Source organism: Puma concolor, chromosome A1 (assembly GCF_028749965.1).
Source record: "Puma concolor isolate L17-30 chromosome A1, mPumCon1.1.hap2, whole genome shotgun sequence".
NCBI lineage: Eukaryota > Metazoa > Chordata > Mammalia > Carnivora > Felidae > Puma > Puma concolor.
This window is the reverse complement of record NC_141667.1, coordinates 77,422,783-77,566,961: the sequence shown is the minus strand read 5'-3', so window position 1 is coordinate 77,566,961 and position 144,179 is coordinate 77,422,783. Positions and strand designations below refer to the sequence as shown.

At 35.8% G+C, this 144,179-nt stretch overlaps 1 long non-coding RNA gene across 1 annotated transcript; it reads right to left on the bottom strand.

Annotated features, from left to right (window-relative positions):
• Nucleotides 1-25,860: 25,860 nt before the first annotated feature.
• LOC147584245 (uncharacterized) lies at nt 25,861-136,156 on the bottom strand. The gene is made up of 2 exons (XR_015255260.1): nt 135,553-136,156; nt 25,861-25,936 (listed from the first exon to the last, which is right to left on the bottom strand). It is a non-coding gene; the product is annotated as an uncharacterized LOC147584245 (long non-coding RNA).
• Between the last annotated feature and the right edge of the window lie 8,023 nt (nt 136,157-144,179).

Below are 144,179 nucleotides of genomic sequence, written 5' to 3'. Positions count from 1 at the left end.
AAGTTTATATGGAACCAGAAAAAAACCCCAAATAGCCAAAGCAATCTTGTAAAACAAAACCAAAGATGGAGGCATCACAATCATGGATTTGAAGCTGTATTAAAAGCTATAATCATCAAGACAGTATGGTCCTGGCACAAGAACAGACACTCAGATCAATGGAACAGAATAGAGAACCCGGAAATGGACCCACAAACATATGGCCAACTAATCTTTGACAAAGCAGGAAAGAATATCCAATAAAGAATAAAGACAGTCTCTTCAGCAAGTGGTACTGGGAAAGCTGGACAGTGACACGCAGAAAAATGAACCTGGACCACTTTCTTACACTTTACACAAAAATAAACTCAAAATGGATAAAAGACCTAAATGTAAGATAGCAAGCCATAAAAATCCTAGAGGAGAAAGCAGGAAAAAACCTCTTTGATCTTGGCCACAGATACTTCTTACTCAACATGTCTCTGGAGGCAAGGGAAACAAAAACAAAAATAAACTACTGGGACCTCATCAAAATAAAAAACTTATGCACAGTGAAGGAAACAATTGGCAAAACTAAAAAAGCAACCGACGGAATGGCAGAAGATATTTGCAAATGGCGTATCAGATAAAGGGTTAGTAGCCAAAATGTATAAAGAGCTTATTAAACTCAACACCCAAAAAACAAATCATCCAGTGAAGAAATGGGCAAAAGACATGAATAGACACTTCTCCAAAGAAGACATCCAGATGGCCAAACGACACATGAAAAAATGCTCAACATCACTCATCATCAGGGAAATATAAATCAAAACCACATGAGATACCACCTCACACCTGTCAGAATGGCTCACATTAACAACTCAGGCAACAACAGATGTTGGCGAGGATGTGGCAAAAGAGGATCTCTTTTGCACTGCTGGTGGGAATGCAAACTGGTGCAGCCACTCTGGAAAACAGTATAGAGATTCCTCAAAAAATTAAAAATAGAACTACCATGACCCACCAATTTCACTACTAGGTATTTATCCAAGGGATACAGGTATGCTGTTTAGAAGGGGCACAGGCACTCCAATGATCATAGCAGCACTATCAACAATAGCCAAGGTATGTAAAGAGCCCAAATGTCCATCAATAGAATGGATAAAGAAGATGTGTGTGTGTGTGTATATATATATATATATATATATATATATATAGAGAGAGAGAGAGAGAGAGAGAGAGAGAGAATTACTAGGCAATCAAAATGAATGAAATATTGCCATTTGCAACTACATGGATGGAACTAGTGTGTATTATGCTAAGCGAAATTAGTCAAGAAAAACAAAATCATATGACTTCACTCATATGAGGACTTTAAGATACAAAATAGGTTAATATAAGGGAAGGGAAACAAAAATAATATAAAAACAGGGAGGGGAAAATATAAGAGACTCTTAAATATGGAGAACAAACAGAGGGTTACTGGAGGGGGTGGGGGAGGGGAGATGGGCTAAATGGATAAGGGGCATTAAGGAATCTACTGATGAAATCATTGTTGCACTATATGCTAACTAACTTGGAGGTGAATTAAAAAAATAAATTAAATAAATATTTAAAAAATTATAGATGTGTTTTATCCTTTAAATAACCTTATTAAAAATTTTTAATATTTACTTCATTTCAGCTTTTTTTATCCATATAACAACTTGTACAAAGAGCATTCCAACTTGGAATGGAAAAACAATAATAACCTTACTTACCTTTGTATAAAAGTATACAAAAATGAGAAGGCCAGACAATGAGATGGAAAGCAAGAGTACTTGATTCTCTAAAACAGAAAAAAGTAGCTTGACGGTATTAACAAACATACTACTACTTATGATCTGTCTGCCCTACAAACTACAACTAAAAGCTCTCATAAATTACATCACAAATCAGTTACTGTCTTGATATTTGAGTTTTCAGTCATTTGTTTTGTGTAAACTGTGACTATCATCTTTGTTACATTACACTGGCATGTGGAATTAAAATATTTTGTGTGCATCAAGGAAGTGATAGATAGGATTTGTGTTTTATTTTTCAGGAATGTTTTACAAAACCATCCTCTCGTAATCCAGTTTTAAAAAGTGCCATGACCAGCTTTTTGGGTTACTCCTTCACATCTTTCAGGTTCCCATTCAAATGTCAAGTTATCAGAGAAATTTTCCCTGACAACACTATACAACATGCCATTCTGCTTTATTTTTATTCACAGCATTTATCGTTACCTGACAGAGATTTACTGATGATTTGTTGACTATCTCACCTCCTCCACTAGAATCAAGGTCTTAGAAGGCCTTGGGCCTTATTATTTCTGTTTTGTTCCTACAACATATACTGCTTCTAAAATATTGCCTGCAATGTAGTAGGTGCTCAATAAATATTTGCTGAATGAATAAAACCCCAATATTTATAGAGGCGATCTCTTAATTTCATGCACAATGAATTCCTGGAAGAGATGCAGAGTTAGAATTATATATATACATATATATGTGTGGATAGGTAGGTAGATTCCAATCCCAGAGAGAAAAAAAAATGTGTTTTTTTTTAAATTTCTAATTACAAGATGTTTCGAGGACACTGTTTCGAAAAATGTACTTCTAACATGTCATATACATACTTCATTTTATTTATTTTATTTTGTCCTGCAAATTTAATAACATTTATGTAAGGATAATATTAAAACTCATTATTTAAAGTAGTTATAGTAATCTCTTCTTTCTCATATGCATTACTCCTCTGAGAATCATCACTTTTAATCCCTTTGTTTTACATTCTTTTTACTACATATGGGATGAAGGCAGTAACATTCCCGTAACCACAACAGCAATGCTGTGAAGACAAATAAAGTGACTCTGGTGAAGCAGAACTGTTAGCCAAAAGGCAATTATTTTTAAGTTTATTTATTTATTTTTGAGAGGGTGGGCGGTGCAGAGAAAGAGGGAGAGAGAGAATCCCAAACAGGCTTCATGCTGTCAGCATATAGCCTGATGAGGGGCTCGATCTCATGAATCCTGAGATCATGACCAAAACTGAAATCAAGACTCAGACACCTAACCAACTGACTGAGACACCCAGCCACCTCATCTGGAAGACATTTCTATCATACAATTGCTTTTAATCTATTTCATCAACTGACATACAGAAGTTGAAGTCTGGTGTACAGGGAAGTTTTGTAGAAACAGTGTATGCAACTGTAAACTGTATAAAATTCCATCTTAAGTGGAGGAATGTAGCTCCCATCAGGATAAAAAAGGTAGACTGTGGCCCAGTCATTCCCAAGCTCTCAGTCAGCAGTTTTCAAACTTCAACGTTTATTGAATCGCCTGGAGGTTCCTATTAAAAATTCAGACCCCTCAGGGCCAACCAAGATAATCTGAATCAACAGCTTGAAAATAGCTCAAGAAATAGTATCTTTAACAAGCACCTCAGGTGATTCTGGTGTAACCAGTGTGAGAACTACACTCTGAGAAATGTTTGTCTAAATGAAGAAAAGTATCGTGGTATTATATACTCATATGATTATTAACCAATCTCATGTTTTAGAGATACATACTTTTTCTCCATGCATTATTTCCCTACCTTTAACTTCTGCTCCAAAATCTGAAATGAGGAGCTTCACTTCCTCAGTTTTGCCCTTCATCTTCCTGAAATGAGGCATATGATTAATTTTTTGCTGCCATAACTATTTTTGGTGAGTGCAGATAATAAGAATTTGTCTAGCACTGACTTCTAAGCCTCAGGCTATTCAGCATCAACATATAACTACCACTTCAAGTACTCTGTCAGAAAAAATTGCTCCATCCCAAGGAAAATACAATAATGGAGGCTTCAGAGGATGTATTTTCTTCAAGGTTGAGAAAGCTACAATGTTTAAAGTATGGGTAGATATTCTCTTGGCAAAACCTAGAAAAACTACTTCAAGGTCAATGTTAAACAAAGGTTCTACATAGCTAGAAGTTTTGATATAATTAGCTGTAACATGGAGCACCTGGGTGGCTCAGTCGATTGAGCGCCCGGCTCTTGATTTCAGCTCAGGTCATGATCTCAGGGTCTGTGGGACTGAGCCCCATGTAGGGCTCTGAGCTGATAGCCCAGAGCCTGTTTGGGATCCTCACCCCCTCTGTCTCTGCCTCTCCCCCATTTGTGCTCACTCGCGCTCTCTCTCTCTCTCTCTCTCTCTCAAAATAAACATTAATAAAAATGTAAAAAAATAGCTAGCTCTAACTTCACGTAAGCTACATTTATTATAATTAAAAATAATTTTTCAAGACAGGAAAAAGGACCAAATTAACTTCTCCTCAAGAAACTTCTGTGTGCATACTACGTCTTTACCATTTATTTTGTATTCAACTTTTTAAAAATATTACTTCATTTAGAGTAGGACCTATACAGAAAAAAATTCAAAAGTAATTACATACAGAATATTCCTTGAAACTGAATATTAAAATTTGAATTTGATAACATAAAACTAAAATCCTCCAAGAAACCGTTTCTAACAAAGACTAAAAGTAAACTACTATATTTCTTTTGGTTGTGTTAATAACTAAATGACTTGTTTGAGAGATCCCCAATTATTTTTTTATGTTTTATGTATACAAATATTTTCTGTGTGTGTCTTCAGTTCATAGGGACACTGGACAAATTTTAACAGAAGTAAAAAACAATCCCATTAAGATAATGTACAAATGAAATATAAAAGTAAATAAAGCAGAGAGTTTATGTGATGTTATATTTATTAGAGTAGAAATTTCAAATATAAAATAAGATGCCCTACTTAAAGTGGCTCAAGGAAAATTTTACTTTTCATTGTGAATTCAGTTATGACAACCATTTTATACCATTCACACCACCATCAGAGATTATAAGCTTTCTCCTCTTACAGGAAAAGATGTCTGCTATATAGCTGTAGGGTTCTATCTTACTCAGTTATAACCACAGCAGAAAAGAGAGATACTGTCTTCACAAAAAGTAGCAATAAAAGTAGAGCTTTGGGAGAAGCTGGTCCAAAGTAGGTCAGAAACTTTCTTGAAACACTCCGCCTAGATGTGCCATTAGTTCTAATGGCAGTCACATACTGATGCTGGGTATAAAGTCAACTCTGCCAGGGACACTGGGCTCAGACAGAAAAGGTGGTTCCTTTAAAACAAAATCAGAATTTCTTTGAGTGACAAAGGGAAATAGTAACTACTAGTTGCTATTTCAAAAACTGCTGTACATTCAATTCCTATATTATTAGTGATAAAATGACTTCATAGGGTAACTATAGAAGCAAGTGCAGGGTAAGCTTTATTGTCTACATGTAGGGATAACAGAGTAGTTCTGAAGTTCCATTATGATAAGGGTGAGAAATGTCAATTTTGAATGCCTTTAGCATTGTTCTGGTTTAAGTTTGGAACGAGGGTCCAATTTTTACCCAACCATGCACAGCTGCCTATTATAATGGAAGCCAAATGTTAAAGGATAGGTGGAAGAAGGTGGGGGCATGGGGAAAGGGGGGAAGAGAGGAAAGAGAGAGAGAAAGAGACACATCCTCTATCCTCACCACTCTCATGGTTTTTTGGTCATGCATTATGTACTTAGTAAGGAGATTATAAGACTGAATGAAATTGTCAAGTAACTCATAACAGGTCTGCCATCCTATTTTAAAAGTTATTCTCAATTCCCCCATAAGATGTGATTTCTTAAACACTTTACCACTCTAGAAGGAGAATTAGATTTATCTAATTATCATCCAAAACCACTAAAGTAGACCCTTCCTCATACAGAAATTATCTTACTTTTTATTTTCTTAGTTATTAGTACTTACCTGTTATTTTCTTCTTATATTTCAACACTAAATTTTATTTATTAATATTTATTTATTTTTGACATATACAGACATAGTGCGAGCAGCTGAGGGGCAGAGACAGAGGGAGACACAGAATCTGAAGCAGGCTCCATGCTCTGAGCTGTCAGCACAAAGCCCAACGTGGGGCTCGGACCCATGAACTGTGAGATCATGACCTGAGCCAAAGTCAGAAGCTTAACCAACTGAACCACCCAGGTGCCACCAGTTCTAATGTTAATCAACAGTGTATAATTAGAAATCAAAGAATTCAGTTTGGAGAACGTTCTCAGGTTCCAAAACATCATACATTGACTCAATAAGCTTAGTCTATTCCTTTACAAAATCAGTTTTGGATTTACACAGCTAAATCAATAGCAAAATGGGGAAAAGTGTAGAAATTAAGCCGCCATTTTCTAATATGGATATAGAAATATGGTCTGAATAGTTACATTTGCTAAGAAAAAAGATGCAAGAAATGCATCTAATAGTTTCATCTAATGCATCAAATGCAACTAATAGTTGCATCTAATAGTTATCTGTATGAATGAATTGCAAAAATCTGCCCAGAAGAGATTGAAAGATCTGCCCAGAAGAGATTAAAAAATCACCACAGCATTGCAATGGTGACCAAACTGATTCATTTATCCACTTTTTAATAGCTCACAGACTGTTAACATATAATAATCATTTTGGTCACCATGGTCATGGATTGATGATTGTAGTTTATTTAAAAAAAGAAAAAGACTGGAGTTGACAAATCATCTAGTTTTACCTCTTTTTTATAGATGAGTCTGATAAAGTACATGGCAACTAAATGATGTATGTCCAAGGTCATGGGCTTGAGATTAGAACAAAACTATTCCCAGCATAGAGATAAGAGGCCTTTCTTTTTTTAAATAATTTGTGGTAACATAAAGCCCTATGTCTAAATAATTGTGTCTTTTGTTATGTTCTTACCATCTTCAAACTTGGCTCAAAATATAGTAATATGCAAAACTTACAACCCTAATAGGTCACAAACAGAGGGACACATGTTTAAAGTAATAATTAACTGGCAGATATTATCCTTCCAGGCTTTTGTTTACTGTGCAAACCCTACCATTTGTTCTGTGCTATTATAATTTAGTGCGAAAGTAATTAGTATGCCAATAGCTTTAATTTTAATATTTGAATATGTCTCAATTTCAGAGTAATTTAAAAATAATAAAAAGTTGTGCCTAATATAATAATGTTAGGTTGCATAAGAGTGCAAATCTATTGTCCTTTTTTTTTTTTTTTTCAGTCTGTTTCAAGAGCTACGAACTAATCGGTTCTTATTGGTTGTGGACTTAATTATGACATGGTCAGTCCTGCAGGAGATTCTGAGTAAGTACAGAAAAAGATAGGGATGGTTTCACAAACCTTTAGGTAGATCAGTTAGGCAAATGATAGAAGCCATTTGAAAAGAAGAAAAAAAGACAAAACCACACGCAATAAAATGCTGCACTAATGTTATTCTAATACACCTACGTAGGCAACTTGAGAGAGATTTTTTTCAAAAAAGACAATTCTTATAAAGTTTATATTTCCAAATCTCTTACATCCATTCTTCCCTGATTCTTTTCTGCTGTTTTTTAAGTCAGTGGTTTTCAAAGTGTGGTCTATGGTCTCCAATAATCTCTGATACATTTCCACGGATTATGGAGTTCAAAATAATTTTATTGTTTTCTCTATCATATTGGTATTTGTAACTAATGGTGTAAAAGCAGTGGTAGGGAAAATGCTGGCTGCTTATGAGCAATGAAGATGGTAGCACCAAAGTACATTATAAGTCATTTTATTCTTCACTTTCCTGAATTCACAGAAAAAAGACAAAGCCAGTTTTACTTAAGAATGTCCTTGATGAAAAATTAAAATTTAATTAAATCTTACCAATAAGTACTTCTTTTTTCAATAGTCTGCCTGAGAGAAATGGGAAGTACACATGAAACATTTCTGTTGTATACTGCAGTACAATGATGATCTAGAAGAAAACCACTGTGTGAGTTTTGAGATCACTTTTCACAGAACATAATGTTTACTTGACAGAATGACAGAAAACTATAGTTATTCAGACCTGGGTATTTGTCAGTCATTTTCTCAAAAATATACAATGTGAGCATGCGTCTTCAAGTAAACCAACTGAGAATCTATACTGCCATTGATAATATTTGAGCTTTCTTTCAAGTAAAAATTATAATTTTGGAAAACTAATATTTACTACTATTAGCTTGACTGCTTCTAGATACTTAAAGGCTATTCTGATGAGATCAGAGGTAATAAATATAATTTCCTAAAATATCACATAATAAAATGTATCAATATTTGAAAGTTGAAAATAATGTCATTTGAACCAGTATTTACCAAAAAAACTTCCTGTGTTATAATTCATGGGGAGAAGATCCATTCAAAGCACAAAGACGACCAATGGATTTTAATGCAACAACGTGTAAATTTATTGATATAGTGTTCCATTTCAATTGGAGCTAAAGTTTAATAAACTACCCCTAAGTTTTAGTGGGGTATTTAAGAAGAATATCCAAAGTTATGTTAGAGAGTTATTAAAGCATTCCTTCCTTTTCCAACTCTTGTCTGTGTAAGACCAGATTTTTTTCAGATCTATCAACTAAAACAATATTGTTCTAAATACAGAAACAGATATGAAGATCCAGCTATCCTAAGTCAGACACTAAAGAGATTTACAAAATTATAAAATAATGTCACTTTTTGCATTGATTTTTAATTTGGAAAATTTATTTCATAATGTTTTATGTTTTCATAAAACTATGACATTTCTGTAAATAGCTTTATATTCAATAATTTAATTAAAATTAATAATTTAAAAATCTGTATTAATTTCTACTATGGAAAATTTTAAGGGAATAAAAGCAAAAGTTCTTTGCACCAACAATCATTTTTAATAGTGTAATGGGGCTCAAGACCAAACAGCTTTAAAGAAGAGTTGCTCTAAGAATCTACTTTCCTCCTACACTAATTGGTTCGTGCTAACAACCTCCTCAAGGGGTCTCCCTAATTCTAACCCAGTCAAACAGGGTTCAGATTGGCATTTCTTTAAAAAAAATTAATGTTTATTTATTTTTGAGAGACAGAGAGACAGAGCTTGAGCAGGGGAGTGGCAGAGAAGGAGACACAGAATCTGAAGGGGGCCCCAGGCTCTGAGCTGTCAGCACACAGCCCGATGTGGGGCTCGAACCCACAAACTGTGAGATCATGACCTGAGCTGAAGTTGGACACTTAACCAACTGAGCCACCCAGGAGCCCCTCATACTGGCATTTCTAATGCATACATCTGATACAATACTCACCAGTAAGCAACCTTTCAATAATGGCTCTCTATTCTTATAGTGAAAAACTCCAACTCTATGACAAGGTATAAAAGGCCATCTTGATCTAGTGCCAAACTACCTCTAAAATTCACTTCCTCTCATGCTACACAGAAGGGTATGCCAAATACTTGTATACCTCTCCCTCTTGCCCTTGTGGCCGTTTACTTGAAATAGCCCACACCTCTCACCATAGGCATTCATCTTCTCCACTTTGGGATTTTGGGCAGTATCATATCCAGGAAGTCTTTCTTCCTGTTCTTGAAGCTTAGGGAGAAAATAGACCCTTCTTTCTTCTGAGCCTTTTTTGCTTCCTATATATGCATTTCTATCATGTTCCTAACCCTGTGCCTAATGCACATGAACGCACAGATAACTGGGTTCCCCTTAATTTGGGAGGAAGAAAAACTTTGCCATCAATGTTGCCATAATTGGATTGTGCTTTTCAGTTGCTATTATTCTTGGGTAGCTCAATACATATATACTTATTTAGATATTGCCTTTAAGCCACAAAATTGTCCTGTTTTTCCATACTCTGTAAACCACAGTTCTGCTTTGTCGCTGGCTCCCTATTATACTTTGTCTGATGTTCAGGCTATCTTTAAAGGTAAATACTTCTCAGGCTTTTCTATGCCTTTGGTCAAATTCCAGTGTGCTGAAATAATGATTCCTGTCCACCTGGTATAGGCTGATAGCTGCTTTTACAGAGAGTATTTACTGAGAGAATATTCATCACTTGGTCATAGCCAGAACTCCTACCCTCTGATACTTATTTTAAAATGATATATCACTTGCTACGTTTTTTAACATTCAAGAAATACTCAAGTGTGCTTAGTCATTGCTATATTAATTACATCACTATATATAATCATTAAATGGTGCTTTATTGTTTTTAGAGCAGTCCTAGCATGGCACGTTTGGGTATTCTCTGAGAACCTTGAATTGTGAGGTAGCCAACTGGCATGTCTTCTCTACAGAGCATTGTAAAAAGTGTCCTATCCCGCCAAGTGTAATTAAGGTGTATTAGATTATTATTTGAGTGTGTCTGTACATTAGGTCAGAGATAAACTGAAGGGAGTTCAGAATAACAATAAAACTAATAAGGAGACTACAGGAGTTTGAAAGGAAATTTGGCTGAAATATATTTAAGGAATGAGTGGAGGTAGTCATGATTTCTTTCAACAAGTAGAGGTTTTAGAAATTAAAATACCTATTTCTCTTATGATGTTATGTGAAAAATACAATTTGACAGCCCAAGCTATATTATGGTATATCTGGCATCAATCCACCCTTGAAATACTGAAACCCATATATTACATACTCACAGATCTTTGACACATAATGCTTTAAGGAGAATACAAATTGTACTACTATGAATAAATCTATTGAGAATGAGGGGAAAGTTTTAGATCCAGACTTTCCAATGGAATGACCAAAGACTGCTCCAGGAAAATGTCATATAAGGTCAGGCTAGGACTCAAAGAATACCATAGAAAGTTCCTCAAAGTTGGGAAGAAGGAGGTGGGCTGCCTGAAGATTGCTGGACTTAAGTAAAGACTTGGCGTCACTGAATTCCTTCGCTTTTCATATTGTCTCCCATTTGAGCCAGACAGAGCATTTGCATGACATCCAACCTGAAAGAGCTAACAGGTACAGAAAGAAAGCCCCCAGGAAAAGCCTGTTCCCACAGGCCAAAAAAGAAACAAAACCAAAGAACCTTTTTGTCAATGCCCACCCTACTCCAGCCAAATACCAACAGTCCCTGTCTCTGACAACAGAAAATCTTCAAGATCTAGGACCAGGCAAAAAAGCACAGTCCATTAATGGGAAAAAAAATGATACAGTGGACTTACAAAAGTTAAAACTTTAGCTTGATGAAGAACTCTCTGAAGAAGATGAAAAGACAAGCTACAAACTGGTAGAAAAAGTTTATAAACCACATATCCTACAAAGAACTAGCATCTGGGATATATAAAGAACTCTCAAAACTCACATTTAAAAAACAATCAATTCAATTAGAAAATGAGCAAAAGATGTGAACAGATGTTTCACCAAAGAGGATATACAGATGAGTAATAAGCACATGAAAAGGTGTTCCACATCACTAGGCATTAGGGAAATGCAAATTAAAACTTCTTGTTATCATGTGTTCAAATCTTTTGTCCAATTTTGATTTGGTGTTCTGTTTATTATTGCATTGTGAGAGCTTCTGGAGAGATTATGTTTAGTGTTCTATTCTGAAAACACGTCCTTAACTAGGTATGTGTTTCACAACTATTTTCTTTCACTTGTCTTTACTTGTTTTACAGTGTCTTTTAAAGAACAGAAGTTTTTAATTTTGCTATAGCTCAGTTTATGAAGATTTTCTTTATGAATTGTGCTTTTGGAGTTGTATTTGAGGAATCTTGATAATTCAATGTCACAAGATTTGTTTCCATATTTTGCTACAGGTTTTTATAGGTTTAAGCTTTATAGTAAGTGTTTCTTATATGATGTGAATGAGTCAGATATTTCTTGTTTGTTTCAGCATGCATGGAAGAATAATTTAGAGAGGTTTTATTTTCAAACATTGAATTCTCTTCCCCGAACAAAACCATTTCTCTTTGAATCTTGATAAATCTGTAAAATAATGTAAACCTGTGAATGCAATACATATTGCTTTTTCTCTAATAAGAAAAAATACTCTTTTTTGTACTGAATCACCAAATCCTTCATTATCTTTAATGAATATTTCCATTACTTACTAGCATCATTAGATTTCCTAAGGATAAATCAGGTTGGCATTTCTCTGCTCAACATTTGGAAGTTTTATATCCACACTGTATTGATACTTACCATCCTACAACACAATGAGTGTTTAATATAGATGTAACTGTGGTATCATGCCTGTTTCATGATTTTTGCACATTTTTTTGTTACCTATGTTAATAGTTTTTTCCCTTTCCTTACTGTAATGCAGCTAAATCAAAACCGTATTTCTGGTCTCTCCTCGAATATCTTTTCTCTACCCTCTCATAGAGTCCGGAGGCGAGTTCTGGGTTTCCTACAGGCAGAACCTTTTTACGAGATGGATTTTAGACAAATAAACTCAAGGAATTAAAGCATGTTCAAATGTCCAAGGATGTTGTGAAGACTGACTTTCATTCCAGGTCACATTTCTGAGTCATTTGTTTTCTTGACAAAGTTGATGGCCTAATGTAGAACGGGACCCATTGGACTCTCTGCAGTGAAAACTTTGCTGTTTCTCTTTTTGAGAGCTAAGATATTATCTAACTGGGGCCGATGTGTGAAACTTGAAGTATTAAATTAAAATGCCAACTGATGTATTTTTACCACTACCAAACAACAACAACAAAACAAAGTATGAAATGAATGGTATAACATCAAGCAGAAATCATTAACAACATAGAGGTTTTGATGACCAGCTGTTAATGAAAGATTTGGTGATCAAAATTTGTGGCACAGAGTAAATTTACTGGCTGTGGAAACCTTCTTTCTGTACTTTTCTGGTCACCTGACTTTTCTAGTAACAAGGACTTTAATTAAAGTTTTGGTTTTGATGTTTTTCTTGTTTCTCTTCTCCACAACTCAATTATGCAAACATTTCCTGAGAGTCAACTCGGATTACAGACTAGAGAAGTATAAGGTCTGGAGAAACTAATTGGAGGATGAGGAAATTTTCTGGGAGAAGGGAATTGAGCTTGGTTTTGGAGGATGGGTTCTGGAGAAACTTCCATGTCACTGAAGAGGGCATTCCAGAAAATAAACCAGGGGCAACATGCTGCAAAGTTAGAGATATTTTCCATTAACTTAAATTATAAATTATCATAGATTGCTTAACTGGGAAAGACTTGGGAGTTCACTGATTCCCCTGGTCTACCAATTGCGTGATTTTCATCCTCGGAGTTGCCAGATGTGACTCTACATCATGGAAAGAAAAGGGAGGCTTTTATTTTCATAAAAATATATTGTGCTAAAATTAAAATGTCAAATCAGTAGTCTTTACCAATCACTTTATTTTACACAGAAGAAAGCAACCCAGTTGCAATTTTATGTACACAGAAATCCTCAACAGAAGGACTACATGCCATAAATTCCACTACTAGGTCATGTTTATAAATGTGCTAGAATTCTAGGTGGGAAATCCATTTTCCAGTAATTCCCAAGAAGTGAAATCAAAGTCCTTTTCAGGTGAAGTGTACATTTGAATAACAAGGAAAGATTAATTTCCCAAGGTTATTTTATACAATAAGTATAATTTATAAAACACATGGTTCAAGACTATCAACAGAAATGATGATCTACTGTCCAAATTAACACTGCTATACTGAAAAAATACATTTCTAACTGTTATGATAGGAATAGTTTATCATCCATCTTTAGAAATATATTCATTATGCATTTTTTGAAAGATAATCAAGGGAAGGATACTTTCTAATGAAGGTTAACAATGGAAGAAAACTCAAGACTAGACTTCAGACAACGGAAGACTAGAAACTGAAATTCTCTTAAGTTCTAAAACGAATTAAGTCGACTCAGATATATGATTAAGAAAATTTTATTATGGAAACATACTTTTTTTTTCCTTTTTACTTGTGGAATCTCTGGATTAAGCCTTTCAAAAGAATTATATGGTCAAGACAATCAAATAAAATATCTGGTGTTATTTCCTTCCACATTTGCCTGAGTAACCAGACTGAACTGATCTTCATCAGATCAAAATACATGACCAGAGTTTTCCCCCTGTTCTTTTGAGTACCTTCTTTTGCAGTTCTGAAAATGGTAGCCAGAAGCAAAGAAAAGTTCAAATTCATATTTTATTTCAAATTGTATGGAAAAAATAAAGTATTAGCTTTTGTACAGTAAACGTTGTATTATATAGCCAGCTATGTGGAAAGGAGTGTTCAGGTTTAACAAATAGTCTTGTTAAAAAGATGATCAATATTAAATATATGCTTAGCTTTATTTTTTCATTAGAATTTTTATTTTGAGATAATTATAGATTTACATGCAGTTGTAAGGAATCAAAAGAGAGATTCAATGTATGCTTCACCCAGTTTCCCCCAATGGAAACACATTGCAAATCTATAGTACAGTATCTGTTCTATAATTTCTATTTGGTTCTTTTCTATACATTTTATTTCTTCAGAGAAGTTCTAATTTTTCATTTGGAAAACTATGGTACAATATCATTGCCAGGATATTGACAATGACAGCCAAGATACAGAACATTTATGTCACCACAAAGATCCTTCATGATTCCCTTTTATTTTTTTATTAGTTTTTTAATTGTCAAATTGGTTTCCATACGACACCTGGTGTTCATCCCAAGAGGTGCCCTCCTCAATGCCCATCATCCACTTTCCCCTCCCTCCCACCCCCCATCAACCCTCAGTTTATTCTCAGTTTTTAAGAGTCTCTTATGATTTGGCTCCCTTCCTGTCTAACTTTTTTTTTCCCCTTCCCCTCCCCCATGGTCTTCTGTTAAGTTTCTCAGGATCCACATAAAAGTGAAAACATATGGTCTCTGTCTTTCTCTGTATGACTTATTTCACTTAGCATAACACTCTCCAGTTCCATCCACGTTGCTACAAAAGGCCATATTTCATTCTTTCTCATCGCCAAGTAGTACTCCATTGTGTATATAAACCACAATGAGATACCAACTCACGCCAGTCAGAGTGGCCAAAATGAACAAATCAGGAGACTATAGATGCTGGAGAGGATGTGAAGAAACGGGAACTCTCTTGCACTGTTGGTGGGAATGCAAACTGGGCAGCCACTCTGGAAAACAGTGTGGAGGTTCCTCAAAAAATTAAAAATAGACCTACCCTATGACCCAGCAATAGCACTGCTAGGAATTTACCCAAGGGATACAGGAGTGCTGATGTATAGGGGCACTTGTACCCCAATGTTTATAGCAGCACTTTCAACAATAGCCAAATTATGGAAAGAGCCTAAATGTCCATCAACTGATGAATGGATATGCTGAACTTTAAAAACCATTCAGGGACCTCTTTATTTTATACATTTTTCAAGTTGAAGAACTCAATCTATTTTTATCTATGTTAATCATATTTTAGTTTCCACAAAACAATGCACTAGGAAATCTCAACAATGGCCTATTTTCTTGTCATTTTCCATTATAATTTAAAATTTTTAAAACAAATAAACCACTGTTGCAGTGTGAATATAGCAGAGTACTATTTAAAATCCAAGATATATCTTCCAACGTATTAGAAACTATAAATATTCAGGGCACCTGGGTGGCTCAGTCTCTTAAGTGCCTGACTTTGGCTCAGGTCATGATATCATGGTTCATGGGTTTGAGTCCCGCGTCAGGGTCTGTGCTGACAGCTCAGAGCCTGGATCCTGCTTTGGATTCTGTGTGGGTGTGTCTCTCTCTCTCTTTCTTTCTGTCCCTCCCCTGCTCACACTCTGTCTCTCTATCTCTCTCTTAAAAATAAATAAACATTAAAAAAATTAAAAAAAATAAATATTCAAACATTTGCTATCAATCTATTTAATCTCAGAGTTTTACTTCCTTACCATTAGGATTACTGGTTTTGATATTCAATTTTCACTCTGTGAGAATGTGATACTTGCACCTAAACTTAAATTTCTGAGGTTCAAATGACAAGAAAACTCAAACACTAAGTTTAGTTTAATTAGCAAAAAGTTAAGCTCCGGTGGCATTTATTGTACCAATGCTTACATGTAAGTGTTCTAGTCAGTTGAATTGATTATTTATTCAGAAAGGAATATTCCCAGAGATTTAATTACAACATACAACTGAGTATTTTCAGATTTACACTATGTTAGAAAGGTGAACCTATCTTAATTCAAATATCATCCATTTACCATGTGCATATATTGACTCTTCCTATATACAAGTCTTTATGCCTATATTAGCAGCAAATAGTTGGGTTCACATATCAAATACAAAGAGGATATTTATATTGATACCTAAATTCATAATTAAAATTATTCATGAAAGGGTTGATTTTATCATCAGCTGTAGGAAAAGGGCATACATGAACTAACCCAGGTCATATCACAATTTTTTCTCCCTCCACTGATTACTTGTTTCTTATAGTTTTATTGTGGCCTTACCAGTATTGCTCGTATTTACTAGCTGTTTTCTTGTCTCCTCAATCAAATTAGGTTTAAACCTGTGTGAATTCAAGAAAGTATCTGTATGCTTTAGCATCCCATGAGATATACTTTGTTCACATTAATAATATCCAATTTAGCAACGTAGCAATTTGGGAGGTAAGATATTGCCTAATGAAACATTCATCAACATATTATCTTACTCCTCACTCATTCTGCTCTGCTGTGTGTTTTATTTCATTCATTTCTTTTGTTTTATATGTTTTACTATCTAATAATCTTTCTTCAAAATGGAGATAAAATTATAAATTAGTAGGAAGGTTTCTGGGACAAAAAGCAGCAAAGATGACTGAAATCATACAGGATGGAAAGTCTTTTTAATTGTTCTAGATCTTAGAAGATTACTTTTCTTTATCATTTTTTTTCTTAGTTTTAAATGTTCTTGTAAAAAGGACAGCCTTTGTTTTCTGATTAAACACAAATGTAGTTCAAAGGAAAGAGTAAACTGATTTTTTCAGAAATATCTGTTCAAAAGATGTATCTAAAATAATAAAGCATATGGCAGTAAATCAAAGGGAACACACTTACAAATTAAAACATGAAATCCTAATTATGATACCTTGCATTGCAACGATGCCAGTTTTTGTGAAACTAATTAGTCTTGTATAATGGAAAACTATAATTGAGTCTATATGGTTATGAGAGATGAAATTGAAAACAATTGCACATTTCGTGACATTTATATTTCTAAATTATAAAACATAATTGTTTTTTTTATTTTTGCAGGTAATTGGCTTGCAATTTTTATCAAGTTATTGGAATATATTCTTGCTCTGAAGTATTTTCATAATCCATATTCCAACAACTTCTTCATTTCAGACTTCATAATGTGTTACACTTTTAACCCATTACTTAGCTGCAAGAAAGTATTTTTACTAAAAAAGAATACTTTATGGATAAACTAATAAAATATTTTATCACACTTTCTCATGGATACAATCCTTTTTATTATACCATTGATATAAATATTCAGATGGAGCGCCTGGATGGCTCAGTAGGTTAAGCGGCTGACTTCAGCTCAGGTCATGATCTCACCATTTGTGAGTTCAAGCCCCACGTTGGGCCCTGTGCTGCCAGCTGAGAGCCCGGAGCCTACTTCTGATTCTGTGTCTCCCTCTCTTTCTGCCCCTCCCCTGCTCGCACTCTGTCTCTGTCTCTCTCTCTCTCAAGAATAAACAAACATTAAAAAATAAAATATATAAATATTCAGAAATGTTTAAAAAGGGGGGATTGTTAACTGTCAATCTGGAATCATAATACAGTGTAAAGTCATTGAAACTCTTGTGTTACTTTTTTTATAAAGCTGTAATTTTTATTTTTGACATTTTCAAGTATGAAAATGTTAAAAAACAAAAAATAAAAAACAAACAAACAAACAAACAAAAAACACTAGGGGCACCTGGGTGGCTCAGTCAGTTAAACATTTGACTCTTGGTTTCGGCTCAGGTCATGATCTCATGGTTCATGAGTTGGAGCCCCCATCAGACTCTGTGCTGGCAGTGCAGCGCCTACTTGGGATTCTTTTTCTCTCTCTTTCTCTTCCCTTCCCTTGCACACACACACACACACACACACACACTCTCTCTCTCTCTCTCTCTCAAAAATGAATAAACTTAAAACATATTTTCAAAAATGTTAAAAAAACTAAAAGAACTGACAAAAGATCATCTATTCAAGAGAACCAGAAAAGAGAAAGTAAAATGTTACTACAGGTTATGAATTCAAAGAGGATCACATTAAATAATTTATGTTTGAAGGAAAATAGGGAAATTTTTTAGAAAGAATGATTTGATTAAATTGGCAAACACGTGAGGCCTTGTTAAGTATTGTATTGGTCAACTAATGAGTGACCAGAGTCTATAAAAGTTCCAAAAAATTCCAAATAACAGAGGAATTGGCAAACAAATGTTCATTTTGCATTTGCCCTTCCCATTCCAGTGCACGTCCTGAGTGACTCTGCCCTGCACATGACTCTGCCCTGCACACAGAGACCTAGTGGAAGCTATGCTGCCTTTGTTAGTATTTTTTATCTGGACCATGAGTCCACCTTGTACATTGCAACAAAAAAGAAAGAATCCTCTAAGTAAAAGCTTTATCCCAGAAGCAAACCCAATCACTTCTCACAGCCCGTTGGACAGAATTAAGAATCTATCACCAGCTTAACATCAAGGAGCAGAAAAATATAGTCTTCCCTATAGATCCAGAAAGAGAGGAAAATTAGATGTTAGTGAGTACTAGTGTTCACCACTGCATAATATTAAAGGTAATTCTATTATATTTTAGGTGACGAATTACCATTCTCTGTCTTAAAAATATTTAACCAAATTCAAATACTCAAATTTTAGTTGTTGCATTTTAATGATGCATCCATTTTTCAGTCTAAGTAGTAGGTCTTCTTTTATGAAACAATGATAAAATTATATTATTGTCTTATATTTCTATTTGAATTTGCTATTTCAAATATAGGTTGTTCATCTAAATTTCTTGCTGTCCATTTTGTAATTTTTGTGGGATAATTATTATTACAAATCTAAATTTAGTAAAAAGAAATCTGAGTATAAAGTAATAGAAAGAAAAATTTCACTATAAGTATCCTCATTTACACATTAAAATTATGAAAAAAATTAAATTGAGTCAGGTAAATTGTGACTATAGAAAAACCTTATTCAGATATTAAAATAATAATCATGAAATATTAATTGGAAGTATAGAATTAATTTAGAGTGAAAAAGTTGAAATTAAGCAAAATATGTAATTGCATGGATATGGGAAAAAATGAAAAGAAATTCAGAAAAACTGAAGGTATATGATGAGTTAGGATGGTAGAATTTTAAATGAAGTTTAGTTTTTAATTGTCTTTTTGGTGTGATGCTTACAAAATGAAATATAAAATAATAATGTTTTTATGGTTCTGAGTATATTTGTTCGGCATACACTGATGCAAATTCTATCAATTACACCAGCATTTTCTATTAAGTATAGTGATAGAACCAATTAACCAGTAACATTTACTGAGTGATTACTGTCCTAAGAACTTTAAATGTAACACTTTAAATGTACTAACTTGCTTAATATTTAGTATAACCTAGTAAGGTGAGCTCCATTATTACTCTGTTTGTATGAATAGGAAAGCTACAGAAAACTTCCATCACAAGTCCAAGCTTACCAAATTCGTAGGTGCTGGGATGTAGGCATGACCACTTGGTCCCTTCTCTTCGCCACCACATAGGCTGTATCCCATTGCTTACTGTAAACAGAGGGATATAAATCCACATTACAACCAAAAATTATGCTAAATAAAATTAAGGAGGTGGAAGAAAAGGGTAGGAGAGGCAAAGGAGGAGGAGTGACAGGAGATCCAAGAGGTAAAGAAAAAAACAGATTGAGAAGACAGAAATACTATTAAAACTATTTCAAAGTATGATTTTAATGGAGTTTTAATATAATATAAATAATATAAACTAATACAAAATGGACAATTAGGTCTTTTAATAGGTACTAAAGATTTTCTTTTTTCTAGATTTAATTTAAGCTTTGATCTTGTTTCTTTCAGAAAAAAAAATTTACTTCATTTAGCTCAGCACTGTTAACACCAGATTTTGTACTGCAGCTAAGGATCCATACACAATTCTTTTGAACCAATCATGGGCTTCTAATTCTCATTGCCACATTATAACGCAGACTCTTGGTTCTTGCTCACATCAGGGTAAGAGCCTTACCACGTGTTCTCCTGCCTTTATTTCCCCTTTACCACATCCCTATACATACTCTCTCCCTTCCTCCCTCCTCCACTAATCTCTTAAATGAAGAGGTACAATGGTAGAATTTTAAATGAATGTTAGTTTTTAATTGTCTTTTTGGTGTGATGCTTACAAAATGAAATGAAACAAAATAATGATGTTTTTATGGTTCTGAGTATACTTGTTTGGCAAATTCTACCATTCATCCTAAACTCTTTCTGAAACATATTTCCAAATGGGTCATTTTGTACATAAAGATCTGTGATGTCTTTTTATTTCTTGCTGGATTGGTCAAATGTGGTTTGACATGTTTCATCTTTTAATCCTTACCCCTAAATCTAGAATCTCCTTCAATCTCTATTTCAGCTCTTTCGACTTCCAGCTGAAATGGGGATAGGACATTGTATGTAGTATATTAACTTAATCAGACTATGACAAGTCATAATTTATAAGCAAAGGACAGCTTTTGTTATTTTTGCTTATTTTTATAGTAAAGAGAGTATCAATTAAGAAACACATTACTTTGTCAGTTAGCTATTTCTTCATACCAAATAATCCCAAACCCTAGTGGTTTAAAATAACATTTAAATTATCTTGTAATTCTGCATTTAACTGGGTGGTTTTACAATCTAGATGATCTTGGGTGGGTAGGTTCTATTGCACCTTCTCACGTTTCTGTTGTCAGCTGCTCTGCAGTGAGAAGCTGGATGATTGATGAAGTCCTCCCTCACATGTATGATGTTTGGCAAACTGTTTTCCCACTTATGCTGGTTTCGCTCCACATGCCTTCTCATCCTCTCACAAACCCCTATATTATTCACCTGGTGGCTAAGATTTCCACTTTCAATAAAAACAACAAAACAACCTCAATGTCCAATATGTTCCAAGCATCTGCATCTGCTACTTTTACTGAAGCCCCATTGGCTCAAAAAGTCACATGGCCAATCCAGATTCAAGGGCTGGTGAAGTCAGATCCAGCCTTTGATAGAAGATTAATAATTTATATCTGTCCATTTCATCTAAATTGTCAATATTTTTGTGTAAACATTTTGAGAATATCCCTTTATGATACTGGTGATATTACTATGGGGATTTACTGTCTCTATTTTCAAAGTTGGTATTCTTTTAACTACATAGACCAGAGAATTATAATTAATCCCATGGAGTATATTAACTGAAATCACATAAAACAAAAAAAGTACGGAAGCAGTTTTCAAGTAGTCTGGGTAGTAGAACATGTACACACGTGTAATAAACACAAGTAAGTTTGTGTATAAACGAACACCTTATTCACAGATGTAAACATAAACTACTTTTCCAAGGATACTCTGCAGTTAATAATATCTGGGCATATTTTTTAAGAGGAACGAGATAAAAACTAAAGTTTGATTAATACAATTCCGCTGCTCTCTCTACGACACTGTACACCAAGTGCTGGGACATGTAAAGACAGGTATGAATGCTTCAGTGAAGCACAGCTCTCCACCTGTAGCCCACATGCAAGAAATCCTATTAATTAACCCCCACCTGTTGGCAATCATGATTCTGTGCATGCGCTGTTAGGAAGGGAAATGACAGTTCAGAGTGATATTGAGCTTAATGATGTTCTAAACCAGAAAACATGGGGTTCTGAAAATGAAGTCTGTCCAATTTTTTTCACATTCTTCTCTACTGTATAACAAGATGGGTCATTCATTAGAGCCACATGAATATTTTTACTGTGGAATAAAATTGCATAATTTAAAGTATCATATACTTTCTGAAATCTTATGAAGTGCTTCACTGAAGCACACATAAGTGTGGATTTTCTCATGCTGACAAATTAAAATTTTCAAGATAATCCATTCTATATTATTCATTCTATATACATCTGCCCATGCACATTTTATGTTTTTCCTATATTTGTTGTGTACTATAATACTTTTCTACAGTGATAGTTTGCCAGGTTATTTGCTTACTAAATTCACAGAAATATGTGTGACATAACAGATAACTGAGTTCATACTATGAATGCTCAGGCTATGAATTCCCTGTTGAGGATGATGTATGACTCTACAATTCTATAAAACACTAAAATACTATAATAACAAAGTATCTTTTATTAAAGACTTAATCTTTTGATTTATTAAACTCTTATTAGTGTTAAAAATATAGATATGTTCTAGAATATGTATATGATAATGATAAAGTGCAAATTCCTTAAAATCAGCTTCAACCAATATCCTCATCCCTATATACACACAGGCACTTTTCATTTCAACCACATACTACTACCCAAAATTATTTCAGTAAACCATGTATTCTTACTTCTTTGTTTTGGGGGGCAAATAATATATTCATTTATGTATTGTAGGCCTACCATGTTCCAGAAACTGTTCTCAAAACTGAAATACACAAATCAACAAATAGAAAGCAAAAACAGTTGCCTCCATCTGTCACATTAGGAGTTCAATAGAAAAATATAAGCTGACGTTATTTTGGGTATCATTAGCATAGAGGTCATGTTGATTGACTGAAAGACAGAGAGAAAGTGGGGGAGGGGCAGAGAGAGAGGGAGAGAGAGACTGTTAAGCAGGCTCAACACTCAGAGTGGAGCCTGACACAGGGCTCTATCTCACAATTGTGAGATCATGACCTGAGCTGAAAACAACAGTCTGATGCTTAACTGAATGAGCCACCCAGGAGCCCCAGCATACAGATAATATTTAAGTACATGAGATGTAATGAAATCACCAAGGGAGTGAGTATAGAAAGAGGGAGAAAAAAGGCACAAGGGCTGATGTAAAGTCTCCAGCAATGAGACTAGTAGACTCCATGGATGGGAGGTCAAAGTTAGGTAAAAGTTTGTTGGCTATATAATTCTAGAGGAATGAACTAGAAGGAAGGGGGAGTAATCAATAATGAGATGTATAAAAGTGAGATTATGGAAAGGTTACAGGTTTAGGAATTGACATGGTCTAGGGTTTAACCGAAGGAACAACTGGAGATTAAAGAAACTGGGAGGCCAGAGTGGGCAGGATCTTCTCCACATGTATTCTAATCACCAAAAAAGAAGACACGAGTAGATTTGGAGAAAACAATAAAATAATGTTTAAAATCACTGAGAGATGAAACAAGTGCTCAGATACTTCTAGATTTTAACACTGAAGAATTGAAGTGATGAAACAAAAGACAGAAAAAAAAAAAAAAGAAAAGAAGAAAAGAATCAAGATGGTTGCAAGGAAAACAGAAGAAGAGAGGTATGGAACTATCAATGAGGAAACAAAGAAAAAGTACTCCACCTTTAAGACTAGTGGATATAGGGGTATAAGAAAAACAAGTGCCCTTTAAAAGTATCATTAGTGGAGATCCAGGTTCCTTTTAGAGTAAAATGCTAAAGGAAATGCTCAAAAAGGAGGTTGATGAGGTTTTGCTACTGATGGACCAAGAGGACCCTCAAAAGTGGGATGGTGAGAAGGGGATTGAAAAGGGATTTTTCAGGGTTAGAGGACAAGCAGGAGACCACCCAGGAGGTATGAGTAAGTCTGAGGCTTTCTGTGGCAACTGCAGAAATATCATGAGTTGAATCCTAGTGGAATTAAGTTAAATAGTTTTAGCAAAAGGGTGGTCCTTGTGGAATGTGAAGCAGTGAAGATCCCATTGTGCAGGGGTAAAGATGTTGTCAGAGGCTGTGTAGACAATGGCTATGACTGTGAGTTCCACCTACCTTTTGTTGATGAAGAGTTGAAGACTTGGGGAATACTCCCCATCTCTGAAGGTCCAATTAAAATGTTGATCTATCTTCTCTGGCAGTCACAAAGAAGCCAACTAATGTCCCCTCCATGTTTCCTTAGCACTGTGTTAGTCCAACTATCACTATATCCGCCTGCCTGACTTTCCTATTAGACTGTCAGACTCTTCCATGAAGGATAATTTAATACCCACAATGGGTACCATATGGTTTGGTAAATACTTCCTCTCTAGAAGATGCTAGAGTTGCTAGGTGAAAGCATAATACTTTAAATCACGACTTCTCAAACTCTAATGCAAACACAGATCCCATAGGGAGCTTTTATTTTCTTTTTTTTTTTTCAATATATGAAGTTTATTGTCAAATTGGTTTCCATACAACACCCAGTGCTCATCCCAAAATGTGCCCTCCTCAATACCCATCACCCATCCTCCCCTCTCTCCCACCCCCCATCAACCCTCAGTTTGTTCTCAGTTTTTAAGAGTATCTTATGCTTTGGCTCTCTTCCACTCTAACCTCTTTTTTTTTTTTCCTTCCCCTCCCCCATGGTCTTCTGTTAAGTTTCTCATGATCCACATAAGAGTGAAACCATATGGTATCTGTCTTTCTCTGTATGGCTTATTTCACTTAGCATCACACTCTCCAGTTCCATCCACATTGCTACAAAGGGCCATATTTCATTCTTTGTCATTGCCACGTAGTACTCCATTGTGTATATAAACCACAATTTCTTTATCCATTCATCAGTTGATGGACATTTAGGGTCTTTCCATAATTTGGCTATTGCTGAGAGTGCTGCTATAAACATTGGGGTACAAGTGCCCCTATGCATCAGCACTCCTGTATCCCCCATAGGGATCTTTTAAAATGCAGATTCTGCTATCTTGGTTGGTCCAAGGTTCTGCATCTTGCTTAGAAATGAGGTTATGCATTTCTTTATTTATTTATTTATTTTTTTTAACATTTGTTTATTTTTGAGATGGAGCATGAGCAGGGGAGGGGCAGAGAGAGGGAGACACAGAATCTGAAGCAGGCTCTAGACTCTGAACTGTCAGCACAGAGACCTACACAAGGCTCAAACCCACAAACTGAGAGATCATGACCTGATCCAGTCTGACGCTTAGCCTATTGAGCCACCCAGGCGCCCCTCAGGTTCTGCATTTCTTAAAAATGCAGGGCCTGATCTTACAACCATGAGATCATGACCTGAGCCCAAATCAAGAGTCAGACACAACTCACTGACCCACCAAGGTGCCCTGAGGTTCTGCATTTTTAATAAGAGCTCATGTGGTGGGGTGCTGCTGCTACTGGTCCTCAGGCTAACTTTGAGATGCTGGCTTTTAGAATATATCAAATGGTAGGCATTTAGACATTCAAATATGTAATATATATATTATATAATTATACATTATATGACATATTTTATAAGAAACATGTTATATATTTTATATGCATAAGATATAATATGTATTAAAACAAAATAAAATAAAACTTTTATTTTAACTTTAATGTCTTCTCTATCAATGTATGCCCTTGACCAAAATATTATATTTGGCTTCATTTGTAATTTATACACACAGTCTTTCTTATTCAAGCCCCTAATTACTGTTATCTCTATGGAATTATAAGGCATATATTTTCAGAGAAAATATATGAACACTTTTCTTTTTCCTAATGTACCAAATTCAAGGTCCTATCCTGATCATTAAATTTACAACCTTCAGGATTAAATTTTATTTTTCATCTCAGCCTTCTTATATGATCTCTCTGGATTTTGTTATTATAATATTGTCTTAAGCTTGCTATTTTTTCTATTAATACTTTTCTCTTTCTCCCTCATATCATACTTTCCCTTAGAATGTTAATTCATTATATCTTATATTAAACTTGCTTATTTTCAACACCAAGCTAGTTGTTTCAGTATTCAGTTTTTGTATTGCAAAAATATGAAAAACATGATGCCAACAAATTTGAAAATATATATTTAATGGACCAATTCATGGAACATCAATAAGATAAATGACTGACCTTGCATGAGAAATGGCTGAAATCCCACAAGAGGCAAAGTTGGCAAGAAGACACTGGAATGCTTTCCCACTAGTCTCTGGAACAAACCAAGGATATCCATGTGTCAACTTCTATCAGACATTGTACTAAAGGTCTTAGTTGGTGGGAAAATTTTTTTTGAAAGAAATACACTGAAGGCATGCAGATCAGAATGAAAAAGTAATATGTTTTCACCTGCAGGGGATATGATCCTATATGTAGAAAATCCTAAGGGGAAAAAAATCACAAAAACTAATAAATGAGTTCTACAAAGTCACAGGATACAAGTTCGATATTCAAAATCTATTTATCTCTATATACTAGCAACAAACAATCTCAAATAAAATTACAAAACAGTTCTATTCACAATAACATCAGAATAAAATAAACTACTTTGGAGTGAATTTAACAAAAGAAATGTAAGACGTATATACTGAAAATTACAAAACACTGAGAAGACAATTAGGATCAAATAAAAAGAGAGACATTTTATGTTCACTGATTGGAAGGCTTACTATTGTCGCAATGGCAATTACCACCAAATTGATCTATAAATTCAGTGCAATCTCTATCAAATCTCAACATGCTTATTTGTAGAAAATGAAAAGTTTATCCCAAAATTTATGTGGAAAAACAAAGGAACTAGAAGAGCTAAAACATATTTGAAAAAAAAAAAAAAAAGGAAAGAAAGAAATACACATTGGAGAATTATAGTATTTGATTTTAACTTACTTTAAAATAATGCAGACAGTGTATAATCATAGTATTAATAGATCAATGGACCAGAATTGGGAGTTCATAAACAGACCCTTACCTTAAAGTCATTTATTTTCAACAAAGATGCCAATACAATTTAATAAAGGAAAAATATTGTTGGGGTGCCTGGGTGGCTCAGTCGGTTGAGCGTCTAACTTCAGCTCAAGTCATGTCTCCCTCTCTCTCTCGCCCCCCCCACTCTCACTCTGTCTCTCTCTCAAAAATAAATAAACATTAAATCTTTTTTTAAATAAAGGAATATTCTTTTATAAATGGTGCTGGAACAGTTGGTTGTACACTTGCAAGGAAAAAAACAAAAGTGGAAGAGGAAGAGAAAAGACCCTTATGCACACCATAAACAAAACATAAACCCAAAAATTATACCTCTAGGAATCTAGCCAAGAAAAGTGTTTCAAAGTCCACAAAAACATGTATGTAAATTGTTCACAGAAATATTAACCACTTATAAGAGCCTGAAGTGGAAATAATCTACCTGTAGGTGATCATTTGGAGAAAAAAAAATAAAAGAGAGTATATCCACAAAATGGGATAATATTCAATAATTTAAAAGATGTACTGGTAAATGCTACAACCTGGGTGAACCTCAAAAATATTATTCTAAGTGAAAGAGCTGAGAAGATACAAAAGAATATGTATACTTTTTTGTGTGAAATGATTGGAAAAGACAAATTTATAGAAACAGATACCAAGGAGTATTTTCTCAGGCTGAGAATGGGACTGATTAACCGTAAACAGGTAGGAGGCCATCTCAGGATGACTGAAATGTAAAGAGTGACCAACCACTTAGATTTGCCTCAGATGGAAGTGTGTCCTGGGATGTGGTACCTGGGGTGTTAATTTACTAAAATCACTGAATTGTACACTTTCAACAATTGACTTTAGGGATACGTAAACTGATAAACAGAACAATAAAGCTATTAAAATAACAGAATGATAAAAATACTAGATAAATTTCAGAAATAGTAACTTGAGGGGCACCTGGGTGGCTCAGTTGGGGTCTGCTTAAGGTTCTCTCTCTCTCTCTCTCTCTCTCTCTGCCCCTCCTCTGCTCATGCACACAGGCTCTCTCTCTCAAAATAAACATTTAAAAAGTAATATCTTCATTATTAAGTAAATATACCAATTTGGAGTTTTGCAATATTCACCTTAAGCATCAAAAAGGAGAAAAAAGTTTCTCAATTTATTGAAGTAACAATAAAAAATGAAATTTAATTTTATAGTGTATTCATTTTTCAAGTTTAGAAAATTGTATATTAAAATTTTAAGAAAAGGCATATTTACTGTTTAGGTTATATAAAAGTAAAAATAAATATGTCAATTCAATGATAAAGATGTTGCTGTTTTAGGGCATGTTGACTGATAAACTCCACGAGCATTTATCCTATTAAACCATTTTTCTAGGTGGAAATATACTTTGTGTTTAAAAAGCTGTTGAAATAGTTAACTCTTTTTTTTTTTTTTACAAAAATGTCACATGTAGAATGTAGTAGTGGTCTTAGTGAGCCATTTTCTTAAAATTTTAGCAGTTAATTAAATGCATTTTCTTCCTTAGTATACAAACAAGTCATGGTAGTTCTTTAAATGTTTGCTTATTTAGGGGCACCTGGGTGGCTCAGTCAGTTAAGCATCTGACCTCAGCTCAGGTCATGATCTCACAGTTCATGAGTTCAAGCCCAACGTCAGGCTCTGTGCTGACAGCTCAGGGCTTGGAGTCTGATTTAGATTCTGTGTGTGTGTGTGTGTGTGTGTGTGTGTGTGTGTGTGTGTGTGTCTCGCTCTCTGCCCCTCCCCCACTTGTGCTCTGTCCTCTCTGTCTTTCAAAAGTAAATAAACATTAAAAAAAGTTTTAATAAATAAAATACAAATGTTTGCTTATTTGTTTTGTGAGAGAGAGCATGTATGCATGCACAAGTGCACAATCCAGGGAGGGCAAAGAGGGAGGGAAAGAATCCCAAAAGCAGGCCCCACACTGTCAGCACAGAGCACAATGTGGGGCTGGATCCCAGGAACAGTGAGATCATAACCTGAGTCAAAATCAACTTAACCAACTGAGCCACCCAGGTGCCCCAGACCATGGTACTTTTAAATAATTTTATTTTACTGCTTAAGAAGGAGAGGTTAGACTATACAAACACACTTCATTTCACACTACTCTATAAATCTCTCATAGATTATAAATACTATAGCCAGAGGCATCTCATGGTTTTAGGCTACCAGAAGAAAGGCATAATCACAAATGGGCATCTCCACCAGAACCTGTAACCACACATAAGAGCAGAGTTTAATTAGTACCATGTTTCAAATAATCATTTTACCTATCACACTCAATTTCCATGATAATATTAAAATCCCAACCCAGTAAGAAGTGTGAGGGAAATTAGAGGAGAAAAGAGGTTAAACCAAGTATTTGTTCATTCCCACTATCTTCAGAAAGTGGTTGACTGAGTAGAGAAATACCTAGATAGGTTAGAGAGAACTCCTAGTAGATTCTGAAAATATTTCTAGAGGATTGCCAAATCTGCAAATCTATTTGTGAATCTCAGCATCTAGTCTCACACAAAAGTATACCTTAGTTTATAGTTTAGAAATAGTTGAGATGGTCATTAACATGAATAGAGACGAAAAAGTTTTCCTTTGTCAAGATTTCTTTTGGCTAGAAAAATGGTGGAGAGAAGAAAGTCTGTAACTCAAATGTTTACCAAAAAGCTATAACAGAAATTGATTAATCAAAAAGACATTCTTTAAAATAATGGTAAGTTTATTACCTTCCAGTCCCCCCACCAACCTGCTTTCAGCAAGGTTAAATCTTGAAAGAAAGCAAGAAAGCAAGGCAGAAGGAAGGAAGGAAGGAAGGAAGGAAGGAAGGAAGGAAGGAAGGAAGGAAGGAAGGAAGGAAGGAAGGAAGGAAGGAAGGAAGGAAGGAAGGAAGGAAGGAAGGAAGGAAGGAAGGAAGGAAGGAAGGAAGGAAGGAAAAAGAAACCAAGCAAGAGTGACAGAGAGGGTTGGGGGAGGAAAGGGAGTGGAGGCAGTGGAGGGGACAAACTAACTGTAGAAAATAAAGATGCTACCTATTTTGATATTTGAATATCATGTACAAAATTATAACCACAGAAGTTTTCAAATCCTAGAACACAAGATGCTGCTGCAATGTCTTAAAAAACTTTTTCTGTATAGGAGAAAAGAGAAATTGTGTAAGTAGCAGCAGAAGGAATCAAAAGAGATCCCTAATTTGCTAATGACATTATGATTTTTTTTCTCTTTCAATTCATTTATCCTCTAAGGTCAATAAATTATTTTCCCAAACAAGTATTTATTTGTAATAGTTAAAAACTCCTCTTTCCAATTATCTATTTTTCTCTCATTTCATTGTTAATTTTTCTTGCTTCCCTTGCTATACCTCTCTCCCTTTCTTCCCTGAAATTGTATCAGCTATATTATCAATTTGCCTGGGAAATTTTTACTCAACATGATATTCTCACAAAAGACTGACTTATGGGTTATCATAAATCAGAAAAAATCTCTGAGAAGATGAATGAATATGTGTTTCTCCCATATCACACATAAGGTACATGAGAAAGAACAGAATGGGGTCAGAATCAAGTCTTCCCCAGAGTTCTAGAAAGTTCACTGCAGTATGCAGAACCCTCTAGAACTGGTAGTCAAGAGCCAACATTATTTTACATTTCTTGCCTAACTTACAGTCAAACGTGCCTGGTTTTCTCTCTTAACCTTAACATTAATTTGTAATTATTATGTCTCGGTTCTTTTTGATATTCTTAGCACACCCAACAACTTTTGTTCTTCTCATTATATACATGTCACAAAAAGCTGAGATGAGAAGATGTTATACTAATTTTTTTTTATTAAGCAGGACATTAGTTTATATTCTCTGAAGTGGAATCATGCACCTTTAATTTAATTAAACTGCACATTTTGAGATAAATCAATGAGGTGAAATTTACTACTATGAAACGTACTATTTTTAATGTCTAAATTTCATGTGACTTAAAAACACACTCTCCTAAAATCGGCAATCAATTTGATAGTTCCAAAAGTACTTAAAATCCCTCATTTTAATAAGGATGTTATGGTATACAGCTTTTAGGAACGAGTGGCAGTTGTATTCATTATTTTATTAGATGTAACAGGAGACATACATTTCCCTCCAATTTCACTAGAGTCACATTAGAAGTCTTTTCACTATTAAAAAGAATTCACAATAAAATGTATGTGCCTTGTCAAAACAAAAAGGATGAAACATTCTAAGGTATCAAATGATACGTATCATGATGTAATCTAGATGCTTTAGTGATATACTGCTTGTGTCTGATAGAGATCTGAAGCCACATAAATAACTAATAGGTGAAATTATGCTGTAAATAACACACCTATAAATATCCAAGGGAAGAAAAGAAAACCTGAAGAACAGAATAGAATTCAATTCTTTTCTGTTCTTAAGAGTAGCCTGCCATCAGTGATATTACAAAGGAGACAAGATTCTAATTCTATGGAACTAACACAAGTGACTGACAGAAACATCCATAATGCAAAACATACTTTAGACGGATTTATGAAGTAGATCAGATGTCTTTTTGTGTGTTTAGCTTTTATCTTCTGCACACTATATGCTAGAGCACAGATTCCACTATTGTATTTCCAAGTTAACCAACAAACCACAGATAACTCAGGGTTCACTTTTTTTTTTTTTAATATAAGATAGAGAAAACAAAAATAAGCAAACCAAAGAGTCATTTGCATTTAAATGGTAATAACTATAGAGTTGTAAATGCAGCTGGTAAATACAAAGAGAGTCAAAATAAACCAGGACAATTTTTACGCAAGAAAATATTCTTGAACTTGTTCTATGTAGGTGAGCCTCAGGAATTGCTGGATGTTGGGTGCATTTCTTCGTGGTATGGAACCCTGCGAAAACCTCTCCTAAGCAAGAAATTAAGATTCTGGCTACTGGAGTGCATGGGTCTGGGTCACATTTCCTGAGAAGTATCTGCACACATTTTATCACTGCAGTTGCTATATTGCACAAATTGTTTCTCCAAACTTTGCTACAATTCTATTCAGCAACTTCACTTTGCTCTTCCATCCTACTCCAATCTTTTTCCTCATCAAAACATATTCAAAATGAAATAACTCCCCAGTTCACCTTTTCTGAAGTAAATCTAGTTATGCCTATGTTGTGCTCATACTTCCTCATGAAATTCATTGTGAGGGGGATGAGGAAACACATAAAGTCTCAAGAGAGTGGGCTTCACAAAGGGCATAACCTGCACACTCAGAAGAAATGAGGAATCCTAGGCTCCAACCCAGACCTTCTCAATCAAAATCTTGACTTTAACAAATTCCTAAATGATTCTAATGCATAGTAAACACTGAATCGTCCAGCCAAAAAATACACAGATGTGAAGTCAGCCCCATCTTCTAGAAAGCTATTGAAGCAAAATTCATGCATAGTAATATAAAAAAGTGTTCTTTATGTGAATATAGATAGAAACATATTAACCTGAAAGATGATTAGCAATGTGGGGATGGCAGATTATCACATTTATATGAAACCAAAAACAGAAAAATATTTACTGAGATAATTGTAAAAAGTATATTTTGACCAGTAAATATAATATTATTAAAAAAACAAGTGTAGATATTTCTTATCAAGTGAATGGTTAGCCACAAGGTATTATGTATGTGTCTGTAAATGTACCCAAGTATGTATGTATAGAAAGCTAACTACATATATACTTTTGTAACTATTTAAGAACACATTGCATGGGGCGCCTGGGTGGCGCAGTCGGTTAAGCGTCCGACTTCAGCCAGGTCACGATCTCGCGGTCCGTGAGTTCGAGCCCCGCGTCAGGCTCTGGGCTGATGGCTCGGAGCCTGGAGCCTGTTTCCCATTCTGTGTCTCCCTCTCTCTCTGCCCCTCCCCCGTTCATGCTCTGTCTCTCTCTGTCCCAAAAATAAATAAAAAACGTTGAAAAAAAAATTTAAAAGAACACATTGCAGATATTGTATCACTTTATCCAAAATACTCCTGTGTCTTAAGAATGGTGGTATTCTTTTACATAACCATTGTACAATTACCAAAATCAAAAAATTTAATATTGTTGCAATGCAATTATCTAATCCACAGTCCATATAAAAATTTCACACACTGTTGTAAAATGTGTACTGTAACTATTTTCTCCAATCTAAAATCCCATCCAGGACTATGCATTAAATGTAGTTGTCATGTTTCATTAGTCTGTTGTATGTGGAGTGGTTTCTTAACTTTTTTTTCCCTTTTTTAATTTAAATTATAATTATTTAACATACAGAGCAATATTGGTTTCAGGAGTAGAATTCAGTCACTCATCACTTACATATAACACCCAGTGATCATCAAAACAAGTGCCCTCCTTAGTACCCATCACCCATCTAGCCCATCTCCCACCCACCTCCTTATGTCAACCCATAGTTTGTTCTCTATCATTAAAAGTCTTTTGTGGTTTGTTTCCCTCTCTTCTCTTTCCCCCATTCCCGTATGTTCATATCTTTTGTTTCTTAAATTCCACACGTGAATGAAATCATATGGTATTTGTCCCTCTCTGATTGACTTATTTTGCCTAGCATAATACATTCTAGCCTCATCCACATCATTGCAAGTGGCAATGTTTCATTATTTTTTATGGCTAATATTCCATTGTATATGCATACCGTGTGTTCTTTATCCATTTATCAGTTGGTGGTCATTTTGGCTCTCTCCATAGTTTGGGCATCGTTGATAATACTATGAACACTGAGGTACATGTACCAGTTCAAATCTGTATTTTTGTGTCCTTTGGGTAAATACCTAATAGCACAATTGTTAGTTGGTAGCACAGTTCTATTTTTAATTCCTTGAGAAACCTCCATACTGTTCTCCAGAGTGGCTGCACCAGTTTGCATTCTCACCAACAGTGCAAGAGGTTTCCCCTTTCCCCTTATTCTTGCCAATATCTGTTTCTTGTTTTGTTAATTTTGCCATTCTAACAGGAGTGGCATTGTGGTTGTGATTTGTAATTCCCTGATGATGAGTGATGTTGAACATCACTTCATGTGTCTGTTAGCCATCTAGATGTGTTCTTTGCAAAAGTGTCCATTCCTGTCTCTGCCCATTTCTTAACTGGGTTATTTGGTTTGGGGTGTTGAATTTGAGAAGTTTTTTTTACAGATTTTGGATACTAAGCCTTTATCAGACATGTCATTTGCAAATATCTTCTCCTATTCCATAGGCTGCCTTTTAGTTTTTTTTATTGTTTCCTTCGCTGTGCAGTAGCTTTTTATGTTGATGAAGTCCCAATAGTTTGTGTTTGCTTTTGTTTCCCTTGCCTAAAGTGATGTGTCTAGTAAGAAGTTGCTCCAATCGATGTCAAAGAGGTTGCTGCCCATGTTCTCCTCTAGGATTTTGATGGTTCCCTGTGTCACATTTAGAGTTTTCATCCATTTTGAACTTATTTTTGTGTATGCTGTAAGAAAGTGATCCAGTTTCATTCTTCTGCATATCGCTGTCCAGTTTTCCTAACACCATTTGTTGAAAAGACTTTTTCCAAATGGATATTCTTTCTTGCTTTGTTGAAGATAAATTGACCATACAGTTGTGGACCCATTTCTGGGTTTTCTATTCTGTTCCATTGATCTATGTGTCTGTTTTTGTGCCAATACAATATAGCTTGAAATGCAAAATTGTAATGCCTTCAGTTTTTTGTTTGTTTGTTTGTTTGTTTGTTTGTTTGTTTGTTTGTTTGTTTTTAGGATTGCTTTGGCTATTTAGGGTGTTTTGTGGTTCCATACAAATTTTAAGATTGTTTGTTCTAGCTCAGTGAAAAAATTCTGGTGGTATTTTGTTAGAGATTGCATTAAATGTGTAGATTGCTTTGGGTAGTATAGACATTCTAACAATGTTTGTTCTTCCAATCCATGAGCATGAAATATTTTTCCATTTCTTTGTGTCATCTTTAATGTTTTCTATAAGTTTTATATGGTTTTTAGAGTATAGATCTTTTCCTCTTAGGTTTACTGCTGGAATCTTATTGTTTTTGGTGCAATTGCAAATGGAATTTATTCCTCAATTTCTTTTTCTGCTGCTTTGTTATTGATGTACAGAAATGCAACAGATTTCTGCACATTGATTTTATGTCCTTTGAGTTTGCTGAATTCATGTATTAGTTCTAGCAATTTTTGGGTGAAGTCTTTCAGGTTTTCTACATAGAGTATCATGTTGTCTGCAAATAGTAGAAGTCTGATTTCTTCCTTGCCAATTTGGATGCCTTTTATTTCTTTTTATTGTCTGATTGCTGAGGCTAAGATTTCCAGTACTGTGTTAAATAGTAAGTGAGAGTGGAGATTCTTGTCTCCTTCCTGATCATAGGGGAAAGGCTCTTAGTTTTTTCACATTGAGGATGATACTAGCTGTGGATCTTCTGTATATGTCCTTTATGATGTTGAGGTATGTTCTATCTGTCCCTATTTTGTTGAGGGTTTTTATCAAGAATGGATGCTGTATTTTGTCAAATGCTTTTTCTGTATCTATTGAGAGGATCATATGGTTCTTATTCTTATTTTTATTAATGTGGTGTATCACACTGATTGATTTGCAAATATTGAACCAGCCCTGTAGCACAGAAATAAATCCCACTTGATCATGGTGAATAATTCTTTTAAAGTACTGTTGAATTTGATTTGCTAATATCTGGTTGAGAATTTTTGCATCCATGTTCATCAGGGATATTGGCCTATAATTCTCCTTTTTTACTGGGGTCTTTGTCTGGTCTTGGAATCAAGGTAATGCTGGTTTCATAGAATGAATTTAGAAGTTGTCCTTCTATTTTTTGGAACAGTTTGAGAAGAATGGTTATTAACTCTTCTTTAAATGTCTGGTAGAATTCCCCTGGAAAGCCATCTGGCCCAAGACTCTTGTTTGTTGGGAGATTTTTGATTCCTGATTCAGTTTCTTTGCTGGATATGAATCTGTTCAAATTTTCTATTTCTTCCTGTTTCGGCTTTGGTAGTTTGCGAGTTTCTAGGAAACTGTCCAATTCTTCCAGATTGCCCAATTTGTTGGCATATAATTTTTCATAGTATTCTCTTATAATTGTTTGTATTTCTGTGCTGTTGGTTGTGATCTTTCCTCTTTCATTCGTGATTCTACTTGGGTCCTTTATTTTTTTTAGTGTTTATTTTTGAGGGGGAGAGAGAGTGGGGAAAGGCAGAGAGAGAGAGCAAGACAGAGATCCAAAGCAGGCTCAAATTCACGAACTGTGAGATCATGACCTGAGCCGAGTTGGAGGCTTAACTGAATGAGCCACTCAGGCACCCCTCTTTTTTCTTTTTGATGAGTCTGGCTAGGGAATTGTCAATTTTGTTAATTCCTTCATAGAACCAGCTGTTAGTTTCATTGATCTGTTCTACCATTCTTTTGTTTCTATATCATTTATTTCTGTTCTAATCTTTATTATGTCCTTTTGCTGGCTTTAGGTTATATTTGCTGTTCCTTTTCTAGTTCCTTTAGGTGCAAGTTTAGACTGTGTATTTAGGACCTTTCTTGCTCCTTGAGATAGGCCTGAATTGCAATATACTTTCCTCTTAACACTACCTTTGCTATATCCCAAAGGTTTTTGACTGCTGTGTTTTCATTTGCATCCATGTATGGTTTAAATTTCTTAATTTCCTGGTTAACCCTTTCATTCTTTACTAGGACATTCTTTAATCTCCGTGTATTTAAGTGCTTTTGAATTTTTTTTTTCTTGTGGTTGACTTTGAGTTTCATAGCAGTGTGATCTGAAATATGCATGATATAGTCTTGATGTTTTTGTAGTTGTTGAAAGTTGATTTGTGACCCAGTATGTGATCTATTCTGGAGAATGTTCCATGTGCACTTGATAAGAATGTGCATTTTGCTACTTTAGGATGAAATGTTCTGAATATTATGTTAATCCATCTAGTCCAGTGTGTCACTCAGAGCCATTTTTTTCGTATTGATTTTCTGTCCACTGCTCTAAGTGGGGTGTTAAAGCCCTCTACTATTATTGTGTTATTATCAGTAAGTTTCTTTATGCTTGTGATTGATTTATATATTTGGGTGCCTCCAAGTTAGGGGAGATAATTATTTATAATTGTAAGATATTACTGATGGATAGACCCCTTAATTATGATATAATGTTCTTTTTTATCTGTTACATTCTGTTTTAAAATCTAGTTTGTCTGATGTAAGTATGGCTACTCCAGCTTTCTTCTGACATCCATTAACATGATATATGGTCCTCCATCCTCTCACTTTCAATCTGCAGGTATCTCTAGGTCTGAAATGAATCTCTTCTAGGCAGCATATTGATAGGTCTTTTGTTTTTCCATTCTGATACCTGTCTTTTGATTGGAGCATTTAGTCCATTTATATTCAGCGATTATAGAATGACACAAATTTAGTGCCATTGTGTTACCTGTAGAGTTAATGTTTCTAGTGATGCTTTCTGGTCCTTTCTAGTCTCTGTTGCTTTTAGTCTTCTTTTTTCCACTCAAAAGTCCCCCTTAAAATTTCTTGGACAGGGGCGCCTGGGTGGCGCAGTCGGTTAGGCGTCCGACTTCAGCCAGGTCAGGATCTCGCGGTCCGGGAGTTCGAGCCCCGCGTCGGGCTCTGGGCTGATGGCTCAGAGCCTAGAGCCTGTTTCCGATTCTGTGTCTCCCTCTCTCTCTGCCCCTCCCCCGTTCATGCTCTGTCTCTCTCTGTCCCAAAAATAAAATAAACGTTGAAAAAAAAAAATTTCTTGGACAGCTGGTTTAGCTGGTCACAAATTCCTTTAGTTTTTCTATGGGAAACTCTTTCTCTCTCCTCCTTTACTGAATGACAGCCTTGCTGGATAATTAATTCTTGGCTGCATATTTTTTTTTCCATTCAGCATGTTAAATATATCTTGCCACTCCTTTCTGGCCTGCCAAGAGTCTGTGGGAAGATCTGCTATAAACCTGATCTGTCTTTCCTTTAGGTTAAGGATTTTTTTTTCCTTGTTGCTTTCAGGATTTCTTCCTTGTCTGTGTATTTTCTGGATTTTACCAAGCTATGTCTTGGTAATGGCCAGCTTTTGTTGAATTAATGGGAGTTCTCAGTGCTTCTTGGATTTTCATATCTGTGTCCTTCCCCCGATTAGTGAATTTTTCACATATAATTTACTCACATAAAACTTCTTCCCTTTTTCTTTCTCTTCATCTTCTGGGACCCTTATGATATAAATGTTATCAGATTTTAATAAATCACTGAATTCCGTAAGTCTGCCTTCATGATCCCTGACCTTTGTTTCCCTCTCTTTTTCAGCTTAATTATTTTCCATAATTTTATCTTCTGTACTGCTAATTCATTCTTCTGTCTCACCCATCCTCATTTTTATGGCCTCTGTTTGGATTTGCATCTCAGTTATAGCATTTTTAATGTCAACTGACTGGATTTTAGTTTTCTTATCTCGGCAGAAAGGAATTCTCTGTGTCTTCTATACTTTTATTCAATCCCAGCTAGAATCCTTATAATTGTTGTTTTAAATTCTAGTTCAGACATCTTACTTATATCTGCATTGACTAAATCCCTGGCCACCATTTCTTCCTCTTTCTTTTGAGGTGAATTCTTCCATCCTGTCATTTTGGAGGAAGAAAAAAATAATAATAATAGAATGAAATACAAATTTAAAAAAATTGCAAATCAAATAAAAGAAGCTAGATCCTAGGTGTTTTTGTCTGCTTAAGAGAATCTTTATAGAAAAAAAAAAAAAGAAAGAAAAGAAGAGAGGAAAAAAATTAAAAATAAAATAATTTTTAAAATGTTGCTCTTTATCCAAGAAACAAAACAAACAACAACAACAAAACTAGAAGCAACAACAAAAAACAAAAGAACAAACAAAAAACCCAAATGAAGCTAGATCCAGTGTCCCCTAGAGCTGAGACTTTGCAGCAGTCTATGGTCAGTAGACCAAGCTTGTGGAAGGGATTTTTGCTGGTCTTGTAGGGGAGGAGCTGGAGGCTGCAGGTGGGCAGGGCTTTGTGTAACTGCTCCGTCCTCCACTTGGTGGTGCTGTTTAGCTCACTGAGGTCCATCAGTGCTGGTGGGGTAATGGTGAAAATGGCTTCACCTCACCCTCTAGTCTCCAGAGCAGGAAATTCTCAACCTCACAGATGAGCCATCAGTCACCCCTCCTGTGTCCTCCAATTCTGTCAGCTCCCTACCTTCCCTGTCTGTGTCCAAGCTGTACACCTACCAGGCAGTGCTGCTCTCCAGAATTTTATCTCAGGTGTGGTTGTATTTCAAAACTTGACACTTCAGAGATCCCTGTGGTTGGGACCTGCAGTGATCTTCTTGGGGAGGGTCTCACTGTGCTGTGGCCAGGGCTGGCTTGTCCCAGGAAATAGTCACACCCCAGGCAGCGGTAGCCGCTCAGAGTTTATGGTAAATCACAAAACACAACCGGTACCCATGTTTGCTGCCCGCAGCTGGAATCCTTGTTCCTATACAGGCAGCATAATAGTGTCTTCTGTGTCTTGTGCCTGAGGAGAGGGCGTATGCCAAACACACTCCAAGCAGGGGAACAGCTTCTCCCCAACGGACCCAAGGGATTCTGAGACTGTGCTGCCTACTCCCTGGGCTCCATCCTTTTTCCTCACAAGAGCACCACCAAAGGATGACCTTTAAAACGTCAGACTCTGTGCTCCCGTTATAAAAAACTGGCAGTATTCTCCTTCTCCCCTGTCAACGGTTTTGGGGTGTCCCGTGTGCATGTTTTCATTCTTTCTCTCTAGCTGCTTTCGGGGGCAGGGGGGGTGCTTTCTTGTGTGAGTCTGACACTCTGCTCTCCCCTTCTGTTTTTCTCCTCTCTGTGGAAACAGCTCCCTCCCCTCTGCAGCACCAGCTCTTCTCTCCCCCCATTCATCTCTTCACATCTCTTACCTGCCCATTCTCTCCCTCAAATTATGCAGATTGTTCTGTTAATTCTCAGATGGGTTGATTTCCTAGGTATTCAACATGGTTTGATGTTGATCTAGGTGTGTTCCAGGCACAAGACAAATCCAAGGTCCCCTTGCTATTCCACCATCTTAACTCCTGTATCTCTTAACATTCTTTAATGACCTTAATATTTTTTAAAAGTACGAACTAATATTTTTATTAAGCGTCCCTCAACTTTGATGTGAGTGATATTGCCCCTTGTTGAGACTGAGATTATGCACTTTGGCAGGAAAACAGAGAAGTAATATTGCACCCTTGTCGGTACATATTACCAGGAGACATGTAGGTTTGTTGGTTTGTCCTAAGATTGGTGGTTCCCCCATCTACCCACCATAAAGTTATTGGGTTTTTTTTTTTATTCAATTAGTATGTAATTGGTGGGAGATACTTTACAATTGTATATACAACTTCTTTATCATTAAATATTCACCCACTGTCACAGCATCAAAATTATTTTTACTTGAAGTAATGATTGTACTGACAGTTGCCACTTGGTGAATTTTATATATTTGACAAGATGTGGCTTTGTTTCAGGAAAGTGTACTATTGTACTTTATTTCTACATTGCTTATTTTTCCCAGGTGGAAAGAATACTAGCGGACTGGTTTTGTCACCAGCAACACCACCATTATTATATGTCAGCACACGAGATCAACTTTTGTAATGTGATGGCTGATTTTCACTTTTTCAACCTCTACCATCTAATTATTCCGTAACTTTGGAGAAGTAACTTGCTCTCTAAGCTTCAGTTTCTTCACTTCAAATTGGAAATTATGTTAACTCTGCAGAGTTTATGTGAGAAAATAGTTTATGTAAAATATTTAGCATTAAAGCTGGCAGAATAAAAAGAATCTGGGGAACAGTTTTTGCTTAAAATAAAAAGGACTAATTTTCTGTATATTAGAAGAGTTCTTACAAATCAGTAAGAAAAAAACTTAAAGCAAAAAGGACAAATTATGCAAATGGACAATTTACAGAAAAAGAAATGTGTATGGCTGGCCAACATGTTAAAAGGATACAAATTTACCCACACTTGCAGTGATATTCATTACAGTAACAAAGTATATTTTCACCCATCAGATTGGAAAAAGTTTTAAAGTTCCATAACATACCCTGCCAGTGAGAATAGGAGGAAATCAGCACTCTCAAATCTGTAGGAGTGGATTTGCCAAGAGCTATTAAATTACAGACTCAAATAATCTTTGATTCAGCAACAACACTTGTAAGAATGGTGAGACATCCACACATGTCAGCGAAAGTCAGGGTACTTTAAAAATTCAGATGTTCACTACATAATGTTTATTATAGGAAAAGACCAAAAAATCTATAAATACCCATCCATGGGGAAATGTTTAGATAAATCTTGGTATATGCATATCATGGAGTACAATATAGCCATCCAAAAGGAGGGAAAAGGGACGCTAGTCCTATCACACACTGCAGGGCTAATCAGTACACAGATGTTGAAAGGCAATTCAGCAGTATCTGTCATAATTGCAAATGTTGACCTAAATGTCCCCAGAGGAGTGAGCCCATAAAACAATCCAAAGCTAGGCACTCAGAAAGAAAGAGCTCTAAGGCACACCTCAGAGTGAAAAGCAAGTAACCAAATGCATATGTATGTATTTATATTAAACTGTAACAAATTATGTGTGTGTGTGTATTTAATATATAAATGTGAAAAGAAAGGTCTGAAAGGATGTATGCCAAAGTGATGTCTCTATAGACCACTCAGGAGACAGAGGATTGGGCTTGGGGGGAGGGCAAAAAAATGGACCTAATGTTCTCCATAGGATTTCATTTTGTGGGAAAAAATACTTTTTCCCATTGCTGATTTTGCACTTCAAAATTAATTTTCCAGAGGCACCTGGGAGGCTCAGATGGTTAAATGTCTGACTCTTAATTTTGGTTTAGGTCATGATTTCACAGTCCGTGAGTTTGAGCCCCATGTCAGGCTCTGCGCTGACAGCATGGAGCCTGCTTGGGATTATCTCTCTCTCTCCCTCTCTCTCTGCCCCTCTCCTGCTTGCATGCTCTCTCTCTCTCAAAATAAATAAATAAATTTTAAAAATTAATTTTCTAAAAATTATACTCAGAAAAAATGAAAATACATCTTTAAGTGGTATGGTAGTGTGCATGCCCAAATGCTCTGCATATAACCTCAGTTGTAGAGAGACAAGACAGAATGAACGGAGAGTCTCTGAACACATAAATGTGGGTATAGACTAAACATTATCTGCAAGGACACAGGAAGTCTTCAAAATGGGGATGGGACTGAGATGCTGGCATAAGACAGAGGTTTATGTGAAGTGATAGATGTTTTAAATAACCTTATTGGACTCATTTCACAATATATACGTATACCAAATCATTATGTTGTACACCTTAAATTTATACAATGTTTTACTTCAATTATACCTCAGTAAAGCTGCAAGAAAAATAAGTAAATTTGGCATTAAGCATAGTACCTCCCAGGTAGAAAGCATAATGAATGATAGTAATGTGTATCCCAGAAGATTCACCAATGGCTCTTAACATAGGAAGATAAGGGAAAGAAGCAGATTCTATAAGATAATTAGAGCCCTGTACTTAAATAAATCTGTGTGTGTATGAGGAAAGATTATGAATTTTGGCCATTGTAATAGCAAAACCAAATACATTTTATGAAACTCATGTACACATGGAAAGCTCCCAACATTACTCAGTGACATCAGCGCATAGTGCCTTTGTGACATTAGTCAACTTACCTATCCTTCCCAGGCATCAGTTGGGTCATGAAAAGGATACATGTAAAATGATTAGCATGCATTTGCCATGTTGCTCCTGCATAACAAATACTATTGCCACTAATAACTGTAATGCATTTAAAGATTCTTTTCATAAATGCCATCTCCTTAACAACAAATTTTAAGGAAAGATACTTTTTGTGTTTTGTTCTCCAGTGTGATTTTTATCTCATCTTGAGTTTGGCACTTTTTTCCATTAAAGTCTATGTAATTTCATAGTGAAAAATGAACAGTGTTTTAGGTCTATGCTTTTGCTGCCAACTTCTACTTTTTGGTAACATGTTTTTTCATTTTTTGCAAACTGTTTCCAAAGATGTCATTTTCCTTAGCCTAGAAAGCTACCAACATTTCGTATATATCTAGAATCACTTCTGATGTTTTTACTTAACTCAAACTGCATGTTGTTATCAATAATGATATTATTCCTACAAATGACAGCTTCTTGCATTGATAGAAAGCCTGCTATCAATCAGTACAAGACTTTTCCATATTTGAAGCAATTCTGGGACATAAGCAAGTATTTTAATAGCTGTTTCCTTCTTTCTTGTAGCACAGAGACAAGGTTATTGCTGACATGGAATTGAAAACTGATGAAGCAAATGCAAAACTTAAAATTAATGGAAATATTTCAAACCATTTCCTGGGGAAATGGTCTAAATCCAACTAAGAAAATTACACACTACCATTATAAAATAAAGTAGTCACTGTGCAAAACAATTAAAGGAAGGAAGGAAGGAAGGAAACCATTTAAAAGCAAAGATTTTTTGTGTTCATGCAGGAAATTAAATACTGTGCTTTCCATTGTCCTCATGCACTAAAATATCTGATTTTCTACTTGAAATGTATGGAATGTCAAACCTTTAGATAAACTGAACATATAATAATTTATTAGTATTTTATTACTTTGTGTTTTCTAAGAATTGTTATCACTACTCAGTTTGGTCTGGACACAAACAATAATATGAAAGATATTTAAGTATGTTATGATCACGTGGTACTGAACTAGAAATGCCATGTTCTCTTCAGCAAATTTATTCTGGAATATATGTTCATGAGTTCATTTTGATCATGTATCTATGGATCAGAGAACACACCATTTCTGTCTAAACTTGGCTTACCATAAATCTCTCTAATAAAGAAATCATGTACACACACAACACTCACATGTTGTTTTCTAACATGGTAACTGTTCTTCCTAATATCAGTGATTACAAATTATTACATTTTCTCTTATGTTAACTTAAGTACTGACTATAATCCTCATTAAAATATAAATTCTAAAATGTAAACATCATGTCTACTATATTCACCAGTGCTTTCTACCACGTAGCATGGTGTCCTGGCATTTGCTAAAATACAATTGAAATTTTTGCAAAAAATATTGTAGACTAATCTTGTATACTATGCAGAAGCAGCTTCAGTGTCTTAGCTCATAGGTCTAATCCCTGACATTATGTAGGTCATATATTGCTCTATTTTTTAATAACCATGAATTTGGGGGGGGAGGGAAGAAAAAAAGTGCTTTTTTTGAAACATACATAGTGTTGCACTTTCATTGTCATGCCTGCCGTCACTTTTGTTACTGGACAAAATGGGTGCAGGTTAAAATAAAACACAATGTAATTATAATAAGGTCTAGCATATCCATAACTGAATCACCCATGACTTCTCAGCTACACCTCCATGATTTTAGATCTTGACAGTATTCAAGTGAGTTAAAACCATTTCAGTGACTCATTAAAGCATCCCTTTATTCATTGAATCATTCATTCATTCTTTCTTTCTTGGCTGAATCAATGGTGAGACAGGATCTCCCTAGTAGGCAGTGTGCACTATTCTCTGGTTCTTTAATATCTAGTTGGTTATGACACTTGCTAGTGCTCCTGAATGCCTGTACCAACAGCTATCTGCACACAAACTCGTGAATTACTTTTAACCCATCTCCATTTCATTTGTTTCAAATGTCCTTGTACTCCACCAGTGTCCTTCATTTTATGTATTTATTTTTCATGCCTCTGCTCCTTTTCTTCACCATATGATTAGGGGGAAAATGGACAATTCATCATTGCTAGAAATAGAACTTCCCTAGCCACCTGCTTCTGGTAGTTGCCACTCAACCATGTATTCCACAGAGCAAGAGCTGCCCAACTCTATCATTAACCTGCTCCTTCAAGAAAGCTGAGCTGGCTGAGGTCACAGTGCTACCCTGCAGGTGTGTGCTCATAGTAGAGTTAAGTCTGAGCAGTAAGTCAAAGACTTACATTCAGACTGCATTTTAGCATAGATCTTAAAAAAAAGAGAGTTGACTAATAAGTAATTTTCTACATTTCAAAATTATATTAGAAATTCAATAATCAGTACTCAATATTTCATGTTCACGTGTTTCTGCATCTAAATCTTGATGGAATAAACAGGAACATGAACTATTGTTGGAAAAATGCAGTTCGATAAACAAAGAAGATCATGATCTCTTACAGTTTTTAAAGGAAAATTACCAGTAATAGGAGAGAGCTGGTACCTCAAAAAAGGATAAATGGATTGAATTTTATAACAGGAAGGGGTGGGAATGTTGTAATTTAGGTTAAAATAACAAACATCAATATAAACTCATTTAAAAATTCATTATCTGTCTCTAAAGAGGGCTGAAAGCTCCTGGCATTGGCCTTCCTACCACCAGTGAACATACCATTCTCCCACAGCACCCAAATCCAGGCCTCTACTACTGTCTTCAAGTTTTTTGTTTTTTTTTTTTAATTTTTTTTTCAACGTTTTTTCTTTATTTTTGGGACAGAGAGAGACAGAGCATGAACGGGGGAGGGGCAGAGAGAGAGGGAGACACAGAATCGGAAACACGCTCCAGGCTCCGAGCCATCAGCCCAGAGCCTGACGTGGGGCTCGAACTCACAGACCGCAAGATCGTGACCTGGCTGAAGTCGGACGCTTAACCGACTGCGCCACCCAGGCGCCCCAAGTTTTAATCACCAAAGGTAACAAATGTAGATAGCACGCAGCAACATTAAAATGTGCTATTAAGAATTATACATATATCGGGGCGCCTGGGTGGCTCGGTCAGTTAAGCGTCTGACTTCGGCTCAGGTCATGATCTCACGGCCCGTGAGTTCGAGCCCCGCGTCGGGCTCTGTGCTGACGAACTCAGAGCCTGGAGCCTGTTTCAGATTCTGTGTCTCCCTCTCTCTCTGCCCCTCCCCTGTTCATGCTCTGTCTCTCTCTGTCTCAAAAAAAAAAATAAACGTTAAAAAAAATAGAATTAATTAAGAATTATACATATATCACTTTTTAAAATAAAATAAAAACTTTAGAATACATGGGATCATTTATAAGCTAGGGCAAAAAACAGAGACAACCATTAGGTATGAAGAAATGAATAAAAAAAGAAAATATCAACCCATTAAAATTTATTTTTTCAAAACAAAGAACTCGGGGCGCCTGGGTGGCGCAGTCGGTTAAGAGTCCGACTTCAGCCAGGTCACGATCTCGCGGTCCGTGAGTTCGAGCCCCGCGTCGGGCTCTGGGCTGATGGCTCAGAGCCTGGAGCCTGTTTCCGATTCTGTGTCTCCCTCTCTCTCTGCCCCTCGCCCGTTCATGCTCTGTCTCTCTCTGTCCCAAAAATAAATAAACGTTGAAAAAAAAAAATTAAAAAAAAAAAAAGAACTCATCTTTTAGAAATAAATGACTGTACAAATTCCTCACTGAATTTCCCAAAGATTTTTTAAATTATAATTTTATAGAACTGAGATATCATGTTTGACGATTTCAACAACCCAAAAATATGAGTCAAATGATGGAGGGCATCTGCTTAAATGCTAAATCTTAAATACTATGTTTTCGCCTAAGTAATAAAATCCAACTTGTGAGCACTTGTTTTTTCTTTTTCTTTATGAACCTATATAAGATAATGGTTAACTAAATTCATCATGGTAACCATTTCACAATATATATAAATCATTATGCTGTACACCTTCAACTTATACGGTGCTGTATCTCAACTATATCTCAAATTACAGAAAAAATCCTGGTTTTGAAGTAGATGTCCAGAATAAACAGTATTTTCAAACAACTGGAGCTTCATAGATCTGAGCCCTGCCTACACAATATTTAATCTCCACTTGGTTTGGTGCACTCATCACAAGATCCATTGCCCAAAGTTGCTGCTACAACATGGATCAACTTTTGGTGAGATTTATAGTTTCCAGCTAGAAATCCAGCTCCTCCCTTGGCTAAAGCACCAACAAGCAGGACATGCTTTCCACACTCCAGGACTTTTTTCAGTTTTTTCCCAACTTAGACTTAAGCCCCCTACATACACACACATACACACACACACACACACACACACACACACACGTAAACTCAGTGAAATGGGATGAAGCCCAGGATGACTGGTGGTAGTGGGAACTGTGGCAAATTCCCTGAGTCCACACTAGGGAGTAGGCTGAACAGGTGACTAAGTATGACAATCTCCTATCTTGATGGCTCATTTCTGTTTCCACGGTTTTATTTATCTGCCTTACATAAGTTACTCAATCATGTATTTTAGAAACTTACTGCAGAACACAATAGGTTTATTATATGGCTTGTACATCAAGTCAAGTAGTTAACAATTCTCTCATGTTACCTTCTAACTTTCAATTATTTCTCTAACATTTCACTAAAAATTTTAACAATTATACTTTGTGATAAAATTAAGCAACTTATACTAAAGGAAACAAGGGGGAAGTATTCTATCATTCACTTATGAAACAATAGGGAAATAGCAATTAGGGTATGATTTATCACAAATTGGAATTTCAGATAAAGAATTTTTTAATATAAGTATGTCCCAAATGTTGTATGGAACACACTAAAATCATTGTTTGTCTGAAATTCAAATTTGACTAGATGTCCTGTATTTTACCTGGCAACTCTCAGTTAGTGTGAAGATTGAATCTGACATGACTATATTATATAGGAATATTACATGTATACTGAGGAATACAGGAAAACTAATCCACACATCCGAAAATGCATTTTCCTAAGCAGAAATAGGAACTCTCTGCATTTGTACACTGACATTTGAAAGTTTGATGTTTTGGCTGCTTAAGCATTAAAAGTGACTTGAGAAAATATCACTGGAGGATTATTATCACTACAAGATCTGTTTATAGTGAAGATTCATTGAGAGAGAATGGTAGCCTATTTTGTTGCTGAAATTTATGATGATTATACTTTTAGATTACTAATAAAAGTTAAAAAGTGGGGAAGAGGAAGATACATAAAAGTAGATTAAAAAACATGTAGCAAAGAAAAAGCCATCAATTTTTGTGGTTTAAGGTGATTATCATTGTGCCTTTCTCAGTGCCAAAAGGTTTTAAGAACACCCCAAACCAAAAATCTGAGGGGCATTCTACCTACTGAATATAACTTTTACCATAACTCTTACTCAAAAAAAGCAATTGGCTTTTTTGAGACATTTCTTGAGGCCATATATGCTCCTGAATATCAGGTCTCCTTCATTTTCAAAACTCATGCTGTCCAGCACTCTGCCCCCACAGCACTTTGCTCATTGCATCATGTCAGTAAATAATCAAATTATTAAATTCAAATTAATTATACTAAACCCCAACTCAAAGCATACCAGGTGATGTGTTTCACAAGGGGAAAGAGTAGTTGGCGTAATTTTGATGACAGATAAGCAGAAGAACCAAACCATAGGTCACAGATGTTACTGTGCATTCTTGGAATTCAGTAAACTACAGAATGGAAAACTATCCATGTGCCTATCACATGTGTTTGCTATGAATTTTTTTAAGAAATAGAAAATGGCAAAGAAAGGCACCAATAATCTATGATAATAGCAGTCTATATTTTCATGATGTGGCTTAAAAAGGGTCAAGATTTAGAATAAACATTAGGCCATTTAATACACTCCTTACAAATGAATTCCTCCAACAAAAAAAAAAATTAGCTTTATATGTTATCAACACTTAGATAAAGAGAGACCATCTTCTCACTTTGGGGAGAAATGGGGAGAAAAAAAGCCGCTTTTTAAAACCAGGTATTTCATTTAAAATACAGCATTTCACAGTTTTATAAGGAAGTTTCTCTTTTAGATATCTTTTTTTCTACTGACTAAAATAGCAAAATATATTGCTAGAATATAGGCAAATAAGAAAAATATCTATTTTTCACATGTCTTATTTTTGGCAGTAATAATGGATTATTCTCACAATAGCTCTGATTATTAAATTGTTCAAATTTATGAGTTGAGAAAGTCTCTTGAAAGAACCCTTATCAGGACAAAATGTTCATGTGAACTGTTATGTTTGGATTTTTGATATGCCTATAATGTGAATTAATTGTTTTTATAAAAGGTAAAGTGTTGTTCAAGACTCTATTATGCTTAATTCAGTGAGGACTTTACATTTCAGCTTGACAAGACAGATAAACATTTTAATGTAAAGTTCAGAACCTTCATATGATATCCTTTGGGAGCAAAAGGAAATGCCAAATCTTCAGAACACATTTTTTTCTAGTATGTGCAGAGGTATCAAAAGCAAGGACCACAGTGTAAATCCTGCCTGCACTCAACCCCCTAAATATGTGAATACAAGCAAGGTTGGGGCCTTGGTAAACCAGCAGGCATGATGGAAATCACAAGAACAGCAAGGCATGCTAAATGACAATTCATACTTCATTAATCACAAAAATTAAAGCGGTTTATTTAGCTTTTCAAACATTTGAATGCCATGTGTAAATCTGACACTTCAATGAGCACAAATGAACCCAGAAATTCTATAGCAAAATATCACTGATAAGAGTCTTCTATCCCTCAAGTGCAGTGGGACAGAAAAAGGTAGTTGTTTTCTATTACTGTCATAACAAATTTAGTGGCCGAAGCAAGGCAAAATTATTTTATAGTTCTGTCAGTCAAAAATCCAACATGGGTCTCATGGAGCAACATCAAGGTCTTTGGCAGAGCTGTGCTCCCTTCTAGAGGACCGAGGGGAGGATCCATTTCCTGTTCATTTGGGTCATAGACTCTAGTCCTTTGAAGTTCCCTGAGATCCCTATTTCCTTGTTAGGTATTAGCCGAGGGCCTTCCCAGCTTTAAACTGCCCAAATCTCTTGGTTTATGCTTCTCTTTTACATTTTCAAAGCTAGTAACAGCAGATCAAATCTCTCTCCTGCTTGAAATTTCTTCTCCTTTCCCATCTCTATAACATCTATGTCAGCAAAGGTGCTCTCTGCTTTAAGGATTTGAGTGATTAAATTGGAACCACCTATATAATTCAGGATAATCTCCCCATCTGTGGGTCAGTAGCCTTAGTCACATCTGCAAAGTCCCTTTTGTCATGTAAGGTAACATTCCCAAATTCTGGGGTTTAGAACATAGACGCCTTGATGGGGGAGGGCATTATTCTACCTCCCCCAGCCATCATACAAATCAACATTTTGAGATGTCTAATAATTTATATATAGTTCTATAAAATAAACAACAATCATGTTCACAGAGTCAGCAAGTATTATATGTGTATCCTATGTAGGTAGATTTTAGATTCCTATGAAAAGGGTTGAAGAGGTGATGGGGATTAAGGAGGGCACGTGTGACAATCACCAGGTGTTGTATGAAAATGCTGAATCACTGAATTCTACACCTGATGCTAATATTAAACTGTATGTTAACTAACTGGAATTTAAATAAAAATATGGGAGAAAAAGTCAATAAATTTGCACATACAATGATACCTATGGTGTTGATTAAAGGGCAAAAATGTATTTTTGAGATTTCTGAGTAAGGCAAATTGTAAAAGGTGGTCTTAATAAAACATTCTAAAAGAAATTGTATAAACAGTCTCTAGTAGAGACCTTTAGGAATATTCACAGTGGCATTTGGGAAAGTCTGGTGAGCATCAGTATATTATTCAGTAAAACATCATTTCTGATTAGCTAAGCCTTCTTTTAGCATTTTCACCACATGCTCATTGGGTTTTTCCCCTGCAACACTTGGACTGACACCTAATTGTTGTTATACAGGAAGACAAGGTCATCCTTGTCAACTAAGTTGTAAATGTAGAGGGCATGAATTATGCCATATATGTATTTTGCATGCCTCCTTCAGTCTTCCATTTGCAGCCTTACACAATGATTACTATGTGCTATGCAATAAATGTGTTTATTTGCTTCATCCAGTACTGAGATGCATGCATCCATTAAATTTTTGTCATATATTATCCTGCCTATTTGGCACTGGGAACATTTTTATTTTGGAAGTTATTTAGAAATGATCCCCCTAGGAGTGAAACTACTACATGTCCTTAGCACACATGGATCACTCACACAATTACCTAAGTTTGAAAGTTGAGAACATTAGGGTCAATTACATGTTTACACATGTCTGGTGAATATAATTACCATGTCCGAAGCACTTATTTTTAATACACCTTGGCATCTAGTAGAGATTAGGTGTGAAATTCAAATAACATGTTAGCTTTCTTATTTATATATTTTACGTGAAACTATTATGAGCAGGGTATGAGTGTGAACAGATTTGACTATTTAATCATCTTCTTACTGGGGAAATTTGGCTCAAAAGTTTGACATCCCTTGGAAAGACAGCTTTAACATATACTATTTTGTTTATATTTGTGGTCTTCTTTACTTCCTGCTTGGAATAGGTCTGCTAAATGTCTTGTCTGAAAAAGTAAAATATAAAATTTCTTCTTGTTTAAAGAGGTAACAAGACTAGAAAGCCATGAAGGTTATTCACACTTGCCAAGCTGATAAATTGGACTGAAGGGAAAACAGATCCTAAGTATAAGAATCAATTCATGTTTTCTACTAAGACATTTGCCATAATTATAATGTCATTCTTGATAGATTGACTCTTTTAATTCTCATCTATAACCTATCTAGTGTTTTCCCCAAAGAAAACAAAACTGTTCATTGAACTGTACATTTAGTTTAGAAAATTAGTCATATCACAGATTTGGACATCTATTTTATACATGTAAATATGTTATTTAAGGAATATATTGTAGCAATGAGACTTTTATATTCACCAACAATTTGTATAATATTTTAAATATTTTATAATAAATGTGTATTCATATTTGCCTACTACTGTTTTATAAATCAAAAAGGGAGCTATTTTCTTTCAATAATTAATGCCAAGTAGTACATAATTAACATTTGTGATGGTAGCTAATTATTAAGAATCTTGGTATAATCAAAATATTACATTTGTTAATATCACCACCAAATATCAGAAAAGTACTTCTATTCATAGACTCTTTTCCATCACGCACAGTTTTTTAAAAAGTCAGTTTCACTTAATAATGTTTTATTGAAGCCATGAACATTATTTTCAGGGAAAGGGAAAATAACTGGCAGTATTGTAGTCAAGATAAAAATTTTCTCTTTCAAGGGAAATTAGAATTTTGGAAAACTTGAATCTGCCACCCTCAGCTGGAGTTTCCCAATGCTCAGGACTTTCCTGATGAGATTTGGTGGTGGTCAAAATAGTTTTGACCTTGTGAACTTCTTGAAAGTGTGTTAGGTCCCATATGGGGCCACGGACCATATATTGAGGATTGCTGGTGTTGTAAAGGCTGATTTTAAATGTGCACATTTGTGCGCGCGTGTGTGTGTGTTTATTTAGTTTTGTGACCTACAAATAAAAGTATATATTTTTTTCTAATGTTCAAGAAGCATTTACTAAAATTATTTCTATAGTGGCATATAAAGAAAATCTCAGTAAACACCTAAAGACAAATATAATACAAGACAATACCTGTTCACTGGGAAACAATTAAGGTCTTTTTTCAAAACAAATAAAATCAACCTCAAGTAATTCAAAAGAGTGAAAATGTTTTAAGAGTACTAAATAACATATAAATTAACTCTAACTGAATTGAATATATACTGTTTAGAAATTAAAGGGACACCTGGGTGGTTCAGTCGGTTAAGCGTCCAACTTTGGCTCAGGTCATGACCTCACAATTTGTGAGTTCGAGCCCCATGTCAGGCTCTGTGCTGACACCTCAGAGCCTGGAGCCTGCTTCAGATTCTGTGTCTCCCTCCTCTCTGACTCTCCCCCACTCACACCCTGTCTCTGTCTCTCTCTTGGGAATAAATAAACATTAAAAACAATTTTTTACAGAAAGTAAAGACTATATATATGTATATATATATATGTGTATTTACTTTAACATGATATTTAATAAAATATATAATTAATATATGATTTCTTATGTTATCTTTAATATATGTTATCTTTATATACACTATTTCACAAAGCTATACACAGAATTAAACTTAAAGCTTTACTGTTTTAATCAACAAATAGGAATTATTGCATTGAACATTTCACTTAAACCCTAAACAAGATAAAAACCAAAACAAGTACCATTTTTAACAGTAATTAAACTAGTAGTGTTTATATTAAGATGAAAAGAATGCCAAACACTGGTAAGCTTAACAAAACAACTTATTCTGCTATATATCATTCAAATATTATGTCCTTGTAATATTATATTTGATGAAGTTTCTAATTATTGTTTAATTATGCCACAAAAAATTTGCTAATTTTGGAAGAGACACTGATGTCTATTGTGATAATAATAAAAGACAAATTATTGACATTACCAACAAAATGAGAGATCATAAAAAAATTCAAGAATGTTTCTCAATTTCATTAGCAGTCAAGTTTGTTCTCTAAGGCCTAGCTAAAGTATTAACAAGAAAGAGAATAATAGACATAAAGAGTTGAAATGTGAATGTAATTTTAGCATTATTCACATATGATAATTTACCTGAAAATGACAGGAAACTACATTTTATGAAAGCAAAACCTATTCCGTGTAGCAGCAATTACTAACCAGAAAATAGAATGGGATCCATCTAAATTTGATAATATCATTTTAAGGAAATAAACACCCCTCTGTGTGGGTGTATTTGTGTATGTGTTTGTCTATATTTGTATCAGCACAATAAAATGGTTGTGGAAGGAGGCACAGTGAATGATAAAACAGTAAAGGGACAATGAAAAAGGTTGGAGAAAACTGCAATGTTTTCTTCTTTATACAAATTTATGTGAATTTTTGTTACAATTAAATACATATTATGCTTTTAAACAGAAATAATTCATAGGCATTCACTAAATAAAAATACAAATATGTATATAAAAAAAAACAAAAGAGAGAGAAAAACAGAGGGAAGATTCATGTACCAGAGTAGGAAACCCCAATATTACAAACATGATATTTTGCCAATAAAACTGTCTCAGTTCAGGACTTGACAAAATTATATTAAATACAGACTGGAATACGAAAAATAATGCCACCAAGAATTCTCTGGAGGAAGAAAGGTAAAGAGAAAAGATTTTCTCTGCCAACTACTAAGAAAGAATATCATTAAATCTATCTTTAATTAAAAAATATATTAAAGTATAGTTTTAAGGTACCAGAATTGAAAGCCTGCATTATACTAATTTTTTACTACAATATGACAATGTGACATTTTAAACTGAACATAAAGCATTAGATTGTCAAATGAGACTCAAATCAGAAATCTTACCCAGTACAAAGTTTCACTAATTTCGAGCATACAAGCGATCAAGGGACACAGATACCCCTGAGATTATTTAACACAACAGAATGTGTTTATGTCACAAAACATCTGCTTATCACATCAGAGTATAGCTTATATTGTATTCTCTGAAGAGTCATGTCTCATAAATCTAGAGTATAGGTTTATTTACGAGAAGCAACCATATACCTGGAACACCCAAGGGTGAAAGCACCCTTGAGGTGCTTTCTATAGAGCAGGGCTTTTCTCCTACGAAGTATTATTTTCCCATTTAACAGGAAGGCATTTATTTGTGGTGAAATTAGACGGGGTCATCTTTCTTTCCCTGGAAACATCTCTCCCAACTCCTTAATCAGAAAACAAATGGGTTACAGACTCACTGCTTTAATTCTTTGCTCAAGATTTTTCTATGTGGTCTCTCTGCACATCAGCTAATTTTAGCTTTTTTTCATACCATGGAAATCTCTAGAAATAACAGTTCTTATATAATAGTAGGAAGCTTCAAGAGTATTCTAGAGCACAAAGCAGAAGTAGCACCAAATTTTAGGACATAACCTCAAAAATCACATAGTATCAATTTTAGTATACTTTATTGCTTATAACAGTAAAAATATACAAATCAATAGTTTTTAAAAGTTCCACCCAGTTATAAGAGGAGGGGATAGAGAATAATCATTGTGGCCAACTTTAAAAAATATAACCCCCCACATCCCACCCTATGTCTAAAATAAATTACCTTTCCACGTAGCTATATAATATGGGCACAGGCATAAAACAATCACTATAGCTACCACACTAAGAATAAATATTACCCTACATAAGAATTTCAGTGATTATGTGATAAATTTTTAGCCTGCTAGTAATAATTACCATCATTTTTAAAAATCTGGAGATACCAATGGGGAGAGCACTGTAGAGATTGCCATGGCCATTTGGACTTGTCCAAATGGACCAAAGGACTTTTCTACTCCTGATTTCTTGTTTATTAAAATAGTCTATCTTCTCTGCCCTGCAAATATGAATATGAATTGTTACATACTACAAGTAAATATAGGTTTTGCCAAAACTTTAATTTACCTCTTGCCAAGTACCATATCCTGGCTTTAAAAGGCAGGAACAGATCTGAAAGCAGACTTAAAAGATATTCAGAAAAGGACTTAACATGGGTCTTTAATCCAAGCAGTGGAAAAATAAGCAGATGTACTGAGTTAGGTAGGTAGAAAGTAGCACAAGTTTTTTGTTTTTTTATTTTTTTTTAAGTTTATCCATTTGGAGGGAGAGAGCAAGTGCACATGGGTGATTGAGTGAGGGAGGGGCAAAGAGAGAGGAGAAAGAGGGAATACCAAGCAGATTCTGGGCTGTCAGTGCAGAGCCCAACAAATGGCTCGAACTCACAAACCCATGAGATCATGACCTGAGCTGAAATCAAGGGTTAGTCGCTTAACCTACTAGGCCACCCAGGCACCTCGAAGGTAGCACAACTTGTAAATCAGAGAAGTACGGTGTTATAAGAACCTAGAGTTTTATCAAATTTCAGAAGGTACAGATATTGGATCTGTAACACAGAAGAATTTTGCCCCAAACCTCTACCCATACTCACTAGTATTTTCATTGGACAGTACAGACAGATATGGCAATTGACTCAAGCTTCTTTAACACCTATGATCAGCTGACATAGTGACAGAAATCAAAATCCTATCAAGAACAAATTGAGTTGGTCCAATTTAGGGGGGGAAATCAACAAAAAAAAATTCTGATTAACTCAGAACGTGACTTTATTTCATTTCTCAGCTAGAAACCTACATCTAGTTAGCAGATTCAACTAATGAGTATTTTTAGATGCTTAGGTATGAGGACCAATTACATACTTAGAAGCTAAAGTCAGTCTGCTATATTTTCACCTCATTCTGTCTTTTTAAAATGGAACAACTATGTCAAAGACAGGCAGCAGAGAAACAGGAGTTACCACTATAAATGAACTTAAGAGTTCTATATACAAAATACAGAAGGAGAACAAAGTTTATAAGGTATGAAGAGTTGAGTGTGAGACTCACAGAGCTTGAGATAATAGACCATGGATGATGGTAACTATAATTTACTTTTGAACAGTTCATTTTAGATAGTATTATGTTTTAGCTACCAACCTAAGATAGTCATTTATCATGACTGATAATTCATTCTCCAGGGATGGCCAGATATTTTTCAACAAAAAGGGCTGTCCTAGAGGCTGCTACAAATGCTTTAGCACCCCTTCCCTCCTTTATTGTTTTGGTATTTGAAAAATAAACATTATAAATGTTTTTTTAGGTTAAAATAAATCCTTTAATCAGTATAGTAGATGACTTAATATAAGGACATTCATTGTTACAATCACTACTATGAATTTTAACACTGTGAAAACACTGACATATTTTACAAAAGCATTTTAGTCTAGGATAAAGTAGAAATAAGAAAAATAGAATGGTCTCTCATGATAAATAGGTTGCAAAATACCATTCTGGAATATATTCACATCTGCCCACAGGGACCTTTTCCCTGCAAGGAACAGTGAGATCATCTTAAATGGTAGAGAACCTAAACTCTAAGTGTAGACAATGGGTCACATAAACTGCTTCGTACTTGCTTACTAATAATTTCTATATGTGTGGCAGAAGTTAGTCTGAAACTAACTTTCACTAGTTCAAATAGGTGTTTGTAACCAAACTGCCTTAGATCAGTTGATATCATCTGAAAAAAATTCAGTGGAGCGTCAAAAACAGATCAAGATGAGAGAAATGTCTTTGAGTATTATTAGTGTAGAAGGAAATGGTTGAACCCTAATGTGCAGGTGAGATCAGACACACCAAGTGATTGGACTGAGACCTTGCAACCCGCTGGGTGAAAACATAGTGTAAAAACGATGTTAGCTCAACCATCTGACGGTAAGTTATGAAGGACTGTTTTATTACATTCAATTATTATATGACCAAATCATTTTTTTTCATTCATAACCCTATTACTATGTATGTGGACTCTTCTTTTGCACTGAGTCGTTATTACCTAATGTTACAATTATTGGTTTACTTTAAAATCTTCAAAAAAAAAAGTCTGTGTAGCTCAGGGAAGAACCACATCTTGTTTGTGCTGCACACACCACGTTTTCAGTTAGTGTCTGGCTTTTAACAAGCAATCACTAATTACATAATAAATAACATAAATAAATAAATAAAGCATATGTATGTGTATTTGAAAATATGTATATATATGAGTATGTATATATATGCATATACATGTATCTATTTATCATACTATTGGTATTTGGATTTTTGAAAGAACTCAAAAGACTTCATAAAACTTTCCCCCTAGCTTTCTTGAGATAAAATTGACACATAACACTGTGTAATTTTATAATGTACCATATGATTGGGGTGCTTGGGTGGCTAAGTTGGTTGAGTATCTGACTTCAACCCAGGTTGTTAAATCACAGTTCATGGGTATGATCCCCACAAAGGGCTTTGAACTTAAAGCATGGAACCTGCTTCAGATTTTCTGTCTCCCTCCCTCTATGCCTCTCCCCTGCTTGCACTCTCAAAAATAAACATTAAAAAAAACTTCTATACTGTGCCATATGATGATTTGACACACATATATAAAATACTTACCAATATAAAGTTAGTTGACAAATCTATCACTTCACATAACTACAATTTTGTGTGGTGATAACATTTAAGATTTTCTCTCTTTCAAGTATATAATACAGTATTAACTATATTCACATTGCTATATATTATATCCCCAGAATTTACTCATAACTGCAAGTTTGTATTCTTTGACCAACATCTCCCCATTTCCCCCACCCACCAGGCCCCTGGCAACCAGTATTCTAGTTTCTGTTTCTGAGTTCAGTTTTTAGATTCCACATAGAAGATCACACAGTATATGTCTTTCTCTGATTTATTTCATTAGGCATGATAACCTCAAGGTCCATCCATGTTTCCATACTATCAAAAATGGCAGAATTTCCTTTCCTTTTTTTTCTTTTTTTTTTTCTTTTGAAAGTGAGAGAGAGAAAGTGCAGTGGAAGGGCCAATAGAGAGAGAGAATCCCAAGCATGGGGAAACACTCAGCGTGGGGTAAACGTGGGGCTCAATCCTATGACCCTGGGATTATGACCTGAACCAAAATCAAAAGTCAAATGCTTAACCAACTGAACCACCCCGATGCCCCCAGAATTTTCTTGTATTTTTTTTATGGATGAATAGTATTTTATTGTGCATATACCTCATTTTCTTTAGCCATATATCTGTCAATGGGTACTTATTCCATTGTTTCCAGGCCTTGGCTAATATGAAAAATGCTGCAAGGCGCACAGAGTGCAGATAAGTCTCAGAGGTTGTGATTTCACTCTGCAAGTAATACCCAGAAGTGAGATTAGTGGATCCTATGACAGTTCTGTGTTTTCATTTTTGGGAAACCTCCTTACCATTTTCCAAGGGGCTGTACCAATTTATATTCCCATCAACAGCATACACAGGTTCCCTTTTCTCTACGTCTTTGCCAAAAGTTACAAGTTAAAGTTAAAAGATACAAGTGAAGAAACCACAAGAAAACATTTGAGAAGTCAAATACTTCCCAACAGCTTTCAGAGTCTTTCCTCCATTTCAGACGAAGCACTTCATTTTCAGAACATGAACCACCAAGATCTGAGTGAGGTACATCTATCTCAATAAAAGTGTCACCCAGAGAAGAGTCTTTTATAGTCTTCTCATCAGGTAGGCAAAGCGAGAGTGCGTGACCAGTTTCAATAACATAAATACAAATACAATCCATCAATCTTCTCTTTTCTATACAAATGTTGACAAACTGCTGTTTGGTGTATAGATTGCTCCCTGGTATATTCTTTACCCTAACCCAGAAATGCCTCAATCACTAGTTATAACATTCTTTCAGGTTTGGTCTAGTGTTGGTCCCATGTTTTCACTCCAGCCTTTAGGGATAAGCAGAGTTGTAAAAGATCAGATTCAAATTAGATTAACCTTGTATTTACACAATGTGTATGTGGACAAAGGTTGAGAGATTGGGTAGGCTGAGGGGCAGGGGGGGAGATAAAGAGAGAGACAGATAAACAGAGAGATGCCATGATGGAGTCCTATAGTCATCTAAAAGAATCAGCTCCAGAAGAATGTCACCGATATATTTCCTTTTAAGCATAGTTTAGAAACAAAAAATAGATGCTTGTCTTTTCTCTGACCTGACATGGAAGCTGGATAACTGACCCTTTAATTAAAGAAAAATCTATTTTACCCAAGGTAAAATTTTTAGGCTAATTTTATATTAAAAGCAATAAATGGCCAATATAGCTATGCTAGTAAGCTGCCATGAGACAAATGGTGACTTCTAAATTTAGTGCAGCAATAACAGGTTCAGCCACAAAATGGCTTCTCAACTAGTCTCTGAAGCTTATAAATGCTTTCCATTTGTATTTCCTTATGCTTGTGCAATTTTCCAACTGGGAAACAAAGTGCAAGTCACTAGCCCCTTGTGCTTCCCTTTATCTTCATACAAGGGGATAAAAATAGTATCTTTCTCACCACGTTTTATGGAAATTTTATTACTTCATAAAATATTTAAAACATTGCACCCAATACAAAATATGTGCTTAAGAGTATTATATAAAATTGTTACTGTTTGTAGTAGTATGCTACGCAATTCCATGGAAAGTTCTACATTTTATTATTTCCTAATAATGCTTTAACGGTCAAGAGTTGTTTTTTATGTTTTTGTTCAGTTTTGTGTCCCGTTTCTTCACAATTCTCTGTCAGTGTTGCATGGGCTTGAATGTTCATTTAATTAGCATATGTTTTAGCATTAATTGTCATAGGTATGTTCTTTTTTTATATCCTCCAGGGTCTCTTTAAGTTTTTAAAACACGGGTCAGTCTAATTTTTTCCTGAGGTATAAGTTTTTTTTTGTTGTTGTTTTTGTTTTTTTTTATTTATATATGAAATTTATTGTCAAATTGGTTTCCATACAACACCCAGTGCTCATCCCAAAAGGTGCCCTCCTCAGTACCCATCACCCACCCTCTCCTCCCTCCCACCCCCCATCAACCCTTAGTTTGTTCTCAGTTCTCAACAGTCTCTTAGGCTTTGGCTCTCTCCCACTCTAACCTCTTTTTTTTTTTTTTTTGTTCCCCTCCCCCATGGGTTTCTCTTAAGTTTCTCAGGATCCACATAAGAGTGAAACCATATGGTATCTGTCTTTCTCTGTATGGCTTATTTCACTTAGCATCACACTCTCCAGTTCCATCCACGTTGCTACAAAAGGCCATATTTCATTTTTTCTCATTGCCACGTAGTATTCCATTGTGTATATAAACCACAATTTCTTTATCCATTCATCAGTTGATGGACATTTAGGCTCTTTCCATAATTTGGCTATTGTTGAGAGTGCTGCTATGAACATTGGGGTACAAGTGCCCCTATGCATCAGTACTCCTGTGTCCCTTGGATAAATTCCTAGCAGTGCTATTGCTGGGTCATAGGGTAGGTCTATTTTTAATTTTCTGAGGAACCTCCACACTGCTTTCCAGAGCGGCTGCACCAATTTGCATTCCCACCAACAGTGCAAGAGGGTTCCCGTTTCTCCACATCCTCTCCAGCATCTATAGTCTCCTGATTTGTTCATTTTGGCCACTCTGACTGGCGTGAGGTGATACCTGAGTGTGGTTTTGATTTGTATTTCCCTGATAAGGAGCGACGCGGAACATCTTTTCATGTGCCTGTTGGCCATCCGGATGTCTTCTTTAGAGAAGTGTCTATTAATGTTTTCTGCCCATTTCTTCACTGGGTTATTACCTTTTCGGGTGTGGAGTTTGGTGAGCTCTTTATAGATTTTGGATACTAGCCCTTTGTCCGATATGTCATTTGCAAATATCTTTTCCCATTCCGTTGGTTGCCTTTTAGTTTTGTTGGTTGTTTCCTTTGCTGTGCAGAAGCTTTTTATCTTCATAAGGTCCCAGCAATTCACTTTTGCTTTTAATTCCCTTGCCTTTGGGGATGTGTCGAGTAAGAGATTGCTACGGCTGAGGTCAGAGAGGTCTTTTCCTGCTTTCTCCTCTAAGGTTTTGATGGTTTCCTGTCTCACATTCAGGTCCTTTATCCATTTTGAGTTTATTTTTGTGAATGGTGTGAGAAAGTGGTCTAGTTTCAACCTTCTGCATGTTGCTGTCCAGTTCTCCCAACACCATTTGTTAAAGAGACTGTCTTTTTTCCATTGGATGTTCTTTCCTGCTTTGTCAAAGATGAGTTGGCCATACGTTTGTGGGTCTAGTTCTGGGGTTTCTATTCTATTCCATTGGTCTATGTGTCTGTTTTTGTGCCAATACCATGCTGTCTTGATGATGACAGCTTTGTAGTAGAGGCTAAAGTCTGGGATTGTGATGCCTCCTGCTTTGGTCTTCTTCTTCAAAATTACTTTGGCTATTCGGGGCCTTTTGTGGTTCCATATGAATTTTAGGATTGCTTGTTCTAGTTTCGAGAAGAATGCTGGTGCAATTTTGATTGGGATTGCATTGAATGTGTAGATAGCATTGGGTAGTATTGACATTTTGATAATATTTATTCTTCCAATCCATGAGCAGGGAATGTCTTTCCATTTCTTTAAATCTTCTTCAATTACCTTCATAAGCTTTCTATAGTTTTCAGCATACAGATCCTTTACATCTTTGGTTAGATTTATTCCTAGGTATTTTATGCTTCTTGGTGCAATTGTGAATGGGATCAGTTTCTTTATTTGTCTTTCTGTTGCTTCATTGTTAGTGTATAAGAATGCAACTGATTTCTGTACATTGATTTTGTATCCTGCAACTTTGCTGAATTCATGTATCAGTTCTAGCAGACTTTTGGTGGAGTCTATCGGATTTTCCATGTATAATATCATGTCATCTGCAAAGAGCGAAAGCTTGACTTCATCTTTGCCAATTTTGACGCCTTTGATTTCCTTTTGTTGTCTGATTGCTGATGCTAGAACTTCCAGCACTATGTTAAACAACAGCGGTGACAGTGGGCATCCCTGTCGTGTTCCTGATCTCAGGGAAAAAGCTCTCAGTTTTTCCCCGAGGTATAAGTTTTAATAGATGTGCATCCCACAGCTCCCGAAAAAAATTTCATGACTTTAAAATTTTTTAAATAAGTTACAAATTCCATTATTGTAACACAATCATTTCCAAAATGGGCATAGCAAAAACCTTTGTATTGTACATATTCTTTGCACGCACTGACCAATGTTTTCAGTATTGCCCAATGTATTTTTAACTCACAAGATACTTATACCAGTTCAGGTACTTACAGTAAGCCCTGAATATATGAAAACCCCAAAATAAATAATGAGTCTTCCTTTAGTATCTTATGCTAGAGAGGAAACAAAATATTGACGAGACAAGAAATCAATATTCATGGTTTTCAAATCAGATAAAGTAAAAAATATTCCCTATCAAAAATCACAAAAGGACCTCCAAGATGACCTACACATGAAGAAATTTTAGAGGTGCCTGGGTGGCTTAGTTGGTTAAGCATCTGACTTCAGCTCAGGTCATGATCTCATGGTTCATGGGTTTGAGCCCTGTGTCGGGCTCTGTGCTGACAGCTCAGAGCCTGGAGCCTGCTTCAGATTCTGTGTCTCCCTCTCTCTCTACCCTTCCCCTGCTCATGCTCACTTGCTCTCTCTCTCTCTTTCTCTCTCTCTCGCAAAAAGAAATAAACATTTAAAAATTTTTAAAAAAAGAAATTTTAAGACAGAAGGTACAGTCTGAGATCAAGATTTTAGTATAGCCTGTATTTTCCTGTTAAAACCATTTATAAAAATGACTCCATGTCTTGAAATAGTTACAACACCTTCAACTCCAGTCAATAAGCAAACTTACCTGCACCATTAGATTCACTTATTGCACTTTAAATTCCTGGGACAAAAGTTTTATAAATTCTCAGATTTTGGGCTCTACAATCCTGTTATGCTTATTTCCAGCTGTGCCACACTGGTGCCTGCTTTTCACAGTACGATGCCATCCACAGCAGGAGAACTAGGCAAAAGGGGTTTTAATAATCAGTAATGGTTCCAATTCAAGGATGTTAGGTTCTGCAATCTCTAGAAACAATCATTTTTTCTGCTGGGATTTCTGTATATTCTTAGGTTTTTAAAACCTTTGTTAGAGGACAACTGAGCTTTTAATGACTAATTACCAGTTGATCAGACGGTTCCAAGCATTTAAAAGGGAGGCTTGAGCCCCTAAATACTCTATTTGCAGCACTGAGTGTGTATTACATGGGAATATGAGAGATGATAGGCATTCACATACCATTAATACCAGGTTATATTAGACATACAAATACAAACCCTTTTTTATTCTTCACACATATGAAAGAATCTATGCAGAGAGATAGAAAAAAAAGCTAATTCGTGGGGCACCTGGGTGGCTCAGTCAATTGTGTCTGATTTCGGCTCAGGTAATGATCTCTAGTTCATGGGTTTGAGTCCCATGTCAGGCTCTGTGCTGACAGCTCAGAGCCTGGAGCCTGCTTCAGATTCTGTGTCTCCCTCTCTCTCTGCTCCTCTCCTGCTCATACTCTGTCTCTCTCTCTCTCAAAAAACAAAACAAAACAAAAAAAAAAAACAAATTAATATTTAAAAATTTTAATAAAAGATAATAAAAAAATTTTTTAAAGAGAAACACTAGTTTTCCTCTCTCTGGAAAATATGTTAGAAAATCAAAAAATTTAATGTAATGCATTTTATGCTACAGATAACAAAAATAATATATCTAACACTTCAGAAATTACACAATGTAAACTACTGTTACTAAGAAACCTACCACTGTTTGCTTTTCAAAATACATTGCTGAAGGGCGCCTGGGTGGCGCAGTCGGTTAAGTGTCCGACTTCAGCCAGGTCACGATCTCGCGGTCCGTGGGTTCGAGCCCCGCGTCAGGCTCTGGGCTGATGGCTTGGAGCCTGGAGCCTGTTTCCGATTCTGTGTCTCCCTCTCTCTCTCTGCCCCTTGCCCGTTCATGCTCTGTCTCTCTCTGTCCCAAAAATAAATAAACGTTGAAAAAAAAAATTTAAAAAAAACAAAATACATTGCTGAAAACAATGAAGAAGAAAATCAATGTACCTATGTACTTATAGATGTCTGTATATATATGTCCTTATATATATATATGTATATATAATAATACATATATAACTGTGTTAAAGAAATTTCATCAACACTTATAATACTTTTAAAAAAGAGATCATTTTTCCATGCTAAATTCTGCAATAACAATGTGAAAAGCTGAACTAACGTTTTAAAAACTTTAGCTGCCGGGTAGGGAATAAAAGAAAACCAAAATCCAAGTACTAAAACTGCATGTAAAATTTCATTTCTTTAGAGGAGTAACAGGAAGACCTCCTAAGTTTTATTTAAATCTGGAAGCTGGAGAGAATTCCAGTCTTACTGAATTCAACTGAAAATCTACTTGATTTCTCCCTATAATACCTTATCAAAATGGTGATCTAATATCTACTTAAATAAGTCCAGCCAAAGAAATCTCATCACAATTACACAATCAAAAAGCTAACAGAGACTATAAGATGTCTGGACTCCATGCATCTCTTAACTTTGGAAGGAAATGACTCTCTCTTCCTAGCAAAAGGGAAGAAGGAACATGCCTTCTGAGCCTGAATGCATTACCCCAAGCATCTTTTCAAAAGCCCAAGTATCTTTGAGAGCCTAGGGTTCATTTTAAATATTCAAAGGGATTTTGCATTCTATTCCAAATGTACCCCCTTTTTTTGTGATTGTATGTTTATCATCACTCTCTGAGTAAACGTAGTTTCTCAATTTCTAGAAATCTGTACTGAATTGAAGAGCAACAAAGATACCAGCTTGTTTCAGTATCTTATTTTTCCTTGATGTCACGGTGTTTTCAGAAACAGGCTCACACAGTAACATGTGTACAAAGGGCATGTGTATCTGCATGCATGAATCTTTCTATACTTATCTGCATGGATGGTCTATTTCAGAATAGACACAGTGCAGAAGGCCAGAAAACACTATCAAAAAGGAAGTTTTAATACAGTATTTCCATGCTATTATTTGTGGAAATTTTAAATCATATTTGTGTTGAAGAGATCAAGTTGTTTTGTATCTTGTGGAAGACTGAGATGTTGTATACATTCATCCTGCCTATCTTGTATACATTTTGAGAATTTCTTTCACGAAACAGGTACATGATATTAATCTTTACTTTTTAACCACGAATACTGTGATTTTCCTGATGTCAATGACCTAAATTTCTAGAAGGATACATACACATATCCTCTTCTTACTTACATCACCCTTTGACTTTACTTTCTCAAAGGCAATCTTGTAATGAGACATTGAAATTCTTAGTCTTACATTGCAGTTGACCCTTGTGTGTGTTCAGCCTTAAAAATACATATGAAAATTGAGTCACTTCATGGGTCATTCTTTATCATTAAGAGAAGTACTGCCTTCTTTTGCCACATTAAAGTTTTCAATCTGTCCTATCATCATTTTTACCTGTATGAAAATTTTAAAACAAGCTATTTTTTATCCAGTTTCTAAAATTCTGAACAGCCATTACCCTAACTAAGCTAGACTGTATCTGTTTAATAAACTTATAAATGCTTATCTCATTCAATCCTTATAAAAATTGTGTAGTCAAACAAAATTTAAAAATTAATATACCATTTGACTACTCCTGAGAATTCAAAACAAAAAGTCATGATGACACTTTTTGAAGTTGTTGCTTAGTATCTGGTGCCAGGGGATGCATAGTGGGTGCGACTTTGCAGTGAGCCACCTATCCTGCCAGTTTGCAATTTTTCCCCGAACAGAACTATGCTCACACATACACACAAAATTGCTTTCCCAGAATTTTTTCACTAATTATTTGATCACTAAATACTTGAAAATTAGCGTAGATTCATAGGTATTATCATTAAAACATTTTTAAAAAGATAAATTAGCAGTATTCTCAGTATTTAGACATTTATACAATTCTTAGGAAAATATCTGGATTAACCCTGGACTTTTAACTAATTTTCTAAATTTTTTGACTAAAAATGCTTTGTTTAACATTTCTATGCAGTCAGTAATCATTTTTTTTTCCTTGACTGCCTTTTTGTGACTCAAAGATAAATTTGCCAGGCTGTAGGACTTCCAAATTCTCTCCCATTACATGAGATTTTAGTCTCAAGGCAATTCTAGAACAAGCCCTAAATAACGTTTTGAACTTTTTACTTGCTGTTTATGTGTTCTATTTATTGCAACAGCTCTTAGCCAATATTTCTCTATTACTGGTTACAGCAAAGTCTTTTCTTTTTCTTTTAAAATGCACACAATTAGGGGCTACTGGTTGGCTCAGTCGGTTGAGCGTCTGACTTTGGCTCAAGTCACGATCTCGCGGTCCGTGAGTTCGAGCCCGCGTCAGGCTCTGGGCTGATGGCTCAGAGCCTGGAGCCTGCTTCCGATTCTGTCTCCCTCTCTCTCTGCCCCTCCCCCGTTCATGCTCTGTCTCTCTCTGTCTCAAAAATAAATAAATGTTAAAAAAATAATAATAAAATAAAATGCACACAATTATTTTTTAAATGTAACTATAAGGATCCCAGTGTCCTGCAATGGGGTGCTCTCTGATATCAAGAATTGGACTCATTTATAGCTTCGCAAAAAATAATACAATTTTTGAATTAGTATTTAAATTACCCCTAGTGTTTTAAAATCCACATAAAAGACAGCCATTGTACTTTGTAAGTTGTTCTAAAATGCCTCCTCAATCTCCTTTACCTGCCCTTCCCCTATACTCCATTTAAGAACTGTGGTGGCAGGTTTATGATAATCTTATCTGACATCATGCATACAACATTGTTTTATGTCTTTAAGCATTTGATTATATTTAAATGAATATTTAGGAAATGACATATAGGAGCTTTAAGATTACTTTCTAGCTCCACTGCCTGGTAAATACACAGTAATCTCTATATTAGAAGACAACTTGCATAGCAATTTTACTCTGAAATATAGGATACGTTATTTGCCGTTTCAACTAAAGTCTTCTTGTTTCAAGATAAGTCTTCACCAAAGCTTTGGGGAAAAAGTTATTTATATACTGACCAAGCAGTATGCTTTGAATTTAACATGAATGCAGAATATAGGAGTTCACCAAAAATAAATCTCCAATTTTATTATTTCTATTTCATTTTTAATTTAGTTTATGAAGCATAAACTATGTTTCCCTTTTTTATCTCAGTTTTTTAGCCATTTACATTCTTTTATTTGGTCTATACATTGATTTTATTATTACCAGAACACACACACACACACACACACACACACACACACACACTCACACTCACACACACTCACACTCAGTTCTTAGATGAATTAAAGCAAATCCTGCAGAGCTGTCAGCATCAGCCTCGTGTGGGGATGACTTAACCCTGGAAGGAAGCCACTCTTGCTGTCTTCTTTATCCTTGAATTCTTAGATGAGGATAATAAGAAAATAAATCTAGTTCCCTGATAAAGATTATCTCAAGGCTGTACTTAATATTTAGCTGTTTCTGATAACCAAAGCAAACATCAGACTTATTCGTAATTCCAAATAATGCAAAATAGCTATCTGAAACATTTTGTGTGTTTGTGTTAGAGACCAGGTTGTTCCTCCCATGGAGAGCCTTTGTCTACCCGGAGGGAAAGGAATTGCTTCAGAATTACACTCAGGATTTTATTCCTGTAGTGATTACATCACATTCTGTAGATAGTTTCCCTCCTTAGATGCTCTCCAGTGAGAGATATGTCTCCTCCAGGGGCATTAAAACAGCAAGTCCTCTAGACTGAAAGCTAATTTTTCAGGTCTAATTCCTCAGACAGCCATCTGTTAAATGCAGAGATTCATGATTTAATACACACTGTAGTACTGTCCCTCAAATCACCTCTTTGGAGTAAATTAATCTCTATTGCATTACTTGAGGAAAATTGAAATTATTCCAATTCAACACTTTCTTACAGAGACGGCAAACATTTATTTATAGTAATAGGAAATCTAACAGTAAACAAATTACAGAATTACATAGTGACATAAAAGATTCTTTCTCCATTTTTATATATGGAGAATTAGCAGAATAAAAATAATTGTGTTACACTTCAACTATACATTACTCTTCTATAGTCTTCTACCTTAAATTTGGCAAATCCTTGACTTTTATTAGTTTTAGAGTCTTCAGAGCCTTAGATAATCTATGGCACTTGCCCATGAAGATATGACTATAGGCAACATCCAGTTGCCAAAATTTATTTCAAAATTTTTTAACGTTTATTTATTTTTGAGAGACAGAAACAGAGCACTAATGCGGGAGGGGCAGGAACAGAGAGGGAGACACAGAATCCGAAGCAGGCTCCAGGCTCTGAGCTGTCAGCACAGAGCCCAATGCAGAGCTCGAACCCATGAACCGTGAGATCATGACCTGACCTGAAGTCGGCGCTTAACCAACTGAGCCAACCAGGCGGCACTCCCCAAAATTTATTTCATATTGGTAGATGCTGGAATGAGGAAACACTGCTAGGTTCTCCTCTCTTGAGCACCATTAAAGATCATCAGTCTTAATAATGGGAATTGTGCCTGCCTCCTGTGATTCCACACTGTGTGTTTTACTAAATGCTTAGTGTGCTTTCTGGTGAAACTTTAAGTATTAAGCTACAGTTCAGAAAGCCTAAGCAAGAAAGTATGATGATCTCAGGCTGCAATATTCAAAGAGGAAACAAATAAAGTAAAGGCACAGGGTGAATATTGTTTAGGACACATGATTTAATCTAACAAAGCTGATTTCTCTCTCTCAACATCATGGTGGTCTGCAGAAGGAAATTCAAGGGGACAAAGACGTAAACTATGATGAAAAAGTAAGGCCAACTCAAAATGCGCATGCTACCTTCTGATATTGTCCTGAACTAACATATTGAAGCCAAGAGTTTTAGGGGCTATTGAAAGTATTGAAAAGGTATCATTGGAAGGGGCTTCCAAATATGACCTGAGTGTTATGAAAAACAGTAATGAGACTCAAGATGCTCAGAAGTTTGCAGAATAAACAATCAATTGAAGTACCTCCAAAACAGTTTTATGAAACAAAACCAAAAGTGTAAGAGGGAAGAATGCAGACATCATCAGTATCGCAATGATTCTGGAACTCAGAGCAATATAAACAGCTGGGCTGCGAGAGAAGAAAGAACAGTGAGTAGGTCTTCAATTACAATCTCTTCTAGGAAAAGATAGTTTGTATGTTAAATAGAATGGAATATTCTTGTTGCTAAGAAAATGTATGATAGATAGGAGAATCCAGAGACTGATAACTCTGCATTTCACTATACCCACCAGAGTCATCACATTTTAAACCAATTGCAATGTGATTTAATATCCTAGTTGAAAATTTCATTTCCAGTGTATAATTTCATCTTCCATTAAGCAGTAAGATGATCCCTCTCTGAATCACCAATTAATACCATGATGTCATCAGTTTTCCAAAATTATTAATAGAATATACACAGGAAGTTGTTGTATTGGTATAACAATGGCTTCAGGTTTATGATAGTTATTTATGAACAATTTTCACGAGATTATTTTCTACAGTGTCACCAACAAAGAAGAAAGATACTATTTTAGGTAATTACTAAACATATTGTAAAGTACCAGAATATATAAATTGAAAACAAAATAATAGGACAATATAATAATTCTATGTATCTAGGATGTGCTATAAGGCAAAATATGCATTTGCCATAGTGAGCTAACCATTCTTTTGGGGACACAAAAAACACACACTCTCTTTGTGCAGATCTGCTTCAATTTGGCAGTCAGATGATATTGGTTTACCCATATTGCAAAGTCATATATTCTGATCATTTTTAAACTTGAATTTTCTCATCTTTTTTTTCTATGCATGTGTATATAAATTCACAAATTTCAAAGTTCAATCAAAAATGAATATAAAGATATCTAGGATCTATCATTAATTTCCAGTGGACTATACAACTAGCTAAATATCTTGGCTAACTGCCTTAATCTTAGCAATCTATACAATGAGTTAGTTAGAAAGATAAACTGATATTTCTGCATTGGTCACATTTCAATTTGTTTTGTTTTGGGTGTCATTTTCCTTCTTATATATGTTTTGTTTTATTCTGTTCTATTAACTACATTACTGTTACTGATAACAAATCTTTGTTTTGTTTTGCTTTCCTTTAAAGGGGGGGATCAGCCCTCCTCATTCTCATCCATATGGTAGAGGAAAGGACAGAGATGGTGTGTGCCATCTCTCCATCCCTCAATTCTCCCACCCCCACTAAGTACAGAGTTATAGCAGGCTTGATCAATTGCTATCTTCCAGTTTCTCAGCTAAAGCTGTGAGGTCCGTGAAGAGATGCCACACAAATAAGTCCAATAAGAGTGAAAATTGGGGCTTTTGCTGAAGCACTTTATGTTGACATAGTTAGCTGCTAGAATATAGGCTTGAGACCCAGGTGACCTTACCATACATTCATGGCAATAGCTGTCATGACCATAAAACACAACAAAGGAGGACAGAGCAGAGCAATAGAGAGAAATAGTAATACAATTTCAAATGATGCTGTCATTTGAAAACTTGGATCCGTTTGTGCCTTAAACTAATGAGATTCACTCCCTTCAACTTCCTAGTTTCATGAACCAAAATATTCCCCCTTGAATATGTAATTTGAATTAAGGTTTTATCACCTGTAACTGTAATAGTGCTAACTCATCTACTTTTTAAAGCTTGAATAATTCTATTAATGCCATCCCATGGATTACTTAGTCTTTTAACACACAAAAAGAAGTGATACTAGACCTAGTCCATCATTCATTTAAAACTTGATGTGGAGAAAAAGGAACTTACTTATATATTTTAATATTTTTCATTTGAAAGCAATTTTACTTTTAAGTCTCTAGAGGCTTGCAATAATCTACCACATTGTGACCTCACCACCCCCTCAAGTCAACTGCACACACCACACACACAAATTTTAATATTATTTTTTCTAGTGTACAACACTGTGGTTGGCATTTTTTAATTCTAACGAGCTCTCTAGGTTTACCCAGTTATCCATTACTTTCTCATCATATAAGCACTCAGGCTAATTATTTTTTTTATCAAGTTTTCTCTGCAAGCAGTTCTCTTATGCATGCATCACATTTTTTCCCTGTGCATCACTTTTTTCAAGGTCCAGCTCAAGTTCTACCTTCTCTAGGAATTATCTAACAAACTTTTACAGTAATCATTATTTTTATTTACACAGAAGTTGCATTCATCAGGAAAACAAAAAACTCACATAATTCAAAACTCAACCAGATGAAACATAATTTTGTAGAATCTCTTTTGTTTGTACTGATTTGCGTTCTCTCTCTCTCTCTCTCTCTCTCTCTCTCCATATATGTGTGTGTGTGTGTGTGTGTGTTTACACTGAACCCTAGATACACTAAAAATGTGAGTATTGATGGAACAAAAGTGCAATAAAAGAATTACATTTAAAAAATACAGAAGGTTACTGTTGAAAGATAAGATAGAAGGAAAAGAAGTTGAATAAAGAGGACCTGGATATTTGTATGGGAAAAGGTTAATGGAAATTGAAGATGTGCATTTGATGGCTTCTTTTATTCAGTGACTATTTATAGGTGATGGAAATGAGATTTTGAGAGGTAAAACAATTTTCTAAGGTCACAGTGTTGGTACCTAGCAGAAGAAGAACTCCAAATCCATGTTTGTTGCTTCAAACAACACTATCTCTATGAGATAGAAGGCATAGCAGGAAAAGGTTGGAGATTAGGAAGCCAGAAGAGAGAGAGGATGCCCTATAATAGTACATGTTAGGAAAAGAAGAAAAGATGCAATCAGTAATTATTAAACATATGTGTCTGATCAGCATTGAAAAGCAACCGATCTAAGATTGTCTTTCAAAAGATATTTAAAAGAAATGTATCCTAATTTAGATTGCCTATTTTGTTCCTCAGTTCACTTAGATCAAAGGCATATTATAAAAACTAAGCCCATGTACTGAGTAATCCAAGGCAAAGAATACCTTTATGCACATCATGCCCCCAGTCCCCTCTTAGGTAATTATTACCTTCCGGAAGACCTAACTGAGGTTAAAGCCCTAAGAAATCTATGTATTGTATACTCATCCGCCAAGGTACAGATAATTTCACCAGGAAGGGGTGGCTGCATTAAAGGAAGCTTTAACTGGCCAACAAATGATGGTATGTCCAACCCAAATACATCTCTGAAAATCAGAACAAGAAATATAAAAGTAACGGAGATGTAAGTAAGGAAAGGGGAAACCAAAAGTGTATAATGTAAAACTGTCTCTAAAACCATGCAATCCAAAAGTAAGTTATGTTAATGGTAAAAAAGAAATGCTCTCTTCCACTTCATCTGAACTAGCTCATCAGTCCAAGATTGCAAGCAGCCTAGTAGAAGCAGTAATGACCACAAAAGTCCCTCGTAAGACCCTGGTGAACTCCTTTAGAGCAAGATGCCAGAATAAGGAAATCTATTATTATCACTACTATCTCTACCCTTAGATAAACAGTTATTGGTGATTTGAGTGGACTTCTGTTCCATGAAGTGCTAACTTCAAACACATATCATACAAAGAGGTAATAAGACTATTAAATGGCTACGTATTTACTGAGAAAGTAAGTCCTGGATCAAATTTTCTATGAATACATGACAAACCTGCTAAAAACCTGCCACTTTTCAGGATCAAGAGAAGGATGTCTCTTGTTACTTCTCCTTTTCAACATCATACTGGAACTAACAAGGCAAGAAAAGGAAATAAAAGGTGTAGATATCAGGAAAGACAAAAATAAAACTGCCCTTGTTTGTACCTGACATAAGTGACTATAACAAGATTTGCAGATACAAGGTTGATACACAAAACTCCATCACTTTCCTAATGCTAGCAATGAACAAATGGAATTTGAAATTAAAAACACAAAACATTTACATTAACACTCACAAAAATGAAATGCTTAGGTATAAATCTAACAAAATAAGTACAACATCTATGAGAAAAATGACAAAAAATTCAAATGATATAAATCATAGAACCAAACAAATGGACAGCTATTCCATGCTCATGGGTAGGAAGCCACATTACCACCAGTATGTCAGTTCCCAACTTGATGTATAGATTCAATGCAATTCCAGTCAGAATCACAGAAGGTTATTTTGTGAATACAACAAACTTGATTCTTAAGTTTACATAAATAGGGGAAACACGCAGAACAGCCACCACACTATTGAAGAAGAATAAAATTGTAGGACTGACCCTGCTGGCTTCAAGGCTTACTATAAAGGTTCAATAGGCAAGAAAGTGTAGTAATGGCAAAAATGGAGTCCAGAAAAGACCCACATAAAAATAGTTAGCTAATCTTTGACATAGAAACAAAGACAAGAGAAAAGATGGTCTTTTCAACGCGTGCTGCCAGAACAACTAGAACAACTGCACGTCTACATGCCAGAAAGAAGAAAGAAAGAAAGAAAGAAAGAAAGAAAGAAAGAAAGAGGGAGGGAAAGAAAGAAAGAAAGAAAGAAAGAAAGAAAGAAAGAAAGAAAGAGAAAGAGGGAGGGAGGGAGGGAGGGAGGGAGGGAAAGAAAGAAAGAAAGAAAGAAAGAAAGAAAGAAAGAAAGAGGGAGGGAGGGAAAGAAAGAAAGAAAGAAAGAAAGAAAGAAAGAAAGAAAGAAAGAAAAAGAAAGAGGGAGGGAAAGAAAGAAGAAAGAAAGAAAGAAAGAAAGAAAGAAAGAAAGAAAGAAAGAGGGAGGGAGGGAAAGAAAGAAAGAAAGAAAGAAAGAAAGAAAGAAAGAAAGAAAGAGGGAGGGAAAGAAAGAAAGAAAGAAAGAAAGAAAGAAAGAAAGAAAGAAAGAAAGAAAGAAAAAATAATCTGGCCACATACCTTATATTCTTAAAAAAAAAATTAGCAAAATGGATTAGAGACCTAAATTTAATATGCAAATCTATGAAATTCCTAGAAGATAACATAGGAAAAAATTCAGATGGTCTTGGCTTTGCCATTGACTTTTTAGATACAACACCAAAAGAACTGTGAAAAAGTAATTGATAAGCTGGATTTCATTAAAATTTACAATTTCTGATGTGTGCCAGATCCTGTGGAAACAGTGAGAAGACAGTGAGAAGACAAGCCACATACTGTGAAAAAATATTTGTTACAAGCCTATCTGATAAAGCACTGTTATCCAAAATATAGAAAGCAGTTTGAAATTTAATAATAAGAAATGAACAAACTAATTTTAACATAGGCAAAAGTTCTTAACAGATAATTCACCACAGAAGATGTTCAAATGGCAAAGAAGCATATAAAATAGGCAAAAATCCAAAACACTGACAACACCAAACAATGGCAAGAATGTGGACCAACAGTAATTCTCATTCATTATTATTATTGTTATTATTTTAGATGTTTCCAAAATTTATTACATAGGATTTATAATCAAGCCCCCTCCACAATTTTTCTATTGCCTATTTCTGCAGTGACACATCCCTGCCCTATACTCCAGGAAAGCTTAGAATGAAATGTCTTGAAATTACAAATATTTTTTTCTTTTTAGTTGAAAGTTTATTTTTTATTGTTTTAAATTTTTTTTAAAAGATCTTATTCTTTATCTCCAAATTTTTATTTAAATTCCAGTTAGTTGACATGCATCATAATATTGGTTTCTGGTGTAGAACTTAGTGATTCATCACTTACATTCAGCACCTAGTGCTCATCACAAGTGTCCTCCTTAATACGCATTGCTGATTTAGCCCATCCCTGCACCCAACACCCCTCCAGCAGTCCTCAGTTTGTTCTCTATAGCTAAGAATCTGTTTCTTGGTTTCCCTCTCTTTTTCCCATGTTATTTGTTTTGTTCCTTAAAATCCACATATGAGTGAAATTATATGGTATCTGTCTTTCTCTAATTCACTTCACTTAGCATAATACTCCTGAGTTCCATTCGCATCATTACAAATAGCAAGATTTTATTCTTTTTAATGGCTGAGTAATATTCCAACATAAACTACGGGCTTTTAGTGATGATGACGTGTCAGTTTAAGTTAATTAATTTTAAAAAATTTATCACTCTGGTGACAGATGTTAATAGTAGAGGATGTGGATTTGTGGGGAGAAGAGAAGGGCATATATGACAAATCTCTATATGTTTCACTAAATTTTGCTGAACGTGAGACTGCTTTAGAAAATTTAGGGAATTTTAGTGAGCCTGAGACTGCTTTAGAAAAATAGAGCCCATTTTAAAGAACTTCTTCAAAAGGCGCAGAATAAATAAAATTTCAGTTGGAAGGTAATTTTTTTTAATTTTATTTGAACATGGACTCTTATTGGTAATTACAAGAAAGAATATTATTTACAATTTTTATAAAACCCATTTAACCCACTATTTTTAATTCATTAACCAGTGTCACTTGTTGATGCCTCACATAGGAAATTTGTTTCTAAATGTATTATTAAGAAATGTTAATCTCCTTAGAAATAGTGCTATGCTTCACTGGCAAGATCTGGTCTGATAAGACCCCTTTTGAACTGGCTGCTAAGTTATAGTCCAACACGACACACAATATCACAATAATGATATTACTCTTTCAGATTTTCAGCAATTTATTTACCTATTTTATGTCCTTAGTTTACCAGTCTAATAGGGAAAAAAAGGAAGGGTTGAAAATTTTTGGCAATTTTATTAACTTCACACACACTGCTTTTACATTAGATCATATAAAATCTTAATTAGAAGGTAGCCTTTCTGACAATATGAGAAATAGCACTATAGCTTACTATGAGATTCTGAACATAGAGCAGAGTTTACTTTTACCCACATCTGAAACTATTAATATGTTATGGTTTCATCTAGTCAAATTTATTTATTTCCAATGTCTCCAAATTAAATATAGCAGTACAAAAAATTGCTATCCTAGAGTTACAAGAAAGTTATGTAGTATGGCAAAAATTTTCAGTGGCCTTCATTCTTGCATTGTTTTTCAAGTGAATGCTCTTGGACACTAAACCACTACCACAAAAATGAAACTAATCATTTTCTTTTATATCTCCTTATGTGAAAGACCATTACAAACATATCAGGTTAAGACACAAATGTCTAACGCCACGTGACATTGGTTTTCTGGTATCTGTATAATATCCAGTGGACAGATGTCAATATATCATAATCGCTGCCATCATGAATAATATGCCTCAAGTAGGGATGATAAACCAGGTGAATCTGCCAAGTGAAAACTTGGGTGAAGGCTGCAGCCATTAATTTTCTTTTATGATGTTCTATTTTTTCATTAAGTTTGGTGTTTAGATTGAATTTGTTTCCAGAGTATTAGCCTGTGGCAATAAGGGAGGTTAGTTAGAATTTGTCCCAGAAGCATGGAAAACACACTAAAACAAACAGACAAACAAACAATCAAAACTCATGAAAACTTATTTCCAAAATGTTAACTTAAATTCTATAAGAAGAGTTATAAACACACCACTCATTCACCAAAGACCTGGGTTGAAGGGAGTTTACAGCATTAGAAAGCATTTAAAATAATTTTCATTAAGAATTTGATAAGAGTGCCTTATAAGTTGTTGTGGGGGACCACAGCCCCACATGAAGAGCTTGTCTCAGTATACCACTTGCTACTATTGACCAAGAGCTTTAGAGGCTAAAGTTTCCAAGCAGTTGACAGAAACAATATGGTGTTATATATGCCCATTTTCTTTTTCTCTCTGTTATTCTTTTTTGAGAAGCATTTTACTAATTTTTATTTTCTTTTCAATTTTATTTGTTGATATATAATTGACATATAGCATTGTATTAATTTAAGGTATACAACATAATCATTTGATGTGTGTATATATTGCAAAATTATTACCACAGTAAGTTTATTAACAAAAGAGTTATATGGGTGTGGAAAAAAAATGTGGTGACCTCCATTTTGCCCTGTTTTTCAACTGGATATTCTTGGACATTAAATATCATGTATAATTTTGCCCTGTGATAAGAACTGTTAAGATCTACTATCTTAGCATCTTTCAAATATATAATGCAGTATTATTAATTACATTAGCCATTATATACATTACATCTCCAGACCTCAATCTTATAACTGGAAGCTTGTGCCATTTGACCATGATTATTCATTTCCCTCATCCCTCAACTCCCACCTCTGGCAACCACCAATCTGTTCTGTTTCTAGGATTTCTGGGTTTGTTTTTTAGTTTTTTGTTTGTTTGTTTGTTTGTTTTTTTAAGATTCCACATATAAATGAGATCATATGGTATTTGTCTTTCTCTGACTTATTTCAGTTTGCATAATGCCTTCAAGGTCCATCTATGTTGCTGCAAATGATAAGACTCCTGTATATGTATGAATATGTATATATATATTAATATATATTTATTTATATTTATATGTATATTATATATTATACATATATATAATTTTCTTTATTGACGCATCCATTGATTGACATTTAGTTTGTTTCCATGTCTTGACCATTGTGAATAATGCTGTGGTGAACATGGGGGTACAGAGTTCTCTTTGAGATAGTGATTTTATTTCCTTCGTGTATATATATCCCCAACTGGAATTGCTAGATCATATGATAGTTCTATTCTTAATTTTTTGAGGATCTTCCATACTGTTTTCCACAGTGACTGCACCAGTTTACATTCCGACCAACAGTGCCCAAAGGTTCTCTTTTCTCCACATCCTCACCAATGCTTCTTATTTCTTGGCTTTTTGATGATAGCCATTCTAACAGGTGTGAGGCAATACCTCATTGTAACTTTGATTTGCATTTCCCTGATGATTAGTGATGTTGAGCACCTTTTTAGGTACTTGGCCATCTTTATATGTGTTCTTTTAAAAACACCTATTCAGTTCTTTTTCCCATATTTTAATTGGGTTGTTGTTTTCTTGTTTTTTTTCTGTTGCGTTGTATGAATTATTTATATATTTTGAATATTAACCTCTTATCAGATACATGCTTTGCAAATATTTTTTCCCATTCAGTAGGTTGCCTTTTCATTTTTAATGGTTTCCTTTTCTGTGCAAAACCTTCTTCATTTTATGTAGTAACACTGGTTTACTTTTGCTCTTGTTGTCTTCGCTTTTCATGTCAAATACAAAAAATCTTTGCAAAATCATTAAGGAGCTTATCCCCTATGTTTTCTTCTACAAGTTTTATGGTTTTAAGTCTTACATTCAAGTTGTTAATCCATTTTGAATTGCATTTTGAGTATGGTGTAAGATAGAGGTCTGGTTGCATTCTTTTGTATGTGGCTGCCCAGTGTTCCCATCATAATTTATTGAAGAGATTATTCTTTCCTCATTGTATATTCCTGGATCCTCTGTCATAAGTTGATTGACCTTGAAAATGTAGGTTTATTTTTAGACTCTCTATTCTGTTCCATTGATCTATGTGTTTGTTTTTATAACAATAACATATTGTTTTTATTATTATAGCTCTGTAACACAGTTTGAAATCAGGGAGTGCAATGCCTCCAGCTTTGATCTTAAGATGGCTTTGATTATTCAGGGTATTTCCATACAAATCTGAGATTTTTTTTTCTATTTTTGTGAAAAATGTCATTGGAATTTTGGTAGGGATTGTGTTAAATCTGTGAATCATTTTCAGGAGTGTGAACACTTAGGTATTAATTCTTCTAATCCACAGCACAGAATATCTTTCCATTTATGTATTCTTCAGTGCCTTTCATCAATGTCTTATAGTTTTCAGTATACACATATTTCATCTCTTTGGCTAAATTTATCCCTAGGTATTTTATTCATCATACAAATATGAATGGAATGATTTTCTTCATTTCTCTGATAGTTCATCACTGGTGCATTAAAACACAACTAATTTTTGCAAAATTATTTGTACCCTGCAACTTTACCAAATGTGTTTGTTAGTTCTAACAGGTTTTTTTGCTGAGTCTTTATGGTTTTCTATATATAATATCATGATATTTGCAAATAGAAACAATTTTACTTCTCTCCAGTTTGGATGCCTCTTATTTCTTTTTCTTACCTAGTTGTCCCAGCACCATGTTAAATAAAAATGGTTAGAATGGGCATCCTTGTCTTCTTTCTGATCTTACTATTCACCAATGAGTATGATGTTAGTTGTTGACTTGTCGTGTATGTCCTCTATTATGTGGAATTATGTTCCCTCTATAGTTAATATATGCCCATTTTCAAAACAAACATAGCTGGACTATTTAATTTATTTCAGTTCTATGAACTTGACATTAACAAAAGTTCACCAGTTTCCTAGACCCAATGACAATATTATATATAGTGTTATTTTTTCTCCATTCAAACAATAAAAAAATTATAACAATATCAATACACATAATGGTTGTTAGAAGTCCTTTAACTGTCCTCTAAAAGATTTTAGCCCTAAAGCTGAGTACAATCTATGTTGAGTTCCCACACATTCTAGGCAAGGGTATTATACACACCACTGCAAGTTTTAATAAAAAGTTTCCATAATGGTTCAATGAGTACCACACTATCCAGGCTAAATAAGAGATGCCAGACATCCAGCAGATAAAAAGAGGGTGCTTTAAAAATTTTTGTGGAAGTATAGAATGCTATGGTCTATATAAGCTTGGTGTCACTGCACCAAGCTGCTCTTCAGAAGAAATGACAGGTATCCAACCTGAATATTCACTGAGCTGCACAAACTAGATATCCTGACCCTGCTGTGACACTATAGTTGAGTATAATGAGAGAGCTTGGAAAAGTTGTCAAGGTTCTCTAGAATTTTGAAGAGCATACAGACTGAGACTGGAGACTTTCCAGAACTCTGAAGGAGAGTAGCTGGCTAAAGCTTCCCGTATCTCAGGACGAGGAGAGAGGATATCAGTGGGAGTGGCTTGCATACTCCCAGATTTGACTGGAGCAATGATGCATGAATCTAGTAGTGTTGAGTCACAATGTAAAGACTGGGCCTGGGATATTTTCCTTCCAGACCTAGGTACTCCAGTAGAAAGAATGGAGGTATAGGAGCTTAGAAGGACATATGAAAGGTTATGTGAGAAGTTATCATTAACTGCAGAAAAGAATGGTGGAATACAGAAGGATCTCCCAAGAACATACAAAAGAGAACTAGAATCTGACCATGTACTATGCAGAACCCACTGATAATCAGGCTAAGTCATCCACAGAGAAGGACTATTTTTGCCCTTCCTTCTAATCTACCCTTCTCCCTGTTCTGTATGGAGGAGCTCGAAACAGCAGAGTAAGCTAACATGGAGGAATCATAAGATGAACTCAAGAGACCATGGTCTTTCCCCCATTATTACTCTAAGAATCCTAGGGGTTAAGCCAGGAGAAGAGATTTCAGTTGGTTTAAAATTTAAAACTTTTGGGGCGCCTGGGTGGCGCAGTCGGTTAAGCGTCCGACTTCAGCCAGGTCACGATCTCGCGGTCCGTGAGTTCGAGCCCCGCGTCAGGCTCTGGGCTGATGGCTCGGAGCCTGGAGCCTGTTTCCGATTCTGTGTCTCCCTCTCTCTCTGCCCCTCCCCCGTTCATGCTCTGTCTCTCTCTGTCGCAAAAATAAATAAACGTTGAAAAAAAAAATTTAAAAAAAAAATAAAATTTAAAACTTTTATTTACACTGGACAGAACATTTTAAAACTGAAAGATAAACTGCTTTAATGCTGAAAAATCACTAAAATTACAAGAGACAGTCTTGAAGTATTGGCAAAGAGAAATAAGGGGATCTGGGAGAATGGATTGTGAAAGTGACATTGGCGGGGGGAAGAGTAAAGCTATTTCCATATTGTAGCATATGGAGACCAGATTATTATATAAACCAGACACATAAATAAGGAAAATAATAACACAGTTAGTCTTGTTTACGTAATTGGTACTCCTGACTTCCAATCCTCTCTGTTCTCATGTTAAGTCTCTAATCATTCCCCAGACTAGAAAAAGCATCCATTTAAAACAACCTGTGTGGGGGCACCTGGGTGTCTCAGTTGGTTAAACATCTGACTCTTGGTTTGGGCTCAGGTCATGATCACATGGTTCATGGATTCCAGCCCCGCATTGGGCTCTGTGCTGACAATGCAGAGCCTGCTTGAGATTCTTTCTCTTTCCCTCTCTCTTTGCCCCTCCCCCACTTGTGCTGTCTCCATCTCTCTCAAAATAAATAAATAAATTTAAATCAAAAAATAAAAGAAAAACACCTGTGTGTGTCAATAGTCTCTAGTACCCATCCATAGACCAGCACCAGGCCCACATAAGGTTTTTATTGGGTTGGTGGGAAAAGAGAATAAATAAAGATGATATGGTATATTTTATTTAATTTAAATTACTATAATATATTCTCCTTCCTGCTTATTTTTAAATATTAATTATTTTCAAAAATGATAATATGGAAGAGTAAGAGGAAATTTTGCTTGTTTCTTTAAAAATAGTTTTTGGTTAAAATTAAAAATTGACATTTCTATATATAATACCACACCATTTTTATTGTTATTGTTTCACAAAGTCCTCTTGAGCCTAATTTCCACTACTTAACATTTTTCCATTCTCATTTTGCTTATTTAATACACACACACACACACACACACACACACATTTAATTTGGTGTTATAATAAAATAGAAGCAAGTGTTGAATAAAATGTTGGTGTTGAATAAAATAGAAGCAAGGATCAATGTTATAGATTTCAATGATAACATAAATAGGCTATTTCTTACCTCCAAGAAATAAATTTGAAGGTTAATCTCACCATATAGTAAACTTATGTCCACCCTATTTCCTCTAACACAAGATTCCCAATCTTTGTTGGCCTATCCTCACATTACAGAATTCTCTGTAGCATATTTACACTCCATTTCTACATTTAACATAATCATTTGATGGGGCATGTTGGTGGCTCAGTCGGTTAACCATCTGACCTTTGCTCAGGTCATGATCTCATGGTCTGTGTGTTAGAGCCCAGCATTAGGCTCTGTGCTGACAGCTCAGAGCCTGGAACTTGCTTCAGATTCTGTGTCTCCCTCTCTCTCTGCCTCTCCCCATCTCTCTCTCAAAAATCAATAGGCATTTTTTTTAATTAAAAAAAATAATCATTTGGATGAGTACCTAATACCATGTTTAGAGTGATCCAGTTCTGATTCCACAGAAAACATTTTACTTCAAGGAGAAATTTTGATTAAAAATTCTTATGTCACTCTCCTACAACACGTTACATTTTACCTTCACTTCCCAGATACAATGACATTTTTTTTCTTTGAGCACAAGCTATATAATTGATTATTTCAGAGAAAACTGAATCATACAGTGTTGAATGAGTCACTTTCAAAAACAAAGACCAAGTGGTTACAGCTCGCATTTTTGTTTCCACCAGCACATCATAACCCAGTGATTGATGTCATTATACCTTGTTTATGATGCTGAAGTGGGTTGAAGAAGCAAAAAACAAAATTAAATTGAATTGACATTTGTAAATGCATAGTCTTTAATAGAATCCAGTTGTTCCTATTGTCCATGGGTACATGATACACTGTGCACTGTTTCTATTTTCCTAAAGGGAATGGTTTCCTTTCGTCCAGTCCCCAATTATAATTTCCACATTCAATGACCAACTCAAGATTTCTTTTAAAAAGCTATTTTGAGGGGGGTGGGGGCACTGTGCTGGGTGGCTCAGTTGGTTAAACCTCCGACTCCTGATTTCAGCTCAGGTCATGATCTCAGGATTTGCTGTCAGCACAGAGCCTGCTCCTCCCCTCTATTTTTGAGAGAGAGAGAGAGAGAGAGAGAGAGAGAAAACATATGTACACACTCTCTCTCAGAAATATATACTTTTTTTTTTAAAGGCTATCTCTATCTATTCCAGTGTTCAATGACGTACTTCTCTTTAATTCCTCAGCATTTGTAATTTGTGCCACACACAGATCTATAATTCATCAGGGATTGTTTCATTCGTGTTGAGTTATCTCCACAAATACAAGGTGAAGTTTTGTTTTGGGGTTCTGTTTGTCTGGACAAAAAATGAAACTTTTTTCTTAATCCCCATATATAGCAGTTTAGCAGAGGAGTGAGTACACATACTCTAGAGTCAGTCGGCCAAGATCTGGATTCTGCTTGTAACAAATGCTAAGTGTGTGGCGTTAGATAAGTCACTTAACCTTTCTGAATCTCACTTTCCTTTTATGTAAGATGGGCGCTAACATAATTTCTGCTTCTTAGGTTTGTTATAAAGTTTAAATGAACAAACTGTCAGGCAGAGTGTCTGACATTGAATCATCAACCCCCACTAAAAGCTTCTTTGTTGTCTTCCTCTGTTGCCCCACAGAGCCTAACATAATCTTGATGACCTAAGAGTTATTTGGTAATTATTGAATTCCGTATTTTAAAAATATTCTAGGGGCGCCTGGGTGGCTCAGTCGGTTAAGCGTCCGACTTCGGCTCAGGTCATGATCTCGCGGTTTGTGAGTTCGAGCCGCGTCGGGCTCTGGGCTGATGGCTCAGAGCCTGGAGCCTGCTTCCGATTCTGTGTCTCCCTCTCTCTCTCTGCCCCTCCCCCGTTCATGCTCTGTCTCTCTCTGTCCCAAAAATAAATAAATGTTAAAAAAAAATTAAAAAAAAAAAATTCTAAAATATTTCACAAATGTATTCAATCTTACCCACCCCAGCCCACCTCCATCAGACCACTGAATGGAGCCTTCATTCATCCATTGTTACTACCAGTATCTCTTTTGTCTTCCTTATCAAAAACTCAATCTTCCCCCCTCTACCTCCTTTTAAAAAGTTGGTAAGTTTGGTACCAGCTCTTGATTTATTATCTCTCAGCTCCAGATTCACCCTCTTGGCTTCTTCAGGGAAATTGATATTGACCCTTCAAATATTTTTTTCCTTCACCAACTGGCACCAAACTTCAACATTAGAGGGCATTTCAGCCCCAAAGGATTTTGCTTCCTGGTCCCCGTGCACCTCCTGGGCACACCCGTACCCGGCTCTTGTAGTACACAGAGGCCAGATGTGCTCTGAGACCAGCAGCTTCCCCCAGTATTCACCAGTGGACAGTCCCAAGAAGAATGAATCAATGGGACAGTGCCCTTAGAAAAGCATCTTCAAGCACCTGTAAGGCACATTTCCAGCAACTTCTACAATAAATTACTAGCCATCCAGTGATCCTGGGTTGTCCTTTCTCCATTCAGGCCTGGATCTCATCCCTCTCAGGAGGGAGAGAGTAGGGCTCTTCCTTGTGATGGCGTTTTGGGGTGATGGTGGGGGTTTGGAGCCAATGGCCAAGAAAGAATTCTTGAAGACATCTTTGGTGCAAAAAAAAGGGGGGGGATTTTATTAAAGCACAGGGACAGGACCCATGGGCAGGAAGAACTGTGCTGGGATTGTGAGGGGTGACTGATTATATACCTTCAGGTTGGGACGGGGTTAGGGACACTGTAAGTCTCTAAGGAATTTTGGAAGCAAGAGTTCCAGGACCTTGAGAGGTTAGTTGTTGTTAGGAAAACATCCTTTATTATTGTTTGGTAAAACCTCAGTCATGAGACACTTCAGTTAAATGTCAGGGGCTATATGTTTGGAGTATAATTGCTAACATATACTTGGGTGCTAAAGGAGGTTTGCAAAGGAATTTTTATGTATTTAAGAAGACTCACAAGATCCTGGGGAGGAGGGGGTCATGATAATGTTAAGCCAAGGTTCCATTTTGCACCTAGCAAAGTGTCATCACCGAGGCAACTGAGCTCCTAGAGGAAGGTCACTCTGCCAGTTTCAAGGACTTGTCAATGGGCTGTAGGCCAATTATTGTAGGCAGTAAGGGAATTTAATTTTTCATTTGGTTTTGTTTCCCTCATCACTATGGCAAGCACTTAAACCCCCTTACATCTTGATTAGGGTGATAGTAGAGCTCCAGGAAACAGAGTCCATAGGTTTCTGGAGCTTAGGCTATGGATAAGATTGCCTTTTTCTTGTAGTTTACTAAGTTATCTGAAAACTGAAGGAGACTCGTGTCCTGCATGACTGTGATCTCTATCAGTCAACCATTTGTTTTCTTTCCTTTCCCCTGTTCTTGGGCAGCCAGGAGTGTCCGAGGAATAACACACATATACCACCATAGGGGTTGAGGTGGGGGGGGGGTACTGTTAGCCAGTATTTGCCCTCAGTTTGCCCCACAGTCTCTCATCACCTGAGTGCTCTATCTCAGCCCTAAATTTAGTGACTGCTCTTTGTATGTGCTATTCCTATATTCTTATTTATTTATATTCATATTGAATCTCATTATTTCCCTCTGTAATTAGAGTTAATAATACTTTATATTAAACTTTCCCTCTTCAAATTATAGTTTCTGTCCCCTATTGGACCTTAGGTTGACACAGTCCCTCATATTTTACTTTAGCAATAAATTCCAGATCATTGTTTTTTGCTTTTTCCACGATATAAAATCATTAATGACAAGTATGAGGTATTATATACACTATATACATGTATAATATGCATGTAATATATACACTTATATACACAGTTAAATAAGAGAAAGTTGACAATTCTCTAAAAGAAAAAGTAGTCAAAATGGTAGTCAATATGAAAGTAGTTTAATTCTAAAGTATGTAGCTCATTCAAAGAATAAAATAACCACCTCTATTTTGTATTTTTTGTCACAAGTAGACATTTATCTTTTTGAATACTGAACCACTTGCAATTTTTAAAAATAACAGCTTCTTCTAATCAGAAGTTCAGTTTTCAATAATAAATGCCAAGTAATAAGCTATAGCCCTAATAAACTGGAGCAGAGGAATCAGATTCTAAGTGCAAATGAATCCACAAAACTTCGATTTCCTGCTTGAAGGTGGAGAGAAAAGAAAAGGGAAGAAAAAAGCAGGAGAAGAAAAGTAAATAGAAATGGGTCTCCTATTCTCTGGGAGACAACTGTTATCTGTTGATCAGAGAGTCTCTTTGTTTCCATGCTCCTTATGTTCCTTGTTTTCTACAGTTTATTTAAAAGTCCCTTCAAGTAGGTTTTTCATCCCAACAATGCAACCCTTTTCTGAAACTTCTGAAATAAAATTATATGTAAAGAAAACACTTGCTTTCCTCTTTTTTTGTGTGTGTTAAATTTAAAAGAGCAGTAGGCTTAAAGTATGGGTTGTGTTGCTTTGATGTTTTGCCTTTTTCCACCCATCATTTGCCACACAAACTCTCCCAAAGGTATATTCTTTCATTTCCAGGATGGTGAGGCCACTGGCCTTAATAAATGCACGCATCCTTCTTCATCAAATACTCTTCAATGCACCAGGAAACTGCCAGGTAACTACTATAAGGCAAAGATGCTCCTACAGTCAGAAAAATAAGGTTCCAGTGCAAAGTGGGTGGTCTAATCTTCTCTGAAGGAAATGTGTATTTCTTTTCAGAGACAGAGCAGTTCCAGTAAATATGAAATTAAAAAACTTCCTGAAAGCACCACAAAATATGCAGAGCCAGATACTAGAACAAATTCACCAACTTATTACATATTTCTGTGGTCAGATGGTTCTGAATATTCACCATCATATGTCCTTTAAATCCAACAGAATTCTGCTGTCACACCAGTGATTTTAGTTTTTGTAAGGAAGAATGCACATACACACACAAAACAGGCAGTATCAATAAGAAAATAAAGCCATTCTAAATCAATCTATTTCCAGCCTCAAAAGGTAAATCTCTTTAGTTATCAATACAGCATTAGTTTTTCAAGCTTTTGCATTTAATGAACTTACCAAGCAGAAAAAAAATTATAGATAATATAAAAGTTAAAAAATATTGAGAAAGCCCTCTCCTCACTTTACTTGGATACATATGCCTTCAAATAATGAAAAAGTACATGATAGGAGTCCTCATAATATGGACATGGTTCCCACTGTCTTGGGGAAAGGTATTGTCAGAACAAAAGCAGCCTCCATGTCTGATGGATAACTTATTCTCTAACATATTGGGCACTAAAGATTCTGGTAGAAATACTGAAAACATTAATTAAGCGACAAGCACTAAAAATGTCCTAAAAAGGATGTTAATTTGAAACTCAAACTTTTACTTTAAAACAGCACCCCAAGGAGAATAATTTGACTCACAAACCAATATGACACTTTTCTGCACATGGCGGGTTTTTTTTGTTTTTTTTTTAAATAAAGTTTGTTTTTGAGATAGACAGAGTGTGGAAAGGGCAAAGAGAGAAGGAGACACAGAATCTGAAACAGGCTCCAGGTTCTGAGCTGTCAGCACAGAGCCTGCCTTGGGGCTTGTACTCACAAATCATGAGATCATGACCTGGGCCAAAGTTGGACACTCAACTGACTGAGCCACTCAAATGCCCCTGAACATGGCATTTTAACTGAACTTTGCAGATCAGGTGAGTCCCTCCACCCTACAGCCACACCCACAGATGGCATGTGTTTATTTTAAAGGATTTTTTCAAATATATTTTTAAATATATATACCTGGTGAAGATACAAATGCCAAGTTAATATACAAACAAATAGTACTTGCATTTAATGTAACAGAGCCAGCTGTTATTATGGTTAAATATTTTTGTCAGAAAACATGAAATTAGATTTGAACAGAAGCTCAAAATAATAAAACTCGCTTTAACAATACAAAGTATACATTATCAATTCTCTGTTTACTGGGTTTTTATTGTTATTTTTCTGCTTCTCTATCTTTTAATGTCAGAGTTCCTTTGTAAATATTCATCAGGATTATTTCCAGAGTCTTATTTGCCCACTCAGGTACACAGCAATAAAACAGAGGGCTCAAGGGGTGCCTGGGTGGCTCAGTTGGCTAAATGTTCGACTCTTAATTTCAGCTCCTCATGATCTCACAGTTCGTGAGTTTGAGCCCCTTCTCAGGCTCTGCAATAACAGTGTGGAGCCTGCTTGGGATTATGTGTTTCCTCCCTCTCTGCCCATGCCCTGCTTGTTCCCTCTCTCTGTGTGTCTCTTTCTGTCTCTCTCTCTCTCTCTCTCTTTCTCTCTCTCTCTCTCCTCTCAAAACTAAACAAATGTAAAGAAAAACAGAGGGTTCAAGTTGGGCCACTTGCTAGTCAGACTCAAATTTAACATGGCTTGTTTTAATAAAGGCAGGTATCTGTTATGAGTATACCAAAATCAGAAATTTGTATGAGATATTCTGATTATCAGCTATTTATAAGTTCCTACTACTATATACTGAGATGTATAATTTTGGATTGATACAAAAATAAATAATGCATTTTCATGTTTAATATGGTTTCATGTCTTCAAGTACATCCGACTGGTGGCAGTGACTAGGATGTAAATAGACAACAGTAATTGTGCCATATTTTCACGGTTAGTTACAGAGGAGGCATGGGGTTGGCGGTGTCAGCCATCTATGAAGAAAACATTTGAGTCAGACATGTAGGAGCCCACCAGGCAAAAAAGGGGATTCAGGGAACAAGGAATAAGTATAAAAAGCCCTAAAACAAGTTCAAGAATTCAAGTGATTGTCAAAAGTTAGGTAGCTAGGACAGGAGTGTAGGGAATAAGGTCATGAGACATGGAACATGAGGTGGGAGAAGCAGAGCAAGGACATCATGGAGGCCCTGAAAGGGAAGCTGCCTTTGTCCATAGGGGCCACTGACAGATGGCTCAGGGAGTCAGGGAGACCACATAAGCATGTTAAAATCAGCAAATTCACACGTCACAGTGTTTACAGTACAATGAAGAAGGTCAAGGAGAGCAGTTTGGAAGCCCTCCTGTAATCTTGATGCAAGATGTTGAGGGTTTAAATTGGCATAGGGGCTGATATTAAAGTAAGCAACAGATAGAAGAGACATCAACCCAGATTAATTTCCACCCTATTAATGACCTAAATATCCTAAAATTACAGATGTATGTATCTTGGGAAACAAGAGGGAAAAGAAAGCACCTGAAAATTCACAGAAAATATGATTACAATACTGAATGTATGAAATGTTTTATTGTCACTCGTCATTCTTACAAGCCCCTAATACAAACTAAAATAAAGAGAATCCTGTGTGTGCTACTTCTGACCCTCTCAATTTTCTAGAAAGACTTGGTAAGTTTCCCCGAGATGTCTCTGTTATTTCTTCCACAGTTAAAATCAAATTTTTACCAAATTCACAATGCAATATCATAAAAAAATAAATTAAAAAACACTATTATCATTCAGGTTTTTAATTGGTGATGAGTTTACTCAAAAGTTGCCTATATATTTCTAACAAAAAAATTGTCTCTATATAAATATATTGTGCATTAGACTGTTTAAATTTTGATATCAGATTAAAATATTCCGAGTTATATCATTTTTTGTCATATTCTTCTTTCTTCTTGATTTGTTGATGAGTAAGGAAAGATTGCTTTTCATAAATAAAGAGCTATTGAATTTGCAATACGTTTTATTTTTTTCCACTTTCCTTCCATTATACAGAAATCATTTAAATAAGCTACATCTGTAATGAGAACTGCCAATCAGAGTTAAATTCATTTAACCATCAGGTTGCGGAAATTTAAAATCTACCAACAAAGCCAAATATCCAGCTTAATGGAATTGAAACTATCTTATACTATAATTGGGAATAAGTGAGGGCTATTTACTGAGAAATAAAAAAATGAATGTCTTGTGAGCTGAATTCAATATGATTATAAATCCGCATCACTGAATCTTTGTGTTGATGCTTTGATGCAGAGTATAGCATCCACATTAGCCCATGTTTTAGGCAGAAATAGTCCATTTAGTATAACAATGTGAACACTGTATCCTGTTTTCAAGATGATGTCACTCTTGAATGTTCATCTCTTTTTTGTTTACTAAACCTAATTTTATTTTATGTATTTGTTTTGACTCAGTAAATATTTTGCTTATTTTATTTTTTAATATTAAATATAATTTGTTGTCAAATTAGTTTCCATACAACACCCAGTGCTCATCCCAACAGGTGCCCTTCTCAGTGCCCATCACCCACTTTCCCCTCTCCCCCACCACCCATCAACCTTCAGTTCTCAGTATTTAAGAGTCTCTTATGGTTTGCTTCCTTCCCTCTCTGTAACTTTTTCTTTTTTGCCCCCTTCCCTCCCACATGGACTTCTGTTAAGCTTCTCAGGATCCACATATGAGTGAAAACATATGATATCTGTCTTTCTCTGCCTGACTTATTTCACTTAACATAATACTCTCTAGTGCCATCCATGTTTCTGCAAATGGCCAGATTTCATTCTTTCTCTTTGCCTAGTAGTATTCAATTGTATATATAAACCACATCTTCTCTATCCATTTGTCAGCCGATAGACATTTAGGCTCTTTCCATAATTTGGCTATTGTTGAAAGTGCTGCTATAAACATTGGGGTAAAAGTGTTCCTATGCCTCAGCACTCCTGTATCCCTTGGGTAAATTCCTAACGGTGCTACTGCTGGGTCATAGGGTAGGTCTATTTTTAATTTTTTTTTTTTTCCTTTTTTTTTTTCTTTTTTTTTTTTTTTTTTATATATGAAATTTATTGTCAAATTGGTTTCCATACAACACCCAGTGCTCATCCCAAAAGGTGCCCTCCTCAGTACCCATCACCCACCCTCTCCTCCCTCCCACCCCCCATCAACCCTTAGTTTGTTCTCAGTTCTCAACAGTCTCTTATGCTTTGGCTCTCTCCCACTCTAACCTCTTTTTTTTTTTTTTTGTTCCCCTCCCCCACGGGTTTCTCTTAAGTTTCTCAGGATCCACATAAGAGTGAAACCATATGGTATCTGTCTTTCTCTGTATGGCTTATTTCACTTAGCATCACACTCTCCAGTTCCATCCACGTTGCTACAAAAGGCCATATTTCATTTTTTCTCATTGCCACGTAGTACTCCATTGTGTATATAAACCACAATTTCTTTATCCATTCATCAGTTGATGGACATTTAGGCTCTTTCCATAATTTGGCTATTGTTGAGAGTGCTGCTATGAACATTGGGGTACAAGTGCCCCTATGCATCAGTACTCCTGTGTCCCTTGGATAAATTCCTAGCAGTGCTATTGCTGGGTCATAGGGTAGGTCTATTTTTAATTTTCTGAGGCACCTCCACACTGCTTTCCAGAGCGGCTGCACCAATTTGCATTCCCACCAACAGTGCAAGAGGGTTCCTGTTTCTCCACATCCTCTCCAGCATCTATAGTCTGCTTATTGGTTTATTTTAGCCACTCTGACTGGCATGAGGTGATATCTCAGTATGCTTTTGATGTGTATTTCCCTGATGAGGAGTGATATTGAATATCTTTCCATGTACCTGTTGGCCATCTGGTTGTCTTCTTTAGAAAAGTGTCTATTCATGTCTTCTGCCCATTTCTTCACTGGATTATTTTTTTAGGTGTGGAGTTTGGTGAGTTCTTTATAGACTTTGGATACTAGACCTTTGTCCAATGTGTCATTTGGAAATATCTTTTCCCATTCCATCAGTTGCCTTTTAGTTTTGTTGATTGTTTCCTTTGCAGTGCAGCAGCTTTTTATCTTGATGAGGTCCCAATAGTTCATTTTTGCTTTTAATTCCCTTGCCTTTGGAGATGTGTCAAGTAAGAAATTGCTGAGGCTAAGGTCAGAGAGGTTTTTTCCTGCTTTCTCCTCTAGGGTTGTGATGGTTTCCTGTCTCACATTCAGGTCCTTCATCCATTTTGAGTTTATTTTTGTGAATGGTGTAAGAAAGTGGTCTAGCTTCATTCCTCTGCATGTTGCTATCCAGTTCTCCCAGCACCATTTGATTTGTTGAAGAGACTGTCTTTTTTCCATTGGATATTCTTTCCTACTTTGCCAAAGTTTAGTTGGCCATACATTTGTGGGTCCAATTCTGGAGTCTCTATTCTATTCCGTTGGTCTATGTGTCTGTTTTTGTGTCACTATACTATACTGTCTTAATGATTGCAGCTTTGTAGTAAAGGCTAAGGTCTGGGATTGTGATGCCTCCTGCTTTGGTTTTCTTCTTCAATATTACTTTGGCTATTCAGGGGTCTTTTGTGGTTCCATACAAAATTTAGGATTGCTTGTTCTAGCTTCAAAAAGAATGCTGGTACAATTTTGATTGGGATTGCATTGAATGTGTAGATTGCTTTGGATACTATTGACATTTTAACAATATTTATTCTTCCAATCCATGAGCATGGAATGTTTTTCCATTTCTTTGTGTCTTCTTCAATTTGCTTCATAAGCTTTCAATAGTTTTCAGCATACAGATCTTTTACATGTTTGGTTAGGTTTATTCCTAGGTATTTTATGAATCTTGGTGCAATTGTGATTGGTATCATTTTCTTTATTTGCCTTTCTGTTGCTTCATTATTGGTGCATAAAAATGAAATTGATTTCTGTACATGAATTTTGCATCCTGAAACTTTGCTGAATTAATGTATCAGTTCTATCAGACTTTTGGTGGAGTCTATCGGGTTTTACATGTAGAGTATCATGTCATCTGCAAAGGGTGAAAGCTCGACTTCATCTTTGCCAGTTTTGTTGCCTTCGATTTCATTTTGTTGTCTGATTTCTGATGCTAGAACTTCCAACATTATGTTAAACAACAGCCGTAAGAGTGGACATCTCTGTCGTGTTCCTGATCTCAGGGGGAAAGCTCTCAGTTTTTCCCCATTGAGGATGATATTGGCTGTGGGTTATTCATAAATGGCTGTTATCATGTTTAAGTATGTTCCTGCTATCCCAACTTTCTCGAGGATTTTTATTAAGAAAGGATGCTGAATTTTGTCAAATGCTTTTTCTGCATCAATTGACAGGATCATATCGTTATCTTTTCTTTTATTAATGTGATGTATCACATTGATTGATTTGAGAATATTGAACCAGCTATACAGCCCAGGAATGAATCCCACTTGATCATGGTGAATAATTCTTTATATATGCTGTTGAATTTGATTTGCTAGTATCTTGTTGAGAATTTTTGCATCCATATTCATCAAGGAAGGATACTGGCCTGTAGATCTCTTTTTTTGCTGGGTCTCTGTCTGGTTTGGGAATCAAAGTAATGCTGGCTTCATACAATGAACCTGGAAGTTTTCCTTCCCTTTCTATTTTTTGGAACAGCTTTAGAAGGATAGGTATTAACTCTGCTTTAAATGTGTGGTAGAATTCCCCAGGGAAGCCATCTGTTCCAGGACTCTTTTTGTTAGAGTTTTGGTAACTGATTCAATTTCTTCACTAGTTATGGGTCTGTTCAAATTTTCTATTTCTTCCCATTTGAGTTTTGGAAGTGTGTGGGTGCTTAGGAATTTGTCCATTTCTTCCAGGTTGTCCAGTTTGTTGGCATATAATTTTTCATAGTATTCCCGGATAATTGCATGTATTTCTGAGGGACTGGTTGTAATAAGTCCACTTTAGTTGGTGATTTTATCTATTTTGGTCCTCTCTCTTTTCTTTTTGAGAAGCCTGGCTAGAGGTTTATCAATTTTGTTTATTTTTGCAAAAACAAAAACTCCTAGTTTCACTGACCTGTTCTGTGTTTGTTTGTTTGTTTGTTTGTTTGGATTCTATATTGTTTATTTCTGCTCTGATCTTTATTTTTTCTCTTCTTCTGCTGGGTTTGGGGTGTCTTGGCTGTTCTGCTTCTAGTTCCTTTAGGTGTGCTGTTAGATTTTGTATTTGGAATATTTCTTGTTTCTTGAGATAGGCCTGAATTGCAATGTATTTTCCTCTCAGGACTGCCTTCGCTGCATCTCATAGTGTTTGGATTGTTGTATTTTCATTTTCATTTGTTTCCATATATTTTTAATTTCTTCTCTAATTGCCTGGTTGACCCATTCATTCTTTAGTAGGATGTTGTTTAAACTCTATGCTTTCAGAGGTTTTTCAGACTTTTCATGTGGTTGATTTCAAGTTTCATAGCATTGTGATCTGAAAGTGTGCATGGTATCATCTCAATCTTTTATATTTATTAAGGGCTGTTTTGTGACCCAGTATGTGATCTATCTTGGAGAATGTTCCATGGGCACTGGAGAAGAAAGTACATTCTGTTGCTTTGGGATAGAGTTCTAAATATATCTGTCAAGTCCATCTGATCCAATGTATCATTCAGGGCCTTGTTTCTTTATTATTCTCTGTATAGATGATCTATTCATTGCCATAAGTGGAGTATTAAAGTCCCCCAAATTACCACATTCTTATCAATAAGGTTGCTTATGTTTGTGATTAATAGTTTTGTATATTTGGGTGCTTTTGAATTTGGTGCATAGACATTTATAATTGTTAGCTCTTCCTGATGGATAGACCCTGTAATTATTATATAATGCCTGTCTTCATCTCTTGTTACAGCCTTTAATTTAAAGTCTAGTTTGTTTGATATAAGTATGGCTACTCCAGCTTTCTTTTGACTTACAGTAGTCAAAATAAATGATAGATAGCTCTCCACCCCTCACTTTCAATGAAGGTGTCCTCAGGTCTAAAATGAGTCTCCTGCAGACAGCAAATAGATGGGTCTTGTTTTGTTTTTGTTTTTTTATCCATTCTGATACCCTATGTCTTTTGATTGGAGCATTTATTCCATTTGTGTTCAGTGATGTTATTGAAAGATATGGGTTTAGAGTCATTGTGATGTCTGTAGGTTTCATGCTTGTAGTGATGTCTCTGATACTTTGTGGTCCTTGCAACATTTCCCTCACAGAATCCCCCTTAGGTTCTCTTGTAGGGCTGGTTTAAATTTTTTTTTTAACGTTTTATTTATTTTTGAGACAGAGAGAGAGCATGAACGGGGGAGGGGCAGAGAGAGAGGGAGACACAGAATCGGAAGCAGGCTCCAAGCTCTGAGCCATCAGCCCAGAGCCCGTTGCGGGGCTCGAACTCACAGACCGCGAGATCGTGACCTGAGCTGAAGTCGGGTGCTCAACCGACAGAGCCACCCAGGCGCCCCATTGTAGGGCTGGTTTAATGGTGATGAATTCCTTCAGTTTTTGTTTGTTTGGGAAAACCTTTATTTCTCCTATATTCTGAATAGAATGACACACTTGTGTCAATTCACTGTGTGAATGACACACTTGCTGGATAAAAGATTCTTGGATGCATATTTTTCCTGTTCATGTCATTGAAGATTTCCTGCCATTCCTTCCTGGCTTGCCAAGTTTCAGCAGATAGGTCTGTGACTACCTGTATGTGTTTACCTTTGTATGTTAAGGCCTGTTTATCCCTAGTTGCTTTCAGAATTCTCTCTTTATCCTTGTATTTTGCCAGTTTCACTATGACGTGTCATGCAGAAGATCAATTCAAATTACGTCTGAAGGGAGTTCTCTGTGCCTCTTGGATTTCAATGACTTTTTCCTTCCCCAGATCAGGGAAGTTCTCAGCTATGATTGTTCAAGTATACCTTCAGCCCCTTTCTCTCTCTTCTTCTTCTTCTGGAATTCCTATGATACAGAAATTGTTCCATTTGATTGCATCACTTAGTTCTCTAATTCTCCCCTCATACTCCTGGATTTTTTTTATCTCTCTTTTTCTCAGCTTCCTCATTTTCCATTTCATCTTCTAATTCACCTATTCTTCTCTCTGCCTCTTCAATCCACACTGTGGCCGCCTCCATTTTATTTTGCACCTCATTTATACCATTTTTAATTCATCATGACTATTTTTTAGTCCCTTGATCTCTGTAGCAATAGATTCTCTGCTGTTTTCTATGCTTTTTTTCAAGCCCAGCAATTAATTTTATGACTATTATTCTAAATCTTGTTCAGTTATATTGCCTAAATTGGTTTTGATCAATTCATTAGCTGTTGCTACTTCTTGGAATTTCTTTTGAGGAGAATTCTTCCTTTTTGTCGTATTAACTAGTTTTCTGTCCCTTCTGCATTTTAAAAGCTTGTTGTGTGCTCTGCACCTGCGAGCACTGCTATATTAAAGGAGGGTCATACACTGTCCAGGGCCTGGCCCTTCAGGAGGTGTTTCTCCAGAGATTGTTATTTGCTCACTGTTGTTGTGACTTTGGTTATTTTATTACCCTACTCGTAGTGAAATTTTGGACCCTCCACCAGATATGCTTTGATTTGTTCCTTAGAGTATCCCTGTGTGGCAGGGCAAATTTTCTTTACCAAATATTTCCATGTCTCATCTTCCTGTGATCTGCCTTCTTACCTTTTGAAGCACCCAGACCCCTCTCTCTTTCCTTAGCTGAGGATGGTATATAAGGCTCTGAATGTTCATCTTTTGATAATTACTCATCATGTTCTAGCTTTTGAAGATCTAATATTTGATGACATTTTAAACATTTTCTTTTTAAACCAAATGCATTTTTTAATTTTTTAATTGAAGTAAAGTAGACATGTTACATTAGTTTCAAGTGTACAACACAGAGATTTAACAAGTCTATACATTATGCTATGGCCACAAGTGTAGCTACCATCTGCCACCATACAACACTATTACAATACCATTGACTGTACTGCCTGTACTGTACCTTTTATCCCTGTGATTTATTCATTCTGTAACTCTAAGTCTGTGTTTCCCACTCCCCTTCATCCATTTTGCCCAACCCCCAAGCCCCTCTCTCTTCTGGCAATCATCAGTTCATTGTATTTGTGGGTCTGTTCTGCTTTCTGTTTGTTTCCAAATGCATTTTTAACATTCAAATGATCAAAAGATTTTTCTATCAGTACCACACCCATTACAACCTTTCTGATATTTTCTATAATTGTTTTATATTTTAAAGCAAGTACTTGAGTTTGATAAAATATATTGAGACCAGGGCAGGACTATGTTTGAATCCTTTGTATAAATTCACCTTAAGAACTCTCTAAAGGAAACCACTGTAAAAATTTAAAAGTCCAGCATAGTATCTTTTACTTGTATAACCATATAAAATACACTATTCCTCTGTAATCATAAAAATTTAAGTCTTTAGTATAATCATAACTTGTAGTATATACCTTAAACATTTAAAACCATTTGACTTGATTTAACTTCTCTAAGAACCTAAGAATTAGCAGACTATCAGGCCTTATAGATGTTTACCAAAACACAGAATTTTGAACTCTTTTGGTGGAAAAGTTAATGGAAATAATTTTCCACTTTATATAAAGGAAGACATTTGGAGATCAGAGGATAAAATTTGTGGGTGATAATTGGGGTCATCCATTTAAAATTTACTCTGACAAAGAGGTGACTGAGTGACTCAGTCAGTTAAGTGTCTGACTCTTGATTTCAGCTCAGGTCATGATCTCCCTGTTTGTGAGACTGAGCCATGCATAGAGCTCAGCACTGACAGCACTGAGTCAGCTCAAGATTCTCTCTCTCTCTCTCTCTCTCTCTCTCTCTGCCCCTTCTCCTGTTGTTCTCTCTCAAAAATAAATAAATAAACTTAAAAAAATAAAATAAAATCCTCAGAAATACTTTCAACTAATGTAATGGCCTGTTTAGTGAGAATCTACTCAGGAAGGTATTCAAAAATTCTCAGTAAATAATTCTAGAGTCATTTTTTAACAATGTGTAGAGCATAGAGAAGTTCATATAAAGTATATGGTTTTCTTATGTACAACTCTCCTGCCTTTACTCTGGAAAAGATAAAACAGAATATGCTTGAGTGTAGCACTTATTTGCTCTTGAAAAAGTAGAAAGCCAGACAAAGTCTTGCTGATAGTTATTCTGAACTAGAATTGGAACATTCTCCATTTTTCTACCTATGTGGAATCAGATGAATCCTCAATCAGGAAAAGCCTCTATTAATTCTGACCTAAAGTCTGATGCACTAGGATTTTCAAGAAGAGACCCAAGTCTGAACTATCTTTCTTGTGTGAGATGTAGAGTTTCCTCAGTGACAGGTGATATAGGAGACCAAGGGAGAAGGGCCAATTGAATTGAGGGGATGGAGAGGGTTGGCCAAATTAAATTACAGTGCAAAATCTGAGGCTGTCCATCCCTTGCCTCCTTCTTCTTACAAAAAAGTGTATTTATCAGTCAGTTAACTCTGACTCTGTAATGCTTTAAGTTGTTTACCTGTTAAGTGAAAAATGCCTAACACCATGCTGAGGCTCACCATGCTGTCAGACTGGGGAAGACACAGTGTCATGTTACTTCAATGGCAGTACCCTTTTCCTGTAGACCTGTAGAGGACAAGTGAGAGGCTCACATGGCACACTAGACCAAGGGGACTGCAGACAAGCAGGCAAGTCCCTGAGCATAACAGGCCACAAGACCAATTCTCCTCATCTTTCCCAATGACCTACACTTTATCACGGAACAAACTACCCATCCTACTACCTGAGAGAATAGAGGTTGTCCCTCCATATCTTGCCTAGAAAATAGAAACACTAATTTTAGTGGTTTTCTTCTGAGTGTTTTTTTTTAATGTTCATTTATTTTTGAGACTGAGAAAGAGAGAGAGGGAGAAAGCATGCATGTGCAAGCAGGGGAGTGGCAGAGAGATGGGGGGACAGAGGATCCAAAACAGGCTCTGAACTGAGAGCAGCAAGCCTGATATGGGGCTCAAACTCACAATCCTTGAGATCATGACCTGAGCATAAGTCAAAAACTCAACTGACTGAGCTATCCAGGTGCCCCTGAGAAGTGAATGTTTAAGTAAAAGTGAATAAGAAAATTTCAATTTTATCTCTTCCAAATGCTAGTAAAATAATTTTTTCAGTGGCCATGCTCTTCTCTTTATTGCATGTTCTTTCATTATTAAGAACATAAATCTTGGAGGGGGGGATATTTTCACAAATATCCTATCTACCTAAGAGAAAAAAAGGACAGTGTTCCTTAAAAAAAATTATGAGGACTATTTCTTTATATAAAACTTGTCCTGAAATGATGGCTCTTTCAGCCATAACATTGGTAAATTTGGATCATATACTTTAACACTTCCAACATCTAATAGCAGCAAAACGGACAATAGGAACATCCTCCATCTCTAGGTCCACAAAGTTAGGGATTCCAAGCACCATTATTCATAAGTGTTCTGTTTTAAAACGTACTCTATGTTTAGGTAAGTATTAAAAAAATATTTCTAAAGTAAAGATAAATGTATTTTAATGAAAGATTTCTCTGATTCTGCAGCATACCAATGTGTTGTGTGATGCTGCAAGAGAGACAAACCATATGCTGTTTTCCTCAAATACACTTGACCCCAGAAATCTGTTTTGGGACAGTTGAAGAAGGAGGAGGATAATTTACATCTATTAACAACTGGAGAAAACAGTAATGTTTAATGGAAACCTAGTTTGGGTAAAATAATCCTGGGAGAGGGACTGAAAGATGTGGATGTCTCTTCTAGAAAAGACAGTGGGCTCCAACCCTGGCACAAAGTCCATAAAATGAAATAAAAATCAACCCCATGAGGTAAATGCTTGTGTACCAAGTTGTATTTTCATATGTTGAAAGAAATTAGCCTAATTCTGGCTTGGTTCTTTGGAATCTGGAAATGATCAACAACATAAATAATTAAAGTAGCTGAAATGAGGGTGGAACAGCCCATATTTCAGCTGCAGAGTATCAAGAGCAGACGCTACTGAGGACCATTATCATTGCTGAACAAGATGAGTGCAATACAAGTTCTGCTGAAAATCTCAAGTCATGCTGAGGGCCATGGTAAAGACCAGGGATTTTGCCAAAGCTGGACTAGGAAGCAGCATGCGTGGACTTCATCCTCAGGACAAGGAGGTCCTAGATGAAAATTCTCCAACAAATCCCCTTAGCTGAGACCAAAATATAAGCTCTAGTGCACATGACCTACTATGGGATGAGGCATGACAGTGGATCCCATGTTTATCACTAAACTGAGTCTGGATATATCAACTCTGTAAGAACTGGGAGATGCTCACTGTGGCCCCTATGGAAACTCTAGCATCATGACATTGCTAATTACCTAGAGTGTGATGGCCAATCCATTACCTAATCCGATTCTAAACAAGTGCTTATGCAAGGAGCAGTGGCTCCAAGTTTGTTGTGGGGAGATCTTTCCACAGTTCTAACTGGGGGCTCAAGAAAATAGATGCTGACTTCCCAGAATAGAAGTTATTGGTTATTGAGTAACTGACAGTGGACACTAAACTTATATATGAATTCTTTAAATCAGGGGGGAAATGAAAAGTTGAATACACTTTAATTAGCTAATTTGTCCCAACTCATTTTTTGCAATGTTAAAAAAACGTATCTCCTTTAAATTTATGTTCACTCTCTGATTATTTTTTCACATCAGTCTACAACTAGATATGTCATGAAGAAAAGGCTATCTTTTCCATCATATACAAACATATTAGAACACAAAGTCTGACATATTGATGAATATAAAAGCACAATGACCTAACAGTATAATAATCAGTGAAAAGAGGGTAATATCATCTAAGTCCAGATAATTAGCCCTTCACTAATCTGTGCACACTCTGTGAACCAGAGTGTAACAATCATGCTAAGTCTCATTATATGATTTTTTCCTACAAATTTCAAGCCCTTCAGATATTTTTTTAGCAACTTAACAAATTAAATAGAAAATGTTCTTATTTTGATGGAGCATCTAGAGCAGAGAGAGAGTGACTAACCTCAGTTATATACTAGTCAGTAATCAAAAAGTTTATGGCTGGGGAACCTGGGTGGCTCAGTTGGTTAAGTGTCCATCTTTGGCTTAGGTCATAATCTCATGGTTCATGAGTTCAAGCCCTGCATTGGTCTCTGTACTGACAGCTCAGAGCCTGGAGCCTGCTTCATATGCTGTGTCTCCTTCTCTATCTGCACTTCACCCACTATCTCTCTCTCTCAAATATAAAATAAAATAAAGTAAAAAGTAATAAAAAGAAGTAATGGCTGGCAGAACTTGGGTAGCTGTTCACCAAACACTTCCCTTTTTCCTCTTGGCTATGCATCCCAGACTCCTTTGCTGTGAGTTCAGCCATGAGACAGAGTCTTACAGAATGTAATGTGGGCAGAAATAATGCACACCACTTACAGACTTAGCCTAAAACACCCTTGTAAAATCCGCCATTTACATTCCCCATCAACCTGCTAATAAATGTAAAGGGTCCCTAGAGTAGGGAAAGCACAAAGAGCAACAAGCACAGTATTATTTGTTTTAAGTTATTGAAATCTGAGGACCTTTCATAACATTATAAGTTTTCATAAGTTAGACTACCCTGATAACATAGGAAAATATTTATGATGTTTTAAACCAAAATGTATGTTTCAAATCACAGCATCTCATTAGCAGCTAATAATTCAAGCTCACTCTTAACTTGCCTAATTTTAACATTGTCTTTTCAGACTGAAAAGGAACACCATCCCTCTGCTGTTGATCTTTCAATACCTGTTGATGTTGTCATAGGACAAACTAGAATCCTAGAAATCACTGAAAGCCTACAGTAAAGCCTTATAAAGTACAGTAAAGTAAAGCCTTGCACTCTGCCGTCCAATTCTTAATTTGGGGGATACTGAAAGTTTTCAAATGCAAAACTAACACGCAAAAGACCCAGTAACAACAACTTAGGGAAGCACATGTTTTTTCTTTCCCATTCTGGTTTATGGAGTAATATTTAATGTTGTTTTCATTACTTTTTTTGTGTAAATATGGTTTTAGAGCTGTTTTACTTTTAAAATATGACTTTATTTAAATGTATAGAGACAAGAGATATCAAAATACCAATAAATGCATATTATTCAAAAATTGTAAGTTAACTTGACCCCACACCTATTAGAATGATTATTATCAAAGGCAAAAAATATCAAGTATTGCCAAGAACACAGAGAAAGTGGAACCCATTGTGCACTGCTGATGGGAATATCAATCAGTGCAGCCACTAAGAAAAAAGTATGGAGGATTCTCAGAAAATTAAAAATAGAACTACCATATGATCCAGCAATTCCGCTTCTTGGTATTTATCCAAAGGAAATGAAAACACTAACTTAAAAAGATACATTTATCCCATGTTCACTGCTGTATTATTTATAATAGCCAAGACATGGAAGCAACCTAAGTGTTCACAGACAGAAGAATGCATAAAGAATTTGAAAAGAAAATGTATATATACACAATGGAATCTTTTTTAGCCATAAAAAAGGCAATCTTGCATTTGCAAAAACAATGATGGACCTTGAGGGCATTATGCTAAGTAAAGTAAGTCTGTCAGAGAAAGATAATTATCTCATCATCTCACTTACATGTGAGACCTTAAAACAAATAAAAACCCTAAATCATAGATACAGAGAACAGACTAGTGGTTGCTAGAGGCAAGGAGTGAGGAGTGGACAAAATAGGTGAAGGTGGTCAGAAGGTACAAACTTCCAGTTACAAAATAAATGCCATGGAGATACTATGTACAGCCTGATGACTATAGTTAATAATACTGTTTGAAAGTTGCTGAGAGTATACCTTACAAGTTCTCATCTCAAGAAAAAAATGCAAAGTTAAATTGTCTCCAAAATGAAGGGATTCAACTGCACTTCTACTTTGTTGAGGTATGACTGCTATATGATACACCGGCCTCTATTTTGTGCTCTTGTTGAACATTTTTCTTTTGTCTTTATGTTGATTTTCATTGAGGCAGTGCTGCTTTGGTTTAAAATCATAAGGTCAAAATTCAATTTGGCAACACTGAGTTGTGGTGTCGTCTATATAGGATCCATATCTTAGCATAAGCTATAATAGAGTTAAGGATTTGTTCAAAAGCATTGCTACAGATTTAAAAAAAAAAAAGATTGTAATTATTTTCTGTTGGGGCATGTGAGATTGTCTACCACACCCGAATCATTTACTCCTAACTGCTACATGAGTGGTCCTAAGACTCTTAATAAAGAAAATAGTAATTTGTTGCTCAGGAATAATTATCAGCCTCCTATGGGGATGCAAATTTGAGACACAAGCTCATTTGTGGCATATTTCTAACACCATTTCAGTGTGGATGTCCTTCGAGCATACTGTTTTCCGAACCCACAGAATTACAGTGAATCTTTGATACAGCAGAGATATCTGTCTCCTGGAAACAGATCTTGAGAATTAGCGAGACATAATTTGCGGAAGAAAGTTTAAGTGAGTAAGTCACAAAAAGTGTTCAAAAACATTTTTGTGCCTGGTTGTCAGGACTTCTATTTTATCCCAGTGTGACAAAAATTACATTTTTCCATGTTTGAAAACCTTATCTCATTTTAAAATATTTTCATTTATATTCTCAAAACTGGCTAGTGCTCCTTTAAAAACAAAAGCTGATGTGAGAGAAAACACAAAGCTTGCTAGATACAGCAAGAAGGTAACCTAGCAGAGAAATAAGGCACAATACTGTGTTCATTTTGGTCATGTGTTGAGAAAGAAAGGAGGCAATGTGGAAGCAATGAAGAAGGAGGGGGAGTAATGGGTAAAATAGATGTTTGGTATAAGCAGGATTGCTAAGAATAGAAACTCTTGATGTAGAAGCTGAGCTAAATTCTTAGGACTCCTTCTGCCACTGACAGGCAAAGTCATTGGGTCATGGAGGTTGTGTGCTCCACTAAAGCATCTGCTAAGGTGTGAAGAATCCAATTTCACCTGCATTCGACTCACCTGGCAAAGCACTCTGGCATAAGTTTACATTCCCAGGGAGGAAGCTGGAAGTTGTGCCTTTCACACACACATACACACATGCAGAGTTCTGCTATAGACAAGCCATATTTATGCGGGGACCCATCTGTCCTCCAAGGAGAACCACTTTTAACTTACACAAATTTTTATTGAGGCCAACAGACACCTTAGTTGAGTGACCCCGAATTCCTTCTGATGCTAAAATTCTAGCATTAGCCTGAGCTCCATGTAGGTGGGACTGGCTCTGTAGCAACAATGTGAAAGGCACAGAAATTAGTCATTAGACATGGAATCTGGTTCCCACCCCATCATCACAATCACAATGGCCCTCAGCCTTCTCATCAACAACACAGAGAAGTTGCCTTTTACCTACCAAGACAGGTCAGTATAAGAGATAAAATAAAATAATTACATCATAAGCTGTGAAGTACTATGGACTTTAATATATAGATGAAATGGGAGAGGTAAACTTGGAAGAGTAAAGACAACCTTTACCTGGATACTGTTTAGGAAACAGCAGAATAAGATTTTTTTTTCTAGTAAAAAGATAAAAATCTGGAGCTAAGTAAACACCATTAATGCCACACATTCCCCAAACTTCAAAGGTTCAAAACCAGAAGGTAATTTATGAATAGGCTTGAAGCAATGAGTCTTGAAAAGAGTCAGGCCAGGTGAGATTGTTCCCTTCTTATGCTTGTAAGGTCTCATCATATATATCCTGACCTTAATGAGCTCTTGAGAAAAACAACAAAAACAACAGAGAAGAACTTAAAAGGCGTGGGAGAATTTCTGATACTCTCACTGAACACAGATTTCATTGTGAGCATAAGTAGAAAGATGTAAATTGTTTTCAATTCCAGTGTACTTGTCTTAGTATAAACACCTCACCAGGAGTAAAGATTTAAAGATGCATAAAAGGCAGCTACTTATCTGATGCTCAAAAACAAAACAAAACAAAACAAAACAAAAAAGAGTGTTCTTCAAAAGTTAGGGTCAAAAAATGTTTCTGTTGCATTCTGTGCTGCAATATGTGAGGGAAATGAAGAATATTCCAGAGTAGTATTTATTATTTGAATTGCACTCTTCCCATTTTACAATTTAAATCACATAGAAAATTCTATTTCACTCACTTACATTAAATAATTCTAAAAACTATTGAAATGAGTTCCTAATTACTCTCCCCTGGCTCTAACCTTGGCCCTTTTCAACTGACCCTTGAAGAGCTACCAAAGCGATCTTTCTAAAATGAAAATCAGATCATCTGTCTCCCTTGATTAAAATCTTCCCCAATAAAGTTTTATTACCAAGATTAAATGCCAAGTTATTTAGTTTGGCATAAAAGGTTCCCCTTGATTTGACCCCTAACTGTTCATTTTCATCTCTCTACACCAAGTCCAAGCTAACATTTAATGCCTTAGCCAAACTGAACAGCTTATAGTTTGTTCTAGACAACAATTATTTACACATACTCTTCTCTATGCCTATAATACTTTCCCACCCTTTTTGTGTGCAAAACTGTTCCTCATCTTTCAAAGGTCAGCTCAGTAGAACCTTGCTTAAGAAGTCCTCCATGAGGCAACACAATTTAAAATTTTTCTTAACTATGCTTCATTTATACCTTCGCATGCTTGTAATCTAGCATTTTTTTAAAAAAAGAATTTTAATGTTTATTTTTGACAGAGAGAGAAGGAGACACAGAATCCAAAGCAGGCTCCAGGCTCTGAGATGTCAGCACAGAGCTTGACACGAGGCTCGAACTCAGACCAGGAGATCATGACCTGAGCCGAAGTCAGACGCTCAACCGACTCAGCCACCCAGGCGCCCCTGTAGTTTAGCATTTTTTAGCCCTAAACTAATAGCACTTACTAGACCGAGACTTTCTCAGAAGTGAGCGCTGTAACTTTACTTTTCCAGTGCCTGTTACTTGATTCATAGACGGTAGTCCATAAATCGTTTATAAGTGAATCAATAAAGTGCCACTGCATCAGCATCTCACTTTGCATTCCAGTGCCAACTAAATCCCTTTACCATTTTACTCTCCCGTAAGGTCAGAATACCTATGCTTGTTCTCACTCTTGATTCAAGATCCTCCATAATATCTTCCCCAAACCTAATCACTGTCAGGCAGATTTACTGATTCCCTAGAACGGCTTCCATTATTATCAGATGTTCTGTATGTGTTATCTTTGGCTACAAAGACAACTTTGGTAACAAAGTTTATAGTCTAAATGGCTCACCACAACACATTTTATCCCTCTCTCACATTAAATGAGAGCTGCAGATTGACTACAGGACCAAAACAGATAGGAAATAGATCTGCTACATCTTCTAATTACAGGATTTAGGCAGAAGAGTAGCCCCTATCTGGTACACACTGTTTTCTCAGGAAAGAGGCAAGAAAAAGAGACAACATAAACTACAAAATCACATTCAAAGTTTCTACTTAAATCCACTCACAGTCCATTGCAAACTGACTCATCTGTCCTAGTCTGACAACAGGGCAGGGAATATCCTCTACTCTACCTACAAGAAGGCATGGCAAGAGCAAAGATGGAGAATACTTTTACATGAATGAGAACAGACAACCGGTCACAATAAAACAGTCTACTACAGAATCCTTGTAACATTCCATATCCTTCCACTGACATTGGACCATACCATAACATATGGCAATCCAACCAAATTTACCAATTTCTTGGGCCCCAAACCTCTAACTTGACCCACAAATGAATAGATTGAATATGACCAGTGATAGAAGACAAAGTCTAAGGCACATCTTTATGTTGAATTTTTGGCAGATATGGCATCCAACCTAAGGGAAAAGATAGCTCTTCAAATTCAAGTTTATAAATTCTCAAAGACGAGAGATTTTTTATATTTCTTTTCAAGTATTTGACCTCAATTATGGTCAAGAAAGATAATAATCACTATCAAGTGGTCCCTTTTTCAAAGTACATACTGAACAGTAGCTTCAATTTTTAAAATCTGTGTCTTTGTATAACTGGAACAAGTAAAATGGTCTCAAATGCATTTGTTGTGCACTGAGAGTTCAGAGTGCTGAGTGTCTTTGCCTTTGCAAAAGGGAGAGGGGGTACCAATAAGACACACATCTCTAAAACTTGCTTTCCTCATCAAGGAGAAATATACTGTAATTTCAGCATCTTTTTATTTAGCTGTAAAATCCTTTATTCCTATGTAAATTTTATCCACATCGACAAAATCTAATTAAAAATTACTATGAATCAAACTTTTTTAAAGCAGAGAACTCCTTCCACTCACTAAATTATACCTTTTAATCGCTTATCTACAATGAACCAACAAATGGGGAAGATATGGGCCATCTAACCCTAAGTGGCAAGAGTTATCACATCCAATGGCAAATCCTTAGAGGCTACAAAATGTATAATTTTTATTAGACATGTCAACTCATTGGTATATAAACCTGAAAGTATCCTTCTTTCCTACATAACATAGCTAAGTTGGCAAACCCTTCTATGCCACTAGATGGATGGCTCTCTTGATAATATTCCAGGCCATTTCTGTTAAGGTTCAGACACTTTCAGTTAAGAAAACAGCAGAAGTTCAGTTATCTATTCTTAGAATTTAAAATATTTTTGATTAAATATTTATATACTCTGACGTAGACTGGACTTGTTACCCTATTGGTTTGGTGCAAAGGTGTGTTGGGCTCACTCCTTTGTCTCCCCCATCCATCTTAACTGGCCTTAGTCCCTGGTGTCAGGGTGGGCTAGGGATAAGAGAAAGGAGAGAGGAAATTCATTTATGTGAGTGCCCATGAAGTTTGCTTTCTTTTTTATGTTGACATCACCATTGATCTTGATTCAGCAACAATCACAGCAATTACCCTAATCGAGTCTCCATGTCTTCAAATTCAAGGTAAATCATAATACCCACAACCTCCCCCCTCTCCTACAGAGGCACATCAGCCTCACAAAGCATGGCATGTGCACTTTCCTGTTCTGGTGCTGTGTGTCCCAGGAATCCCATTGCTGCAGTCCTATTTAACATCTGTGACCCTAACATACTAAAATTCATCCTTTATTGCCCTTAGGACCAGAAATTCAAGGGGAGGTCTGGGTACTGTCGCCACCAGGCCCACTGTCACATATACTACTCTGGTATCTTTCCCAGTGATTTTTCTCTAGTTCAGGGTATGAGTCATGTGGATGTATTCAATATTCAAGCATATTTTCAGCAGAAGAGAGTTCGGTCTCTGTATCTTGAATATAAACATGAATTTTATGAACAGTTCTTTTTCTACCCCATTTCCTTGATTTCAGAGAAGAGAATCAATAGCATACCTTCTCGTCTTTTCCAAAAAGAAAGAAAAAGGGATGGCTGCTGATATCCTCAAAATGTATGCTCCACAAAAGTGATCTGTTCTCTCTCTCGATACTACCTCTATGTTTTCCATGTTAAGAAAAGGAAAAGGGTTATTTTGACTTATTTACAACTAGGATATCACCAACCTCAAAAACTGGGCCTTCTTTAAAACATCCTTTGGAGAATTTACTAACTGCTTTCATAAGGCAATTCTGCTATAATTCTTAAACAATTTGGTAACTTAAGTGAATGGAGAAGCTCCCTACCAGTGACTTCTGTCATATTTTTAGGTGACACCTAAAGAAGAGGCATTCAACAAATGATCAAATGTGAATGTAAATACACGCAACGTACACTATTCTCTTTTGGCAAGGGGGCTACTTTTCCACCTTACAAGTCCTCTTGTGATTTGACTTTAAAATCAGCATCAGGTTTATTAATAACATGACTTCAGTGCAGTGGTTGCACTTTTAGAGAAAAGAAATGATGTCACTGAAATAGCGATAATTTACCGTTTCTTGGATATTCTCATCAATTGTGTTACAGACATACCAGAGAATCACATGAAGAGGAAAATAATTAGTACCTAGAAATGTAATTTTGACAGAATATGAGCCATGTCTCTATTGAACAGTAGTGACATAAAGCATGTGTCAGTATTATAGGCCTGTTTCCAATTAGGAAACTGATGCATGGAGAGCCATTCATCACTACCATGATTTGCACTAAGGAATTAAGTGCCTAGAGGGCATGGTTTTAGAGAAGCTCAGAATGGGGCATAACAACAGATTTATAGTCACTATTTTAACATTTAAATCAATGCTTGATTACTAAAAGCTTTATAGGAAGTACTTATAGAATATTCAAAAAAGCATTTAGGAATTGATAGCAAAAAATTACATGCATATTTTCAAGCCATAAACAATATTCTGATCACCAATTTTAAGTGAGAACATGTCCTTGCATAATATACAGTAGTATATCCTAAAAATATTTTATAAGCAGTAAGTTATTTTATTTTCTAATTTCCTCTGAAACTAAATGCTAATTGTTTCTCTGAATCACAGCTCTTAAGAGCAGGCCTAGAAACCACTGTCAGTATGTTTATTGCTCTGTGATCTCTTAAGAAAAATGAGTATACCCAGAATATACACATTTGGAAGTACTTTTGTTAGAGCTAAATAGAGTTCAGCAATAAAACAAATAAGTAAATCTACCAAACGAGACAACAATGCCTGGAGTGTGCCCAGGATGATTTTCATCCACTCAGCATCAAACTCTCCCAAATGCTAACCCTCAAAACTTCACAGTAGGTCATGCAGAAAAGTCAATGCATCACACATGGACTGTGTGTTAGAGTTTTCTCAGAGTCTGAGATCATGGACATTCATGCAAATTTTACATAATTCTTAGGAATACATTGAAAATATATAGACTCTTTGTTCAGTCTTCCATATAGGAAAATTTGATTAGCATTTTCAGCCATGGTTTTAATATGATCCTCTTTAAAAAAAATTTCATTGAGAGTTACTTTCTATTCTATTTTAGTTCTATTTAGTTCTACTCTATTTTAGTTCTGTCAATTTTTGATTTATAGGCTTAGCAGTTCTGTTATTAGTTAATTTAGAGTTGCTATGTCTTCCTAATAAAGTGTCCCTTATATCATTAGGAAATGTCACACTTTACCACATGTAATACCCCTTGTCTTAAAATCTGCTTCTAGTAGCAATAGAGTTTTTTTGTTTGTTTGTTTTAGCTTACCCAGACCTATGTTTTACATGATATACATTTTACCTGCTCTTAAATTTAATCTATGTCTTTATATTTAAAGAGCATCTCTTGTAGACAACATATTTGGGGCTTGTTTTACATCCAGTCTGACAATTGCTGCCTTTAAATATATATACTGATGTGATTGGGTTTATATCTACCATCTTACCGTACATTCTCCATTTCTTCCTGTCTACTATCATCTTCTTTTGGGGGACAATATAATATCTTTTTGTATTACATTAATTCCCTTATCAAAGTTTATAACAAGCCTTCATTTCATTAATCCATATTTCATACTTCTCATTTCTCATTTTAAACCTGGCATCTCAAAATGCAATAACCCTAAAAGAGGATAATTCCAATTACCTGCATTTGTCTCAAACACTATTTTGTCTCTATATGTTATAAAACCCAAGTTAAAGTGTTATTATTTTGGCTTTAAGTAATCACTTGACTGTTAAGCAAATTATGAGAATAAAAAAATATTTGGTGTATTTACCTACATATGAAAGATCTTTATTATTGCCTATACATCTTACTTTCTTTTTTTTTTTTTTTTTTTAATTTTTTTTCAACGTTTATTTATTTTTGGGACAGAGAGAGACAGAGCATGAACGGGGGAGGGGCAGAGAGAGAGGGAGACACAGAATCGGAAACAGGCTCCAGGCTCTGAGCCATCAGCCCAGAGCCTGACGCGGGGCTCGAACTCACGGACCGCGAGATCGTGACCTGGCTGAAGTCGGACGCTTAACGGACTGCGCCACCCAGGCGCCCCTATACATCTTACTTTCTATACAGTATTATTTACTTTAAGTCTGAAAAATAGTCTTCAAAATTTCAAATACTGAATTTTCTTAGTTTCCATTTATCTGCAAATAACTTGATTGTAATTTTTTTTTAAGTTAGTCATTATTTATATAGTTCTTCTTAAGTGTAAGAGTCTCCGTATTTCTGGATCAACCATCCAAAGCACTTTAGAATTTTAAATATTCTGTCTTTAATTTCCTCATAAAAAATAGATGGGCCACATACAAAGAAAAAGAGCTTACTGATGTAAATCTCATCCTACAATCTTTTCTAGTAAAGACATCAATAATTGGAAAAAATTATGAGAGTCTCTGAAAAAGCAGTTAAGTAAGTCCTTTAAATTAGACATGTGAGAGACAACCTGTTTTTTTAACGCACGTATTATTTATATAAGAAAGCTTACTGGGCTACGTCAACAATAAAAGAGATACAGTAGCTTTTTTTTTTTTATATTTGAGATTTTGAGTTGTTTTGGGTTGTTTCTTTAGGAAACATAGGAACAGGATTCCTATTTCCTCATCTATAAAATTATTAAGTAAGGTCAACAGAATTTTTTTAATGTAATGTGTGGTGGGTACATCAATTTCAGGGAAAAAAAAGCACTCATGGATTTTCTGGGGCTTTTGACTTGCTATGGAGAGCACAAGTAATTGCATTGGATCTGGTATATTTCAAATATAAGGTGTTTTCCTACATGATGTTCTTGTGTATGAAATGGTCTGAAAGAACAAATAAAGAAAAAAGACCTTCAATAGTATTTTTAGATATTTCAAGATAAAAGTGTAAGTTTTCCTTCTTGTTGACTGCAACCAGGCTATATCTAAGTAATTACCTGCATACAAGAGGAAATGGCAGTGGTAAATAAGAATTATGACACAGGAAGTTTTTGTTATAGTGTATTTTCATGTTTTAATTATCATTTTCAAGATTTTAAATGAAATGAAAGTAGACAGAATAGTCATATGCAAATCACCAATTGCAAAGCATGGGTAAACCATATCATCTTTGTCTTTGTTGCTCCTCTAACTCCATGGCATTTGGAAGAGAACTCAATGTAGCATGTATTAAAAAACCATTAGAAAATAACTAAACCAAATAGAACTATATATGCTGCTTTCATAAAGTTACCATTGCCTCAAGTATTTTGGGAACTTGACAGATATATCTGAATTCTATTATTATCAACCTCAGTTTTTACTTCTCTTTTTAAAAAAAGCAGTATATCCACCCACGGGTCACCTATATAATTCTTTTCTCCCTTTTACAACTGATTTTTCAATACCTTAAGCCCATGTCATTTCATTTCTGTATTTTTAACACTAAACATGGTGTTTAGATCACAAGTTTTGGATAAATTATTGAACATGAATGCCTATCTTTCCTCAATCTATTCTTCCTAAGGTCCTGACAAAATACTATTGCTTAAAATGATGTGGTTTGGACTGTAGATCTTGAATAAATTAGAAAGTTTTTTACTGATGATAACTTATTAATTTATTTTTGATTTTTAAATTTTTAAAATGTTGTTAAGTTTATTTACTTATTTAGAGTGATAGAGAGAGCACCAGCAGGGGAGGGGTAGAGAGAGAAGTGAAAGAGAGAATCCCACATGGGTTCCACACTGTCAGCACAGAGCCCAATGTGGGGTTTGACCTCACAAACTGTGAGATCACAACCAGAGCTGAAATCAAGAGGTGGACGCTTAAGTGACTGAGTCACCAAGTGCCCCTAAAATTATTTCAGAAGTAAATTGGTCTGGAAGTATTGTTTATAATTTAGGTAATGGGTCTTCTTATTGGAGCCTATTGTGGAAAAAAGGTATTTATGGTCAATGAGAAAAATCCAACACTACTCAAAGTATTAAATATTGTTAAGACACCTCAGAACAGGGGTGCCTGGGTGGTTCAGCTGGTTAAGTGTCCGACTTCAGCTCAGGTCATGATCTCACAGTTTGTGAGTTCAAGCCCCACATTGGGCTCTACACTGACAGCTCAGAGCCTGCTTCAGATTCTCTGTCTCTCTCTCTCTGCCCCTCTCCTGCTCGTGTTCTCTCTCAAAAATAAACAAACATTAAAATTTAAAAAATGACACCTCAGAATAAACTCAAAGACAGCATTCACCTACTACTATCATTACATACAGAAGGCTTAGTGGAATCTCAGCAGGGAAATACTCTACTTGCTGTAATGCTCCACAGAGGTTTTCTAACTATAAATATTCTTCATGTCACCATATTTATTGACAAAAATTGTCATACAGAAACATATAGTTTGTGTGCATGTTGTTTAGTGAATATTGAATTTTGTTTATGCTACGTTCTAGAGAACAGTTTGCAAATGTCCAAATTTATCAAATTGTACACATCAAGTATGTATATTTATATATCAATTATTATTCAAATGTAACAATTTGTGTATACCTCAAAAATGAAAATACCTCCAATATATATTTCATAAATTATTTTTATAGCACTGTGAACTATAAATAATGACACATTTCACTCAACAAAACTCTAAAATGAGCTCCATAAGTTCAGAAATGTATCTAACAGAGTAATATTATTTTTTCTCTAATATTTTCATATTTACTGTGATGTTTTTGAGTGCACATATACATGCATGCACACATATTTACCTTACATGGTTTTTTTAACTCCATGATAAATTTCCTCAATACCTCTACTTATGAAACTACCCTAGTATTATACAATGAATCAAGTCCCTGTAGCAATGAACAGAGAACTGAAATGGTTAGGCTCATCAACATGGATCAGCATTCTTATGATTTTCTTCCCAGATGCCTGTATATTCCTAAACTCTGTGTCATACCTCCTTTAGGTGGCAGGAAAAAATAAGGGAAATTTCCTTGACAAGTTCCTAGGGAAAGCAGAAGGTAGAAAATTGTGTTTAACATTAAAAAGGAAGAGTTACAATAATGAACAAGTTCCAATGTAAAAATACAGAATCTAGCAAAAGTGTATCTACAACCTCCTAAGACTTGAAAGCTCAGAGAAGCTGTAGGTATCTACAAGGGCTTTAATTTGGAACTTGGGAGTTTTCAGCCCAGGACACAGATTCAGAGATCAGGTCAGGTAAATTCATGAAGATGGATAAGGAAAAGAGAATAAAAAACCAGGTCCCTGCGAAGGAACTTTTGGTGCAAAGAGATCAAAATTAGAACTGCAGTTAGGTCCTATAGAGTAAATTAAATACTCAATAGATATTTGCTGGGTGAATAAATGTATGAGTTTAGTAATCTATTTATTGAATCATAGCAAAAGTTTACAGATGAAAACAATGGTAGTGTATTTACAATTCTGTCGATTTAATGAGTAAGTCTGCTCCTTGTCCATTTTCTGGGGTCATTAATAGGACTGTGTTGAGAGTATGACTGGTGCCAACTCAGTTCTACACATGTGTTCGGTACGTTTCTCCCTCCACAAGATTTTTCTCTCCCCCTACCCCAGGCGCTTTCATGTGGCCTCTGTCTCTGGCAGCATGGCCTGGAGTTTCTTAGAGTACAGCAGCTGTATTTCACTTCACTACAGCACAAACAAGGTGAATGAATATTCAGGGATGTTCTCAAATTGATGTTTAAATTCCAAAGTTTTGGTTTGTACGAGGATTGATAAATTAATACCTAAAAATACACTGCATTTTCGAAAAGACATGCATAAGGCCAGTATATGTCTGTATGATAGGGGTAAGACATATTATTATCTTATTCATTCTGATCCATTAAAAATTTATTGGATATCTGTATTTTTAAGTATTTTTATTGTGACAAAAAATATAGAACATAAAATTTGCTGCTTTAACTATTTTTCAGTGTATAATTCAGTGGCACTAATCATATTCACAATTTTGTGTAACCTTCACTACAATCTATTTCCAAAACTTTTCATCACCCCAGGGAGACATTCGTTATCCAATTAAGCAATACTTCCACATTGCTTCATACTCCCCATCCTTAGTTACCTATAATCTGGTTTCTCTGTAATTTTGCTTATTCCAGATATTTCGTACAAGTGGAATCATACAATCTGTGTCCTTTTGTGTCTGGCTTTTCTCAATATTACACGCTGAGGATTGATCCATGCTGTGGCATTTATCAGCAATTAATTCCTTCCTGTGGGTGAATAAAATTTCACTGTATATGTTTAGCACATTGTGTTTAACCACACTTTTCGGCTATTGTGAATGAGGCTGCACTGAACACTGGCATACATGTTTGGGTCCTTCTTTTTCAATTCCTTTGAGCATATACACCCAGAACTAAGTTTTCTGGGTAATGTGGTAATTCTATGTTTAACTTTTTGAGGTAGAGTGCCTATTTTATATCAAGTACATCCAATAGCATTTCCATTTAAATACATTCATATATGTTTCATATGTTTTGTTTTTTCATTAAAAAAATTGTTTGTGATATACATGTACTCTGCCATAGATGTTTTCTGTTATGCTTTGTTCTTTTATTACTTGTTACCTACTTTATTACCCCACGGAGAATATGTAAACGTATTTCCTTTAATTTGATGATCTTCACCCACACCCCAAACTGGCTGTCATGCTTAAGATCTCATTTCTTTTTATCTCCATCCATCCCCAAGCCTAAGCTGCCTATTATCCTCTGTAACTAGTCACATAGGCTCTTCTAATAGGAGAGTTTTATACTCAAATTATGGCACCTGAACTGAGGTGTCTCGTGACTAAAATAAAATGCTGGAAGTATTTTATCATTTCTTCAAGGTAACATTTTCCTCTATTACTCATAGTCAGAAGCTATTGTCACTTGCTTATTAGTAAATGCAAACAAATGGAAAATGAATGAATAAGGAACAAAGAAGACTCAGAAGACATGTTTTTATTCTCTATATATTTATTTCTATCGACATGGTATGATTATGACTTTTATAGCGGCATATAACATAAAGTAACTTGCCAAAAATCAGTTAAGTTCATGTGTATATGCTAAAACTGAATCAACCCATGTTTCACCCAGAGCTCCTAGACTTCCAGAACTCCACACTTGGATACCTCATAGCCCTGAACTTAGAAAGTTAGAATGATCATGACTCCTGGCTGTTTGGTCATTGATAAGATCAAGGAAAATGCCATCAGAGGATAATTGGAGATCAGGAAGGAGACAAATCAGCAGAGCAAACCCATATGCCAAATGCAGAGTCACCTGCAACCACCCAAGACTGAGACATTCAGGCAGTGTTATAGGACTTTTTTTTTGGCTCTGTTACATCTTAAAAGACATCTTAATGAAAGGAGAATGATAAATGAGCAGCCATGCAAGACCTCTGCTAGGATTAATAAATGGGAAACCCCTATCACCAACCCCATCTAAGAAGGCACTGATCATAACTTGTCATCTTAATAACATTTTAATGCCAGCTCCAGATTCATTGCATTTTTATGGAAATTTAAATCATGCCCCAGTGTGGAACACCTCCAATAATGAGCATGAAAATGCAAAGAGATTTTGATTAATATCAGCTACTAAAGAACGAGAAATATTTTGTGGGGAGGTGGGGGGCTTCACAAAGTGTTTTGAGGCTGTTTTAATGTTACTATATTTATAGTATGTATGTGCATTAGAGTTTGGATCTGTGAATATAATTTTTTTTAAGCTAAGATTTAAGACGGGAATTTTTTTTTCTAATTATGAACAGTTCTTGTCATGAAGGCTTCTAAGAAGCTTTATTCAGCAACACATTTTGCACAGATAGGAGATTTCTATTCACAAGTTTACTCCTACAGCTGCACAAAGTAGAATACAACACAAAACTTCTTAACTTCAGGTTATGGAAGGCAAGAAGATAAATTATGATAGTCTTACTACAAAAATTGCATCAGAAGTTACACTTGAGATTTCTTCAGAATCTGGCCTCCAAGTTACATGACTATCATTTAGAACACACACCAATGTGGTATTCTCAAACAAGTTACATTGACACTTTGAGGCACTGGAAATGCGAAAATTCTCAATATTTTACAAAGCAAAGTCAAACAGAAATGTCAGAAAATACATCAGGCTTTTTGGCATCTTTGAAGCAGACAGGACCTGGAAAAAGTATCATCTACTCAACAGATGACAGCATCTAAGTAAAAGTGGTATTTTGATGGCAATAATACTTTTTTTTCCCTTTTTCTTAGAATAAATCTATAGAAACCTTGCTAATGCTTTTTTAAGCCTATACCAACTGTGGATTTATGTTGAGGTGAAATTCAAATGAAAGAATCATGGAACTAATTTTAAAAACTAAATATAGTATTTCTAACTCCTTAGCCATTATCAGGTGTATGACACTTATACACTATTAAATAATTTCACAGCATCAATAAAGTAGTCAGACATGTCTTGTTTGATGGAATGAATGTCAGGTGCAAGGGCACAAGCTTCATCTCTCCCACTCTTTCCAACAACACTGCCATCACAACTGTACCCCACTCTCCTGCCACACCACACCTCTTTCTGCTCCTTTATCACTTCTCATTATTTCATGCATTCTTGGGGCGCCTGGGTAGCGCAGTCGGTTAAGCGTCCGACTTCAGCCAGGTCATGATCTCGCGGTCCGTGAGTTCGAGCCCCGCGTCAGGCTCTGGGCTGATGGCTCGGAGCCTGGAGCCTGTTTCCGATTCTGTGTCTCCCTCTCTCTCTGCCCCTCCCCCGTTCATGCTCTGTCTCTCTCTGTCCCAAAAATAAATAAAAACGTTGAAAAAAAAATTTATATTTCATGCATTCTTCAGTGAGTCCACTTACTGGTTTATTTTTAAAATATTAATAATATATATATGCAAAGCAGAGGGCTAAAAGCTGCATCTTAAAAAAATCATCAAGCCAGAAGTGACCACTCTCATCATTCAAAGTACTGAAATGTCTCCACATTTTTGAACGTGCATTTTCGTAGTTTTGGAATACCCCCTCCTTTATCTCCTGCCTAAATTGTCCGAGTCATTATTGTCATTGACCTCACGTAGAGACTTTTTTTGAAGGCTTCCTTATTCTTTCTCCAAGAAAGAGCAAATGTTCTCTCTTCAATATTCTCATTACTTCTTGGACCTGTCTCTGTACATATCAGTAGGGAATATTTCTTTACATATTTGTTCATCTCCACCAGAATGTAAACTTCATATGAGCAGAAATCATGAATAATTCACCATATTGCTTGGTACACAGTCAGTATCCAATAAATTAGTTGGTTTGATGAAGGAATAAGGATGAAGAAGCTTCTTTCATTTACCACTTTTTCCCTAAAATCTTTGGTATATACTCTGTATCTACAAATATCTTTCCAACTCATAGGTACATATTTTTAGGTGGGCAAAATAATTTCTAAATTATTAGAAATATCATAAAACAAAAAATATTTTAATATAAAAATACTAATAAAAAATATAAGAAATATCACCAAAAATTTAAAAGATAAATAATGAGTGAAAAAGTAGACTTCATTGAACATGATTAATAGTCCACTATTAATCAGTACATTAGTCAATGGAATGTCAACTATAACAAGATAGAATCCATCTTCTGAATAGAGAAGATATTTTTAATTCCATTGAGAATATATAGCCAAATAGGCACTTACATATACCAGTGGTGGAAGTACACATACAGATTCAAAGGATATGTGTACCCTGGTATTTGTAGCAGCATTATCAACAACAGCCAAACTATGGAAAGAGCCCAAATGTCTATCAGCTGAAGAATGGATAAAGATGTCTATATATATATATATATATATATATATATATATATATATATGTGTGTGTGTGTGTGTGTGTGTGTGTGTGTACACACACACACACACCAGAATAGTTTTCAGCCATTAAAAAGAATGGAATCTTGCCATTTGCAATGATGTGGATGGAACTAGCGTGTATTATGCTAAGCGAAATAAGTCAGTCAGAGAATGACAAATAACATGATTTTACTCATATATGGAATTTAAAAACCAAAACAGACAACCTTATGAGAGGGGGGAAAAGAGAGGGAGGCAAACCATAAAATAGTCTTAACGATAGAGAACAAACAGAGGTTTTATGGAGGGAGCGGGTGGGGTATGGGCTAAATGAGTGATGGGTATTATTAAGGAGGGCATTTGTTGTGATGAGCACTGGATGTTGTATGTAATTGATGAATTACTGAATTCCACTCCTGAAACCAATATTGCACTATATGTTAACTAAACAGAATTTAAACAAAATTTTGAAAAGAAAAAAAAAATTCCCCTTAACAAGGTAATATCCAACAGTTGTAGCTAGAGTCAAGTTGTAATCTAACAAACATCAGTTGTCTTTAATCAGTAGTAAGAAATCTTGATAATACTTTTTCTTTCCCCTGAGACAGTAAAATATTTACTAACTGCCAGCATTATGTATGTTTACTTGATTTTTTATTGAAGTATAATTAATACACAATGTGATTTACTTTCAGTTGTAAAACATTGATTCAACAATTCTGTACATTAAACTATCCTCACCGGGTAAGTGTAGTCACTATCTGTCATCATATGCTGTTAAAATATCATGGAATACAGGGGTGCCTGGGTGGCGCAGTCGGTTAAGCGTCCGACTTCAGCCAGGTCACGATCTCACGGTCCGTGAGTTCGAGCCCTGCGTCAGGCTCTGGGCTGATGGCTCGGAGCCTGGAACCTGTTTCCGATTCTGTGTCTCCCTCTCTCTCTGCCCCTCCCCCGTTCATGCTCTGTCTCTCTCTGTCCCATAAATAAATAAAAACGTTGAAAAAAAATTAAAAAAAAAATATATCATGGAATACATTCCCTATGCTGTGATTTTCATCTCCATGGATTACTTATTTTATAACTGGAAGTTTGTACCTCTTATTCTCTTTATCTATTTCACCCATCCCCGCATCTACCTTCCCCTCTGGCAACCCTAGTTTGCTCTCTGTATTTAAAAGTCTGCCTTTTGGGACGCCTGGGTGGCGCAGTCGGTTAAGCGTCCGACTTCAGCCAGGTCACGATCTCGCGGTCCGTGAGTTCGAGCCCCGCGTCGGGCTCTGGGCTGATGGCTCGGAGCCTGGAGCCTGTTTCCGATTCTGTGTCTCCCTCTCTCTCTGCCCCTCCCCCGTTATGCTCTGTCTCTCTCTGTCCCAAAAAAAAAATAAAAAAAAAAATGTTGAAAAAAAAAAAATTAAAAGTCTGCCTTTTGTTTTTGTTTGTTTGCTTTGTGTTTCCACATATAACTCAAATCTTATGGTATTTTCCTGCTCTGACTTATCTCATTTAGACTAATAACTTCTAGGATAATCCATGTTGTCACAAATGGCAATATCTCATTCTTTTCTTGTGGCTGAGGAATATTCCATTGTGTGTGTGTGTGTGTGTGTGTGTGTGTGTGTGTATACACACACACCACATCCCTATCCATTTACACCTACTGATGGACACTTGGCTGCTTCCGTATCTTGACTATTATAAATAATGCTGCAATAAATGAAGGGGTACATATATTTTTTTGAATTAGTATTTTTGTTTTCTTGGGGTAAATATCCAGTAGTAGAATTAATGGATTGTCAGATATTCCTATTTTTAGTTGTCTGAGGAACCTCCATACTGTTTTCCACAGGGGCTTCATCAGTGTACATTCCCCTCGATACAAGGGTTCCCTTTTCTCCACATCTTTACCAACATTTATTATTTCTCATGTTTTTTTTTTTTATTTTAGCCATTATGACAGGTGTAAGGTGATATCTCATTGTGGTTTTGATTTGAATCTCCCTGATGATTAGTAATGTTAACCTGATGTTTTAACAAAATGCAAAGAAAATCACAAACTCTATATATAAATCTAAGAGCTTTGAAATAGAGATATAAATCATAACATAAATTAAACCACAGTGATTCTTTGAAAACGTAATATAATAACTTATCAGATAGAAAATACATATTTTTATATTGGGATACACCTTTTGGATTATCATTTGGTATACTAGTTCATTCTGCTTATATATTAATTAATGAAATACCATCATTTGGATTCCAATAGAAGTCTTTCCATATTTTATCTCAGTAAGGAAGAACTTTGGCTGGGTTTGGATAAACTCAGCTGAGGTTATTATCATTCAACATTAGAAAATTTGTTTGTACGAGAACCTCTTCTCATTGTACACATTTTATCTAAAGCAAGCCCATCTACTATTTCTGCCTCAATCTTCATCTGTGCCTCTGATTCTTTAAGTCTATTTGTTAGCCTCTATCTTCCTTTGGATTTCATATCTCCATATACAATTTTCTACTAGACATTTCCATGTAGGGGTCTAATAATTCAAATGTATCATATAGAAACCCAAATATATCATCTCCCCACCATCATTGCTTCTGTTGTTTTCCCTGTTCCAGTGAATATCATCCCCCTGCATACAAATGTCAGAAACCTGGACCTACACTTGCCTTATTTATAGCTCCTCCCCAAGTATTTGCTAACTCTTAAGGACTTTATTTAGCATATATTTTTCTAAAATTTTTCATTTTTTTCCTATTATTCCTATTAATTACTGAGTCTGGATCCGTATCACTGCAATTCTGGCTTATTGCAACAATCTTGTAACCGATCTCCTAGTCTCCACTTTTGCTCATCTATAATTCACTGCTACATATAGACTTACCTAAAGCAAAATACTCTGAGGTCCATCCTCAAGCCCTCTTTGACTCTATCAACAGCCTTTGCTACTGACCACACAATAAAATTAAAAATCTCTTGTAAGATTTCCAAGCCCTTGATGGTCTGGCTTTCTGAATAACCCTTCTGTCATCTCTACCACCACAGTCCTCCCTTGGCTTCTACAACTCCACCCATCCTCCCATTTGTTCTTAAAAAACACGATTGGGCTTTATTTTGCTTTTTGCTCTAAGCCTGTGCATATATCCTTTACTTTACAAAAAAAAATTGTCTTCCTTCTTTATTATTTCCTTAGTTGGCTCTTATTCTTCTTTCTAAGTTAGCTTAGCCATGTCTTTCTCATTACTTTTTCTGAGAAGTCTCCTTTGGCTGGGTCAGAAACTCCAGTTTTGTTTGTGACAGTTCCCTAATGGTACAGTCAATGCCTGTGAATTACCTTCCCACCCCCTGTCCCCCATATGAGAGCTCTGCATGGGACAAGAATCTGTTTGCCTTGACTTTATCAACTCTGTTCCCTGGAAGAGCACATAGTATATTTTTAATAAATATTGTATTAAGCATTTCATGTTCATATACTGGCATTACTTTCTCAGTAGCTCCGTAACTATCCTGTAGTTGTAAACAAACTAATAAGTGATTCTAGACCTCAGAATATGGAATGAATTCCTTCTCCCAAGCAGCTCAATGGATACTTATGTTAACAGATTTAAAATGGAGTCTTGAAACATCTAGAGCAGCCCTAGTCACAGAGCGGGGAAGAAAGGGGAAACTTCAAGCAAAACTCAGTAAGATTTTATAGTTTATTCTCTCACAGATGGCCTCTAAAGGTATACTTCTGTTTCCTATTTATAGATCCTTCTATTTGCAAAGCTATAATGTGCCTTTATGGTGATCCTTCAAGGAAAAGCCCTATAAAGATTCACAACTTTAGTTTTTAAAAGGACACACTGGTGTTTCTCAAATGAAGATAGCCTATGGATGAAAACAATATTTAAAAATAAACAAAACCAATTAGATTACGTGTTACCAGTACATCTGCCAGTATCCACCAAAAATACCTGGTTCCAGTTCATTTTGGTAAGGGACATTAGGAATACCACAGTTAAATGTCTTTAGATAGCCTCCTTGTGATTAAAATTTTCATCAGAATCCCAGACAATCTTGGTAATCCATCTACATCCACTCTTCTTTGGCTACTCCTGGTGTCCTCTTGAGATAGAGATGGATGGATGGACAGGTAAGTAGACAGACAGATACACAGATAGCAAAAAGTGAAAAAACTAAAGGCAGAAAAGCTGATAAAAAGAAGATACTTGTAATGATGCAGATGACCTGAGAAAATACTTTTGAAGTACTTCAAAATGTCACTGGACACACATCACTTGTTAATAACGAGATGAGGTGCAATGACTCATACTTTTTTCCTTTCCAGACCAATTCTAGTACTGTCTATGCTACACTAAGAACTACCCAGAGTATACAGTGCATTGATGTAATGATTTCCAAAACCATATTTATAATTGACGAGGAGATTATAAGCACAGATTTCTGGACTTCACAACTATGATTTAAATACTGTTATTAATTATGGTGAAATATTGTTTATTATACAACAAAACAACAAGGAAGAGACAAATGGAAATAGACATTCCCATTGGTGTCATTTTTTAAGACACTTAAGACCTTGGACATTAAGACAAAAATGTCTTGGGGCATCTGAGAGGCTCAGTCAGTTAAGCATCCAACTTTGGCTCTCCCATGGGTCATGATTTCAAGCTCCCCCCACCCCATCAGGCTCACTGATGCTGATGCCTGCTACAAATCCTCTGTCCCCCTCTCTCTTGGACCTTCCTCTGCTGCCGCCCCCAAAATAAATACATAAACTTTAAAAATATATAAAAATAAATTTTTAAAAAGACAGATATGTCTTAAGACATTTTTAAGACCTCGAAGAAAAAGATTCTGGGCATCAAGAATTGTCTTAAAAAGACAGTCTCCTGCATGGCTTTGTCTTTTACCTTACCATCAGCAACTTAACTAAGGCAACACAATAAAAATGCTAGCAGTATGTTGGGTTCCCTGCCTATCTGCAACCATGATGATTCATAGCTTTGTGTAATCTCACACTCAGTATTCCCAATGTCAAGTTACAGTCTTTTAGTGAGTGATTCTATATACTTAGAAATTCACAGGTAATACCACATTTAATCTTCATAACCTGAAAGATATTCCCATTTTACAGATAAGCAAACAGAGACTGATATTAAAGATTCTCCCCATCAAAACGCAGAGTACATGATAGGGCACAGATTCAAGCTTAGTTCTTTCAGATTCCCAAGTCCAGTTTCCTTCTACAGGACAGTCTTAGCTTCAGAAGCTTCTGGAAACCAGAATGGGACAAAACGGAATTGAAGCAAGGAGTGAAACATTAGAGCTAGCAAAGTCAAAGACCCTCTATCTGGGAAGTACCCAATAACAAAGTGTTTCAGAAAGACATTTTCATTAATGGCCATCTATTTTTAGAAAGTACGTAATTATTTTCATTGCAGACATTTCTACTATAATCTGCCCTGCTTGTGAATGTTGTGATTATTCTGGTCACAAATTACCACTTGAGGATGTCACAGTGGCCTATGTATAAACATACACAGGGTGGCAGTTGCCCTTAGGACAACTTCTAAAAGCTTCAAATGATCAAAGATTTACATAATTATTGTCTATTTTGGTTGTTTCATTGGTAATGAGGTTCAAACATTTCCTTCTGAAATTGCAGCTGCCATACTTTTATTTTTAATTCCAAGTTTTAATAATTTTTTGTACAGAAAGATTATGCTGAGAAATTCTTTTTTTTGGAACATTTTTTATTGAAATAGAATTTTAATGCAATAAAATGCGTAGATCTTAAATATTCAGGATAATGAATTTTGACAGCTGTATTGTACCTGTGTAACCACCACATAAAATATAAATTATCATCATCACCCTTGAAAGTTTCCTCACACACCCCCCCCTTGAGGCACCCCATGGCCCTGCTCCCACCCTCCATCCCCTCCAAATAAAACACTTTCTTATGTCTATCACCACAGGCTAGTTAGAATAGGATTGATTTATTTTGCTCAGCATAATGTTTGTGAGATTTGCCCAAGTTGCTGCATTTACAGTTACACTTTAATCTCTGACTTTTTGGATTTATTGGGGAGAAATTGAACTTCACACTGTTACTCAGAGAACAATAAATATTTCTTTAGCAAGATCATAAATTATTATTTCTGAACGAGCCAGAAACATCTATATTTGACTAACTGGATACTTCCAAGCACAGTGATAGTTCTGGGAGAAACAGCATCAATACAGGAATAAAAGGCCAGTTATTGGAACCAACAATGCTGAATTTGACCTAAAGTGCGGAAAATAATCAGACTTCACTAAATCCTTCAGTATAGGATATTCAGCTAGGTTACTTCATTCTCTGCTCTATATTGTAGTAAAACCAGTGGCACCCAAATACAAAATTCAGTATTAGTTTGCCATTGGAAAACACAGTGATCTTCAGAATTTCATTTTACCCATACAGTCACAATTTAAGTACTGATTTCTGTGACCTGCAGGAAGACGTATTTCTTCTCTCCCTGGCTGCATTCATCTACCCACAATTCCTACTATAACATATATATTTTTAAATACAAAGTGTTAAGAAGCACAGAAAACTCTATTTCACTTAAGTCAACCAAGGACGCTTTAAGACCTTGACTACCGCGGTAGCATTGGCATAAGTAGCTGAAAATGCATTCGTGTGATGATGTAAAATATGTCAAGAGTTACAGAGATGATCATCCCCTTGATAAATGTTGTCCTTAAGATATAAAACTATCAAGAGGAAGTTGATATAAAGTCCAGGGGCTACAGCAAGGTATGCGTACACTATTTCTCACTTTTTAAGGAGGTAGCAAAATATATTTTAAAGCAAGCACCCTGAACTCAGAGTTCAGCTCAGGTTTGAATCCTTTATGGAGAACCACAGTAGAATCATACAATGTCCGACTGAAAAGGACTTTAGTATTCTAAATGCCTCATTATATTGATAAATACATCAAATCCTTTAGGTCCTGCTGCTGGTCAATGGCAGAGCCTACAATGGATGTCTCTTGATCCCCGAACCTCTGCTCTTGCCATGACAATATATTGCATTCCTCTGAAAATTCTCCTATAATACTCATACCCACAACGCTTATTTTGAGCCTTAGTATTCTTTTTTAAAACTTAGTAAGTAACTGTTTCCTGGGCTCTTTGGGTTAGAGAATTGTAGGTAAAACCCCTTCCGGAGAAAAACAAGACAGGATTTTTTTTTTTTTTTGAGCCCCAAATAATAAAACTGGAATCTCCAGCTGCTTACCATGCTTCCCAGCCCCCAGCCAGTGTTATTTCTGATAACTTTAGGATGCAGAGAATTAAAAAAAGGGAGGGGGGCGCCTGGGTGGCGCAGTCGGTTAAGCGTCCGATTTCAGCCAGGTCACGATCTCGCGGTCCGTGAGTTCGAGCCCCGCGTCAGGCTCTGGGCTGATGGCTCGGAGCCTGGAGCCTGTTTCCGATTCTGTGTCTCCCTCTCTCTCTGCTCCTCCCGCGTTCATGCTCTGTCTCTCTCTGTCCCAAAAATAAATAAAAACCGTTGAAAAAAAAATTAAAAAAAAAATAAAAATAAAAGTAAAAAAAGGGAGGGGGAGGGGAATGGTTAGTTCAAAGCACCATCACTAGAGTTATAAAATGTTCAGCTCTCTTCTGTTGCTCCATTACCTTTGATGACAGAGATGGATTGGAGTCAGTGCATTGAGCCAACACCAATCCTACATGTGCACCAACCAAGGTGCATTTATTAGACCAAGTCATCTGTCTTTACTACCCTACTGGTGCCAAAGCTATTACCATACTGCTGATTTAATAGTGTAAACACAGCTCCCTATGGGTGTGTGCCAAGGCCCCCATGATTCCAGATGAGTCTAGACTATGTGTACAAAGACCTCTGTCCTGACTAGGGATTAATATATCTTACTGATTTTTTTTTCCCCATCTTCATAATAGTGACCAGATCACAAAGACTCATGCTTATTAATAGGCTCTTCTGCCTCTGTGCATTATCAAGACCCTGACTTTTAAGGAGAATCCCTAGATTGTAAGGAGCTCTGAGTTCACATCTCCTTGGTACAATACACTTCTCAGACTAATGGTAATGGATTATATCAACTATGAACTCAAAGAACAAATCAACTACTATACTATATTCAAGCAACACAACAAAGTCACCTACACTGTCAGTGAAAGTTTAACTTTAATAAATTACTACATGTTAATCTGTGGATCCTATGATTCACCAAAACTATAGCATATAAATCTCACAAATATCAACAGCTTTTCAAACCTCTCTAGGGCAAAATGCTCATTCAATCTGCTCTAAATAAAGCAAATATTTATTGAGCGTCTATGCTAGTGCTAGAACTAGAGTCAGGAATTCCCATAGGAAGTCACAAGCAAGGGAGGCAAACCAAACCTGTTGAAACAATCTAAGGATACAGATCTGTCCCATTAGACATAACTAATTTCAGAAAATGATTTTCAAAAAACAAATAATCACACCAAATTAAAAGCAGTGAGGATAAAATCTTACAATATTGTGAGAGAAAGACATTAATATTAACAATAACAGCACAAAACAATATAGAAAATGAATTCTTTCCAGGCATTCAATACAAACAAAATTAAATTTTTTAAGTCACTATGAGAAATTAAATTTTGTTAGATAGTATTTTCTAAAATAGATTGAACCAGCCATTATAAATTCCATTTTAAGAAATTAGAGAGCCATGTTTCTTTAAAGCTTATTTTTATATTAAGCCTTTATTATTGTGCTGCTCTTTTGCACTCAAATAATTTTTACTATTTGTCTAAACAAAAATAGTGCCTTCCCATGGATCCATCTGACATGACAGCACAATCTTTTCTACTATAACAATCAATCTGAAGCTTGATTTTACCACTTAAGTGGAAATTGGTTTCCTAATGGAAAAATACATCAAAATTTTGTCAATATAATTTCATTCAATGCAAAGTCATTTAACAATGCAAGATTTAACACCAACTCTTCATTTTGTAGAATTCCCCAGAAAATTGCTTCTCAGGATACCAAACATTGTTTCTCTTTTTTATTTATCTGGTTGGTTAATTTTTATTTTTATTTTAACTATTATCTTGTTAGTCCATTTTAGAAACCTGGGCTTGGATATTTAATATAAGTGCTAGCAAAGATGAGCCCTGGTAATAAAAAATAAATGTCCCATTTTTTAGTATTTCCAATTTTTTAAATTTTTTATTTAATTTCCACTTAGTTAACAGGGATTATTAGTTTTGGGTGCACAATATAGTGACTCAACACTTTATACAACACTACTGGTCATCACAGCAAATGCACTCTTTAATCCACATCTCCTATTTAACCAACCTCCCCTGCCCACATCCCTCTGGCACCCATCAGTTTATTCTCTATAGTTAAGAGTCTGTTTCTTGGTCTGCATATCTCTCTCTCTTTTTTCCCTTTGCTTATTTGTTTTGTTTCTTAAATTCCACATGAGTGAAATCATATGGTGTTTAATGTCTTTCTCTGATTGACTTATTTGCTTAGCATACTTTCTAGCTCCATCTATGTTGTTGCAAATGGCAATATTTCACTTTTTATGGCTGAATAATATTCCAACACACACACACACACACACACACACACACACACACACACACACACAGCTACATACCACATCTTTATCCATTCACCAGTCGGTGAATACCTGGGCTGTTACCATAATTTGGTTATTATAAATAATGCTGCTATAAGCATTGGGGAGCATGTATCACTTTGAATTAGTATTTTTGTATTCTTTGGGTAAATACCTAGTAATGCAATTGCTGCATCATAGGTAGTTCTATTTTTACCTTCTGAGGAAACTCCGTACTGTTTCCCACAGTGACTGCACCAGTTTGCATTCCCACCAACAGTGCAAAAGGGTCCGCCTTTCTCCATACCCTTGTTAACATCTTTTGTTTGTGCTGTTGATTTCAGCCATTCTGACAGGTGTGAAGTGACAAATTATTGTGGTTTTGATTTTTATTTCCCTGATAAAGAGTGGTACTAAGCATCTTTCCATGTGTCTGTTGGTCATCTGGATGTCTTCTTGGGAAAATGTCTACTAAGGTCTGCCATTATTAAGTGGAGTATTTGTCTTTTGGGTGTTGACTTTGATAAGTTCTTTATAAATTTTGGATACTAACCCTTTATCCAACATGTCACTTGCAAATATCTTCTCCTGTCCCATAGGTTGCCTTTTAGTTTTGTTGGCTGTTTTCTTTTTAACATAGTACTGGACGCCTTAGCCACAGCAGTAGACAACAAAAAGAAATAAAAGGCATCCAAATCAACAAGGAAGAAGTAAAACTATTACTAATATAGATGACATAATACTCTATATAGAAAACCCAAAAGACGCCACCAAAAAAGAACTGCTAGAACTGATACACAAATTCAGTAAAGTTGCATGATACAAAATCAATGTACAGAAATCTTTTGCATTTCTATACAACAATGACAAGGCAGAAAGAGAAATTAAGGAGTCAATCCCATTTACAATTGTACCAAAAACAATACGATACCTAGGAATAAACCTACCCAAAGAGATTAAAGACCTATACTCTAAAAACTATAAAACACTGATGAAAGAAATGGAAGATGATACAAAGAAATGGAAAAATATTTCATGCTTACGGATTGGAAGAACAAATACTGTTAACATGTCTACATTACCCAAAGCAATCTACCCATTAATGCAATCCCTATAAATACATCAACAACATTTTTCACAGTACTAGAACAAACAATCCTAAAATGTGTATGGAACCACAAAAGATCCTGAATAGCCAAAGCAATCTTGAAAAGCAACACTGGAGGCATCACAGTTCTGGACTTCAAGGTATATTACAAAGCTGTAATGATCAAAACAGTATGGTACTGACAGAAAAATAGATACATGGATCAAAAGAAAAGAATGGGAACTCCAGAAATGAACACATAACTATGTGGTCAATTCATTTTGACAAAGCAGGAAAGAATATCCAATGGAGAAAAGTAGTCTCTTCAACAAACGGTGCTGGGAGAACTGGACAGCAACATGCAGAAGAATGAAACTGGGCCACCTTCTCACACCAACAAAAATAAATTCAAATATATTAACGACCTAAATGTGAGACATGAAACCATAGAAATCCTAGAGGAGAACACAGGCAATAACCTCTTTGACATCAGCCATGATAACTTCCTTCTAGATAGGTCTCCTGAGGCAAGAAAAACAAAATCAAACTATTATGACTTTATCAAAAAAGTATTTCTGTTCTAAAAATAACAGTTTATACTTCTAACACAAAAGAGCATGTTACCTCTAGCAAAGCCAAAGATGTGGCAAATAAGCACCAAGATCATTAGTAATTGCAAACAATTTCTAGGGGAAACACCTTAGCATCTTTTTATTTCCTTTGAAATTTTTGCTTTTTCTACATTTTCATATTTTTAGGTACTTGACAGCTTACACATAAAATCAAAAACACCCCAAGCTCATATTTTGCATTTTCCTAATTGCATATCATTATGCATACATATACCCTCTATCTAAAATGTCTTTAACAAATACAAAGGATCCCATTAATCAGCTAAAAATTCAATCTCATTGGGTATCAAGAGAAATTGTTGCAGTAAAAATACTCTATTTTACAATCAAAAAGGCCCAAGGTAACTGATATTTAGTGACCTAGAATTATTCCTCAGAAATTTTAAATTCTTTCTCTTTTTTTTTAGTGCTTATTTATTTTTGAGCGACAGAGAGAAAGCACGTGTGTGCAAGTGGGAGAGGGGCAGAGAGGGAATCTGACAGTGGATCTGAAGCGGGCTTTGCACTGTCAGTGAGCCCAGTGTGGGGCTTGAGCTCACAAACTGTGAGATCATGACCTGAGCCAAAGTCGGACACTCAACTGACAGAGCCACCCAGGCACCCCAGGGATCTTAAATTCTTAATGAAGTTTTACAAACCTCAGTCAATTCTTTATTAACTTAAGGACAAACCAACTCTGCCTTATAGGAAACTTCCATGAGCCATGAGAGATAGCTCATTCTAATATTCTAACAGGGCATTTCAATGTTTTCATACTAGGCCTTCTTATCTCAATATTGTTTTTTCAAATGCAGAGATAAAAACTGTTTATAACAGAAAAAAATTGTCTTCTTATTTATTTTGATGTTAATAGAGGAAAAATGGTTCCTCTCTTAAAGAATGATGACTTTAGGTAGCATTACATGTAGGCACATTGGGGAAGTTTATCAACCAGTTCTTCAAGGGGAAAGAGGAAGCCTTGATTTGTATCATGTGGTGATTTCTATGAATTCCCACCATGACCAAATGGCTCACTAGAATCCTTACTCTGAATGAGAAGTTAGAAGAAAATAAGCACTATCACACTGTTACATGATGTAAGAACACAGATAGAAAAATGTAGTAAAATGATTAAGTGATAAAGTTTGAGTACTTAAGTATCTTGATATAATTTATGTTTGTTTGTGTCCTTTAACTTTTAATAATAGCCCTGTTCCAAAAAATTCCTAAAAATTTAACAGTTGGCTTCAATGTGCCAGTCAGTGCCAGCTCCAGCACACCGTGGTTTGTGAAGAGTGAAGATGTTCAATTCCCAGGACAGAGGCTCTGTCCAAGCACACTTATGTAATCCAAACAAACATATTAACAGTTAAAGATTGGGAAACCAGAAATTTAAGGACATAATGACTAAATCTACATTTCCCAAAGTATCTATAGCAGACCAATAGTCTAATGAGACATTCCATTAAATAAAGTTTCCATAACTGGATATCAGCTCTAGTTTCTCTTGCTGGAAGGTTACACATTCAGTGGCAGGAATACTGAGACTGGCCTTGGTATAAGTCAGATCCCATAGTGTTGGGTCCATAAATGGTCTCCACTTCTGCAACAATAGCCACTATCATCAAATGCCTAAGACACTAGAAGGGTGGTGGCCCATGACAAAGGCTGATTGGTGTGAACCAGCTGAGTTATTTAGTTTACTTACTTCTAATATCTCCACTCTGATGGGCATTATCATAAGATACAAAGACCTGTACAGTTCATGCTTGCTTACTTACATCCATGAATATGCATTTACCCCAGATATCCTTATTCTTGATATTTAAACTTTTCTCCTAAACTAACTGAGGCAGGCATTTGTCACTGGTCAGTGGTCCATACATTTTATTACTTGAAGATACTCTCTATACTAAGAGGATGGCCAAGATCAGCCCCAGAGCTCTGCCTATTTTGAGGATTTTGTATCTTTATTTCTACTCTCTACCAAAGGCACTACTAAGTAGTGTTTTAATACAGCTTTCTTCTATTTTTAGTTTTTATTCACACATTCAGCCAACCCATTCATAACCAAGGCTTAGGCTTGATCTTCCATCAGCTAGTCTTAAGAGATTTCCCAAATGGCTGTGAAGTGTGACTTGAAGGAGGATCGATATCTGAGATACTAGGGAAGCAAAGTGACCAAAAACCTAAAATTTTAGAATTAGTAACCAGACAGGAAGTGAAAATAGCAACTTTAATTACATATCAGATTAGGTTCATGACATGAGGACAGTCAGGACTCAGATTAAACATGTTAAGTTTCAAAAGAGGATAAACTGGTTTATTAACTGGGACTTCCACAGGGATGAACAGACTTCAGACATGGAAACAATGTGATCAGGAATCTGTTGCTTCCTCCATCTCTCAGATCTTTTTCTCTCTACATTATCTTCTTTTTGAGATGTATTCTTCCCTTTTGGTGACAAATACAACTACCACCATTTGCCCTCATATTGCACTTACTATGAGAAATTCTTTAAATCAAAGTTTCCAAAAATGACTTGATTAATATGGCTCAGGTCACGGACCCATCCCTCAATCAGTTCTTGTGGATAGAGAACGCGAGATATTCTTACTGACAGAACTAAGAGTGTCAACTTCTGTAATCAGTTACTTCAGTTCTGAGGAGAAGTCAGCCACAATCAAAGCAGGAAAAAAGGAGTTGCCCATAAGATACAGGTGTTCTATTATTTAGACAAGAAGAAGTGTGATGAACAATAATGCAACACCAAAATGACTATATATGTTTTTAGGAAATTTCACACCATCTCTGCCAGTTTGTATTATATTCTTTGGCTCTGCTGAGGGACTTAAGAGTCACAGAGTGTCTCACATTTTCTCTTAAGTCTCATATTTCTTGATGGAAGATAACACCCGAGAGCTACAGTTTTCCTAAAAGAATGAGCATGCCAATAAAATTTTTCACCTCCAAATAAACTGCAGTTTGACTTTGTTTTCTACCTTACCCATTATCCACTTTTTTCCTTCTGTACAAATGCCCTCAAAACTGATATAGAAATAAGCTTAGAAAAATTACCGAATGTGGTTGTAGTCCTTGTATGAGTTATTGGCAATTTGTTTTCTCTGCTATTTTCCATACAATTTCAAATATACAGAAAATACTGTCAGAAACACTTACTGTCCTTTCTCTTTCTTGGCCTAGTTGCTAAGTCACTGCTTCTGGTTCTTTATTAATGTGGCATTATCACTGAAAAGTTTTCATTTTGGTCATCATTGGTAGTGTCACTGCCTTCTTCCATGGAAGCTCACTAAAGTGGCCTAGAAGGCCTTGTTACTAAGTTATAATAGAAAAGGTAAAGTGACTTTGACATTTCATATAATCCAATTTACCAAGATACTCAGTTTGGCAAATCCTTAATGATACAACCATCGACAAGATTGATAGAAGACATTTATTATGGAATTTTATTTTTTTAAATTTTTTTTTTCAACGTTTATTTATTTTTGGGACAGAGAGAGACAGAGCATGAACGGGGGAGGGGCATAGAGAGAGGGAGACACAGAATCGGAAACAGGCTCCAGGCTCTGAGCCATCAGCCCAGAGCCCGACGCGGGGCTCGAACTCACGGACCGCAAGATCGTGACCTGGCTGAAGTCGGACGCTCAACCGACTGCACCACCCAGGCGCCCCTATTATGGAATTTTAAACCTGTGTCTCAATATTGGATCACAGTGACTATAGTGGCTGTAATTAATATTCTTTTTTTTTAATTTTACTTTTTATTTTTTAAAATTTACATCCAAATTAGTTAGCATATAGTGCAACAATGATTTCAGGAGTAGACTCCTTAGTGCCCCTTACCCATTTAGCCCATCCCCCCCCCAGAACCCCTCCAGTAACCCTCAGTTTGTTCTCCATATTTATGAGTCTCTTCTGTTTTGTCCCCTTCCCTGTTTTTATATTATTTTTGTTAATATTCTTTAAATTATATTGCAGGTAACAAATCTATTAGATTGTATTCTATGGAAGGTAATTATAAGATGTGTGTATTAAAGAATATTTGTACATTAAACGCATTATTTTTATCAATATCAATGAACTTATCACAATTTTTAAATATTGATTAAGTGTTCTTCATTTTTAATGACCTTATTTCTGATAATTTAAGATTTTCAAGAAATTTGCAGAATAGGCAAAGTTCACATATGCCACTTATGCAGTTTCATGACCTTCTTCTGTAGGCTAAGGCTCAAACTTAGAGAGTTTGATACAGAACTTACCTGCAGACCCTGAAGCAATAGAGACCATATGGTGCCTTGGAGTTCTCAGAAACCAAGTAATTTTACAATGAGGGGAAAGGTCAGGAGTGAAGGGACTACCTGGAGATGATTAATGGAATGGGATGTCCCCAATATATGGCAAACCAACAAAGATATAAACCTACAAGCATCATCAAAACAAAATTAGATAGACAAGAGGTTGAAGGTAGATAGCGCAATAAATGATCTTGTTTAGTTTTCATACCAGTCTGTTTTCAGACTTGGACCTAATGACCCAAGGGGAGGCCAATTCCTCAGGAAGAAGCAACAAAACCATGGTAAAAAAAACCACTAGCGTCACTTCCCCAAAGAACTATACACTCAGGGAAGACATATACCCAAACATTTTGAGGATAGTTAGATGCAGGATTCAAACTGATATTTGTGGATGGATGCGCACAGTGCTCAGATCTGAACTTGGCAATCTTGTTCCAGAGGTCTCTGCTTTTAAACATTGCCCTGTATAACCTTTTGCCAAATGAGGAAAGAAATTTCCAAGTCTTCTTCCTGCCCTAGTTTCTCCCTCTTGTATTCTTGCATTCCCAAGTAACGACTTTTTCTTTTAGCATCTTTTTTAGAAATTCTATTGGATCCTGGATTAAAGGGCAATGTGTAGAATAGGGAATTAGCTGCTATGAGCAGTTATTTTGGTTCAAGTAATGTGTGAGTGTTTTAAATACATTATTTGACTTCATATCAACTTACTGAAGTGTAGACTGTTTACTCCACTGCATGAAAAAAAAATGCATATAATCATGGGAAAGAGATGACACTCTACAGACAGGCTACCCGGACTGAAATCTTAGCACTGTACCTTCTTGTCTTTATGGAAATAATGGCCCCAAAGATCGGGCACTTTGGAATTTATTTACATTTTCTAAGTCATTTTCTTTTTTTCAATATGTAATTCATTCTAAACGCTTCATTTAGAATAAAGGTAGACTGAAAATTGGTCTTTCACTGCTCCACCCAGACCTGTGACAATCAATAGCAAAGGTGGCTGTTGTCCTTATTAGTTCAAAGTATGCAGAAGACAGAAAAAGGCCCCAAAGATGTCTATATCTTAATTCCTGAAACTGTCTATAACTTAAATTCTGAAACTGTGAATATTTTACCTTACATATTCACATTTAGAAGGATAAAAAATTTCAGGGGGAGGAGCCAAGATGACAGAACAGCATGTAAGTTTTTTTTTGCATCTCATGTCCATGAAAGACAGCCAGATCAACACTAAACCATCCTGCCCACTTAGAAAACTGATTTGAGGATTAACACAAAAATCTGCACAGCCCGAACCACACAACTCACCAGGTATACGGTGCTGAGAGGTGAATTGGGGGAGAAAGAAGCCCCGGAGAGCAGGGAGCTGGTTTTGCTTGGGGGGGGGGGGGGGGGGGGGCGGGGAAGTACATGAAAAGAACCTCCCCCAAAAGCAGGTGGAGAGAAAGTGGAAAAGTGGAAACAGCCACAGGGACTGAAATAAAAAGGGAGAAAGGAGAGGGTTTAAATTCCATTAAGACTCTATAAAAAGATAGCACAGAGTCTGAAACTCCACAGCTCAATACCTGGTAGTGCTCTGTTGGGAAGGGCAAATCCCCAGGAACACAGTGGGATCCAGGAAGTCCTCAGGCCACACGAGAGAAGCAGTTCCACTGCTGAAATGCATTTGGTAGAAGCTGTGTATCCACCTGGTCCCAGCAGATCCCAGAGAGCAACCACATTCGCTGGTGCTGAAACAAGGTCCTTAAAGGTGAAGCCTGGTGCCAGATGTGTGTTGTGATTCTCCAAAATCCCTGAAACGCTGCTGCTACATGATCACACAAACTTTTTCTGGGGCAGGCTGGCACTCAGCCGCAGTCTCTGGGCATCAGCTACAGCACAGTTCCATGAACCTTCCTGGGTATGGCCAGCACCTGGCCATTGCTTGGTGAGACCCTCCCCCACAGCATCTCAGCGGTCAAAGCCGCAGTCCCTGAGTCAGGGGTCAGGAAATGCAGCCGCATCTGAGATAAAACTCAGGAGGGAGGTGCCTCCTGGCAAACTGACGGCTTGGTCACAGACAGAGTAAAAGTGGGGAGTGGACGAAAGCTGGAGATAAAGGATGGGTGTGCGATTGCTGGTCAGGGAGAGCACGGAGTTCCAACGCTACAGACGGGAGAGCTGGGTGAAGCCATTTTCACGAGTCCCGCACATGCGCATACACACCACAAGGGTCACAACAATTCACCCCAGTAAGCTAAGCAGCGCCATCTAGTGGAGAAAGGAGCTGTTACACTAAATGCGGCCAACCTCACTCTTTAAGAACACCACAAATCACTCCTTCTGCTTATTTACAGATTATAAAGTGCTTCATAGTTTGACTTAAAGGGGAAAAGGATGTAATTTCAATCGTATTTCAGTCTGTTCGTTGGTCCATCTATTCAATTTTCTTTTTTTTCTTTCTTTGTCATTTCTTTTGTTTTTCTTCAATACAGAAAGAGAAAAAAAATTTCATTTTCAATTTTTCTTAAAAATATTTCCTTTATTCTTTCTACTATTTTTTTTACTTTTTTGTAAATTTTACAAAATCTATTTTACTTTCATTATTTGATGTTATACTATTTCATTTTTTTCATTTTCTAAAATTTTCAAATGTTTTCCTTTTTTTATTTTTCTTTTTTCTTTTTTTGCCTTTTTCTTTTTTTTCCCTCTAATCTGTCAAGCACCTTTCAATACCAGACTAAAACCACCTAGGGTCTAGCATCATTTATTTGATTTGTGTATGTGTGTGTGTGTTGTTTATAATTTTTTAATTTTAGGTTTTTTTCCTTATTAATTCCTTTTCTTCCTTCAAAATGATGAAACAGAGGAATTCACCTCAAAAGAAAGAGAAGGAAGAAACGACAGCCAGGGACTTAATCAACACAGATACAATCAAGATGTTTGAACAAGAATTTGGAATCATGATAATAAGAATACTAGCTGGGGTATAAAATAGATTAGAATCCCTTTCTGTGGAGATAAAAGAATTAAAACCTACACAGGATGAAATAAAAAATGCTATAACTGAGCTGCAATCTTGAATGGATGCCATGGAGGCAAGGATGGATGAGGCATAGCTCAAAACATCGACATAGAGGACAAACTTATGGAGAATAATGAAGCAGTAAAAAAGAGGGGGACTAAGGCAAAAGAGCATGATTTAAGAGTTAGAGAAATCAGTGATTCATTAAAAAGGAACAATATCAAAATCATAGGGGGCCCAGAAGATGAAGAGAGAGAAATAGGGATAGATGGGTTATGTGAGAAAAACATAGTGTAAAACTTTCCCAACCTGGGGAAAGACACAGACATCAAAATCCAGGAGACACAGAGGACTCCCATAAGATTCAACAAAAACCAACCGTCAACAGGTATATCATAGTCAAATTCACAAAATTCTCAGGCAAGGAGAGAATCAAGAGAGCAGCAAGGGAAAAAAAAGTCCTTAACCTACAAGAGAAGACAGATCAGGTTCACAGCAGACCTATCCACAGAAACTTGGCAGGCCAGAAAAGAGTGGCAGGATATATTCAATATGCTGAATTGGAAAAATATGCGGCCAAGAATTCTTTATCCATCAAGGTTGTCATTCAAAATACAAGGAGAGATTAAAAGTTTCCCTGACAAACAAAAATTAAAGGAGTCTGTGACCACTAAACCAGCCCTGCAAGAAATTTAAAGGGGGACTCTCTGAGGGGAGAAAAGACGAAAAAGAAAAAAAACAAAGAGAGACCAAAAGCAACAAAGACTAGAAAGGACCAGAGAACATCACCAGAAACTCCAACTCCACAAGAAACATAATGGCAATGAATTCATTTCTTTCAGTACTCACTCTAAATGTAAATGGATTAAATGCTGCAATCAAAAGACATTGGGTAACTGAATGGATAAGAAAACAAGATCCATCTATATGTAGTTTACAAGAGACCCACTTTAGACCTAAAGATACCTTCAGATTGAAAGTAAGAGGATGGAAAACCATCTATCATGCTAATGGTCAACAAAAGAAAGCTGGAGTAGCCATACTTACATCAGACAATCTAGGCTTTAAAATAAAGACTGTAACAAGAGATGAAGACGGGCATTATATCATATTTAAGGGGTCTATCCACCAAGAAGACTTAACGATGTAAAAATTTATGCCCTCAATGTGGTAGAACCAAAATATATAAATCGATTAATCACAAACATAAAGGAACTCATTGATAATAATACCATAATAGTAAGGGACTTCCACACTGCACTTACAACAATGGACAAATCATGTAAGCAGAAAATCAACAAGGAAACAATGGCTTTGAATGACACACTGGACCAGATGGACTTAACAGATATATTCAGAACATTTCATCCTAAAGCAGTGGAATATACATTCTTCTCCACTACAAATGGAACATTCTCCAGAACAGATCACATACTGGGACACAAATCAGCCCTCAACATGTACAAAAAGATCGAGATCGTACCGTGCATATTTTCAGCCAACACCGCTATGAAACTCAAAATCAACCACAATAAAAAAATTTGTAAAGATAACAAATATTTGGAGACTAAAGAACATCCTACTAAAGAATAAATGAGCTAAAACCTCTGGGATGCAGCAAAGGTGGTCATAAGTGAGAAGTATATAGCAATCCAGACCTTCCTAAAGAAGGAAGAAAGGTCTCATATACACAACCTAGCCTTACACCTTAAAGAGGTGGAAAAAGAAGAGCAAATAAAACCCCAAAACAACAAAGACATGAAAAAATAAATATTAGAGCAGAAATAAATGCTATCAAAACCAAAAACAAAACAAACAAACAAAAAACCCAGTAGAACAGATCAATGAACCCAGAAGCTTGTTATTTGAAAGAATTAGCAAAATTGATAAACCCCTAGCCAGTATGATCAAAAATAAAAAGCAAAGGTACAAACAAATAAAATAAGAATGAAAGAGGAGAGATCACAACCAACACAGCAGAAATAAACACAATAAGAGAGAATATTATGAGCAACTGTATGCCAATAAAATGGGCAATCTGGAAGAAATGGAAAAATTCCTAGAAATATATACACTACCAAAACTGAAACAGGAAGAAAGAGAAAATTTAAACAGACTCATAACCAGTACAGAAATAGAATTAGTAATCAAGAATCTCCCAAAAAACAAGAGTCCAGGGCCCGATAGCTTTCCAGGGGAATTCTACCAAATATTTAAGGAAGAGTTAACACCTATTGTCTTGAAGCTGTTCCAAAAAATAGATATGGAAGGAAAACTTCCAAACTCTTTCTATGAAGCCAGCATTACCTTGACTCCAAAACCAGAAAAAGACCCCACTAAAAAGGAGAACTATAGACCAATTTCCCTGATGAGCATGGATGCAAAAATCCTCAGCAAGATATTAGCCAACAGGATCCAACAATACATTAAAAAAATTATTCACCACGACCAAGGGCGATTTATACCTGGGATGCAGGGCTGGTTCAATATCTGCAAAACAATCAATGTGATCCATCACATCAATAAAAGAAAGGACAAGAACCACTATCCTCTCAATGGATGCAGAGAAAGCATTATTACAGCATCCTTTCTTGATAAAAACCCCCAAGAAAGTAGGGACAAAAGTATCATACCTTGAGATCATAAAAGCCAAAAATGAAAGACCCAACACTCATATCATCCTCAATGGGGAAAAACTGAGAGCTTTCCCCCTAAGGTCAGGAACAACACAGGGATGTCCTCTCTCACCACTGTTATTCAACATAGTATTGGAAGTTTTAGCCTCAGTAATCAGACAATACAAAGAAATACAAGGCATCCAAATTGGCCATGGGGAGGTCAAACTGTCACTCTTCACAGATGACATGATACTCTATATGGAAAACCCAAAAATTTCACCAAAAAACTTCTGGAACTGATCCATGAATTCAGAAAAGTGGCAGGATATAAAATCAATGCACAGAAATTGGTTGCATTCCTATTCACCAACAATGAAACAACAGAAAGATAAATCAAGGAATCAATCCCATTTACAACTGCACCAAACACCATAAAATACCTAGGAATAAATCTAACCAAAAATGGTGAAAAATCTACACTGAAAACTATAGAAGCTTATGAAAGAAATTGAAGACAGAAAATATTGGGAAAAGATTCCATGCTCCTGGATAGGAAAAACAAATATTGTTAAAATATTGTTTATTACCCAAAGCAATCTACATATTCAATGCAATCCCTACCAAAAGAACACCATCATTCTTCACAGAGCTAGAACAAACAATCCTAAAATTTGTATGGATCCAGAAAAGACCCTGAATTCGCAAAGCAATCTGTAAAAAGAAAACCAAAGGAAGAAGCATCATAATCCCAGACTTCAAGCTGAATTACAAAGCTATAATCATCAAGACAGTATGGGACTGGCACAAGAACAGACACTCAGATCAATGGAACAGAACAGAGAACCCAGAAATGGACCCACAAATATATGGCCAACTAATCTTTGACAAAGCAAGAAAGAATATCCAATGGAATAAAGACAGTCTCTTCAGCAAGTGGTGCTGGGAAAACTGCACAGAGACATGCAGAAGAATGAACCTGGACCACTTTCCTACACAATAATAAACTCAAAATGGATGAAAGACCTAAATGTAAGACAGGAAGCCATAAAAATCCAGGAGAAAGTGGGTGATGGGCATTGAGGTGGGCACTTGTTGGGATGAGCACTGGGTGTTGTATGGAAACCAATTTGTCAATAAATTATATTACAAAAAAACAAAACAAAACAAAAACCCTCGAGGAGAAAGCAGGCAAAAACGTCTTTGATCTTTGCCACAGCAACTTCTTACTCAAAATGTCTCTGAGGGCAAGGGAAATAAAAGCAAAAATGTACTATTAGGACCTTATAAAAAAAAAATCTTCTGCACAGTGAAGGAAAAAATCAGCAAAACTAAAAGGCAACCGATGGAATAGGAGAAGACATTTGCAAATGACATATCAGATAAAGGGTTAGTATCCAAAATCTATAAAGAACTGTTCAAACTCAACACCCCAAAAAACAAATAATCCAGTGAAGAAATGGGCAAAAGACATGAATAGACACTTCTGCAAAGAACACATCCAGATGGCCAACCAACACATGAAAAAATGCTCAACATCACTCATCACCAGGGAAATACAAATCAAAACCACAATGAGATACCACCTCACCTGTCAGAATGGCGAACATTAACAACTCAGGCAACAACAGATGTTGGTGAGGGTGTGGAGAGAGAGGATCTCTTTTGCACTGCTGGTGGGAATGCAAATTGGTGCAGCCACTCTGGAAAACAGCATAAAGTTTCCTCAAAAAACTAAAAATAGAACTACCCTATGACCCAGCAATTGCACTACTAGGCATTTAACCATGGGATATAGGTATGCTGTTTCGAAAGGGGCACATGCACCCCAATGTTTATGCAGCACTATCAATAATAGCCAAAGCAGGGAAAGAGCCCAAATGTCCAAAGATGGATGAGTGGATAAAGAAGATGCGGTATATATATATATATACACACACACACACACACACACACACACACACACACACACACAATGGAGTATTACTTGGCAATCACAAAGAATGAAATCTTGTCATTTGCAACTACGTGGATGGAACTAGAGAGTATTATGCTAAGCGAAATTAGTCAGTCAGAGAAAGATAAATGTCATGACTTCACTCATATGAGGACTTTAAGACTCAGAACAGATGAACACAAGTGAATAGAAGCAAAAATAATATAAAAACAGGGAGGGGGGACCAAACATAAGAGACTTTCAAATATGGAGAACAAAACAAGGTTCCTGGAGGGGTTTTGGGAGGGGGGATGGGCTAAATGGGTAAGGGGCATCAAGGAATCTACTCCTGAAATCATTGTTGCACTATATGCTAACTGACTTGGATGTAAATTTTAAAAATAAAATAGTAATAATAATAAAATATTAAATATTAAATAATTAAAATAAAATACAAAACCAAAAGAAGGATAAAAAATTTGAGAGTTTATTCTAGTTTATCCAGGTATTTCCCTATATAAATTCTAAAATTCAGAGAACCTTTCTGGTTGAGTCACAGAGAGGAGACGCTGCTGGCTTTGAAGATGGAGGAAGGGAATCACAAACCACAAAATGCAGCTGGACTCTAGAAGGTGGAGAAGACAAGAAAGTGAATTTCCAGGTTCACTAGAGTATCCAAAGTATACCAATGCAGTGAGACTGATGGATTTCTAACCTACAGAACTGTAAGGAAATAAATATGTGCCATTTTGAGCCACTAAAGTTTTGCTGATTTGTTATAGCAGCAATAGAAAAACAATGCAAAAGTTAAAAGGAAAGGTACAACTTTCAAGTTCACAGCATTGCCAGCAGTAATCATAGAAAGAAAATTATTTATATTTTTGTTTACTTTTAGAAAAATGAAACTCAAAGAAGAAAATCTTACCAGCTAAGAAAGGGTATTGTGTACATCTATTTATATGTGTAATTACTGCTCTTTAATTCAATTGTGGAGAAGAATCAATTATATACTAAATATTTTTTTGTTTATCTTGCTTGGAAGAAAACTGTTCAGCTATTCTTATCTTTTAAATTTGTCCAGGTTTGGATGCATTAAAAAACTGGAGGCATTACTCTTCCAAGTAATTTTTATTATTTTTAATGTTTATTTTGGAGAGAGACAGCCAGCAGGAGAGAAGCAGAGAGAGAAGGAGACGTAATACTAAGCAGCTTCTGCGATGTCAGCACAGAGCCTGCTGCGGGGCTCGAGCTCACAAATTGTGAGATCATGACCTGAGCCTAAACCAAGAGTCGATGCTTTAACCAATTGAACCACCCAGGTGCCCTTCAACTAATTTTTAAAATAAGAAACATCAAGATTCATTTTTAAACTAACTCAAAATTACTAATTATTAAAGTTATTTAAAATACAGTAATGATACCAGGAAGAATTTTGATATGCATGAAGACATTTATTAGCCATTTACCATTACTCTAGTTTGTGCTATACTCTGATGTCTTCAGGTTTAACAGCCTCCTGCTGTCCTTATAGAAAGTATCCAATTGTGTAGACACAGAGTATATCAGGTCATAAAGGCAGGTCAGGTCATAAAGGGAGAAGCACTTACTTTAGCAAATTTTAGTGTTCTCTGCACTCTGTTTCAAGCAAAAACTAAATATGCAAAAACACAATTTTGCTTTTTATGGAAGCTTTTTTATGATCATTATTAAGGTCCCTAGTTAAAATCTCCTTAGGCTCTACCCTCTCTCTTTAAAAATAAAAAATATCTTCTGTAATTTGTGTGTTATTATTGTAACAACTTGAAATAAATAATGACAATGTATAATCTCCTTCTGTTAATTAAAACACAAATCAGTTTCATGAAAACATCTCTTCTCTTGGGCGGGGGGTGGGGATGGGGGTGGGAGAGACAAAACAACCTCATCCAGAATTTCTATTATTGATCCTTTCTCTTTAAAACCAAAGGAAGTCACATACAATAAAAGACAAAAATATTTTACATTTTTCATTTTCCCTTATATGTTTATATTTTTCATTTCATTTCAAAATGTTAGAATAAATTTTTATTTACAGCAGGGAAAATAGAAGAAATCTTGGTGAGAGAATTTTTAAATTTAGATCTTGAAGACTAGGCTTTCAGCAGATGGGAGGGGAAAATTGCAGAAAACAGCTTTTAAAAAATAGATGATTATGATAAGAGTTTCAATTGACTGATTACCTACTTTGTTCCAGTATATTGCTTTGTCCTTTAATTTTATTACACTTACTATTTTTTTTAGAACAGAAAAAGTTAAGTGAAATTATATCCATTTTACAAATTAGGAAACTGAGGTTATGATAACAGTAAAAGGCCACCCAGGATCACCAATCAAGTATTTGAATTATACATTTAACAAGCAAAGATGTAATCCAGATCCACTTAATAGTAAACACAAATGTGCTTTGCACTGTGAAAGATGAGATCACTTCTTATCAGTTTATAGGCATTTTGTGTTTTTTGGGAGAGACAGACACTGTGCCATAGTGATATAGTCTCCCATTAAAATAAATCTTTTTAGGGGCGCCTGGGTGGCTCAGTCGGTTAAGCATCCAACTTCAGCTCAGGTCATGATCTCACAGTCCGTGAGTTCAAGCCC